This window comes from Coregonus clupeaformis, chromosome 25, assembly GCF_020615455.1.
Source record: "Coregonus clupeaformis isolate EN_2021a chromosome 25, ASM2061545v1, whole genome shotgun sequence".
Lineage (NCBI taxonomy): Eukaryota > Metazoa > Chordata > Actinopteri > Salmoniformes > Salmonidae > Coregonus > Coregonus clupeaformis.
The window spans coordinates 11,203,373-11,308,970 of record NC_059216.1 but is presented as its reverse complement, the minus strand read 5'-3'; the positions used below and the strand labels follow the sequence as shown (position 1 = coordinate 11,308,970).

At 43.2% G+C, this 105,598-nt stretch overlaps 5 protein-coding genes across 7 annotated transcripts; 2 read left to right on the top strand and 3 right to left on the bottom strand.

Annotated features, from left to right (window-relative positions):
- Positions 1-2,257: 2,257 nt before the first annotated feature.
- Positions 2,258-36,787, bottom strand: LOC121539216 (TOG array regulator of axonemal microtubules protein 1-like). 2 transcript variants are annotated; one of them, XM_041847547.2, is made up of 22 exons: positions 34,823-36,787; positions 28,921-28,987; positions 22,585-22,710; positions 22,244-22,486; positions 21,848-22,149; positions 21,250-21,479; positions 20,958-21,058; positions 20,688-20,858; positions 19,050-19,115; positions 18,486-18,655; positions 18,157-18,334; positions 17,742-17,963; positions 17,135-17,258; positions 12,892-12,997; positions 12,403-12,638; positions 12,061-12,219; positions 11,819-11,945; positions 4,879-4,994; positions 4,458-4,638; positions 4,020-4,239; positions 3,839-3,925; positions 2,258-3,535 (listed from the first exon to the last, which is right to left on the bottom strand). In XM_041847547.2, exons 1-22 carry the CDS (start codon positions 35,858-35,860, stop codon positions 3,276-3,278), a joined length of 4,530 nt encoding a protein of 1,509 aa, XP_041703481.1. In that variant the 5' UTR covers positions 35,861-36,787; the 3' UTR covers positions 2,258-3,275. The 2 variants fall into 2 exon arrangements, with proteins under 2 accessions (XP_041703481.1, XP_041703482.1); XM_041847548.2 differs by having other exon boundaries at positions 19,065-19,115.
- Positions 36,788-37,424: 637 nt separating this feature from the next.
- On the top strand, positions 37,425-44,851 carry LOC121539217 (kelch-like protein 28). The gene is made up of 6 exons (XM_041847549.2): positions 37,425-37,508; positions 38,879-39,139; positions 39,250-39,887; positions 39,999-40,442; positions 40,736-40,944; positions 41,054-44,851. Exons 2-6 carry the CDS (start codon positions 38,879-38,881, stop codon positions 41,215-41,217), a joined length of 1,716 nt encoding a protein of 571 aa, XP_041703483.1. The 5' UTR covers positions 37,425-37,508; the 3' UTR covers positions 41,218-44,851.
- Positions 44,852-45,424: 573 nt separating this feature from the next.
- LOC121539220 (uncharacterized protein C14orf28 homolog) lies at positions 45,425-55,079 on the bottom strand. The gene is made up of 5 exons (XM_041847552.2): positions 54,895-55,079; positions 51,357-51,881; positions 49,709-49,798; positions 47,585-47,719; positions 45,425-47,112 (listed from the first exon to the last, which is right to left on the bottom strand). Exons 1-5 carry the CDS (start codon positions 54,978-54,980, stop codon positions 46,929-46,931), a joined length of 1,020 nt encoding a protein of 339 aa, XP_041703486.1. The 5' UTR covers positions 54,981-55,079; the 3' UTR covers positions 45,425-46,928.
- Positions 54,394-77,626, top strand: LOC121539218 (C-1-tetrahydrofolate synthase, cytoplasmic). 2 transcript variants are annotated; one of them, XM_041847551.2, is made up of 28 exons: positions 54,394-54,467; positions 59,898-59,982; positions 60,357-60,416; positions 60,772-60,825; positions 60,986-61,122; positions 62,546-62,646; positions 62,753-62,889; positions 63,146-63,257; positions 63,457-63,584; positions 67,506-67,603; positions 67,867-68,040; positions 68,273-68,409; positions 68,530-68,576; positions 68,680-68,787; positions 68,915-68,989; positions 69,091-69,193; positions 69,501-69,577; positions 71,255-71,395; positions 71,608-71,676; positions 72,170-72,281; positions 72,375-72,514; positions 72,970-73,011; positions 75,753-75,853; positions 75,948-76,125; positions 76,538-76,645; positions 76,873-77,025; positions 77,178-77,290; positions 77,420-77,626. In XM_041847551.2, the coding sequence occupies exons 2-27, from the start codon at positions 59,935-59,937 to the stop codon at positions 77,265-77,267; spliced, it is 2,730 nt and encodes a 909-aa protein (XP_041703485.1). In that variant the 5' UTR covers positions 54,394-54,467; positions 59,898-59,934; the 3' UTR covers positions 77,268-77,290; positions 77,420-77,626. The 2 variants fall into 2 exon arrangements, with proteins under 2 accessions (XP_041703485.1, XP_041703484.1); XM_041847550.2 differs by lacking the exon at positions 54,394-54,467 and adding an exon at positions 55,406-55,659.
- An 8,213-nt stretch (positions 77,627-85,839) lies between these two features.
- On the bottom strand, positions 85,840-87,140 carry si:dkey-248g15.3 (probable H/ACA ribonucleoprotein complex subunit 1). Its single transcript, XM_041846956.2, has 5 exons — positions 87,109-87,140; positions 86,904-86,954; positions 86,648-86,658; positions 86,535-86,561; positions 85,840-86,145 (listed from the first exon to the last, which is right to left on the bottom strand). Exons 2-5 carry the CDS (start codon positions 86,914-86,916, stop codon positions 85,954-85,956), a joined length of 243 nt encoding a protein of 80 aa, XP_041702890.1. The 5' UTR covers positions 86,917-86,954; positions 87,109-87,140; the 3' UTR covers positions 85,840-85,953.
- Between the last annotated feature and the right edge of the window lie 18,458 nt (positions 87,141-105,598).

The following is a 105,598-nucleotide window of genomic DNA, read 5'->3' as shown; positions in this document are numbered from 1 at the left end:
CAGATGAGACCAAAATCGAGCTCTTTGGCATCAACTCAACTCGCCGTGTTTGGAGGAGGAGGAATGGTGCCTATGACCCCAAGAACACTTGGGTGAGAACCTCCTTCCCTCAGCCACGGCAATGAAAATGGGTCGTGGATGGGTATTCCAGCATGACAATGACCCAAAACACACGGCCAAGGCAACAAAGGAGTGGCTCAAGAAGAAGCACATTAAGGTCCTGGAGTGGCCTAGACAGTCTCCAGACCTTAATCCCATAGAAAATCTATGGAGGGAGCTGAAGGTTCGAGTTGCCAAACGTCAGCCTCGAAACCTTAATGACTTGGAGAAGATCTGCAAAGAGGAGTGGAACAAAATCCCTCCTGAGATGTGTGCAAACCTGGTGGCCAACTACAAGAAACGTCTGACCTCTGTGATTGCCAACAAGGGTTTTGCCACCAAGTTCTAAGTCATGTTTTGCAGAGGGGTCAAATACTTATTTGCCTCATTAAAATGCAAATCAATTTATAACATTTTTTACATGCGTTTTTCTGGATGTTTTTGTTGTTATTCTGTCTCTCACTGTTCAAATAACCTACCATTAAAATTATAGACTGATCATGTCTTTGTCAGTGGGTAAACGTACAAAATCAGCAGGGGATCAAATACTTTTTTCCCTCACTGTATGTTTATACTGTATTCTATTCTATAATATTCTACTGTATCTTGGTCCATTGCGCTTTGTCATTGCGTGTCCATATATGTATATATTCTTAAATTCCATTCCTTACTAGATTTGTGTGTATTGGGTATATGTTGTGAAATTGTTAGATATTACTTGTTAGATATTACTGCACTGTCGGAGCTAGAAGCACAAACATTTAGCTACACCCGCAATAACATCTGCTAAACACGTGTGACAATTAAAATTTGATTTGGATTTGATTTGAACAATTTTCGTGAATGGGGTGGTGTACCTAATAAACTGTCAATGAGAACTACCTTCTCAAGGAACTTGACATTTTCTACAATCTTTTGCTTTGCTATTATTTGTCGTTTAACCCTGCAAAACTCATTTTTGTATTTATTTACATGCAAATCATGTAAATCAGTGACACTGGTCTTGTTTTAATAATCGACTCAGATGCTCAATCTTCCATGTCTAGAGGAACCCATTGATTAGAAATAGATCCTTACCTTACAGCGCCCTATTCTTCAAGACTGTTAAATACCAGGAACACACATGCTATCCTCTTCTCCCCCTTTAGGCGACACAAGGCACCAAGGCCAACCACTCTGAGCTGAGGCATTACAATGATAGTACAGTCGTGGTCAAAAGTTTTGAGAATGACACAAATACTACTTTTAACAAAGTCTGCTGCCTCGGTTTTGATGATGGTCATTTGCATATACTCCAGAATGTCGCGATCAGATGAATTGAGATGAATTTGCAATTATAAGTCCCTCTTTGCCATGAGAACTTAATCCCCAAAAAACATTTCCACTGCATTTCAGCCTTGCCACAAAAGGACCAGCTGCCATCATGTCAGTGATTCTCTCGTTAACACAGGTGAGAGTGTTGACGAGGACAAGGCTGGAGATCACTCTGTCATGCTGATTGAGTTAGAATAACAGACTGGAAGCTTTAAAAGGAGGGTGGTGCTTGAAATCATTGTTCTTCCTCTGTTAACCATGGTTACCTGCAAGGAAACACGTGCCGTCATTATTGCTTTGCACAAAAAGGGCTTCACAGGCAAGGATATTGCTGCTAGTAAGATTGCACCTAAATCAACCATTTATCGGATCATCAAAAACTTCAAGGAGAGAGGTTCAATTGTTGTGAAGAAAGGCGTCAGGGCACCCAAGAAAGTCCAGCAAGCGCCAGGACCGTCTCCTAAAGTTGATTCAGCTGCGGGATCGGGGCACAACCAGTGCAGAGCTTGCTCTGGAATGGCAGCAGGCAGGTGTGAGTGCATCTGCATGCACAGTGAGGCGAAGACTTTTGGAGGATGGCCTGGTGCCTGGTGTTTTTCTCTCCAGGAAAAACATCAGGGACAGACTGATATTCTGCAAAAAGGTACAGGGATTGGACTGCTGAGGACTGGGGTAAAGTCATTTTCTCTGATGAATCCCCTTTCCGATTGTTTGGGGCATCAGGAAATACTTGTGTCATTCTCAAAACTTTTGACCACGACTGTATAGGCAAGTTTTTTTCCTCACAATAAAGATGTGAAGGAATAAAGTAAATAAATAAATTAACTGGAGCATATAGTTTATAGAAATAAACACTTTATCAGTCGGTCTTTCTTCTCCTTAACAAACAAGTTCAATATAATTTAAACATAGAATAGTGACGTTACGTTGGCTACGTTAAGACTGGCACTATACTGAAACAGAATCACAGACCTGGGCTTCACCGTCTCTGTATCAAATCGTTCCTTTAAAGATAAATAGTTTCAATGTTACACCCACCCAGTATATAATTGGTTTACACCCAAAGTTGATTTAGGCATCGTTGTACATATATGTCCTTAACAAAAATATAAATATATTTTTTGATCCCGTCAGTACATTTTGGTCATGCAAAATAAAAAGCTAAGACATGCCAGAACACCACTTCACCAACAAATTGTTACAATAAGATTTTCAAACCATATACAATAGATACATGATATACTGCAACATCGTACAGCATACAGATTAGGCTAATACTGTGCAATCACACATTTGCACTATGCAAAATATGTGTAATCATTAAGCTTCACTCTGAAAAATCTTTAAAACAACCTTATAAGACACATTTTAGAAATATCACATCTAATGAAACAGCAAAAATATACATCTTTCAGGTCCCGTTTCCTTTTTGTGCATTTCAAATGGTACATTCTTCACAATGTTGTCTCTGATTTGGTACAATAAGATTCATAAACAAAAACAACAGCGACAATCATATGACGATACATACAAAGCAATATTCATGACGACAACTATCATGATAGTGAGCTACTTCTTCAAAGTGCAAAGAGAGCAGGTTGTTGAGTGTGTAAGACCTGATGCCAACAGCTGAAGTCTGTCTGTCTGCCTGTGCTCCTTTATTAAAGGATACAATAGCTCTCTGAGAAAAGGGTTGATTTAAGGGCTCTCATTTTAAGGACTTTCTATACTCTGTAACGTTAAAAAAGTGCAGGCACTATTAGAAATGCAGAACATCTCTGTCTTCAAGGAAGGTCAGTGTTTATGTTCTTCTGTCTGGGGGGTTTGATTGTGTTTTGAAGGTTGTGTTTTCTGAGGGGCCCTCAGGAGTAGGAGAGGGTCCTCAGGAGCTCGTTGAGGCCCTTATGGACGTTGGCAGGCTGGGAGGTGGCGCACTCTGCCAGCCAAGGCCCCATGTGGGTATAGAGGGCTTGGCACAGGTTGACGGTGGCCCCCCGCACGCTGCCGCCCCGGCCGTGGACGGTGCCGCTATGGCTGGATGTGCCCAGGAGGTGCCACAGCAGGGGTAACACCTTCTGTTCCACCACCTGGGGTTTACGGGGATACAGCTCTGTCACCAGATCTGAAAGACAGGCCAGAGGAGGGAGGGAGGTAGCAGGATGAGGAGTCAAACACATTGTAACAAGGAGCTTATGAAATGCTGAGAGCATATGGCCCTGACATCTTTTTCTCCCTCCTTTTAAGAGGCTAAAGACTCTTTGGATGACAGGCAGAAAGACCGTTGCCATTGCACTGTTGCTTAGGAGCTTTTGTCAACTCAGATCCTAATCCAAATGTTAAAAGCCAAATTAAGTTTACAAAGTGTAATCTATGTAATTTAGGTACCGAAGGGAATTTCTCAAGGAAACAGTTTCAGTGAACATACCTGCAACCTTCTCTATGAGATCCACCTTCGCCTTGCCACTCAGGAATTGGGCCTTGGTGCAGAAGGGCTGGAGGAGGAGAGTGTTATCTGTGAACAAAGTCAAGTTAGAGCTGGTCATCCTCTCCGCTACATTCAAGCCTAAAACCAGATGATGTGATGGCAAACATCATCAGACACCCACCCAAGTTTTGGATGAGTGCGTGGATGGCTCCAATAGCAGCAGTGTAGATAGCGTTGTTCTTGGAGTTGAGGTGATTGTCCACGATGGCTGGGACCAGGATGTAGACTACCTGGGCAAGGTTATCCTTCATCACAGTGACGATCTTCTGCAGAGACTCTAGAGCGTACAGGTTGACCTTACTGTTGGACTCCTGCAGTCTGGCCTTAAAGGCATCAAACACCTGCGAGAGAAGGACAGAGGGAGGAGAGCAGCATTACTACAGATTCAACAATGACCTACTTACACAGGCCCTTTTATCTATGGAACTTTGTATGGTTTATTTCGTCAATAAAAGTTATAGCTAGTATTTTTTGTGATAGTCAGAGGATTTCGGCCTTTGGCAGCTTAGGGTATATGAGGCCAAAAAATATCCTGTTTTGTTCTGCTGACATCAGGTACCGGAAAGATGCTGCCGATGACCATGTTGGGGTTGTGCTCGCAGTCCACCATTAGCTGGTCGATGCCCTTAATGCGCTCTCTAAAGTCCTTTGAACCCAGCAGGGCTGTGAGCTGCTTGATGTACTCTGTCTTGTCTGCAATGCTGTGAGCTTGAGGTCTTCCATTATACTGCCCAGACTCCCTGCAGATACACAAACAGTAGGTAAGACATGGAGAGGGGAGTTCATACTGATGGATACACACATGAACAAACTGTACATTCATTGACACAAACTGTGCTAATGCATGGACAAACAGCAAGGCTAGCCATGGCTACAATCATAACAGTTCAGTATACTAGGGATGTAGACTTGATGAGAGACTAAATTGAGGGATAGTATGGACAGTGCTACATGTTTCCGTTCGTGTTGCGTTTTCCCACCTGTTGACCACTTTGAGTGGTTCCCTGTTGAGAGATGAGGCCCTCACTGTCCCACTGCCAGGGTGGGAATGCCGGCCCCTGGCTGACGGGGTGTCCTGGGGCATCTCTCCCAGGCCCTGCAGAACACATTAACACACATCAAATCAAATCACATTTTATTTGTTACGTGCCGAAATGCTTACCAACAATGCAGTTCAAGAAAGAGTTAAGAATATATTTACTAAATAAACTAAGGTAAAAAATAAATAAAAAGTAACACAATAAAATAACAATAACGAGGCTATATACAGGGGGTACCGGTACCGAGTCAATGTGCGGGGGTTAGTCGAGGTAATTTCTACATGTAGCTATGGGTAAAGTGACTATGCATAGATAATAAACAGCAAGTAGCTGTTTCAATGTAAATAGTACGGGTGGCCATTTGATTAATTGTTCAGCAGTCTTATGGCTTGGGGGTAGAAGCTGTTAAGGAGCCTTTTGGTCATAGACTTGGCGCTCCGGTACCGCGCGGTAGCAGAATGAACAGTCTATGACTTGGGTGACTGGAGTCTTTGACAATTTTTTGGGCCATCCTCTGACACCGCCTAGTATATAGTTTGTGGATGGCAGGAAGCTTGGCCGCAGTGATGTACTGGGCCATACGCACTACCCTCTGTAGTGCCTTACGGTCAGATGCCGAGCAGTTGCCATACCAGGCGGTGATGCAACCGGTCAGGATGCTCTTGATGGTGCAGCTGTATCACTTTTTGAGGATCTGGGGACCCATGCCAAATCTTTTCAGTCTCCTGAGGGGTAAAAGGTGTTGTCGTGCCCTCTTCACGACTGTCTTGGTGTGTTTGGACCATGATAGTTTGTTTGTGATGTGGACACCAAGGAAATTGAAACTCTCGACCCGCTCCACTACAGCCCCGTCAATGTTAATGGGGGCCTGTTCGGCCCGCCTTTTCCTGTAATCCACGATCAGCTCCTTTGGCTTGCTCACATTGAGGGAGAGGTTGTTGTCCTGGCACCACACTGCCAGGTCTCTGACCTCCTCCCTATAGGCTGTTTCATCGTTGTCGGTGATCAGGCCTACCACTGTTGTGTCGTCAGCAAACTTAATGATGGTGTTGGAGTCGTGATTGGCCACGCAGTCGTGGGTGAACAGTGAGTACAGGAGGGGACTAAGCACGCACCCCTGATGGGCCCCAGTGTTGAGGATCAGCGTGGCCGATGTGTTGTTGCCTACCCTTATCACCTGGGGGCGGCCCGTCAGGAAGTCCAGGATCCAGTTGCAGAGGGAGGTGTTTAGTCCCAGGGTCCTTAGCTTAGTGATGAGCTTTGTGTGCACTATGGTGTTGAACGCTGAGCTGTAGTCAATAAACAGCATTCTCACATAGGTGTTCCTTTTGTCCAGGTGGGAAAGGGCAGTGTGGAGTGTGATTGAGATTGCGTCATCAGTGGATCTGTTGGGGCGGTATGCGAATTGGAGTGGGTCTAGGGTTTCCGGGATGATGGTGTTGATGTGAGCCATGACCAGCCTTTCAAAGCACTTCATGGCTACCGACGTGAGTGCTACAGGGTGGTAATAATTTAGGCAGGTTACCTTCGCTTCCTTGGGCACAGGGACTATGGTGGTCTGCTTGAAACATGTAGGTATTACAGACTCAGTCAGGGAGAGGTTGAAAATGTCAGTGAAGACACTTGCCAGTTGGTCCGCGCATGCTTTGAGTACAACTCCTGGTAATCCGTCTGGCCCCGCAGCTTTGTGAATGTTGACCTGTTTAAAGGTCTTGCTCACACCGGCTACCGAGAGCGTGATCACACAGTCGTCCGAAACAGCTGGTGCTCTCCTGCATGCTTTAGTGTTGCTTGCCTCGAAGCGAGCATAAAAGGCATTTAGCTCATCTGGTAGGCTCGCGTCACTGGACAGCTCGCGGCTGGGTTTCACTTTGTAATCCGTAATAGTTTTCAAGCCCTGCCACATCCGACGAGCGTCAGAGCCGGTGTAGTAGGATTCAATCTTAATCCTGTATTGACGCTTTGCCTGTTTGATGGTTTGTCTGAGGGCGTAGCGGGATTTCTTATAAGCGCCCGGGATTAGTGTCCCGTTCCTTGAAAGCGGCAGCTCTAGCCTTTAGCTCGATGTTGCCTGTAATCCATGGCTTCTGGTTGGGATATGTACGTACGGTCACTGTGGGGACGACGTCGTTGATGTACTTATTGATGAAGCTGGTGACTGAGGTGGTATACTCCTCAATGCCATTGGATGAAACCCGGAACATATTCCAGTCTGTGCTAGCAAAACAGTCATGTAGTGTAGCATCCGCGTCATCTGACTACTTCCTTATTGAGCGAGTCACTGGTACTTCCTGCTTTAGTTTTTAGCTTGTAAGCAGGAATCAGGAGGATATAATTATGGTCAGATTTGCCAAATGGAGGGCGAGGGAGAGCTTTGTATGCATCTCTGTGTGTGGAGTAAAGGTGGTCTAGAGTTTTTGTCCCTCTGGTTGCACATGTGACATGCTGGTAGAAATTAGGTAAAACGGATTTAAGTTTGCCTGCATTAAAGTCCCCGGCCACTAGGAGCGCCGCTTCTGGATGAGCATTTTCTTGTTTGCTTATGGCCTTGTACAGCTCGTTGAGTGCGGTCTTAGTGCCAGCATTGGTTTGTGGTGGTAAATATACGGCTACGAATAATAAAGATGAGAACTCTCTTGGTAGATAGTGTGGTCTACAGCTTATCATGAGGTACTCTACCTCAGGCGAACAATACCTCGAGACTTCTTTAATATTAGACATTGCGCACCAGCTGTTATTGACAAATAGACACACACCCCCACCCCTCGTCTTACCAGATGTAGCTGGTCTGTCCTGCCGATGCACAGAAAACCCAGCCAGCTCTATATTATCCATGTCGTCGTTCAGCCACGACTCGGTGAAACATAAGATATTACAGTTTTTAATGTCCCGTTGGTAGGATAGTCTTAATCTTAGATCATCTATTTTGTTTTCTAATGATTGCACGTTGGCCAATAGAATGGATTGTAGTGGAGGTTTACTCACTCGCCTACGAATTCCCAGAAGGCAGCCCGACCTCCGCCCCCTTTTTCTCTGTCTTTTCTTCACGCAAATGACGGGTATTTGGGCCTGTTCTCTAGAAAGCAGTATATCCTTCGCTTCTGACTCGTTAAATAAAAATTATTCGTCCAGTTCGAGGTGAGTAATCGCTGTTCTGATGTCCAGAAGCTTTTTTCGGTCATAAGAGACGGTAGCAGCAACATTATGTACAAAATAAGTTAAAAAATAAGTTACAAACAACGCAAAAAAACAAACAAAATAGCACAGTTGGTTAGGAGCCCGTAAAACGGCAGCCATCCCCTCCGGCGCCATTGTAGACACATGTAAATTAAGCGCAGCAGGTTCATACTGCAAACCCGACTGATAGCATCAGCTGATATTCCACCAATTAGATTCATCACTCTACCTTAATATGGTGGTCTATTTAGTCGACCGGGTTCTGCACACACATTCTGATGGCTGCCGCGCGCAAGCCATGTGCTGGTGTTCTTGGTGACATGCCATTTCTGTTTTCCCACCACCAACCCCAGCCTCCACCTGTTTGGGCTCTGCTTTTGTTCGTTCAGAGGGATTGGTATAGTATACCTTGCTCACTGCCTGTAATTATTATCATCTTACATGATGTATGCTCTGGCAGTGAGCTACCCCGAAGGAGCAAAGACTAATGTACTGCATTTATTGTCATCTTTTCTAATAAATGGTTAAACGAATGTGGCGTTTCCTGTCTGAGCCACTGCTTCCTTACAGTAACAGTGTCTTGTCTCAAAACGCAAGCCCCCAGCAGGGGGAGACTAAAATAGAAAGGAATGACTCATAACAGTCCCACACACCTTCTCAGTTAGACAGTGTTCTGTAACTTAGTCTTCAATGTGAAGACAGTGTTCTGTACCTTCAAATCAAATCAAATCAAATCAAATTGTATTGGTCACATGCGCCGAATACAACAGGTGCAGACATTGCAGTGAAATGCTTACTTACAGCCCTTAACCAACAGTGCATTTATTTTAAACAAAAAAAGTAAGAATAAAACAACAACAACAAAAAAGTGTTGAGAAAAAAAGAGCAGAAGTAAAATAAAGTGACAGTAGGGAGGCTATATATACAGTAAAATAAAGTGACAGTAGGGAGGCTATATATACAGGGGGGTACCGTTGCAGAGTCAATGTGCGGGGGCACCGGCTAGTTGAGGTAGTTGAGGTAATATGTACATGTGGGTAGAGTTAAAGTGACTATGCATAAATACTTAACAGAGTAGCAGCAGCGTAAAAGGATGGGGTGGGGGGGCAGTGCAAATAGTCCGGGTAGCCATTATTAGCTGTTCAGGAGTCTTATGGCTTGGGGGTAGAAGCTGTTGAGAAGTCTTTTGGACCTAGACTTGGCACTCCGGTACCGCTTGCCGTCGCGGTAGCAGAGAGAACAGTCTATGACTAGGGTGGCTGGAGTCTTTGACAATTTTGAGGGCCTTCCTCTGACACCGCCTGGTATAGAGGTCCTGGATGGCAGGGAGCTTTGCCCCAGTGATGTACTGGGCCGTACGCACTACCCTCTGTAGTGCCTTGCGGTCAGAGGCCAAGCAGTTGCCATACCAGGCGGTGATGCAACCAGTCAGGATGCTCTCGATGGTGCAGCTGTAGAATTTTTTGAGGATCTGAGGACCCATGCCAAATCTTTTTAGTCTCCTGAGGGGGAATAGGCTTTGTCGTGCCCTCTTCACGACTGTCTTGGTGTGTTTGGACCATGATAGTTCGTTGGTGATGTGGACACCAAGGAACTTGAAGCTCTCAACCTGTTCCACTACAGCCCCGTCGATGAGAATGGGGGCGTGCTCAGTCCTCTTTTTTTTCCTGTAGTCCACAATCATCTCCTTTGTCTTGGTCACGTTGAGGGAGAGGTTGTTGTCCTGGCACCACACGGCCAGATCTCTGACCTCCTCCCTATAGGCTGTCTCATCGTTGTCGGTGATCAGGCCTACCACTGTTGTGTCGTCGGCAAACTTAATGATGGTGTTGGAGTCGTGCCTGGCCATGCAGTCATGGGTGAACAGAGAGTACAGGAGGGGGACTGAGCACGCACCCCTGAGGGCCCCCGTGTTGAGGATCAGTGTGGCAGATGTGTTGTTACCTACCCTTACCACCTGGGGGCGGCCCGTCAGGAAGTCCAGGATCCAGTTGCAGAGGGAGGTGTTTAGTCCCAGGATCCTTAGCTTAGTGATGAGCTTAGAGGGCACTATGGTGTTGAATGCTGAGCTGTAGTCAATGAATAGCATTCTCACGTAGGTGTTCCTCTTGTCCAGGTGGGAAAGGGCAGTGTGGAGTGCGATAGAGATTGCATCATCTGTGGATCTGTTGGGGCGGTATGCAAATTGGAGTGGGTCTAGGGTTTCTGGGATTATGCTGTTGATGTGAGCCATGACCAGTCTTTCAAAGCACTTCATGGCTACAGACGTCAGTGCTACGGGTCGGTAGTCATTTAGGCAGGTTATCTTAGAGTTCTTGGGCACGGGGACTATGGTGGTCTGCTTGAAACATGTTGGTATTACAGACTCAGTCAGGGACATGTTGAAAATGTCAGTGAAGACACTTGCCAGTTGGTCAGCACATGCTCGGAGTACACGTCCTGGTAATCCGTCTGGCCCTGCGGCCTTGTGAATGTTGACCTGCTTAAAAGTCTTACTCACATCGGCTACGGAGAGCGTGATCACATAGTCGTCCGGAACAGCTGGTGCTCTCATGCATGCTTCAGTGTTGCTTGCCTCGAAGCGAGCATAGAAGTGGTTTAGCTTCGTCTGGTAGGCTTGTGTCACTGGGCAGCTCGGCTGTGCTTCCCTTTGTAGTCTGTAATAGTTTTCAAGCCCTGCCACATCCGACGAGCGTCAGAGCCAGTGTAGTATGATTCAATCTTAGACCTGTATTGACTCTTTGCCTGTTTGATGGTTCGTCGGAGGTCATAGCGGGATTTCTTATAAGCGTCCGGGTTAGAGTCCCGTTCCTTGAAAGCGGCAGCTCTACCCTTTAGCTCAGTGCGGATGTTTCCTGTAATCCATGGCTTCTGGTTGGGGTATGTACGTCACGGTCACTGTGGGGGACGACATCATCGATGCACTTATTGATGAAGCCAGTGACTGATGTGGTGTACTCCTCAATGCTGTCTGAAGAATCCCGGAACATGTTCCAGTCTGTGCTAGCAAAACAGTCCTGTAGCTTAGCATCTGCGTCATCTGACCACTTTTTTATTAACCGAATCACTGGTGCTTCCTGCTTCAGTTTTTGCTTATAAGCAGGAATCAGGAGGATAGAGTTATGGTCAGATTTGCCAAATGGAGGGCGAGGGAGAGCTTTGTATGCGTCTCTGTGTGTGGAGTAAAGGTGGTCTAGAGTTTTTTTCCCTCTGGTTGCACATTTAACATGCTGGTAGAAATTAGGTAGAACAGTGTGAAGACAGTGTTCTGTACCTTAGTCTACAGTGTGAAGACAGTGTTCTGTACCTTAGTCTACAGTGTGAAGACAGTGTTCTGTACCTTAGTCTTCAGTATGAAGACAGTGTTCTGTACCTTAGTCTACAGTGTGAAGACAGTGTTCTGTACCTTAATCTACAGTGTGAAGACAATGTTCTGTACCTTAGTCTACAGTGTGAAGACAGTGTTCTGTACCTTAGTCTACAGTGTGAAGACAGTGTTCTGTACCTTAGTCTTCAGTATGAAGACAGTGTTCTGTACCTTAGTCTTCAGTATGAAGACAGTGTTCTGTACCTTAGTCTACAGTGTGAAGACAGTGTTCTGTACCTTAGTCTACAGTGTGAAGACAGTGTTCTGTACCTTAGTCTTCAGTGTGAAGACAGTGTTCTGTAACTTAGTCTTCAATGTGAAGACAGTGTTCTGTACCTTAGTCTTCAGTGTGAAGATAGTGTCTCTGATGGGAGCCAGGTCTTTGGCAGGGATATATTTCTCCAACATCTTATCGAAATCACGGTGCGGTGACAGAAACAGCAGCATTCGGCGCCCCTGGTACCTGAGGGGCAGAACAGCCTCAGAGTCAAACAATGCCACTCACTCTATTGATAACAGATTCACTTGCTGGTATTAAAACAGACACTCATTGGTATTAAACAGAATTTCCTCCCTACCTAGCTTCCTGGGAGGAGTCTTGTGCCAGCTTGGTGACGGCAGGTAGGATTCGGTCAGTGAGGTCTTTCCCTCCAGACAGCAGACGGGCAGCACCAATGTTCTCCATCAGGTTGGCCATGTGATGACCCGCGCACTTCCTCACCACGGAGTTCAGGTGACTGTTCACAAGAGACAATATCAGGGATGTGGTCAGCACCACATAGAAAATAAAGCCTAATGGCCTATTTTAATGATAAGATACAAGCATGATAAAAATGTAATATCTACAAGCAAAGCATGTAGTCCTAATTCAGGTGAAGAACAGCTGAAAGTGCTATCTGGTGACAGTGAGTGTGTCTGACCTGAGGCCGCTGGTGAGCAGGGCGTTCAGGCTGCGTGTGGGGGTGCAGTGTTGCACCATGCTGTCCAACGCTGCATCCACATCCTGCCTGATGAAGGCGTTGGTCTCCCCAGCCTTCTGCAGCAGAGCCTTGGCCGTGCCCTCCAGCTCCTGGTCCATGCCCTTCTGCAGCGCGGTGTACAGCTCACCCATCGCCCCAACCGCAACACGGGACACACCTGAACGAAGGTTCCTCACCTGGGGAGCAATACACTCAGATGTTGATATCATTAAATTATATAAAAAATTATAATCAGACATCTGAGTAAGGGCTTGAATGGTCAAATGTCCTCATCAGGACATTGGAAAATCAATCATTGAGGGCTAAAGTCTACAAGGACCACCCTGTACTGAATTGATTGAGGCTGAGATTATGATTAGAAGGAGATTGGATGAGGGTCCCCAGGACAATGGACTGCCGTTTCACATGAATGAGGAGTTGTGGTCGTACCTCTTGGATGAGTGCGAGACAGACGTCATGCAGCCTGTTCAGCAGTATGTCTGAATGGTAATGAGTCAGACCACGGAGAAAGGTCAGGCCCTCAATCTTCTTCTCCCTTCAATCAAAAATAGAGAAATAGAAATTGAGTAAATCCAATCCATTGCTTATATGCATAGAACAATAATACATTGACTTTTGACATAGGGTCTTACTAGACAATGTTTAAGTATAGCATCTGATTAAAGTAACTGTCCAGTGAAAAAATGAAAAGTCCAGTGAAAAGTTCATATTCTGTTAACTCATACACAAATAATGTTGTTGACTCGTCCTATACTCGTATTTCTGGCCAAAGCATAATTGGAGAGAAAACACTTACAGTGCATTCGGAAAGTATTCAGACCCCTTGACTTTTTACACATTTTGTTATGTTACAGCCTTATTCTAAAATTGATTAAATTGTTTTTTCCCCCTCATCAATCTACACACAATACCCAATAATGACAAAGCAAAACCAGGATTGTAGATATTTTTGCAAATATATAAAATAAAAAACCCTGAAATATTACATTTACATAAGTATTCAGACCCTTAACTCAGTACTTTGTTGAAGCAGTGATTAAAGCCTTGAGTCTTCTTCGGTATGATGGATTCATCTCTGCAGATCCTCTCAAGCTCTGTCAGGTTGGATGTGGAGCATTGCTGCACAGCTATTTTCAGGTCTCTCCAGAGATGTTCGATCGAGTTCAAGTCTGGGCTCTGGCTAGGCCACTCAAGGACATTCAGAGACTTGTCCTAAAGCCATTCCTGCGTTGTCTTGGCTGTGTGCTTAGGGTCGTTCATCAGATGGTCTGATGAAACCAAGATTGAACTCTTTGGCCTGAATGCCAAGCATCACGTCTAGATGAAACCTGGAACCATCCTTACGGTGAAGCATGGTGGTGGCAGCATCATGCTGTGGGGATGTTTTTCAGCGGCAGGGACTGGGAAAGGATCGAGGGAAAGATGAACGGCGCAAGGTACAGAGAGATTCTTGATGAAAACCTGCTCCAGAGCACTCAGGACCTCAGACTGGGGCGAAGGTTCACCTTCCAACAGGACAACGACCCTAAGCACAATCTTGTTTCTCATTGTCTGAGAGTCTTAGGTGCCTTTTGGCAAACTCCAAGCAGGCTGTCATGTGCTTTTTACTGAGTAGTGGCTTCTGTCTGGCCACTTTACCATAAAGGGCTGATTGGTGGAGTGCTGCAGAGATGGTTGTCCTTCTGGAAGGTTCTCCCATCTCCACAGAGGAACCTTGGAGCTCTGTCAGAGTGACCATCGGGTTCTTGGTCACTTCCCTGACCAAGGCCCTTCTCCCCCGATTGCTCAGTTTGGCCGGGCGGCCAGCTCTAGGAAGAGTCTTGGTGGTTCCAAACGTCTTCCATTTAAGAATTATGGAGGCCAATGTGTTCTTGGGGACCTTCAATGCTGCAGAAATGTTTTGGTACCCTTCCCCAGATCTGTGCCGCAACACAATCCTGTCTCGGAGCTCTACGGACAATTCCTTCGACCTCATGGCTTGGTTTTTGCTCTGACATGCACTGTCAACTATGGGACCTTATATAGACAGGTGTGTGCCTTTCCAATTCATGTCCAATCAATTGAATTTACCACAGGTGGACTCCAATCACGTTGTAGAAACATCTCAAGGATGATCAATGGAAACAGGATGCACCTGAGCTCAATTTCGAGTCTCATAGCGAAGGGTCTGAATACTTATGTAAATAAGGTATTTCTGTTTTTTATTTTTATAAATTTGCTAACATTTCAAAAAAACAGTTTTTGCTTTGTCATTATGGGGTATTGTGTGTAGATTGATGAGGATTATTATTTTTTAAATCCATTTTAGAATAAGGCTGTAACATAACAAAATGTGGTAAAAGTCAAGGGGTCTGAATACTTTCCGAAGGCACTGTAAAAAACTCCCAACTCAAACTTGTATCTCAAACAGACTGTTTAAAAAATCATAGAACATGTCATGTTGGCTCATTGGTTGAGCTGGCCAAACAGCGGTCTACTCGCATGAATATTTTTAAATGGCCGGTATATGCCCACATCTTTCTGTTGCGGCCGTGGTTGCAAATACTCAAGTTTTCACCCCTGTTCTGCCTCTCTGGAAACCTCTTTTTCAAAGCTAAGGATACGGATCATGTTCGACACACGTGTTATTTTACGCACACATTCACGGATCTCTCCTCACCCTCTTCTGAACCCTCAAACAATTTGATCGTCATGATGATGTATCCTATGTCTCTGCCTCATATTTCTGAACAGCTGAAATAAAAACCTGCAGCGATTTGAACGAACATTTCAAAAATATATTATGAAGGCTACAAAATTCTATCTGTTGTAACGGATATTGCCGTAGCACAAGCAAGACGCAGTCTACATATTGCATTGGGGCAAAACTATCAGCGTTTTGTGTGATGATGCAATCTTTATATTTATGCTGCCATATAGCCAGAGTTGCTGAATAAAGAACACTACGACTTTGACTGCCTGTCTGCCTCCCAATAGCCAATGTTTGCACATGAAATCGCTACACTGCCTGTTGTGTCGTGCTTATGTTTGCAATAGATTACTGTTACAACAGACAAAGAACTACGTATGTTCAAACTGTCTTGCGTGTATAAGCGGCAGCGGAGCACTGAGCAGCAGCTGAAAGGCCACGGAGGGGGAAGCGGTAGCGGATCCTGCACATGCGCAGAATTCTCTATATACACTATATATAGAAAAGTATGTGGACACCCCATCAAATTAGTGGATTCGCCTATTTCAGCCACACCCGTTGCTGACACGTGTATAAAATCGAGCACAAAGCCATGCAATCTCCATAGGAAACATTGGCAGTAGAATGGCCTTACTGAAGAGCTCAGTGACATTCAACGTGGCACTGTCATAGGATGCCACCTTTCCAACAAGTCAGTTCATCAAATTTCTGCCCTGGTAGAGCTGCCCGGTCAACTGTAAGTGTTGTTATTGTGAAGTGGAAATGTCTAGGAATAACAACGGCTCAGCCGCAAAGTGGTAGGCCACATAAGTTTACAGAACGGGACCACCGATTTCTGAAGCGCGTGGCGCGTAAAAATCGTCTGTCCTCGGTTGCAACACTTATGAGTTCCAAACTGCCTCTAGAAGCAACGCCAGCACAATAACTGTTCGTCTGGAGCTTCATGAAATGGGTTTCCATGGCCGAGCAGCCGCAAACAAGCCTAAGATCACCATGCGCAATTGCCAAGTGTCGGCTGGAGTGGTGTAAAGCTCGCCACCATTGGACTCTGGAGTAGTGGAAACGCGTTCTCTGGAGTGATGAATCCCACTTCACCATCTGGCAGTCTGACGGACAATTCTTGGTTTGGCGGATGCCAGGAGAATGCTACCTACCCCAATGCATAGTGCCAACTGTAAAGTTTGGTGGAGGAGGAATATTGGTCTGGGGCTGTTTTTCATGGTTCGGGCTAGGCCCCTTAGTTCCAGTGAAGGGAAATCTTAACGCTACAGCATACAATTACATTCTAGATTATTCTGTGCTTCCAACTTTGTGTCAACAGTTTGGGGAAGCCCCTTTCCTGTTTCAGCATGACAATGCCCCCGTGCACAAAGCGAGGTCCATACAGAAATGGTTTGTCGAGATCGGTGTAGAAGAACTTGACTGGCCTGCACAGAGCCCTGATCTCAATCCCATCAAACACCTTTGGGATTAATTGGAACGTCGACTATGAGCCAGGCCTAATCGCCCAACATCAGTGCCCGACCTAACTAATGCTCGTGGCTGAATGGAAGCAAGTCCCTGCAGCACCTTCCCAGAAGAGTGGAGGCTGTTATAGCAGCAAAGGGGGGACCAACTCCATATGATTATGGAATGAGATGAGATGTTCGACGAGCAGGTGTCCATAAACATTTGGTCATGTAGTGTATTTAGCTACAAAAAGTTGTGTTCCAGAAAATTCGGAATTGCAGCCACTCCATTCTGTTGTTGGGGTATGCCCACACCATTCCAACATAGAAAATCTGCTTTTTAACATACTTAATTACAATTTATGGGAAGAAAAAACGATTTGACTCATTTTAATGAATTATAAGTCATATTTCATAGACATCTGGAAACACTGGACAGTTACTTTAAATGCTGGAGGTGGGGTTCAGTTGGACCCCAGGAAGATTAGTGGTTGCTAAAGCGTCAGTTAATAGGGATCCAAAGAATAAAGCTCACCAGTCGTCTGAGTTGAGGAGTTTGAAGCTCTGTGTTAGTGCTAGCTCAGGTTTGGAGAAGGGCCGTAGTTCAGGCTGCTCTGTCAGGTCTCTCTTCTGGCTGGGAGTGCCTGGGGACATCTCATCTGGAGGACAACCATATAATGAAATACAACACTAGTCCCCTGTAGCTCAGTTGGTAGAGCATGGCGCTTGTTCGTTTCCCACGGGGGGCCAGTATGAAAATGTATGCACTCACTAAAACAAAGCATTGCACTCCATTATCTAAGAGAACATCTCATTTAGCGTTGCTAAGCTCTGCTACTGTTGGGGCTGTGATGGTCTAATTAGTAGTGCACTAAAACACTTTAGAATCTGGCTACACCTTCATGCTTGAATGAGATATGATGTGTTGACTAATCTATTCACCATGTTAAAAAAACATAATTAAGTTGCAAAAATTAATCAGAGAAATCACAGAACAAACAGGTCTGTATTGAACACTATAATTAAAAGCAGTGTAGAGCTTTAACTGCTATAACCGTAAATAACTGCACTTTAGAATAACCCTATAACTGCAAAGATGCAAAGAGACAGAGATTACATGACTGCCAGACTGTTACACTGACCTGAGCTGTGTGAGAGAGACAGCCGTGCCCTGCTGAGACTGGCAGCCCTCCTCAGGCGGGGCTGGGTGCTCCTGGGGTTGGGAGGGACCGTGGGGGGGCTGGGCTGGTGGGGGGGACTGAAACATTTAATGGGGCTCTGGGGTCCCTGGGGGCTGGTATGAGACTGGTCTTGGAGAGAGTCAGCCTTGGTGGACGTCCCCATGCCCCCGTTCAAATGCAAGTCTGTTAGGGGAAGAACAAACATTATAGAGATGAGCCACACGCACAAGCAGGAAGACATGCTACTGTCAGAGTAAAAATTACCCAAATTATTGCAACATTACAAAAGCCAGTTTATCTAGATTCTAGTGCATGAAGTGAAATCTTGTACTAGGGTAAAGGATAGCCATGGAGAGTTAAGGAAGAAACATTGCACCGTTGGAAATGGCTGCTGTATCCTCTGTAGCCATGTCATTTTGCACCTGTCTGAGGCGCAGACGCATCCTGTCAGCTCTCTGGCGATCTCCCAGGGCGGGCTGGCCCTCCTGCTGCTCCAATCGGTGCTGCCGCATCTTGTCCCGAGCAAACCTTGTCATTCTCACCTTCTCCTTATCCTGCACACGAACACACAACCCCCCAGGTACACACATTCCACAGACTGATAGCAGTGGTAGAGGGCATTTTTCCCCAATCTGCAGCCTAATGAGAAATGTAGTATCAAAGAGGTTGTTGGTGGTGTATGTACAGTATGGTGGACCTGCTCACCCTGGCCACCTCTGTGTCTGGGCTGTCGTCGGGGTCCAGGTGGTTGCCGGGGACAGCATGGCCGTAAATGCCAGCTGGGGGGTCACTGGGCAGCCTGGTCATACAGTCGCCCTGCTCCATCGACATGGCAACGCCTGGACGGCTGGACAGAACCACCGAGTCAAACACTCCTGCAGATGGGGGAGGTGAGGAAGATTCAAGAGTGCTTAAGCTAGTTTTCATTGACACCATTATTCAGCAAAGCTGAAACCTTGAGCAGTATAGTGTATTCACATAGCTAGAGAATACTGTAAGCAGTGATGACTTCCAAAATATGGCATGCTCTCGCCTCTGCAAGTCTTAGCATCTGTTTATGTGCCAATGCTAAGTGTATTGCCAACTACAAGAGTTATTCCAAACAATTCTTTAAACTTGGCCCTGATACTGTGTGGCCCCAGGTAGGGCCTTGTGTACTGTGAGACTTGGCACAGCCCTGAGCCAGAACACCATGACCTCAGAACACAATATTGGACATCTGAACAATGGCACAGAGTCGTAAATAAGAGGAGACGGATAAGGCCTGACCTCTGCCAACCACACCTTCAGGCATGTCAGTGGGTGGTGAGTTCCTGTTGCTGTAGCTCTGGGACCCTGAGGAACAGAGAATGGAGAAACACATACACTGAACAAAAATATAAACGCAACATGCAACAATTTCTAATGTTTCACTGAGTTACAGTTCATATAAGGAAATGAGTTAATTGAGATAAATTCATTAGCCCCTAATTTATGGATTTCACATGACTGGGAATACAGATATGCATCAGTTGGTCACAGATAACTTTTTAAAAACCAGTCAGTATCTGGTGTGACCACCATTTGCCTCATGCAGTGCGACACATCTCCTTCGCATAGAGTTGATTAGGCTGTTGATTGTGGCCTGTGGAAAGTTGTCCCACTCCTCTTCACTGGCTGTACGAAGTTGATATTGGCGGGAACTGGAACACGCTGTCAAACTGGAACACGTCAATCCAGAGCATCCCAAACATGCTCAACGGGTGACATGTCTGGTGAGTATGCAGGCCATGGAAGAACTGGGACATTTTCAGCTTCCAGGAATTGTGTACAGATCCTTACGACATGGGGCCGTGCATTATCATGCTGAAACATGAGGTGATGGCGGCAGATGAATGGCACGACAATGGGCCTGAGGATCTCAATGGCATTCAAATTGTCATCGATAAAATGCAATTGTCTTCATTGTACGTAGCTTATACCTGCCCATACCATAGCCCCTCCACCACCATTGGGCACTCTGTTCAAAACGTTGACATCAGCAAACCGCTCGCCCACACGACGCCATACACGTGGTCTGCTATCTGCCCAGTACAGATTAAACTGGGATTCATCCCTGAAGAACACTTCTACAGCGTGCCAGTGGCCATCGAAGGTGAGCATTTTCCCATTGAAGTAGGATACGACGCCGAACTGCAGTCAGGTCAAGACCCTGGTGAGGACAACGAGCACGCAGATGAGCATCCCTGAGACGGTTTCTGACAGTTTGTGCAAAAATTATTCAGTTGTACAAACCCACAGTGTCCGGGTGGCTGGTCTCAGATGATCCCGCAGGTGAAGAAGCCGGATGTGGAGGTCCTGGGCTGGCGTGGTTACATGTGGTCTGCGGTTGTGAGGCCGGTTGGACGTACTGCCAAATTCTCTAAAACGATGTTGGAGGTGGCTTATGGTAGAGAAATGAACATTCTGAAGGACATTCCTGCAGCCAGCATGCCAATTGCATGCTCCCTCTAAACTTGACACATCTGTGGCATTGTGTTGTGTGACAAAACTGCACATTTTAGAGTGGCCTTTTATTGTCCCCAGTACAAGGTGCACCTGTGTAATGATCATGCTGTTTAATCAGCTTCTTGATATGCCACACCTGTCAGGTGGATGGATTATCTTGGCAAAGGAGAAATGCTCACTAACAGGGATGTAAACTAATTTATGCACAACATTTTAGAGAAATAAGCTTTTTGTGCGTATGGAAACTTTCTGGGATATTTTATTTCAGCTCATGAAACATGGGAGCAACACTTTACATGTTGTGTTTATATTTTTGTTCAGTGTAGTATTGGACAAACAACAAATTGCAAACATAATGAAAATACATTGTTTTTAGACAACGATATGCCTCAATGGAGCAGACCTCCTCCAGTGACTGACCTTTGGCAGGCCTCAGGGCTCTGATTGGCTCGCGGCAGGCTTGTCTACTTGGGGGTGGAGAGTATTCTGTAGTCCGGTCCTCTTCCTCAGGTTCCATTGGTCCGTTCGAGTAGGTGACTCTTTGACCAACCACACTCACTTCAGGTGTGATTTTATCTCTGAGTGGAAAGCCTGGTGGAGAAAACACACAAACACCATTTGAGCTAAATAGAAACAATGACTCAGCCAGTAATAAGAGAGATCCTTTTACATGTTAAATCCTCACTGTACCTTGAAGGGCACTGAAGTCCATGGAGACGGAAGACCTCAGCTTAGCAGAAGGCACTCTAGCAATGTGAGGCTTTGTTGAGGAGGAGGCAGAATTCCCAGGGCTTTTGAAAGAGGTCAGAGGTGAGTCATCAAGAGGAAATCAGATCCATCATACCTTGGTGTGTGTGTCTTGAAAGTGTGACCATCATAGCATGACCCATTTGCCCCCAATAATTCTTGAAACAGGATCTAATTTGGTTCAACTTAGTTCAAGAGTCTACTGGTTGTCTACTTAGGTCTTAGAATCTAGTACCTGGTTTTGGTGCCATTGAGGGTGGCGTTTGGGGGTGAGTAGAGGCTGGAGAGGCCGCTCTCGCTGGCTGGGCTGGTGACGGTGGGGGAGTTGTGAGAGGGGGAGTCCAGAGCCAGCTCCAGTTTCATGGCTGAGTCTGGGCTATCTGGGTCTGAGCCTGAGCCACTCAGACTCACCTTGGCCTTCTTCTTAGCTGCGCTGCAGCGCAGGGAGCGCAGGGAGTTCAGCATCTATAAACATCAACACATTAGCTCATCAGCAACCTGAGAGCAAGGCAAGAGGGTTCTGTGCATACAGATAATATTTTATGCATGGGTGTTATATCCATGACAATTTAGATGTCAAGTACTACTCACCCAGCACTAACATTACATCACAGATACTTAGTCCCAAATATGACCCATTTCACCACCACTGCACTAATGAAGGGGAAACATGATCCACATTCCATATTCATGCACTGAGTTATCCTGAGTACAGATATGAATAAATCCCTGATGGCCAGATGGCAAGATGGTAGCTTTAAGACAGTGTCCTAGCTAAATACATCTGGAGACTTCACTAAGCATAGCCTTGTGTGTAAAACATTGATCCTGACCTCCTGCCGGTCCAGGGGGTCCTCTTCCTGGTCTTGGTCCTGCAGGCTGAGGTGATCCAGATCTAGGTGAAGGTTCCTCTCAGACAGGTGGTCCTGCAGGCTGGATGGAGATGGAGCTAGAGGACTAGACCGCTGGCCATTCTGAGACTGGCCCCGCTCTGGCAGGGGAAGCCCTGGGGATGGGGAGACAGGCAGCACGTTCCGCATCCCGCTCAGAGCCTGACGGAAAGACGAGGTAGATGAGGAGCTCACCAGAGAGGCACGGAGAGGCTGTGGAGAACACCTGCTGGATGAGAATTCACCTGTGGGGACAAAGAAAGCACTCAACAACATGCCTCAACTAAATTACATGACTATCAAGATCTACCCAATATGCAGTAGATACCAGACCCATACTTGATATGTCTTTCCAGGGGCTGGGGTCTCGTCTTTGGGGGCTGCTCTCTCTCTTGTTGGGCCAAGTGTTGGACATTGACAGTGAGGAGTCAGCGCGGCGGCGGGACAGTGTTGGGGTCAGCCGGCCCCCAGGGAGTGTAGCTAGAGGGTAGGAGGGCAGTAGGAAGGTGCCCTGGGCCGAGGGGTTGGAGAAGGTGCGCTCAAAGCTGGAGGTCCCAGGGAGGAGATGGGCCTTGTGTACCACTGCAACACAAAGATCCTTCAGTTACCTTTCAATGACCCTTTCAATGAAACTGTTCTGTAGAAGGCACATAGGCTGAGCAGAGTAAAGACTTCCTCACCTCCCTCTGCATCAGAGAAGTTGGTAGATTTAAAGATGTCAGGGTCCAAGTCAAGGCTCCCACTTCTTCTTAAGCGTCTCGGGGATTCCCTCCTAGAGGACAGGGGTTTATGGGGCTCTGCAGAACCTAGAGGACAACGAATCAGCTATTACTGTAGCGTACCAAATAACCATAATATATTGTCTATCAATACAATATGATGACTGGTTGCTGGGGGCTTCAGCAACTCATGTTTAGTTTCAAAGTGATATGGTCAATGGAGTCCTCTTCATTGAGGCCAAGCTAAAGCTGAGGTCAGGCTGGCTTGTGAGCCCAGTGCCTGGCAGGGGAATGTCATCTGATCCTAGTTTGTTTCACTTGATAAATTATTCTGTCTAGGTTTAATACCTTTGGCTAAGCCAAAGCTTAGTTAAAACATCCATTGACAAACCCATTCGTTCAGTAACGTTGGAAAACAGATTTTATGAGAGAGCAGCGGAGGGGGACATTTGTTCGGACACTATTTGTTCATACTGTGCAGTAAAAGTTGCTGCCGTGTTCTGTAGCCTGCTGTAAAAAGAGCCAAGTCCAGTCTTGCCTGCGAGCACAGGCTGATCTTGTAAACAGTGGCTACACACTCCCCACCCCGAAACACTTATAACTCACACACACAAGTTTTACTTTTGTATTCCACTGCATGCTTTACTAGCAAAAAACATACAGCAGGAATATTGCATTATCATTTTACATTATTTGTAGGCTACTTTAGCAAAGTCTTGTACAATATTTTGGACTCATTTCAAATTCCCAAGACACCTGATTCAATAGTCTTCACTTAGAGTACTACATTCAGCATTGTGTTAGATTACATAGGTATACCGTAGGGATGGGCAATATCTCGAATTAATTTTATTAATGATAATTTACGTTTTTAGAGCGATGCCTGTATATTTTTCGTATGTCTGAGCGTTTATGCCCGCTTCTTCTCATGTTGTCTTTTTGGTCTCGTCTCCTTCGCTCTTTCTGTGCTGTGTGCACCTTCCCATTTACTCACACACACCAACCCCCTCCCCCTGCCACTCACAACTAAATGAGAGATCACTTCTTCCTCTCTGACAAGCGGTTTCAAATCACTAATTGCATTTGAGGTTTGGTCCAACAGAATCGGTAATTTGGACACCGAAAGACATTGAGACATTATTTTACTGTAATAGAGGAGTAGTTAACCTTTCTAACGATACCCTTTTTATGTATCAACTCCTCAAAGTGTGCACAGAGCAGACACTACTAAAACAGGAGTATCAGTGAACATTGATTCTGGAAAATGAATGCTCAATTTTTCCCACATGGGAAACTGTTGACAATGAAAAACCCAGCAGCGTTGCAGTTCTTGACAAATGAGTGTGCCTGGCACCTACTACCATACCCCGTTCAAAGGCACTTAAATCTTTTGTTTTGCCGATTTACCCTCAATGGCACACACACACAATCCATGTCTCAATTGTCTCAAGGCTTAAAAAAAATTTTTTTTACCTGTCTCTTCCCCTTCATCTACACTGATTGAAGTGGATTTAACAAGTGACATCAATAAGGGATCATAGCTTTCACCTGGTCAGTCTATGTCATAGAAAGAGTTCATAATGTTTTGTACACTCAGTGTATAAGGAATTGGCAACTTGTTCTCATTCTGAGAAATAAGGTAGGCCACTTGATTTCAACATCTAAACAAAGTGGACAGGCTAACATGCTGTTCAAACAGTTGGAGACAGACAGAAGGGTGTGTTCATAACAATTCAACTGTTCTACCTTGTTAGCTAGCGAATAGATCCAAGTTGGCTAAACTTGAAATATAAAGATTAGCTGGCTACTCCCTAGCACGGGGGCTTGTGCTTGAGAGATTGTTTATGAAACCTGTGTTAAGTGTTAATTTTCTATAATGCCTGCTACAAGAAGTTAGTCATTATCAGTGAATGTGCATTATGCATGGTTCTGGTTATTTTTTTTTACAAAAAGGCCATTTTCATAGACATCCTTGAAAGACAGAGATCTGTGATTATTGGAAAAAAGCAGGTTACACTATTTTGATAAAATAATGTAATTATTAGTGGGTCTTATGGTTGTGGAAGGCTTATATTTGGCCTAGGTATAATTTCACAAACCCTGAATTTATTAGATTATTGCTGACTGTTTGAAATGCAGTGTATTTGACCTTTGAAATGTTTACAACAAAGCTTATTTAGAGAAAACATTCAAGAAATCGAGATATATATCGTGATTTGCCAATAAGTAAAAAATAAATAGAAGGATTACTTTTATCCTATCCCAGGTATTCCTTAAAGAGGTGGGGTTTCAAGTGTCTCCGGAAGGTGGTGAGTGACTCCGCTGTCCTGGCGTCGTGAGGGAGCTTGTTCCACCATTGGGGTGCCAGAGCAGCGAACAGTTTTGACTGGGCTGAGCGGGAACTGTGCTTCCGCAGAGGTAGGGGGGCCAGCAGGCCAGAGGTGGATGAACGCAATGCCCTCGTTTGGGTGTAGGGACTGATCAGAGCCTGAAGGTACGGAGGTGCCGTTCCCCTCACAGCTCCGTAGGCAAGCACCATGGTCTTGTAGCAGATGCGGGCTTCAACTGGAAGCCAGTGGAGTGTGACGTGAGGAGCGGGGTGACATGAGAGAACTTGGGAAGGTTGAACACCAGACGGGCTGCAGCGTTCTGGATGAGTTGTAGGGGTTTAATGGCACAGGCAGGGAGCCCAGCCAACAGCGAGTTGCAGTAATCCAGACGGGAGATGACAAGTGCCTGGATTAGGACCTGTGCCGCTTCCTGTGTAAGGTAGGGTCGTACTCTGCGAATGTTGTAGAGCATGAACCTACAGGATCGGGTCACCGCTTTGATGTTAGCGGAGAACGACAGGGTGTTGTCCAGGGTCACGCCAAGGTTCTTTGCACTCTGGGAGGAGGACACAACGGAGTTGTCAACCGTGATGGCGAGATCATGGAGCTGCTTCACTGTTTCATTGTAAGGCATCTTGATGAGAGGTCAAGTTGCACACAAAGACCCTGGCAATTTAATACCTAAGTACTATCGCTAGCATCCCCGCTTGAGATGATACCATGTTTATGACACAGTATCCACTGTATAATCTCTATTAGTTTGCCCACCTAGTCTGGTCCTTTCCTTCCTTTGAGATCTTTTCTCCTGACCACTCTGCCTCTGGCTGTCTGACTGGGGCTTTTCAGAGTGAGTCAAACGTGGGCTAGTTGACGGCAATGGGAAGGAAGCCTCTTACAGGGTGGTAGCCGTGATCAAAAACCAACTGTGACTGCAAAGTGGAGGAACTGATAAATTATTGTAGCTAACTATTGCTTTCATCAACTTTAGCAATTACTGGCCTTCCTACCTCACAATCAATACCTCATATATTCTCCTCTGTCTACAGAGAACAGAAAATGAATGTACAGTGGGGAGAACAAGTATTTGATACACTGCCGATTTTGCAGGTTTTCCTACTTACAAAGCATGTAGAGGTCTGTAATTTTTATCATAGTTACACTTCAACTGTGAGAGACGGAATCTAAAACAAAAATCCAGAAAATCACATTGTATGATTTTTAAGTAATTAATTTGCATTTTATTGCATGACATAAGTATTTGATACATCAGAAAAGCAGAACTTAATATTTGGTACAGAAACCTTTGTTTGCAATTACAGAGATCATACGTTTCATGTAGTTCTTGACCAGGTTTGCACACACTACAGCAGGGATTTTGGCCCACTCCTCCATACAGACCTTCTCCAGATCCTTCAGGTTACGGGGCTGTCGCTGGGCAATACGGACTTTCAGCTCCCTCCAAAGATGTTCTATTGGGTTCAGGTCTGGAGACTGACTAGGCCATTCCAGGACCTTGAGATGCTTCTTACGGAGCCACTCCTTAGTTGCCCTGACTGTGTGTTTCGGGTCATTGTCTTGCTGGAAGACCCAGCCACGACCCATCTTCAATGCTCTTACTGAGGGAAGGAGGTTGTTGGCCAAGATCTCGCGATACATGGCCCCATCCATCCTCCCCTCAATACGGTGCAGTCGTCCTGTCCACTTTGCAGAAAAGCATCCCCAAAGAATGATGTTTCCACCTCCATGCTTCACGGTTGGGATGGTGTTCTTGGGGTTCTACTCATCCTTCTTCTTCCTCCAAACACGGCGAGTGGAGTTTAGACCAAAAAGCTCTATTTTTGTCTCATCAGACCACATGACCTTCTCCCATTCCTCCTCTGGATCATCCAGATGGTCATTGGCAAACTTCAGACGGGCCTGGACATGCGCTGGCTTGAGCAGGGGGACCTTGCGTGCGCTGCAGGATTTTAATCCATGACGGCGTAGTGTGTTACTAATGGTTTTCTTTGAGACTGTGGTCCCAGCTCTCTTCAGGTCATTGACCAGGTCCTGCCGTGTAGTTCTGGGCTGATCCCTCACCTTCCTCATGATCATTGATGCCCCACGAGGTGAGATCTTGCATGGAGCCCCAGACCGAGGGTGATTGACCGTCATCTTGAACTTCTTCCATTTTCTAATAATTGCGCCAACAGTTGTTGCCTTCTATGGTATTATTTTATGTATCATTAAGGCAAATGTAGGGAGAGGTCAAAGGTAAAATAATAATATTAGTAATAAGCATGAATATGTTTAAATGAATATATGTGCTCTGTCGCAGGGGCTCTCAAACTGTGGCCCATGGGCTTGTTATGGACACATGGTATGCATTACATTAGTTCTTTTTTAAGAAGGGGCCTAAGCCACGCAGCCAATAGAATGATAGAATGAGAGGCTTCATATAGAAAAAAGCATTCATGACCTTTTGGAGTGGACATTGTGTGACAGCTGGACGTTGAAAAAGAAGGTGCAGAACTAAAATAAGTTAGGAATGTACGCATGTTTGTTCATTTGTGTGTAAGTATAAAAGGGATGTCTAAGCCAGAGAGAGACAGTTGTTCCATGGAGCAAGCTCGGCTTTGTTATGCAATAAAGTCTTATTCTTGGATTCACAAGCTCTGGTGTCTTGAGAGATATTTTTGAGTTGATTCATTATTAGTCAAATATTTCTACGACACTTCTCACCAAGCTGCTTGCCTATTGTCCTGTAGCCCATCCCAGCCTTGTGCAGGTCTACAATTTAATCCCTGATGTCCTTACACAGCTCTCTGGTATTGGCCATTGTGGAGAGGTTGGAGTCTGTTTGATTGAGTGTGTGGACAGGTGTCTTTTATACAGGTAACGAGTTCAAACAGGTGCAGTTAATACAGGTAATGAGTGGAGAACAGGAGGGCTTCTTAAAGAAAAACGAACAGGTCTGTGAAAGGCCGGAATTCTTACTGGTTGGTAGGTGATCAAATACTTATGTCATGCAATAAAATGCAAATGAATTATTTAAAAATCATACAATGTGATTTTCTGAATTTTTGTTTTAGATTCCGTCTCTCACAGTTGAAGTGTACCTATGATAAAAATTACAGACCTCTACATGCTTTGTAAGTAGGAAAACCTGCAAAATCGGCAGTGTATCAAATACTTGTTCTCCCCACTGTATTTGATCACACTGTTTTCATAGTGAGAACCAGATCAAGGTTTAGTACTAACTGAATGCATTCTCAACAACTCATTCTCAATGCCAGCCTCCATGCCTCATATTAAGTGTCTATTTATTGAACGCCTACGAATGGCATTGGCGCTAAACAGCAGGAACATGAAGAGGAGTGACTGACTCCCACTGACACATCAACCATGTTTAGAGAAAGAACCACCCCCTCACTTCAAGGACACCTCCATATATTGTCACCATACATTACACAACGCTCTACCTACCTATGCATTCTTGTAGAGACATTTTTATACCGGTTCAAGATGGAGAGCACAACAGGGGTTAGGATTTCAAGGGTGAATTATTTTGAAGCATGTTAATGTCCATATGGGCTTGATTGGTACTTGTCTTGTGTACACAATCTCTTGCCAACAATAGCAGCAAAATGTAGGCAATTACACCATGGCATTGTTAAATACTCGTTTCTGATTGGCTTAAACGGCATTCTAGAGTGTCCATTATTTCCCTATAATGCACGGCAATAACCAACGGCTATGAATTTGTTTAATCCTCGTTGCGCGAGACCTGCATGGCACTCTTCTGTCTACTCAGTCATGCCGGTGCTCTGAGTGACGTGCAATGGTATGGATCCATTGACTCTGTGTGATAATCCTATTCAAAGCTGGTTTAGCCTGGCTAACTTCGGCACTGACAACAACTGAACTGCACCTTGTCAGCTTGTGCGGTAGCTCTTGATGCATGCAAGCGACAGAAGTGGGCACTTACCGAAACTGGGGACATATGTCTCCGGACTCAGCTTCCGGGAATGGGACAGGCAGTCTTCACTGATGACCTGAGGAGATAAAATCAGGGGGTGACAATGGTGACAATTATCCATCACTGAAAGCCACAATACTGGGTCAAGTTCACATGTCAAACATAAACGGTTATTTGAAAACATAGAGAGCCTACCATGGATCAAATGTAATTTCATCCATTGGTCTCAACAAAGGAATGTTGCAGCGATTTAGCTCAGACAAACTGTGCGCTCTGGGATTCTGTCAGTGTATAGACGCAAACTTCAAATTGACGTCTGTCTACTTCAATGACATGTACTACGCTTATTAAACTTTTAAAGGTGTAGCCATGGCACATTTGTTAGCCTCAGTAAAATAGATCTCTGAGGTAAGAAGAGTGATGAGCAGTTCTCACCTCAAACACCAAAGCTTCCCTCAGACAGCGTGTTGAGATCCATCTCACGGCTATCTGATTAAAAGCAACTCACATTGCCATCAGATGAACCCACTGGGATCTTAATCAACACTAGGGAGGTAAGTGGTTGATGTTCCACAGTCGCTACGGGTCCTATGATATCTTCACATGCATTGCGAATTAAGTTTAAAGCCCCCTCTGAATACAAGTGTGTTGTGTGGCAAAGATATTGCTGGGAGACTGGGACTTCTGTAAACATAAGGTTTCACTGGAAGGCTCCAAAATTACTTTGGTGCACAGAGCAAACAAAACGCCTCTTTGAACAAGTAGGCCTAGTTTTCAACTATTGTGATCAATGAAGGTCATTCTTGCAAATTGCAATGCTTTGCCTTTGAAAGTACCTGAATGCTCACTGAAACTTTTTGCACAGTGTATTCTTTCCCAGACATTTTGGTGGCATACTGCTACAAGGGAAAGGGATCATCTGTGAGAGGGGTTTCACATTCAAAACCATAGGAATTAATAGGTTTAAAAACATAATTCAATCAAGTTGTTTTTTAACTTCACCTTCACATTTCATTACAACAACATCAAGATTGCTGAGACAGACATCAGTGATTGTTTCTGCAATCCACACGACATAGTCCCGTGAATGAAGAGATTAATAAAATATGCCAGCCAGCCCCTCCCATCTACTCTACAGTCAGCGTCTTGGGAGGGGGGAGGGGGGGGGTGAAACCAGATCTTTAGTCTGTTATCCACACCAGTCTCTGTGACAGGGTGCCACTGCTGGGATATCTCCCCCGCAGATCTTCATCTGAGAGCAATGCCTATCCTTTTGTTGCATCTTTGCGACTACAGTTCAGTAGTCTAAGTAGGCTACTCTCTGTTATGCCAAACAGGGAAGATGGCGAGTGTTTCCCCACTACGAACCTATGCCACTGTCTGACACTGACAGCTGGGTGTTTCAGTATCTGAGAGAATGAAACGAGCAGATTAGCAAATTGACTTCCCTGATGAGATGATCTTGGAGTAAACCCATTGTAGCCAGGGGTTCCCCCCAGCAACACAGAGAAAGCTCTTTGGATTATCACTCATTGAGAAGCAGGTGCCCTGTAATATTAGGTACTTGTCTCCTCCAAGCACTCAAATCTGTAGTCTCACCTTTTCTGTCTAATGTGGATCATGCAATAGATATGTATCCACCCTCTATTGACGTACAGTAGGCCTAAGTTACATTATTATCCTACGTATTCTTCAGATATACTACATATTCTATCCATGTCTATACATCCCATCACTCACACACATATATTTGTACTACGGACTCCGACACCGCTCGTCTTAATATTTCTATATTTCTTAATTCCATTCAACTTTTTTAGATTTGTGTGTATTGTTAGATATTACTGCACTGTTGGAGCTAGCAACACAAGCATTTCACTACACCAGCAATCAATGTTCCCTCTAAGCTGCGCTGGTGTGTAGCTCCCCTCGGACTGCCGTGCAGAAGAAATATCACCCCGCGCAGAGAAGCACGAGGTTGAACTTCACTCAACTTTCCAGAGTTTTACCCTTTAGTTAACACTATCAACGTTTCGCTCTACTGCGGGAATTGTGCTCGAATCAACGCAATATTAGAAACTTTCAATATAACATACCGAAACAAAACGAACTATGCAAGACTTTGTATGCAAAACTGTGCAAGAGATTTTCTTGTAGGCAGAGCCCATTGGAGTAGGATTCTATTGCATTGACATCCAAGACTCAGGCTCCTACTCTACACAGACCTGTGCGCCATAACCAATCAGAGCTGCAGTAGGCCCATATGCAAACAGCCATTGCCATCTATGGATCTGTGCCATTCACTTTGAACTGGACTGTGTTCATAGCATGAGCAGTCGCGAGTAGATGCGCTTGTTTTGATATCATAGCGAGAGCTGTGCACATTTGTTCATATTCTCTGCTAGTTAATGAGTTATTCGTCCAGTTATCGCTAATTTCTAGTCAACAATGGGGGAGTGGTTGCTTCCTACAAGAGCACAAAATGTGTGCATTCTAGCCATCTTTGAAAAGCGAGTCAGGTAAATAGCTTTTTTTTATGTCTTAAAGGGGCAGTGTTCTATTTTGAGACGGTTTTGAATAAACTAAGTAGCCAATAGGCAGAGGGTAGCATAATTTGTCTGTTTCTCTCTAATAATGGTATGGGAATAATAATGAATTTTATTTTGTAAAGTGGTTTCTTACATCAAAGAACATTTTCAGTCCCCTCTTGTCTGAAGGACAAGTGGATAAACAGGTTAATGTCAAACCCTGCATGTTTTTTTCCCAAACGTCTCATGGAATGTAGGCCTACATTGAACACCATATATTTGCTGCTACTGAAAGAACAGCTATTTCCATTATGATTATGATCAAATAGCCACAGCAGCCTACTTGGCCACTGTTAAAACTGTAACTTAAAGCGGGTACAGCCTCAGCGTTCACAGTAAACACGCACCGGAAGTTGAACAGAATTTTCTATGTTCAAGTTTGCGCTCAGCAGACCTGAAATTAGCTCTGTGCCAAAAACAAATTGAGGGAACATTGCTCGCAATAACATTTGCTAAATATGTGTATGCGATCAATAAAATGTGATTTGATTTTCCCTGATTGACCACAACTTGAAATGCCTGAGAATACATCTCTGAGATGACAAACACATGAATAGCCTTATGTCCAATGTCACATCAGGCATCAAACAAATAGTTTGATTGCCTTCAGAATATGGTAGAGCCCCCCCCTTTCCTTATCTCAAATTCAGATTAACCTGATTGATAACCACTGACATCCTAGTTGTCAACTCTCTCCTACTAATAGGCCACAAGGCAACTTGCTGCTCACCAAATTGTTGTCATGGCAACAAAACACTAGCAGCCCTTGCAGGCATGTGACAGTCCTTTTCAGGCCCTCTGCAATCAGTGCACTCTGACTTTGATTGTGGAGACAAAGAAATCAACTAAAACACAGCCCCTGAGGTGGATGGTGAAGTCAATAGGAAAGATGCTACTCCAGGAACACAGTCAATCAGTGACTGATTGAAAGGCAACTCATTGCATTGGATCTATTTTTAGAAGCCCTTTACGCCATGAAAAATGTGAACTTTGATTGCTGAGTCAATAATTGCCAATCAATGTCAACTAAAGGGAAACATTTGCATAATCTCTGAATACATAACTACACTGAACAAAAATATAAACACAACATGTAAAGTGCTGGTCTCATGTTTCAAGAGCTGAAAAAAAAAATCCCAGAAATAATTGCATATGCACAAAGATATTTATGTATGGCGTCATGTGGGCGGGCAGTTTACTGATGTCAACATCATCAACAGAGCGCCCCATGCTGGTGGTGGGGTTATGGTATGGGCAGACAAGCTACGGACAATGAACACAACTGCATTTTATCGATGGCAATTTAAATGCACAGAAATACTGTGCCGAGATCCTGAGGCCCATTGTGAGGCCCATTTTATTTTTAAGGTATCTGTGACCAACAGATGCATATCTGTATTTCCAGTCATGTGAAATCCATACAGTGGGGGAAAAAAGTATTTAGTCAGCCACCAATTGTGCAAGTTCTCCCACTTAAAAAGATGAGAGAGGCCTGTAATTTTCATCATAGGTACACGTCAACTATGACAGACAAAATGAGAAAAAAAAATCCAGAAAATCACATTGTAGGATTTTTAATGAATTTATTTGCAAATTATGGTGGAAAATAAGTATTTGGTCAATAACAAAAGTTTCTCAATACTTTGTTATATACCCTTTGTTGGCAATGACACAGGTCAAACATTTTCTGTAAGTCTTCACAAGGTTTTCACACACTGTTGCTGGTATTTTGGCCCATTCCTCCATGCAGATCTCCTCTAGAGCAGTGATGTTTTGGGGCTGTCGCTGGGCAACACGGACTTTCAACTCCCTCCAAAGATTTTCTATGGGGTTGAGATCTGGAGACTGGCTAGGCCACTCCAGGACCTTGAAATGCTTCTTACGAAGCCACTCCTTCGTTGCCCGGGCAGTGTGTTTGGGATCATTGTCATGCTGAAAGACCCAGCCACGTTTCATCTTCAATGCCCTTGCTGATGGAAGGAGGTTTTCACTCAAAATCTCACGATACATGGCCCCATTCATTCTTTCCTTTACACGGATCAGTCGTCCTGGTCCCTTTGCAGAAAAACAGCACCAAAGCATGATGTTTCCACCCCCATTCTTCACAGTAGGTATGGTGTTCTTTGGATGCAACTCAGCATTCTTTGTCCTCCAAACACGACGAGTTGAGTTTTTACCAAAAAGTTATATTTTGGTTTCATCTGACCATATGACATTCTCCCAATCCTCTTCTGGATCATCCAAATGCACTCTAGCAAACTTCAGACGGGCCTGGACATGTACTGGCTTAAGCAGGGGGACACGTCTGGCACTGCAGGATTTGAGTCCCTGGCGGCGTAGTGTGTTACTGATGGTAGGCTTTGTTACTTTGGTCCCGTGTGGTTCTGGTATTTTTGCTCACCGTTCTTGTGATCATTTTGACCCCACGGGGTGAGATCTTGCATGGAGCCCCAGATCGAGGGAGATTATCAGTGGTCTTGTATGTCTTCCATTTCCTAATAATTGCTCCCACAGTTGATTTCTTCAAACCAAGCTGCTTACCTATTGCAGATTCAGTCTTCCCAGCCTGGTGCAGGTCTACAATTTTGTTTCTGGTGTCCTTTGACAGCTCTTTGGTCTTGGCCATAGTGGAGTTTGGAGTGTGACTGTTTGAGGTTGTGGACAGGTGTCTTTTATACTGATAACAAGTTCAAACAGGTGCCATTAATACAGGTAACCGAGTGGAGGACAGAGGAGCCTCTTAAAGAAGAAGTTACAGGTCTGTGAGAGCCAGAAATCTTGCTTGTTTGTAGGTGACCAAATACTTATTTTCCACCATAATTTGCTAATAAATTCATAAAAAATCCTACAATGTGATTTTCTGGAAAAAAAATTCTCATTTTGTCTGTCATAGTTGACGTGTACCTATGATGAAAATTACAGGCCTCTCTCATCTTTTTAAGTGGGAGAACTTGCACAATTGGTGGCTGACTAAATACTTTTTCCCCCCACTGTAGTCCTAACACAAGCTTTCGTCAGTATCTAGTATACTGCGTGTTATTGTTTCAGTGTAGACATGCTTGGGGTCGTGTTCATTAGGTTCTTGCAAACTAATATTTGCTAGATTTTGACTTTGGGTGGTTGCAAACATTCTATTTGCACCTTATTCCATGGAATTATGGTGCTTCTATGGAAATAAGATTCTTATACCTATATAGCCAAGAGAGGATGTCTTGATATTTCTTTCTCTAATGACACTTTGCTAAATCAAAATAGCTAAATGATAGACCAGTGTCGTCAGCAGACTTTTGCTTGATGTAACCTTGCCATCATCGATGACCAACCTGATCAGAGGATTTCCCCTTAGGGGCACTGCATGGCTGGGTGTTCACTGTGGAAGGGAGGCTTGACCTCTCCCAGGGCAGCTTGTTCTTCCCTTTGCCTGCACTGACAATTCTCCTCTGCAGTGGAAGGTCATCAACGAGGGAGCCCAAGCTTCCATAACCATGATACAGCCTGTCAGAGTCTGGTTCTGTCCTGATGCTCCTGGCACTGCTGATCCGCCCACCATTTAGCACCCACTCCAGGTCAGCTCCTGACCCAAACTGTGGTGAGCGTCGCTGTCCTGGTTTAGGGATTACAAGGGCGTACTCCACCATCCCATCTGAGGACAGTCTGGGAAGTATGTGCCTGGCTCTTCTTGCTTGCACAGCTGTCATAAGACCCTCCACATCCCCATTGAGCTCAACTCTGTCTACAGCTTTCATTAGGGGCTGCTTTTTCCCTGTGTCAAGGCAATGGTCAAAAACTGCAAATAGTTCTAGAGCTGCATGGCGGACCTTCTTCTTGCTGTCTGCCAGGTATGGTGCAACTTCAAAGCAGAGGCTGGGGATGTTGAAGTCCTTCCTGGGGTGGGTGAGCATAGTTGCTGTGATGATGTTGATGACATCCTCTCTGACCCGGGAGTTCTTGTGTCTCAGATGTCCAATGACAAGGTCCAACACTTTCTGTGGCCCTACAATTCTAGTCAACTGCCTGAACACATTCATATACTCATTCCTGGTGACAGCGCGGGTGTCCCCAAGGGTTTTCAGAGCCACACACGCTAATTGTTTGAAATATTTGTCTACATTATAATCCAATTTCTGGATGAGTAGGTTTATCACCTGTAAAGTGCCGTACAAGACTTTGAAGTTGCTGTCATCTAGAAGTCTGCGGAGAAAATGTATAAACTCCACAATACTGTCTGAGGGGACTGGCTTCAAGTCCAATCCAAAGAGGATGTTTTTCAGCTGTTCCACACCATTTGTTCGATTTTGGTAGTTTTTGAGGTCTAGGAGCTGTTCGTGTAACTCCTGCGGTATCAATCCAAAAATCATCATTGATGGTCCTTTGGATGTGGTCAAAGGGGAAAATCTAATGAAGCATTCACATTTATGTGAGGACAGCAATATTGCCCTTTACTTTGACTCGTCATCTTGGTGGTTAGATTTATCATCTCCGACACTGTATTTCACTGTGGCAATACTGTGGTTGTCGTCCAGTACAATTGCACTCAGATATGTCTTTATATGGTAATGGTCAGTTCAACAATCAGTTTTACACCTGTAGGCAGCTGGTATTGTGAAAGACATTTCAAAGCATAGTCAATGCATTACATTAAAATACTTGACATTTGCAGCTTCTTATGAATAACTGTTATTTGTGTTGGTCTACGAGACAACTGGAACGTGAACAGTGAAAGCAACGTTGAGTGAAAATAAAACCACTTGTAGCTTGCTGTGCTTTCCCTACACAGCCATGACGAAAAAAGTCACCGTGGAATGTTATATTTGAAAGCGCCTGTTGTATTTCAGCTAACTGCATAGGTAACTAGGTAGCCCGCTAGATGTTTCCATAGCCTCTAACGTCATTCAATATTCAGAAATGGCGTGTCAGGGCGAAGTCGCTGCCAGTGCCTCTTCTGATTGATGTTTTCCATAGAATCCAATATCATAGCTAGCTTTTAGCTACGGCTTCAAGGCTTGCGGCTGAGTAGCAACCTGGTGTTGGCTAGCTTGGCTAACTACTTAACGTTAACTGGCGAAGTTAGAAAACAGACACAAATTCGGACCTCGCATTCCGATTAGTCGTTCAAATTTGACGTCCGGGGTACGAAAACGTTTTCCAAATCTCAATGACCTCCTCGGTTAAATATCCGATTAATAATACTCATAGAAATCCCTTCTTAACAGTATGAGATTCTATGTCGAATGTTTGTAGCTAATCTAGCTATCTGCACTGTAGCAGATACATTCATCGCCGTAGCCCACGCCAAGAAGCATCAAAATGGCGAATACAACATGACACAAACGGACCGCTTCCATGGTGACGCGAGTTGTAGATTGAGAATCAGATGGAATATAATATATATATATATATATATATATATATATATATATATATATATTCCACCCACACCACATGAACAAATAACCGAGTGAATTAATCACTAAATGTATATAAAGTTGTAAATGTATCTTTAAATTACTAATCGTGTTATCAGAGCCCTTCTAAGGACTATAACGTTTTCTGGTTGTATTAAATTATTATAAAACAGATTCATAGATTGATATGCTGGGCACTAGAGGAAGAGCGCAACTTCTTGAGAAGCTGATGACGATGTCGCCTCCCTGTATGTGCAAATTCTTGTAATTGTCATAAAATGTGTCAATTATATACATCAAACACGTAATGTCATTGATATGATTTTTTGTATTGATACTTTTTTTTATTCACACGTTGTTGGGTATTGCCTTCTTTCCCTTCTATCTCACCCCTAACTTGTATGTTGTATTATGGTTGTGCACAAAAAAAAGACGATAAATGTTAAACGTGTGCAAAATAGCCATTCCCTTTGAAGTAGCCCGCGTGCTCCCGGAAGTTACGCACCATAAAGTGTTTGGCGTTTGTTTTCCTGACTGACGCTGGGGTTCCTGCCGCTACTGCAATAAAAATAGATATTGTCGGCACATCTGACGCGCAACACAGGTTTGTCTCACTTGCACATTCTTGTAAATGTTTGAACACATCTAATAGCTATCAAACTTCACAATTGATTACCACTCAACTAGCTGGAGATCAATGTATAGCTTGCTTAGTACTGTGTTTATTTTTAGCAGCAAAATTGCACTGGGGTGCTCTGCAGTGCCAATGCATTGCATTGGACATAACATGCCCTTGTAATTGTAATTTCTCACACGAGGCCGCAAACTCCTCGTACATCCGATAGCCTGGTTATTGCAGGCTACGCCATTATTACTATGTTGTAAAATAAATACAATATTCATCAGCGAATCTGAAAAATCTGAACAGTACTTTTGTGGCTTGCAAGGCTGATGATGCTAAGAAAGTGGACCGACGACGCGAAGGCAGTTAGCTAGCTAACTAACGTTACTAGCCATATTAGATGTCTAGATAGCTGGCTAAACTAGTAAGCGAATGTTACTCGTAGTTTGAGAAATGTTGTGTTTGTTTATTACGTTTGTATTCATTACAGGCCGTTGACGAGTTTTGAATGAATTTGAGCACCGAGATTTGGCAAATAGATTCTGATGTTGTGCTAGGTAACTAGCTGGCTACTAGCAATGTTAGCATGTTTGCTCGCTCAGCTGAGTTATAGCTACGGTAGCTAGCTAAGCAATGGTAGACTAGCTTGCTAACAACATTTGACAGTTAGCTGAGCCTTGCGGTTTTGAGGCGTCACTCAAGCCTTGTCTGTGCTGCAAAGATGCTAGATACTAATTGCATAGCTAGCTACATGTTACATGTAACTATTATTTAGTAACCGGGGTTATTAGCTAACTAGATTAGCCTAACTAGCGTGAAATAACACGTATTTTTAAATGTGAGGATTATTATCAGTTTAAACTGAATTTCACCGTAAGAAAAAAAATCGGTTGCATTGTCATCTTTCATCAGGACAGTTTTGCGATGCCATTCGCTATTCATCAGATCTAATTGGCCTACCTGATATTATCAAACTTGGTGATTTTCAGGTTTACACATGTCATCACACATTCTGATAATATCTGGTGTGCAGTGCACTGCCACTGTGTATATTGTATGTTGTACTTGATTTAGTTGACGTATTGGCATGACTTAGGTGGGTCACCTTGCCAGATTATTTCCTTGCAAGTTGCTTCTAAATCTTTCCCTTAGATTTGACCTGGAGAGGAAAATGTGGTCTTGAGTGTCCTTCAACTTGTCCATAGTTCTGTATTTTTGTTTCTTGAAATGGATGCTCTTAAAAGGATGTCCTGCATCTTTACATGGAGATTGTGCTGCAACAATGTCAATTTGAACGGTACTTGTCCCTTATATTTGACAGCATATTAATGATGTGCATTTTCCCCCCTAAGATGGACCAGCAGGCCCAGTCCTATATGCTTGCCAGTCTGACGCGGCCCCACTCTGAGCAGCTGCTGCAAGGCCTCCAGCTGTTGCGGCAGGACCATGAGCTGTGCGACATTGTGCTGCGAGTGGGTGATGCTAAGATCCATGCCCACAAAGTGGTGCTGGCGAGCATCAGCCCCTACTTCAAGGCCATGTTCACGGGAAATCTGTCAGAGAAGGAGACCTCCGAGGTGGAGTTCCAGTGCGTTGACGAGGCTGCGCTACAAGTAAGGGTCAATGAAACTGTCAGCATTTTGAAGATTTCACTGTGTTTACTAAAAGGCACACCTTTTCCGGCTTTTTCATATCATGATTCTTTTATTTTTCCCTCCTGTAGGCCATTGTTGAGTATGCCTACACTGGCACAGTATTCATCTCACAGGAAACTGTGGAGTCCCTACTGCCAGCTGCTAACCTGCTCCAGGTCAAGCTGGTGCTGAAGGAGTGTTGCTCTTTCCTAGAGAGCCAGCTAGATGCTGGGAACTGTATAGGCATCTCCCGCTTCGCTGAGACCTATGGCTGCCATGATCTCTGCCTGGCTGCCACTAAATTCATCTGCCAGAATTTTGAAGAGGTGTGCCAGACAGAGGAGTTTTTTGAGCTGACACGTGCAGAGCTGGATGAAATAGTGTCAAACGACTGTCTGAAGGTGGTAACAGAGGAGACTGTGTTCTACGCCCTGGAGTCGTGGATCAAGTACGATGTGACTGAGCGGCAGCAGTACCTGGCTCAGCTACTGCACTGCGTCCGCCTGCCTCTCCTCAGCGTTAAGTTCCTCACCCGCCTCTACGAGGCCAACCACCTTATCCGGGATGACCACGCCTGCAAGCACCTGCTCAACGAGGCCCTCAAATACCATTTCATGCCTGAGCACCGGCTCTCTTACCAGACGGTGTTGTCTACACGGTCACGCTGTGCTCCCAAGGTGCTACTTGCTGTGGGAGGCAAGGCTGGACTCTTTGCCACCCTCGAGAGGTAATACTGAACCCCAAACAGTAGTTGAAAATTTTTTTTTGCACATGTTTCATGTGAATTGGAAATACATTTAAGAAATGTAACAAATGTTCTAATTTCTTTCTCTTGTAGCATGGAGATGTACTTCCCTCAGACGGACTCATGGATTGGGCTTGCCCCTCTTAGTGTGCCCCGCTATGAGTTTGGAGTGGCAGTGTTGGACCAGAAGGTGTATGTGGTGGGTGGCATCGCCACACACATGCGACAGGGCATTAGCTACCGGAGACATGAGAGCACAGTGGAGAGATGGGACCCTGACAGCAACACCTGGTCCACAGTGGAGCGCATGGCAGAGTGTCGCAGCACCCTGGGGGTGGTGGTCTTGGCTGGGGAGCTCTATGCCCTAGGGGGCTACGATGGCCAGTATTACCTACAGTCTGTGGAAAAATATGTCCCCAAGGTGAAGGAGTGGCAGCCTGTGGCACCCATGACCAAGTCACGCAGCTGCTTTGCCACCGCTGTGCTGGATGGCATGGTTTATGCCATCGGGGGCTATGGGCCAGCCCATATGAACAGGTATGTTTTAATGTAGTCAATCTGCGGTGGAATTATTAGATTTTTAACAGGCAGTTTTGCTCATGTGGTTCCTATATTGTTTTGAAATACTAGGCCTACTTGAAAAGCTGCCGTCAACTTCCATTTGTTCCTGCACATGACAATTCTCACATCAGAAAGGTTATTTATGGTAGACCCCACAATACCTTTTAAGGGCTTTGATTCATCCATGGAAAGGGTTTCTGTCCCCCTTTCAATCATGAGAGAGAGAAAAAAATATATTTTTAATTTCTTCAACTCTTTTTACTGTGCAGTGTGGAGCGGTATGACCCCAGCAAGGATGCCTGGGAAATGGTAGCTCCCATGGCAGACAAACGGATCAACTTTGGTGTTGGGGTCATGCTAGGGTTCATATTTGTGGTTGGGGGACACAACGGGGTATCACACCTGTCCAGCATTGAGAGGTATGACCCACACCAGAACCACTGGACAGCCTGTCGGCCCATGAATGAACCACGCACAGGTGAGTTGGGAAATTACTCAAACAAGGTTTGTTATTTTGATGCAGGGAAGTTGACCATTCAGATTGCATGGCCAGAAATAACCATTTTATAATATCGATGTTTTTCCAGGGGTTGGCTCAGCGATCGTGGACAACTACCTCTATGTGGTGGGGGGTCACTCGGGGTCATCCTACCTGAACACTGTCCAGCGGTACAACCCCATCACAGACAGCTGGCTGGACTCTAGCGGCATGATGTACTGCCGCTGTAACTTTGGCCTGACTGCTCTTTGACCAAAGGCACCCCTGGGTAGGACTCCTTAAGAGAAGAGTTGGACGAAAGGCTTTTCTTTTTTTTGTCGTTTCCCCCATTCATCGCCAGCGGGCTGAGGAGGGCGCGACACTGCCGTGGATCCCGGCAAGCGAGCTTGCTGCTGGATGAATGTGCCCGGCTGGCGACAGGGGACCACAGAGATGGCCAGAGTGAGAAGGGTCGGGTCTGGGTGGAGGAGAGGAGCGGGGCAGACCACCATGGATCTTGTCAAGAAGATGACCACTACTGCTGCTGGACCACAACGAGGACTCTGCCATTTTACAGAGGACTGTGGGAGAAAACTAACTTAATTTTTTTGTCGTATACTTTTTTATGTTTAAGCCATTATTTCTGTTTCACACTCCAGACTTTTCTTTTCCCTGCTATGAGAAGAACATGTTCCAATTTTCTGGATCCTTAAAGTTTGTGTGTGCGTGTGGCGCAGTGTCTGTATGTTTGTGAGTAGATGCATGTCAGATTAAATGATTGTTATTTTGTGTCTCTTTGTGCAGGACTAAAGCTCAGGCAAGGTGATTGGCTCACACACAGAGTTTGAAACGTCTGCATCTAAATCAGTGCTTCACAAAGAGAAATTGGAATCTTTATATATTCACTTAAAAAGGGCTGCCTTTTCTCTCTGTAAATAGTTTAAATTAAAATAAATATATAGATATGAATATATCCTCTAGTGCATTGCCTGTAAATGTTTTCTGCATTGGGTTAATAGTTGTGTGTGTGAATAAGGCTGAATCAAGGGTTGAAGGAGAGGTTAGGAAGGATAAGCAAACCCCAATGAATTCTCCTGAGAGTACCTGCCACCTGTCTGTTTCATCCTTGGAGCAATTCAGAGATCCCTATGTTACAGCTTCTATTACATCTTCCTGTGGTAGGGTCACACTTCATCCCTCTTCATAAGCATTCAAAAGTGACCGTCTCTCTTTTCACTGCTGGGTTTGTAAACTGCTAACTGGTGCTATAGTCAGGATTCTGCTTTTTTTTTTGCCTCATGGTATGAGGTTTATTTTATTTGTTCCTCTGTTATTGTTGTAGATGTTGGTTGTATACTTACAATATGTGCATCAAAATGCCCAAACTTGACAAGCCCCCATGCAATAAAACAGTGTCTTTACTTTGAGCCCCATGTTAAATTGGACTCTTTAGGCACAGTCTATCTGATGCTTTCACTCTACAGCCACAGGGATGCCATCTGTTTAGCTATGGTTTGCCTGAAACATTGTCCCTGCATTAAAAAGTAGTGGATCTGGCTATATGGCCGCCCACTATCACTGCCAGTTTCCTCACAAAGAAAGTCTGTGAGATTGTTGTGCTCTAATGGGTTAAGAACAAGCCTCTTGTATAGCATGTGAATGATCCCTACACCCTCTCCGCTTGCTTGCCACCTCTGTTGAAGCATGTGTGAGGAGCTGCATGTGACCAAGGCTTTCCTGACGAGCTCAGGGAAGAGTGCATATACACAGCCTCATGAGACATGCCAAAAAAATAACCTGCTTTCATAAGTCTGGTGTAACTTTCCCACCTCCAGACAGCTACAAATAGCTTTCCCCTGTGTGCCAGAATCAAAAGGGTTATTTTCACTGCTAATGCATGGTACGTGTGACATACCGCCCTTCTGTCATATGGAGGGGTGGATGCGGTGTTGTCTCTGTCAAGGGAAATTGTCACTGTCACAAACTCTTCGGCCCTCTGAGAGACAAGGGCATGGAGACAGAGCTCAAAGTGCCCCAATGGGTTAGAAGGCTGCAGCTGAGTCTGGGTGTTGTAGCTCTGGGTCACTAAAGGGCAGGTAACATGAGGCAATGGAGAGCGCTAATGTGATGTGTAAACCTCAATAGTCCCTGTTGTTGGTCCAGAATGAAAGATGAAAGAGTAGTTTCCTTGTATTGTACATTATAGTTGTTTGCACATGTGGAAAACTTAAACAGAGCTCAGCATTGCACTTACCAAACTATTTGATACATAGTGTAATTTCAATTTGTACATAGGCCTCGATTTAGGGTAATGGCATTTAGACAATGCAATATTGTTTTCGGTGGATACCATTTTTGCTTTGAATTTTGCTTCCTTAAAAGCCAAGGCGTCTCATATTGCTGTGATGTTATCACAAGTGGCATGTCTGTTCACATGTTGTTTATACTGTCTGATGAAAGACCACCATCATCCAAACCTTTTGCTTTCCTCATCCCACTTCGCATTGTGTGCTCTTGTCTTTGGGGACATTCCCATGTTGTGCCTGTCAGTTCACATGTACTAGGAAACGTTTGCAGACAGAATCAATTGCATTGTGTACTCCAGTAAAAATACCAGTTATTGTTTAGCATTTTTCACAAGTAATGTAAGATTGGCACAAGACTGACGGTGTATGGGTCTTGCTCTAAGCCATTTTTATATTGTCTGTCTCACCAGAGAGCAGCCTTGCAGTTACAGTACTGCAGTTTTGTGTGTTCTTCCATTTAACACACAGTTGTGGTTACAAATGACAGTATACTTTAGCTCTTACCCTCAAACTTTACCTTGGATTTAAGCAATGATAAGATCAAGTGCAGTCCCCCTAAACAAACATCTTAAGACTGTTTAGTCTTGCTCTAGCAATAAGAGGCTGAGTACGAGCTTGTCCAAACAAGCATGTGAGTTCTTCACTTGACGACTCTTTCAAAATAATTTATTTTTGGTTGAGTCTTAGGGGTAGTTAAATTGGATTTAAAGGTGATTTTATTTCAAAAACAAGTTGTGTCATGGTTAGAACGTCTGCTGCTGTGTTTTTTCATCCTGGAATAGTGGGCTTTACCATTTCACACTGGAAACATCTCCAGCTATCTGTGATTTCTTCATGTTTTTTTAAAGACGCTATTGTTTAGTTGTCATGGGATGGAAGTAAATGGTGAGCCATTTTAACCTGCATGACTGTACAGCTCCTATTCGAATGCAGACTTTATCTACATAACTTTGAATTGATTCTGTAATTTCTTCAGATTTTATTTGTTTTGAATAATGTGAATGCAAATCCAACATAGCAAAAAAGCAATTGGTGAAATTTTACATCCTTGGGAGATCCTAAGATAACTTAAGACAAACAGTGTATTTCCTGGATGAATAAACGGCCATTTCATATAGTTAAAAATGAATTTTTTTTTATTTTTTTTTTACATTTGCCATTTTCATTGAATATTTCTTCCATTTAGATTGTTGCAATTCTTTCCTTTTGTGTTGTGTACTTTTAACTCTTGATGTTAGGTAAATTAGGTATTTGTCTGTCCACAACAGGCTGGGACGATGAGGCTGAACATCAGAACAGTGAAAGTCACGCAGGCGTGATTGTCTGCAGATGCCATCCATTGTCAAGCATTTGTGTTACTAGCATGTATAGAGAGATGTTATCCTTGTGGGGATATTGAAGACCACATTAATTTTAGGGATGTATTTATACTGACTTATTTACTGCGTTGGAGGGAAAACTCTTGGTCATAGGTGGATTCTGAAAACGTGAAACTGCAAAATGAAAGGATGTATAAATGTGTGAAGTTAGCTTAGTGGTTAAGAGCTTAGTGGTAGCTTAGTGGTTAAGAGCGTTGTGCCAGTAACCGAAAGGTCGCTGGTTCTAATCCCCGAGCCGACTAGGTGAAAAAATCTGTCGATGTGCCCTTGAGCAAGGCACTTAACCCTAATTGCTCCTGTAAGTCACTCTGGATAAGAGCGTCTGCTAAATGACAAAAATGTAAATTCATTTACTTATTTATTATGGCCTAACCATGTCTTGTTCGGCCACCACGCTCACCAAAGTGCTTGTTTTACTAAAGAATGCAGAGGGAGTACTAACATCAAACATGGAAAAGATTAAGGTCACTACTGTCTCGTGTCTAGAAAAAAATATATTGAAACCGATGTCAATGTTAGCCAAATGACCATTGCTTCTTTTACATTTCCCATGAGTGTGACTGAAGGTGATAATCTTGAATTGTATATCCTGTGGATTATTACTGGAACTACAAGAACCTTGCTGTAGAAGCAGTATTTTCCCCACATTTTATCATGCTTTGAACATTTTAGCCAGTTTATTTATGTGGTGCGGTCGTACCCTGTTAAAATTAATAAATGCCTGCCTTAAAAGGTACGCTTTGTTCTTGTCTCTAGTTTCTTAGTTCTATGTACAACAAACCAACATACAAACGCTAGAATATAAAAAATATTTGTATTGCTTTTTTAAAAAGACTTCAATGACTGCATAGAAAAAATTAACTAAAACACCATTCAATACATGAACACAAGGATTGTTGCTCGAAGACAGTTTCGTTATGTAGTTCCAACAGATTAAATTGTACACTGATAAATTGGCAGAGGTTCTATGCTTAACATTACATTTTGCATATGAAGCCTGTGATGAGCAGTAATGTTATTTCCAAATGATCAAATGCATTAAAAAAATCACATTTGTATACTAATATTTACTAAAGGTTTGACATCTTGTTTAGATTGGATGTAATGTACCTTGTTATTGAATTGTGCAGAATAAATTGAATGCAGGGTATTATATGCTACTATGAAAGTCAAGCACTCAAGAAGCACTTCTGTCACTGTGCGGGGGTACTTGTAAGTACAAGTAATTACTTACATTTAAGACAGAACTGATATTTTGTCCAATGATACATTTTATATGACAATTTATACAATAATTATTTGAGCATGTATTCATTTTAAACACAAGTTAATGCAGTGTGACTTTCACATCCACCAAGTTGAAGCCCAATGGACATCTTAAAACAAGCAAGTAAATCAAGGATAATGATTGAATTTCCACAAAATGCAAAGCAATACTCTGTTTTTAAACGACAATGGAAAATAGTACAAAAAAGCACCAGTTTGATCTGAGGTCAGGGCAAATATGCACAAATGGATTGTAGTAGATGAGTCCTGTAGAATCTCTCTGATGCTTCACTAGTCTAGCCTATACCCTGTTGACAATTCTACGTCAAAGTTTAATTAGCCAAATTTGCTTCTCTGAAAGTGCAGCCATCCCACCCAAGACAACAAAATGCAAACTTTACCTCAGCTTTTTTTTTTTTGTTGCAGTAAAGCTATTTAAGGTTGAGTTGATTCTTCAATAATATGCATACCTGCCCAGAACTATTATAGTCCATGCATATATTCTTGGATTCCAAGCATGCCCAAAGAGAAGATGCACTTATCATTTTGCACAGTGAGCGTTTGAGGCAACAGTCAGGCAAAATGGAGCACATCATTCCAAAAAGTCATCTCAAAGTATAAAACAAAACAAAAAGTCATAAAAAGTTTGGAAATGTGGTATAAGCATTTTCAAACTAGATAAAAGATTCATAAAATATGATTAGGTGATAAAAGTATCTGGTAAGAGCTCACTGAGGGATGGAAGACAAACATCATGAGCCAAATGTAAGGTAACTTGGATTCTCTTTTCTGTGAATGAAGGGCAATAAACAGGAAGGTGTTAGTGTAGATGTGCAATTTTCAAAAGATGCCTTCCTATTAGTGCTGTCTAGTGTCTACCTCCTTCATTCTGTGTCCCTTCTGAACCATGGTGACACAATTGGGGTCAATTCCTTTTCAATTCAAGTAAATTCAGGAGAATTTCTATTCGTCCTGAAATTATGGAATGAAAAATAGAACTGACCCCATCCCTGCTTGGTTACATTAGTGCATCTCATTTGTCTGAGGCGCGGATGTAGACAAGGGAAGAGAGCAGCAGGAGTTCAGGGGGCTTGTTTAACAGGATCAGGTTGTCGCTCCTCAGCCCGTCATAGTGCATCCAGTAGCCGTCTATCTGGAAGGCTGCGGAGTAGTGATGCTCTTCCTTGTTGAAGAGTGTGGCGCCCTCCAGTGAGTACCTATGGAAAAGCAGGGAGTTACAATTTGATGTTTCTGCATGTTAAAGACCATTCTCAGTTACCAGAAAAAGCTTAAAGAAATCAGTGCAAATCGCAAAGTACAGGCAAGTAGGTTACTGTTTAAACAAAATAAAAACATATCGCCAATCAATTACATTTAACATCCAGGGAGAAAAATAAACAGCAACTAAGACAATGAGGCTGGGATATGAGTCCTCCTGCTCTACATTTACATTTACATTTAAGTCATTTAGCAGACGCTCTTATCCAGAGCGACTTACAGTTAGTGCATACATTATTTTATCGAACCCACAACCCTGGCGTTGCAAACGCCATGCTCTACCAACTGAGCTACATCCCCTGCCGGCCAAATCCCTCCCCTACCCTGGACGACGCTGGGCCAATTGTGCGCGCCGCCCCATGGGTCTCCCGGTCGCGGCCAGCTACGACAGAGCCTGGATGATTTCTTTACCTGTGTTGGGACAGGGCCAGATGGTAGGGAACATAGGACAGCTCCTCAGACTTCCAAAGCTGCATGTTGAGAATGACAAAAGGAGGTGGTCCATGGCAGAAGACCCTCTGAGAGAACTCCCTCAACCCATTACACCTGAAGAACAGAAAGCAAAATCAGTCAGCATCATAGAAAGAACAGATAAGAAAATATGGTGATTCAACATTAAGTCTCTGGGGAGATTTGGACAGCCACTGTCAATCAATTAACAATATAATAATACTCTTGGATTAAAAGCTCATGATCTGTAACACCAGTGCAGTCGGAAAGTATTCAGACCCTTTCTCCACATTTTGTTACGTTACAGCCTTATTCTAAAATGGATTAAATTATTTTTCCCCCTCATCAATTGAAACAATACCCCATAATGACAAAGCAAGAACAGGTTTTTAGAAATGTTTGCAAGAAAAACCTACTAAAACAGAAATACCTTATTTACATACGTATTCAGACCCTTTGCTATGAGACTCGAAATTGAGCTCAGGTTTCATCCTGTTTCCATTGATCATCCTTGATGATTCTACAACTTGATTGGAGTCCACCTGTGGTAAATTCAATTGATTGGACATTATTTGCAAAGGCACACACCTGTCTATATAAGGTTCCACAGTTGACAGTGCATGCCAGAGCAAAAACCAAGCCATGAGGTCGAAGGAATTGTCCGTAGAGCTCCGAGACAGGATTGTGTCGAGGCACAGATCTGGGGAAGGGTCCCAAAAAATGTCTGCAGCATTGAAGGTCCCCAAGAACACAGTGGCCTCCATCATTCTTAAATGGAAGTAGTTTGGAACCACCAAGACTCTTCCTACTGCCCTGCCAAACTGAGCAAGCAGGGGAGAAGGGCCTTGGTCAGGGAGGTGACCAAGAACCCGATGGTCACTCTGACAGAGCTCCACAGTTCCTCTGTGGAGATGGGAGAACCTTCCAGAGGGACAACCATCTCTGCAGCACTCACCCAATCAGGCCATTATGGTAGAGTGGCCAGATGGAAGCCACTCCTCAGTAAAAGGCACATGACAGCCCGCTTGGAGTTTGCCAAAAGGCACCTAAAGGACTCTCAGACCATGAGAAACAAGATTATCTGGTCTGATGAAACCAATATTGAACTCTTTGGCCTGAATGCCAAGCGTCACGTCTGGAGGAAACCTGGCACCATCCCTATGGTGAAGCATGGTGGTGGCAGCATCATGCTGTGGGGATGTTTTTCAGCGGCAGGGACTGGGAGACAAGTCAGGATCGAGGCAAAGATGAAAGGAGCAAAGTACAGATATATCCTTAATGAAAACCTGCCCCAGAGCACTCAGGACCTCAGACTGGGGCAAAAGTTAACCTTCCAACAGGACAATGACCCAGGTTAACCTTCCAAGAGGACAATGACCCAGGTCTCTGAATGTCTTTGAGTGGCCCAGCCAGAGCCCGGACTTGAACTCGATCGAACATCTCTGGAGAGACCTGAAAATAGCTGTACAGCGACGCTCCCCATCCAACCTGACAGAGCTTGAGAGGATCTACAGAGAAGAATGGGAGAAACTCTCCAAATACAGGTGTGCCAACCTTGTAGTGTTATACCCAAGAAGACACAAGGCTGTAATCTCTGCAAAAGGTGCTTCAACAAAGTACTGAGTAAAGAGTCTGAATACTTATGTAAATGTGATTTCATTTTATTTATATATATATATATATATATAAATAAAAATTAGCAAATATTTCTAAAAACCTGTTTTTGCTTTGTCATTATGGGGTAGTGTATAGATTGATGAGGGGAAAAAAAACAATTTAATCAATTTTAGAATAAGGCTGTAACGTAACAAAATGTGGAAAAAGTGAAGGGGTCTGAATACTTTCTGAATACACTATAATGTATACCGTATATGTAGGAGTATATTTTAATGTGTACTGTGTATATCAAACAATATTTATGTAATGTAATACTGTGTATAAAAGCACCATGTATGTAAAAATGTATGAATGATGTATATGTAACAGAATAGCTGTACAAAACTCAAATGTAAAACAAAGTTACTTTTGTCCTCCGGAGAGGAGCCAATATATATCTTTTTTTTTTTTTTACATTATGTCTCTCACCCCAGTTCTTTGCAGAGAATGATCTTGGGACAGAAGAACTCATCCACTGCTGACTGAATGGGATCTCTAGGGGGCAGCTCATGAGGAGGACTGGGAGGGAAGAAAAAGGGTAAGAAGGCTGACTCTGAACACCATGTAGTTAAACCAAATATACACAGAGTGTACAAAACATTAAGGACACCTGCTCTTTCCATGACAGACTGACCAGGTGAATTCAGGTAAACGCTATGATCCCTTATTGATGTCACTTGTTAAATCCACTTCAAAATCAGTGTTGATGAAGGGGATGAGACGGGTTAAAGAATGATTTTTAAGCCTTGAGACATAGATTGTGTATGTGAGCCATTCAGAGGGTGAAATGGCAAGACAAAACATGTAAGTGCCTTTGAACGGGATATGGTAGTAGGTGCCAGGCGCACCGGTTTATGTCAAAAACTGCAACGCTGCTAGGTTTTTCAAGCCCAACAGTTTCCCATGTGTATCAAGAATGATCCACCACCCAAAGGACATCCAGCCAACTTGACACAACTGTCGGAAGCATTGGAGTCAACATAGGCTGTGGATGCTCTCGACACCTTGTAGAGTCCATGCCTCAACGAATTGAGGCTGTTCTGAGGGTAAAGGCGAGGGGCAAAAATTAGCTATCTAACCAACAATTGTCACAGTGTATTTGAGAGACAAGTGCTCATTGTGCAAATGTATTTGTTTTCAATAAACATTGGAGACGAAATATATAGTTTACATGTTGTCAACAATCTAAACCAACCCTGTCCGTTTTGCCCAATAGTTGCGCACGCGTTGGTTTTGTTACTAAAAAACCAACCCGCCTATACCAACCAACCCGTCTATGGTCCTCTGTAGCTCAGCTGGTAGAGCACCGCGCTTGTAACGCCAAGGTAGTGGGTTCGATCCCCGGGACCACCCATACACAAAAAAATGTATGCACGCATGACTGTAAGTCGCTTTGGATAAAAGCGTCTGCTAAATGGCATATTATTATTATTATACTCTCCCACTGCTGGCCACTGGGCTTCCTATCCTCACCATATTTGGTGGGGAGTGGAAATGCCAACCAGATGCTTCAGATTTATACATTGAGTGATAAACTCTATCCACCACCAGTATCAGGCTACATACATGTACTGTATTTACACTAACCTAATTAATCCACGTAATCTCCAAACTGAAAGAAAGACTTAACATAGTGGTTAGGATTTGGTAATAGGTACAGTATAATCCACGGTCTACATGCAGCCCACCATGGGTAAACATGACTTTATAAGGCTCTGGCAGAGACTGGACCAGAGCTGTTTCTAAACCAACCACACTTCATCATTTCATACTGTGACCCATTAGACAGCTGGACCTTATTTTAGTCAAGCAGCGTGTCAAGGGGGAGAAATAAAAGCCTCTTGAAGACAGAGGTGTAGACCAGCAAAGCAAGCAGAAGAATTGAAGAATTAGCAAAGCAAGCAATAGAGACAAGGAAGGTCCTCCCATTTTAACTCATAGCTTTTTAGTTACCTTATTTACAGTGAATCACTATCGGTTTTCATACAAATGAAGGATTACTGGTCTCTGAGCAGAAGCTCAACCAGCTCTGGGAGATATAGTGCAGACTTTGGCTTATAGCCTTTGCCTCTCTTACTTGATGTTGATGGTTTTCTGTATGAACTCCTGGAAACGAGCAGGACAGCTCCAGTTGGTGCACAGACTCTCCTGCATGGTAGACATCATTGTCTCCAAGTTCTTGGTGAAGTTCTCATGTTCGTTACCAAATAGGTCGATCTCCAATGCTGCATGGTGGATCACTGAGCGGTACTGCCTCTTGGACATCCTGTCCCAGATCCACAGCATCTTAACGGTGGTGTAGTCATAGGAGTCCATCAGGTAGAGGAAATGCTCCACAAACTGCCTGCCCAGGAATACGCCCACCTCCCGGGGAAAGCTCTGGTTGTCTCTCAGAATGACATAAAGAATCATGAGGAACCCATCGATGGTGCAGGTGTTCTTTAGGCTTATCTTAACATACAGAGGGGTGCATGAGATGGCCTTCCTCCCTGCCCTGATGGTGTAGACGCCCCCCCATGGGAGCACAGGCCTCCAAAAGGAACGGTCCTCTTCATCATTGTTGTTGATGGATGCACGGATCTCCTCAAACAATGTCTTGGTCCTAGGGAAACAACATTACATTTACATTTTAGTCATTTAGCAGACGCTCTTATCCAGAGCGACTTACAGTTAGTGAGTGCATATATTTTTTATACTGGCCCCCCGTGGGAATCGAACCCACAACCCTGGCGTTGCAAACGTCATGCTCTACCAACTGAGCTACACGGGACCTGAAGGTATATGTTATCATTCGCTCTCGGTTGAAGTTGCCCTTAAAGGATAAGTTCTTTTTTACAACCAAAAATAAATATGTAAATGGCATGTCATAGAGGATCCAAAACACCTTTTCACGTTTTAGAGAAACTTACCCCAAACAGCAAATCACTCCCTCATCCTTGTGTAGTATGGGGGCCCTGAAGGAATATGAACAAAATCTCCAAAAACACCCCAAAACGTCTTTTTAGAGACAGCAAAGCTGTCAGTATAGTCATGCAGGTCTTTAGATGTACACATGAAGTTGTCATTCAGAACTTGATCCGCAATGTTATATTCCCTTTTGCACGACTCGAGCAGTCTGTAACTGTTCCATTTTTCGTGTAGCCTGCTGCTGCAGGTAACTACCAAAATAAAGGAAACACCAACATATAGTATCTTAATAGCGCATTGGGCCACCACGAGCTGCCAGAACAGCTTCAATGCGCCTTGGAACGGATTCTACAAGTGTCTGGAACTTCCTGTGTGGAAGCACCGCATGCTTTCAATATACACTACATGGCCAAAAGTAGGTGGACACCTGCTCATCGAACATCTCATTCCAAAATCATTGACATTAATATGGAGTTGGTCCCCCCTTTGCTGCTATAACAGCCTCCACTCTTCTGGGAAGGTTATCCACTAGATGTTGGAACATTGCTGCGGAGACTTGCTTCCATTCACGAGAGCATTAGTGAGGTTGGGCACTGGTGATTAGGCCTATGGGGTCGATGTGGTTGAGGTAGGGGCTCTTTGCAGGCCAGTCAAGTTCTTCCACACTGTTGCCACAAAGTCGGAAGCACAGAATCGTCTAGAATGTCATTGTATGCTGTAGCGTTAATATTTCCCTTCACTGGAACTAAGGGGCCTAGTCCGAACCATGAAAAACAGCCCCAGACCATTATTCCTCCTCCACCAAACTTTACAGTTGGCACTATGCATTGGGGCAGGTAGCGTTTTCCTGGCATCTGCCAAACCCAGATAAATCCGTCGGACTGCCATATGGTAAAGCATGATTCATCACTCCAGAGAACACATTCCCACTGCTCTAGAGTGCTACGAGCTTCAGGACTCGGCGGTCCAGTTCTGTGAGCTTGTGTGGCCTACCACTTCGCGGCTGAGCCGTTGTTGCTCCTAGACGTTGCCTCTTCACAATAACAGCACTTAAAGATGACCGGGGCAGCTCTAGAAGGGCAGAAATTTGATGAACTGACTTGTTGGAAAGGTGGCATCCTATGACGGTGCCACGTTTAAAGTCACTGAGCTCTTCAGTACGGGCCATTCTACTGCCAATGTTTGTCTATGGAGATTGCATGGTTGTGTGCTCGGGTTTATACACCAGTCAGTAACGGGTGTGGCTGAAAAGGCCGAATCCACAAATTTGAAGGGGTGTCCACATACTTTGTATCCCTCATTTAAGTGTTTATTTTAATTGAGCAGTTACCTGCAAAATGGATGGAGAGGTATCGCTCGAGTCGCAACAAAATGGAATATAACGTTGCGGCTAAAGTTTGGAATGACACAATTTAACGTGTACAACATCTAAAGACCTGCATCACTGTACTGACAGCTTTGCCGTTTCTAAAAGGATGTATTTGGAGCCTTTGTTCATGTTTTTCAGGGCCCCCATACTACAAAAGGATGAGGAAGTGATTTGCTGTTTGCGCTAAGTTAAAACATGTGAAATCACAAAAAGGTGTCTGGACCCTTCTATAACATCCTATTTACATAAAAAATAGAGATTTGGTTTATACATACTTAACCTTTAAGAACAGTTCTAGGATCAGCTTATATCCTCAAATCCTTACCTTCATCTTCCTTATGATTAATAAGAGTTTTCCTGCATGGGATTGGTGAAGGAAGGTATTCATAATTTACTAAATGCCTAAATAATTAAGCTACGTATGAGTGTGCATGGCAATACATCCCTCATACCAGTGGTCATCCTATCTTGTAGCAAGCCAACTGTCGGATCTGACGATGACATGCACATTTGCAATGCAAACCCTGGTAGCTTGCTACATAATGAATATATTAAAAAATATGATACGTGTTCAGTCAGTATCATTTGATAAATCGAATTGAAGACTAACATGGCAGCTAGCTATAATTAATGCTCTCTTGTATGTAGCTTCGATACAACCAAGATACTTTTGACATTCAAGTTGCAACACACACACACACAGGGGTGTAATCATCCCAAACCGTTTAAAACGCAACTAAAACGAGAGTTTCTATTGGATAAATGCAGGTAGGTCCCTCCCCGTTTCGTTCGCTTCCGTTTAAGTAACGTTTTGCAACAGAATCGGGGTTTGACTAGATGGGTTACATCTTTTTTTCAGATTTGACATTTAAGCAGCAGGTTAGGAGGATTTACGCAGAATTTACGCAGCAGGTTTGGAGAATTTACACAGCAGGTTTTAAGAATTAGTTTAAAATTAGTGAAAGGGTTAGCTAAAATACACACAAAATAAATCTACTTTTGACGTTAATTTGACAAAAGCTGTATCCCTTCTAGCCATGACCACATAACCAGCGTAATGAATACGCCCCTGGTATACACCAGCTGCTAGTAGACGTTAGCTTAGCAGACCATCTAACGTTAATAGCTAGCTATCTCCATTGTAACTAGTGAAGTCTTCAAAACCCACGTGTTGGTGCATTTAAGTGTGGATGCAATATTGCAAAATGTTGAAGTCGGATTATCTACTAATGTTTTCCAAGGGATTTATTGGTTGGTTTGTCTAGCTAACTAGATCACATGCAAATTAGCTAGTTCGCTTAGCAGCAACTAGCTAGCTAGCAAACGTTAGTAACGTTACCTTTCAATTTGCAGACTCTCTTCGGTACTCGAAATCAGGGTTTTGAGGTCTTCTGTGTCGGTCAAAATGCAGAATTTGCTCTCCATCGTTCTCTGTATTTCTTCATGTCTTAATTCAGGCCAACAGCCACAAATCCTTCTCTATAACCCTCGAGAAAGCTTGGCACTCAGCAAGCTTAAAAACATACTGAGCAACGTCAAGTTACGCCCATTGCTTCGCGTGGCCACGCCTATAAACATTGGTTGGTTTACGCCCTTCAGCGCTTTCTTTCAGCAATTCAATGCTGCCACCTGCTGGCTAAGACATTTTGTCTTTCCATGACATTTTCCTTCCATAGACATGCCTCTTCCTCTTGTGGGGGCGCGCAGGGGTGTAAAGCATATTACGTCTTCTTATTGGTTGTAGTGGATTTGCATGATTTTAAGACTCGTGATTGGTCAATAGTTCCTGCCCTCAACTGAGACTGTTCTCTGACAGGTTGATAGCATTTGATAGCCATACAGTTTACTCCACCCACTAGTAGCTACGTGTTTAGTTACGTGTGTTTATATTCTCAGAAGTTTTTATGGCTATATCGAGACATTTTACAAGCATTATTGATTTGAGCTACTCTGGCACGGTATATGTTACAACACTAGCGCTACAAGTAATCAGAATCAAAACGCAAACCTAGGGAAGAAGATAACTAGCTAACTGTGTTTAGGGGACGAGCTGGTTTAGCCCAACGATGTCAGCCCAAATCATTAGTGGAAAAGAAGTTTCGGCGTAAGTGTAAATTTTCTGTACATTTTTTAAGCAATTTGTTGGACGTTTTGTAACTTTGCTCGCTAGCACACATTTCTAGTGCAGAGATATAAAGCACCATGTTGATTTTGTATAAACTACCGTTATCTTTAGGAACATTGCTTCCTCGAAGCAGGCTGGTTTTGTCACAGATCTCTAACGTTCTGTTGCAGTCAATATAACTATAATCTGTGTTGCAGGCATTGTGTCAGTGTTTGGATCGGTAACAGCCACGTGCATCAAGCATGGTCTGGCAATCTAGTCTCGGGATGTTCTGTAGAATCTCAACCCGATATATGGCAAACATCAAACAAAGTTGGAACAGATTTTTAAAAAACATGAGAAATCCATTTTTCATGAAGTTCTAAATTCAACAGTATCCATTTTGGTGATATCCACGTGAACGCCCCTCCAACTGGTAATTATTAGTGGGAACGTAGTCCTATAATGCTGCGTTCATAACCAAGTGGTAAGGTGGAAATGATCCGTTCTGAAGTTGTAAATGCCAGTTGGATGCGTTCACGTGCTTTGAACACGTTGAGAAACGCTGATTGTCTAATGACCAACAAGCTGCGTCAACCATAAACTGGAAGTACAGCCAGCATTCTTGTAAACCCCATTATAATAGATTGCTTTTTATAAATAATGTTTTGTTCCATTTAACTGCCGAGAATGATGTTATCAATTTTTGATAGATTAGTATCCCACTAGTAATTACCAGTTGGAGGGGCGTTCACATGGACTATTCCCAGTCATATGTGGTAAATACCACCTTCCCACTTGGTTATGAATGCAGGGTAAGTCTCAGGTAAAGTAGATGGAAACAATATTGCAATAGTTTTTGCAGCTTCACTGGAATATTGTGAAAACATTCTGGGCGAAGTTGATACCAGGAACTAGAATGTTTCATTCTATTTTTATTAGGGCTGGGCGATATGGCCAAAATATAATGTGGCTGTATAAAAAAAAAAAAAAGAAAAAAAAAAAGGTTGGTATTTGACAGTATTTTATGTTTTTGAATCATACAAGTTCTAAATTTGCTTTAAGAGTAGTGCGTGACCCTAGGATGGCAACACACACATTGAGGGATTTCAATGGGTCTTTTCTCCATTCTGATTGTTTTATACTGATCAATTCAACTAAAAATAACTTTCAGCATTTTCATCGATTTCTACATTTCCTGCACTCATTTGAGATCATTCTCACACTGCCACGTAGGGCTGCACGATATGAGCAAACAATCTTTATTTTTAACCAAATGTTGCAATTGTGATTTAGAGCAAAACACTTTGGTGAACTGTTGGAATCATGGAAATATAATGATTATTCTAATTCTAAAGTTAGAATATAATAGTGGGCACTTTGAATACGGTGTTGTTTGACATGACAATGAATGAAAATGCCAGGGAGGAGTTACTGTGACAGGGTAGGAACCAAAGTGTTGATAAGTGATTCCTAGGGGACCCTATAAGCTTTGGCTACATTGAATGTTTTCTCTTAGCTACTTCATGTAGCTAACATATTCTTGCTTTGTGTATTCCTCTTTGATTTAGAAGATACTGTTGCACAAACATGCTGATTTAGGTCTAAATCATCACTGGTATTATCAGGCTGTATAGCTAATTACGTTTGCTCTGACTCTACATTTGTTAGCTAGCAATTACCATTAGTGTCTATCAATTAGTGACTAACAAGATTTAGGCCCAATTTGCTAAGAAAATACAAATTAGCTTATTTGCAGATGTAAGAAACTCAAATTAATAGTGTAATTATGGAACGCTAGTGGATTTATATTAAGAAGCAAAGTGAAAACAGCATTGTTGTCATCAACACAGTTGCATGTGATGCATTGACCATGCAGACTGAAAGCAAGTGTCAAAGGTCGAGGAACAAGAAATGCACTCCTTGAGTGACGGGGCGGGGCTAGGTCTGTGTGGAAAGCGGCAAGGAGAGAGAAAGAGAACGAAGAGAGATTACTAAAGTAGCGAATTAAACTATATAAATGGACGTTACGCATAAAGTATCACATTTAATAAACCAAACAGTCAAATACTGTTATAGAAGTAAAAACCCCAACCGTTCCGTGCATCAATACTGGTATATTGTAAAATATGGTATACCTACCGCCCAGCACTAATTTTTATGGTGGCTACATTATTCCCAACCTTGATACAGTATTGTGTAATGGAATGTGGCCTTTGACCAATTATTTTATTAATGTGAATATTGAGTTTCAGTGGATGGATAGCTCGGACAACAGTGATATGCTTTATTAATTTGATAGGCTAAATTGTATGTAATCCAAGACTTACCTATATTAGATTTCAATTGATTTCGTCTGGTAGATTAATTTGTAATGTCCAAAAAACATAGAACAAGTTACGGCAAAGTTTCTCATCTTTGCCATATTTGTTTCCCAATAGTGTTTTGAACAGGGCCCGGTTTCCCAAAGGCATCTTAAGGCTAAATTCATCATTAGAACCATAAGATCCTATAGTTCTAACAAATTTAGCCGTAAGATGCTTTTGGGAAACCGGCCCAGTTCAGTTTTGAACATTTTAAAGTCCAGTTTCACTTCATACTCACATGACTGACTATGTCGTTTAATCAAGAGTATTTTAGGTGACAACCTGACTTTTGATATATGAAGGGACTTTCATTCAGCAACTCATGCTTGTCACAAGACTCGACTGCCCGTGGCCTCCTAACTGTGTACCTCACATTACCCATTAGTCAGTTAGGCCTTTTTCAAGCTGAATGACCCAAAACCACATATTCTTCAATTTACATCCCTTTCTTCAATAAGTTCAGTTGTGCTGTTCATTACCTGAATAATTTCAGAAGTAACATTAAAGCAGTGCTGTTGTTATCTGTGGACTAGGCTGTTGCAGAGTAGCTGCAAAGGAACTACTACACTGTGGCCTTGATCAGAGTACAACACTGTTGTTTGATGGTCTTCCATGGCCAGTGTTGACCAATAAAGGATTAGATAACTCCCTTATGCTGATACAATATAGACTAGTGTTGCCACCACTGTTTATGTGCAACATTTCTAGAGAACCCTTAGAATTGTCACGGTCTGAGACCTGAGGGTTGTTGAGTCATCATATCTATTGTTGACTGCTTCAGCAAAATGTTAGTTGGTTTAATTGTGTCAGCCTTTTGTATCAATGAGTGAGAGAGAAAGCATAGTGTCCTATATAGTTAGCCTATGCTTTGTAACAGTTTGGTTATAAAACAAGTTGAGCCTAGCACGGTAGAAGTTATGTTATAGGAATATTTCACAGTAATAGCCTAACTATTAGGCTATAAACAAATGGTCATTAAAATGGTGGATACAAACTGGTGTTAACTGTACTGGTTCCATGGTGGAAAAAGACTTGTAAAAAGTGTAACGCAAGGTTAATCACAGACATGCAGCCGTTTCTCTCTGTAGGCAATAGTATTCACATGTGACACTCGTTACTTTATATTTTACACTTGTGTTGCGCAAATGTCTTTAAAAATGCCTATTGTGTAAAAACACTGTTCTGAGCAGTAGCCAATGTTGAAATATGTCTTAAGGGCCTACCTTGATTATTGGGCATTCTCAATTGTGTGCAAACAAAATCATTGATTTATCAATAGTAGTTGAACAAACCAACTTTTAACCTGTCTGCAAGCAAATGAATCTTGCAATCATGAGTGAGTTTAAGCACTTTTGTTAGTCTTTTTGTATATTAGTCATTGTGCATAGTTGTATGGTTTGTTAAACTTTGAAATCAATGTTTTTCGTTTGGCATATATTTTAAAGTGAAAAATCAGTCTCAGTGTAGTTCTGTTACCATGGAATTGCCCTGTAACAATCTAGCCACCTAGCAAAAAGTTATAGAGTTGTCACATCGTACATTGCTGTCTCTCCCACGCTAAAATGGCCAACTACACCCAAGGTTGCCTGTGGTTTGAGTCCCTACGTGCCGTTAGGGCTCCTTCCCAGCATTGCATTCCTGGGGGTGCTCTCTTCCATACCCCTGTAGTTGTCTCTCAGCTGGTAGTCATGCTACATCTCACCTCTTGGACGCTCCAAGGTGCTATGTAGACGTTTGGAGGGTGGAGGTCCATGGCTTCAGAGGTCTCTGGATACACCACGTCCCTGTAGGACAAACCAGGTTCTAACCCTGAATAACTGTCCCCCTGCTTTCTCCCTGTGAGATTGACCGTAGCTCCTTTTGTGTCCACAGGCAGGTGAGGGAGAGGCTGAAGAAGGATGTGGAGCAGATGAAGACGCAGGACCCTAATTTTCGACCAGGTCTGGTTGTGTTACAGGTAATTGCAAGAGTGTTGTAAGGGCTCTTGATTCTGATTCTTCCCATGTAGTGCATTTTCCCATGGCCTGTTTCCTTAATGGTCAATGGGTAGGGTTTTGTATCATTTTGAGAGTCACTAATTTGTGCTGCATGCTAAAATGGATACAGAATATAGCCTGGGGTCATATTTTTCCTCAGTCAGATTCAGAACCACTGACTCAGAGTGGAGAGGATCATTTATTCCATTCCTATACTTTGTCTGTTATATGGCACTAGTTCAATTATGAAACATTATGTATTAATTAACTAACACTGGTTATTCACTCATTGACTAGTTTGTAAAAGCATTATTGGATCAAACAAAGACTACACATTTTGCTGTGCACTTTTCAGGTGGGGGACAGAGATGATTCAAACCTCTACATCAGCATGAAGCTGAAAGCAGCAGCTGAGGTAAATAACAGAATGTTTGATGTGATCATTCCTGTTTCATACATATTCCAAATTGTTCTCTGTTCAGTTCTTAAAGGGATACTTCGGGATTTTGGCAATGAGACCCTTTATCTACTTCCCCAGATACCATAGCTAGCAGATACCATAGCTAGCAGATACCATAGACTTCCAGTCATTGAGCTAATGCTAGTTAGCATTGGCTCGCAAAACGACCTCTAACTTCCTTCATACTGGACGCAGAGACATAAAAATGGTATCGACGAGTTCATCTGACTCTGGGGAAGTAGATAAAGGGCTAATTGCTAAAATCCCAAAGTATCCCTTTTTAACTCAGTTTTTCTTGTGCCTACTGTAGATTGGAATTAATGCCACACACCTGAGGCTCCCCAAGACTGCCACAGAGGATGAGGTGAGGAGGGATCCTGAGGGGGTTGACTTCACAGCTTGCATAGCGTTTCTGCCTGGTGGTCCTTGCAGGCCTCTTTCTGTCACTCTGTTTGTCTCAGTCATTCTCTCTCTATAGCTTTCTTTCCCTCCCACTCTCTTTTACACACCCCGTCACTCTTTAGGTGCTGCACAGCATTATGGAGGTGAATGAGAATTCTGCTATCCATGGCCTCATCGTTCAGCTGCCTCTGGACTCCATCCACAAAATAGATACTGAGAAGGTGACCAACGTTGTGGCCCCAGAGAAGGATGTGGATGGGTGAGCCCTGAGATGTTTCAACATGTTTGATGCTTTGTGTGACCAGTTTACTGTCATCAAAGACCGCTCTCAAAAAACAATCAAACCGTGATAAACTTCTCTCAAAAACGGTTAGAATTTTTCTAGTGACACTCAGGCAAATAATTCCCACACAATAGCTTGGCTTCCATCCAATTGGCGACAGATTTTCATGTGAATATTCAAAAGTCTGTATGAAGAAACTATGCACACTTTCCCACCAGTGGTGTTTCCACCAAACTGACTTGTTGCAGATAAAAATGTGTGTGTGATGTAGTGCACCCAAAATGTATTTTTCGCATGTTTTCATGTACTGAATAACAATCTAAAGTTCAATGTGTTTCCAACGCATTTTCAACTCTACCGATTTATAGTTTTGTCACAAACCTATTGCGTTAAATAGCAAATGTGCCTACTCTGGTCTTCACATGTGCGCTCTAGCCAACAGTTCGTAGATGCAGTGTGGGTAGGCTTGTCTACATTATGAGATTATTATGGATAAGAGCAAGAAGTTCATAACTTATTTCATCTGTAGCCTAATGAACTGCATGGTTTCCCGAGTCGTAGTGGGAGGACCACACACCATATCATTGCATGACTCCCAAGTTTACTGCGATATGATGGTTTTTATATCAATATTTGCGCATAATGGTATTTCCACCGCCATTTCTCGCATTATTAATTTTACAGACACGGAAAGATCCCACCATGTCGGACAAACAAATGAACTGTCGGCATTGATAAAATTGTACCGAGACAGCTGTGATGGAAACAGGAAGTAGTGATTATTTATTTTTGTTACAAATCTGGTATGACTGTACACGCATAAAAACTGTGAATGGAAACGTGGTTAGTGAAACCATTTTGCCATTCTGGAAGTGTTCTAGTTGCATTTGTGTAGTGTAAGCCATGTTTATCTTGTGTTTATTGGACAGTGATGCTGATGCAGGCTGTGTGTTTGGAGGATGCAGACCTTTTGTCTTGGTGTTTAGGAAGCTCCATTAATCTCTCACTCCTCTAATTGATTCAGATTGTTCTCTGGACTTACTGAGAGACCAGTAAAGGAGCTTCTGCACTGCACTTAGCTGGGCCTGTTAAAAAGACAGGGCCTGAATTACAACCAGTGAACTAATGATGAGGACATTGATATATGTCGTCATCTCAAAAGAGTAATGATTTTTTCTGAGGGTACTAATCATGCATAGCTTGCTTGCTGGGGAGATAATGATGGAATGGGGAAACGAAAGAAGGCATTATAGGAAATACAATGTACCATCAGAAGGAGTAGTGTGTGTATGTATGTGTATATATATATAATTACGTGAAAGTATGACTAACTCTTAGTGGTTAGAAACCGAATGGCGGATGCTCATAATCAGTGTACTCTGTGTGTGTGTGTTCCCAGTCTGACCAGTATAAATGCAGGGAAACTGTCCCGGGGGGACCTGGGTGACTGTTTCATCCCCTGTACTCCTAACGGCTGCATGGAGCTCATCAGACAGACTGGTGGGTACAGCAGAGAAACTACTTATGAGCCAATGCTAATCAGCTGAATTACTTAATATGTAGAAGTGCTCAATTTAATGATTGACACTGCAGTGCTTGTGTGCAGGTGTTTCTGTGGCCGGGAAAAGAGCTGTGGTGATTGGCCGCAGTAAGATTGTGGGCGCGCCCATGCATGACCTGCTGCTGTGGAACCACGCTACCGTGACAACCTGCCACTCAAAGACTGCTGACCTCGCTGCTGAGGTAACCCAAGCCCAGGATATGTCATACGCTCACTCAGAACATGAAAACACTCGCAACCATAATCTGTCATATACAAGCCATTCATATAAACATGTACTACAGGCAACTCGTCATGATGGTGTATACAGGTAGATTACATGTCACATACAGATCCCACATACAGCAGCGCTACTGTTTTTTAGATTGGCAGACTTATGCCACGAAACAAACTAATATAGGATAGTGAGGAGATCCATCCAGTCCCCTCTCTTTCCAGGTGGGCAGAGCAGACATCTTGGTGGTTGGGATTGGGAAAGCAGAGATGGTGAAGGGGGATTGGGTGAAGAAGGGAGCGGTGGTCATCGACTGCGGCATTAATCACATCCCAGGTTAGTATGGTCCCCTCCATTGGATTCCATTTTGACAAGTGCTAATTTTTTTCTAGAATAAATGTGTGAGCTAAACAGAGAGTGAATCATTGGTTCTCCATGGAGCTGATACTTCTCTTTATGGGTAACATTTAGGGGCATTCTGGGTAACATTTTAGGGGTGCTTGTGTTGACTTCATGGTTCCTCTGTGCTCCTCAGATGAGACGCGGCCCAGTGGGAAGCGCGTAGTGGGGGATGTGCACTACTCCTCTGCTAAGGAACAGGCTGGCTTCATCACTCCAGTACCAGGAGGAGTGGGTCCCATGACTGTGGCCATGCTCATGCAGGTAGGTGGACCAACCGGGTATTGAACACGTGGGTTTTCTGTACGTGTTATACGTTAGCCCACCAATCTAAGGTTAGGAAAACGAGTCCTCAGATCTTAGGCAAGGTTACTCATCACGTGAGCGTAGCTTCCCGATCCACCTCCACTACAAAGGCAGTGGCATCCCTACTAGTAATCACACAAATCACACCACCTCCAAAATTCATCCTGTGAGAAATTCACATTTCAGGGGAAAAGGGGTATTTATTTGTGACCTAATCAATGCCATTCACTCACCTGTTTACCCATCATGGCAAAGACAGACTAGGTTAAACTGAATGTGGAGCATTTTGTAATAGATAAGGTGTTCTTTCAGACACTAATTTGTCTCTGTCTGGTAATCCACTGAGGTAATGGAATTCTAACGACATACAGTACCAGTCAAAAGTTTGGACACACCTTCTCATTACAGGGTTTTTCTTTAGTTGTACTATATTCTACATTGTAGAATAATAGTGAAGACATCAAAACTATGAAATAACACATACAGTGAGGGGAAAAAAGTATTTGATCCCCTGCTGATTTTGTACGTTTGCCCACTGACAAAGAAATTATCAGTCTATAATTTTAATGGTAGGTTTATTTGAACAGTGAGACAGAATAACAACAAAAAAATCCAGACAAACGCATGTTAAAAATGTTATAAATTGATTTGCATTTTAATGAGGGAAATAAGTATTTGACCCCCTCTCAATCAGAAAGATTTCTGGCTCCCAGGTGTCTTTTATACAGGTAACGAGCTGAGATTAGGAGCACACTCTTAAAGGGAGTGCTCCTAATCTCAGTTTGTTACCTGTATAAAAGACACCTGTCCACAGAAGCAATCAATCAATCAGATTCCAAACTCTCCACCATGGCCAAGACCAAAGAGCTCTACAAGGATGTCAGGGACAAGATTGTAGACCTACACAAGGCTGGAATGGGCTACAATACCATCGGCAAGCAGCTTGGTGAGAAGGTGACAACAGTTGGTGCGATTATTCGCAAATGGAAGAAACAGAAAATAACTGTCTATCTCCCTCGGCCTGGGGCTCCATGCAAGATCTCACCTCGTGGAGTTGCAATGATCATGAGAACGGTGAGGAATCAGCCCAGAACTACACGGGAGGATCTTGTCAATGATCCCAAGGCAGCTGGGACCATAGTTACCAAGAAAACAATTGGTAATACACTACGCCGTGAAGGACTGAAATCCTGCAGTGCCCGCAAGGTCCCCCTGCTCAAGAAAGCACATATACAGTGCCGTCTGAAGTTTGCCAATGAATAACTGAATGATTCAGAGGAGAACTGGGTGAAAGTGTTGTGGTCAGATGAGACCAAAAACGAGCTCTTTGGCATCAACTCAACTCGCCGTGTTTGGAGGAGGAGAAATGCTGCCTATGACCCCAAGAACACCATCCCCACCGTCAAACATGGAGGTAGAAACATTATGCTTTGGGGGTGTTTTTCTGCTAAGGGGACAGTACAACTTCACCGCATCAAAGGGACGATGGACGGGGCCATGTACTGTCAAACCTTGGGGGAGAACCTCCTTCCCTCAGCCAGGGCATTGAAAATGGATTGTGGATGGGTATTCCAGCATGGCAATGACTCAAAACATATGGCCAAGGCAGCAAAGGAGTGGCTCAAGAAGAAGCACATTAAGGTCCTGGAGTGGCCTAGCCAGTCTCCAGACCTTAATCCCATAGAAAATCTGTGGAGGGAGCTGAAGGTTCGAGTTGCCAAACGTCAGCCTCGAAACCTTAATGACTTGGAGAAGATCTGCAAAGAGGAGTGGGACAAAATCCCTCCTGAGATGTGTGCAAACCTGGTGGCCAACTACAAGAAACGTCTGACCTCTGTGATTGCCAACAAGGGTTTTGCCACCAAGTACTAAGTCATGTTTTGCAGAGGGGTCAAATACTTATTTCCCTCATTAAAATACAAATCAATTGATAACATTTTTGACATGCGTTTTTCTGGATGTTTTTGCTGTTATTCTGTCTCTCACTGTTCAAATAACCTACCATTAAAATGATAGACTGATCATGTCTTTGTCAGTGGGCAAATGTACAAAATCAGCAGGGGATCAAATACTTTTTCCCCTCACTGTATGGAATCATGTAGTAACCAAAAAAGTGTTAAACAAATCAGAATATATTTGAGATTCTTCAAAGTAGCCACCCTTTGCCTTGACAGCTTTGCGCACTCTTGGCATTCTTTCAACCAGCTTCATGAGGTAGTCACCTGGAATGAATTTCAATTAACAGGTGTGCCTTGTTAAAAGTTAATTTGTGGAATTGATTTACTTCTTATTTTGTTTGAGCAGTTCTGTTGTGACAAGGTAGGGGTGGTATACAGAAGAGAGCCCTATTTGGTAAAAGACCAAGTCCATATTATGGCAAGAACAGCTCAAATAAGGAAAGAGAAACGACAGTCCATCATTATTTTAAGACATGAAGGTCAGTCAATCTGGAAAATTTCAAGAACTTTGAAAGTTTCTTCAAGTGCAGTCGCAAAAACCATCAAGCGCTATGATGAAATTGGCTCTCATGAGGACCGCCACAGGAAAGGAAGACCCAGAGTTACCTCTGCTGCAGAGGATAAGTTCATTAGTTACCAGCCTCAGAAATTGCAGCCCAAATAAATGCTTCAGAGTTCAAGTAACAGACACATCTCAACGTCAACTGTTCAGAGGGGACTGTGTGAATCAGGCCTTCATGGTCGAATTGCTGCAAAGAAACCACTACTAAAGGACACCAATAAGAAGAGACTTGCTTGGGCCAAGAAACATAAGCAATGGACATTAGACTGGTGGAAATCTGTCCTTTGGCCTGATGAGTCCAAATTTGAGATTTTTGGTTCCAACTGCCGTCTTTGTGAGATGCAGAGTAGGTGAACAGATGATCTCCGCATGTGTGGTACCCACCGTGAAGCATGGAGGAGGTGTTATGGTGTGGCGGTGCTTTACTGGTGACACTGTCTGTGATTTTATTTAGAATTCAAGGCACACTTAACCAGCATAGCTACCACAGCATTCTGCAGCGATACGCTAGCCCATCTGGTTTGCGCTTAGTGGGACTATCATTTGTTTTTCAACAGGACAATGACCCAAAACACACCTCCAGGCTGTGTAAGGGCTATTTGACCAAGAAGGAGAGTGATGGGGGTGCTGCATCAGATGACCTGGCCTCCACAATCACCAGACCTTAACCCAATTGAGATGGTTTGGGATGAGTTGGACCGAGTGAAGGAAAAGCAGCCAACAATTGCTCAGCAAATGTGGGAACTCCTTCAAGACTGTTGGAAAAGCATTCCAGGTGAAGCTGGTTGAGAGAATGCCAAGAGTGTGCAAAACTGTCAAGGCAAAGGGTGGCTACTTTGAAGAATTTGTTTAACTTTGGTTACTACATTATTCCATATGTGTTATTTCATAGTTTTTATGTCTTCACTATTATTCTACAATGTAAAAGAAAAACCCTTGAATGAGTTGGCGTGTCCAAACTTTTGACTGGTACTGTAAATGAATGGAAAGCAATTTTTTGTTTTATTCACTTTTATGGCACTGTGCAATCCACAGTAGCACAGAGCACATTCAGTGAGAATGAATAGCGTTTGTCTAAGGCATAACCATAGAAGCAAATTGTCTTTGAGTTTGGCACAAATTCCAATCTATACACACATATATACACACGCACTATAGATATGTGGTAGTAGTAGGCTGAGGGCACACACTTAATGTGTTGTGAAATATTTTGTGAAATGTAATGTTTTTCATTGTATATAACTGCCTTAATTTTGCTGGACCCCAGGAAGTGTAGCTGCTGCCTTGGAAAATACAATCTAAATGTGTAATCTGAGTTTTTCATTGGCTGTGTGGTTTGTTGTTTCTCTTCATCTCCAGAACACAGTGCTGAGTGCCAAGCGCTTCATGGCGTCTCACCAGCCAGGCAAGTGGAGCATCACCTACACCAAGCTCAACCTGCAGAAGCCTGTGCCAAGGTTGGTCCCCTCATCCTCTGCCTACCTTTCCCTCTGATGTGGAATCACTTTATTTCTTAGTCGTTGAGTAATTTTTCGTACTTTTAATACTCCTCAGTAATGTTGCTGAATAATTAAACCTTCCACTAAAGGAGGGGGCTCTAGTCTAATTTTAGTTCTCTACCTCATGTTTGAATGCCCTAAACTTGGTTCTCAGAGACTTGCATGACATTTCCTGTCTGCTGTTACTCTGAATAAATGTGTGACCTGACTGTGGCCCTCAGTGACATCGTGATCTCGCGTTCCTGCGTGCCCAAGCCCATCGACCGGCTGGCCACGGAGGTGGGGCTGCTGTCGGACGAGGTGGAGCTCTATGGGAAGACCAAGGCCAAGGTGCAGCTGGACATCATCAATCGCCTGCGGGCACAGCCTGATGGGAAATACGTGGTGGTCACTGGGTATGCTCTGTCTGTCTTGCTGTGTCAGTCTAGTTGTTTTGTACTGCGTACAATAACCTTTTGTTCTTGACTTGAATCTGTTATTGGTCTATCATGTTGTAGATGTAACTTGAAAAATGTGCTCCTTTTCACTACAGTGGCCTGGTACAGAACTCTTGATTTATCAAGATTGATGATCTATTATGCTCTTGGAAATGTTTCACACCAGTGTTAATGTTGTCTGTACCTCTAGAATCACCCCCACCCCACTGGGAGAGGGAAAGAGCACCACCACCATAGGACTGGTCCAGGCTCTGGGGGCTCACATGAAGCTCAACGTCTTCGCCTGTGTCCGCCAGCCCTCCCAAGGCCCCACCTTCGGAATCAAAGGTGAGCACTGAGTGATGCTGCCTTTTACTGACTGGTTGGATGCCTTTTGTGTGAAAATGTAAGGCTTTATCAGTGCTCAGTTGTTATCAATGCTAAATGCCTGGAATGATCTATCTACAGGAGGTGCTGCTGGAGGTGGATATTCTCAAGTCATTCCCATGGAGGAGGTACTGCACTGACTGATTTCCATTCTATTCTAGACATTGATCATTCAGGAAGGGGTTTCTGTATAAAGCTCTATTTGATCATATGGTTTAATTATGATTTCAGTTCAACCTCCACCTCACTGGAGACATCCACGCCATCACTGCTGCCAACAACCTGGTGGCGGCTGCCATCGACGCCCGTATGTTCCATGAAGCCACCCAAACAGACAAGGTGATCTCTCTCGGTTGTTGACCTCTGTTCTTGAAAAAGATTGCACTGCACAAGGTGGTATTCCATGTTTGATTAATGTGTGTGTCGGTCCATTTCTTATCTTTCTCACTCATTCCCTCTCCCACAGGCTTTATATAACCGTCTGGTCCCTCTTAGTGGAGGTCAGAGGACATTCTCCCCCATCCAGATAAACAGATTAAAGGTAGAAACTCAAACGTATCCATGGATGACAATGCTGTTATTATCTTGACTGTCTTGGGGAGGGAAATTATCTACTAGTGTCTCTGTATGTGATCCCTATAGAGACTGGGCATTGAGAAGACTGACCCCACCACTCTGACCGAGGAGGAGATAACCCGCTTTGCCCGACTAGACATGGACCCAGACTCCATCACCTGGAACAGAGGTACTGGTGATGTACCCTGAGTGGCCTGACTGTTGTTGTGTATAATGTATACTATACTACAGGGCTCTCCAACACTGTTCCTGGAAAGCTACCGTCCTGTAGGTTTTCACTCTAACCCTAATCTAGCACACCTGATTCTAATGATTAGCTAGTTGATAAGCTGAACCAGGTTAGTTACAACTGGGGTTGGAGCGACAATGTACAGGAGGGTAGCTCTCCAGGAACAGGGTTGGAGAGCCTTGCTATACTACGACATGTCAGTGTTGAGATGTAAAAGAGTGTTTTAATGGTCTTTGTGTCATTTCAGTGTTAGACACCAATGATCGTTTCCTGAGGAAGATCACAATTGGCCAATCGCCGACTGAGAAAGGACACACTAGGGAGGTACAGTTGAAGTCGGAAGTTTACATACACCTTAGCCAAATACATTTAAACTCAGTTTTTCACAATTCCTGACATTTAATCCTAGTAAAAATTCCCTGTCTTAGGTCACTTTATTTTAAGAATGTGAAATGTCAGAATAATAGGAGAGTGATTTTATTTAAGCTTTTATTTCTTTCATCATATTCCCAGTGGGTCAGAAGTTTACATACACTCAATTTGTATTTGGTAGCATTGCCTTTAAATTGTTTATCTTGGTTCAAATGTTTTGGGTAGCCTTCCACAAGCTTCCCACAATAAGTTGGGTGAATTTTGGCCCATTCCTCCTGACAGAGCTGGTGTAACTGAGTCAGGTTTGTAGGCCTCCTTGCTCGCACACGCTTTTTCAGTTTTGCCCACACATTTCTATAGGATTGAGGTCAGGGCTTTGTGATGGCCACTCCAATACCTTGACTTTGTTGTCCTTAAGCCATTTTGCCACAACTTTGGAAGTATGCTTGGGGTCATTGTCCATTTGGAAGACCCAAGTTTTAACTTCCTGACTGATGTCTTGATATGTTGCTTCAATATATCCACATAATTTTCCTTCCTCATGATGCCATCTATTTTGTGAAGTGCACCAGTCCCTCCTGCAGCAAAGCACGCCCACAGCATGATGCTGCCACCCCCGTCCTTCACGGTTGGGGATGGTGTTCTTCGGCCTGCCCCTTTTTCCTCCAAACGTAACGATAGTCATTATGGCCAAACAGTTCTATTTTTGTTTCATCAGACCAGAGGACATTTCTCCAAAAAGTACGATCTTTGTCCCCATGTGCAGTTGCAAACTGTAGTCTGGCTTTTTTATGGCGGTTTTGGAGCAGTGGCTTCTTCCTTGCTGAGCGGCCTTTCAGGTTATGTTGATATAGGACTCGTTTTACTGTGGATATAGATACTTTTGTACCTGTTTCCTCCAGCATCTTCACAAGGTCCTTTGCTGTTGTTTTGGGATTGATTTGCACTTTTCGCACCAAAGTATGTTCATCTCTAGGAGACAGAACGCGTGTCCTTCCTGAGCGGTATGACGGCTGCGTGGTCCCATGGTGTTTATACTTGCGTACTATTGTTTGTACAGATGAACGTGGTACCTTCAGGCGTTTGGAAATTGCTCCCAAGGATGAACCAGACTTGTAGAGGTCTACATATTTTTTTCTGAGGTCTTGGCTGATTTCTTGTGATTTTCCCATGATGTCAAGCAAAGAGGCACTGAGTTTGAAGGTAGGCCTTGAAATCCACAGGTCCACCTCCAATTGACTCAAATGATGTCAATTAGCCTATCAGAAGCTTCTAAAGCCATGACATCATTTTCTGGAATTTTCCAAGCTGTTTAAAGGCACAGTCAACTTAGTGTATGTAAACTTCTAACCCTCTGGAATTGTGATACAGTGAAATAATCTGTCTGTAAACAATTGTTGGAATAATGACTTGTCATGCACAAAGTAGATGTCCTAACCGACTTGCCAAAACTATAGTTTGTTAAAAAGAAATTTGTGGAGTGGTTGAAAAACGAGTTTTAATGACTCTAACCTAAGTGTATGTAAACTTCCGACTTCAACTGTATGTAAAAGTTCATAGTGCCCATGCTTTTCTTCTTCCACCCACTGATACTGACCTGTTGACTCGTGTTCTGTCCCCCTCCCCCAGGCTCAGTTCAGCATCACTGTGGCCAGTGAGATCATGGCCGTGCTGGCTCTCACCAGCAGCCTGAAGGACATGCGCCAGCGCCTGGCCAAGATGGTGGTGGCCACCAGCCGCAGTGGGCAGCCCATCACCACAGAGGACCTGGTAAGTGGCCCTAGTCTCCCTTTGTCACAATGTCAACCAACACATAGACAGTCAACACAGGTCCTCTGTGGTGGCCACCACTGACAATTGCTCTGTTTTTGACAACATTTACTGTGGTTGTGCAATGATCAGTGGTTGGATTGATGTTTGATGAGTGCTTGTTGATTCTGGCCTTAAAGGATTCTCACCATGTCTTCCTTCCCTCTGTGCAGGGTGTGAGTGGAGCCCTGACTGTGCTGATGAGGGATGCCATCAAGCCCAACCTGATGCAAACGCTGGAGGTGGGCGGGACAGGGAGGGAGGGAAGGAGGGAGGGAGCTCCTCAGGGTGGAACTGTACTGGCCTGGCAACTGGAGGAGAGGAGATGGAAGCAAAGCCTTGTGGGAAAATGGGTTTCGGATTCTTTAATTGGTTAGGGTAGTGTGGATGTGAAGCTTCCTACATTCTCCTGGAGCAGTGATGACACAGTCTGGAGAAGATAGATAGCATGTGCTTGTGGCTGTTTTTAGTTCAGTTACTAATCCCCTGTTTGTCTTTGAAAAGTTCAGAGGCAGGATTGGGTACAAAGTAGCTAGTCTATTTGCATTAAATCACCAGATATTTCAAAGCATAGAACTTGCTTAGCTAAGTTTATGTTGACTGCAGATAAGTGATTCTGAATCGGTATGGTGTTTGATGTGGTAGACTTGACTGCTGTGAGTCAGAGTGGTGACATTGCCACAGGCTGAGTGTGTTTTCTGCTGCTGGATGATTGAGAGGGGTTTCTCTCTACAGGGAACCCCCGTGTTCGTCCACGCCGGACCTTTCGCCAACATCGCCCACGGCAACTCCTCCATCCTGGCTGATAAGATAGCCCTGAAGCTGGTCGGCCCAGAGGGATTTGTGGGTAAGTGGAGCTGAAACACACCTTCCTTGGCAAGAAACAAAACTATGAACAACTCTTGTAATGTGAGTGTTGGTTGTCTCTCTCATGGGACAGTGACGGAGGCTGGGTTCGGCGCTGACATCGGTATGGAGAAATTCTTCAACATAAAATGCCGCTACTCCGGCCTGCGGCCTCACGTGGTGGTGCTGGTGGCCACTGTCCGAGCCCTGAAGATGCATGGAGGCGGGCCAACGGTGAGTGACTGCACAGTTTACTGGTGGTCTCTGAAATCTTTCTACCCTTGTTCTAATTGTGGTGCCAATGGGCAGCTTTCAGAAAGACTGCTTCAGGAAAAAACTATTAAAGGACAGGTTTTGCCCCCTCGAAGGAAGAGTAGTGGTTGCTCAGTGTAGTGAATTATAATCATCACATCAACCTAGAGAATGTTTATATATATATATATATTTCTCCTATAGAATGTCCTATCCCACTTCAATGAATGCAGGTGCACTGCTGAGAATGTAATTCCATTTCCTGCTGTGTGGAGTTCACACAGGAAGACCTCAGTCATTCTGCTGCTTTAGCTCTATCCCCACAAACACTAGTATGTTTCATGTCCTTGGACAGGGAATAGGAATACAGCCCGTTATTGTTTATTCTAGTTTAGTAATTTGATGGCTTTTTGACTGATCTTTCTCCTTTGCTGCAGGTTACTGCTGGGATGGCACTGCCCAAAGAATATGTGGAAGAGGTAAGACACTTCTCCGCGCCTCACCCACTCTCACTTCAGCCCCACCCCTTTCACACCTCATCACATCAGGGAAAGAGCAGCCATCCTAAATGTGCCACTTCCCTTTTATGATAATGTTCTGTTAATGGCATATTGCTCATCCTCTGCACAAGTTGGTCGTAAGTAGGGCTGTGGCGGTCATAAAATTGTCAGCCGGTGATTGTCAAGCAAATAACTGCCGGTCTCACGGTAATTGACCGTTAATTAACATAAACACATTTAGCATCTCCTGGCTTCTACGCATAGCCTATAAGCCACTGATGCAGACCTTTGGAACATCTACATTTAAAAAAGTATAATAAATCCATGTAAATCCATTATTTCAGACAGGTCTAAAGAAACATGATATGAAGAAAATGTAGTCTACTTCAGAAGAACTGTATAACATACTCTGAGTTGTCCTTGTGTTAGGCCCTGATCTGGCTATGCCATATGGCTGTGGGCTACACTAGTTCATTTAGCAGACAAGATTTGCTTAGAATTCCGTGGCATTATTTTATAGTATGAAGAATACAACTGAACATAGCTGAATAAAATAAAGGATATTTTCTCCAAACTATTTGAGGGAGTGCGCACATGCGGCTGTTCTGTGTTGAGCGGTTAACAAAGAAACAGGTACTCCTATATGCTACATTTAGAGTTATTTTAGATTTTTAATACATTCTAAGGCTGCATGATGCGACTCTAATGATGATTTGAAAATTTTTGCATGAAAGGCATGAGCTCTGCTTAGTTTTTTTGCGCAGGCTGTACACACTTCATCAGTCTCTCATTCACAATTTGACAAGCCCTTGATAATGCCTCGAATTTCCCGGCTGCATCCCCTTTGTGTGGCCGTAATGCCCCCTAAAAAAAATCCAGTGGCCATTGTGCCCTTGGGCTGAACATAATTATTATAATTCCCTTCTCCCGGCTGAATGCCGAAGCACCTCTCACTCACATAGCTCTGTCATGTGATCGGGTCTTTCTCACAGGCTACAAGTGAAGACACACATCCGGGATGTAACTGCACGCGTCTTTATCCAATTCCGAGGCGCATATTGGAAGAACTGTCCACATTTACTTTTCATCAGCCAACAAGATGAGTAGGCCTAACGAACAGCAAAAGCACTAGCCTATGTCAATCTACTATCCCCCATAGTACAAAAGTTGACCTATTCTGTGCAATAAATACATTTTCCAAACATAGTCTGGGACAGTTGTGGGATGCGATAGATCCCAAATAAATACAACCACTAGCATAAAAAAACCTGTTTTAAGCAATGATCCTGACGCAATAGATGAGGTTTAGCTTAAAATTATCAACTATTAGGCTATTTTTTTCACATTATAAGCGCACACGGCAGTAGGCTATAAGCGCAAATGTTCCATTAGCTGGAAACCACAAACGCGATTATGCATGTAATGCTTTTATTATAAAGGTGCATTTTTATGGTGAAAATGATCTTCCCCAAACTTGAAACTCACGCGCTGCGTATGTATGCCAGTTAGGCTCTACACCCATTATAAAGCGGATGAATGTGCTTCATTTTAAGAAGTTATTTGGCCACTTCAGTTGTGATACAAACCTTATCAAAACATATAGGCCTATGGGCTAGGCTACATGAGGTGTGCGACTATGATTTGAAAAAGTAGCACACAAAAAAAAAGTGTGCGCTGTTTGCCTTAAGCTGTGCATCATTCACAAGTGATAATATATAATTCACAAGTGATAGGCTAATATTGTCACCCATCACACTATTCTTGATTTTATTCTTGTCTTTACATATATTATTTAGTATATGTGTGAAATTTGTTTTGATTTAGAAAGGTGCATGGTAATGGTCCAGTCTCGAAACCGGGGCAGTGTATGTATGCACACATGACTGTAAGTCGCTTTGGATAAAAGCGTCTGCTAAATGGCTTATTATTATTTAAAAAATACATGTAATCTATGCACTTAAATAGCGATTGGAGGATGCTTTTCCCGTGGTTCATTTTTATGCCAGCCAGGTAGGCTATACTCCTGTTTTTAAAGAGGAGCAATGTTCTTAATATTAGGAAAGTTGAGATATAAATATAGTAGGCCTAGCCTGTAGAAAGCTGATGGGATCCTCTTTTTAAGAGGCCATCACTCTGTTTTCTCACGCAATTGCATAGCCTATAGAAATGTTGTGCAACATGACCTCATGGGCTCTCGTGAAGTGTTTGATTAGGTTTTCGATTACATTTGCATTGATGTCAGTGATTAGAGGGACAATAGAGTACCCGGCAGTTAGCAAGTTTGGTAGGCTACTAATGACTATCTGCAGCATCAGCGCTTGGAGAAGCCTTATTACCGTGACTAAACGGTGTGGCTGTAATACGGTCCCCGTAACAGCCTTAGTCGTAAGACTTCATTCATTAGAAGGCATCAAGAGCATGCATGTGGTATTTGCTTTGTGTCTTGTGACACAATTCTCATCTGATGCAATTAGTTGACCTGAACTACACAGACCCATCCATTATGCAGTGCAATTAGGATCAGTTCCCATGCTCCCTCAAGTTTTTTTTTTTAAATGGACCATTGCCTAATACCTACTGGCTACATGTGATCATTGATGTGAGTAGAAAATGGCTGCACTTAACTCCCTCTCAGGGGTGTCTCTACAAAGGCAGAGTGTACGCAGTGTATTATGTAATAGCTGTATATAAAAAAAGACCTATTGTGTGTTCCTGTGTAGAACCTTGAGCTGCTGGAGAAGGGCTGCAGTAACATGAGGAAACAGGTGGAGAATGCCAGGCACTTTGGAGTGCCAGTGGTGGTGGCTGTCAACGCTTTCAAGTAAGTCATGGTTGGTGAGCATCTGAAACTATTTTACCCCTCTTGTCCTGTGTCTTAGTGTTTTGACCTCTGACCTGTGTGACCCTGACTGCAGGACGGACACTGAATCAGAGCTGGACCTGATCTGCAGCCTGGCCAAGGAAGTGGGGGCCTTTGATGCGGTGCGCTGCTCTCACTGGGCTGAAGGGGGTGCTGGTGCCGTGGCCTTGGGACAAGCTGTGCAGAGGGCTTCTGAGGCCCCCAGTGACTTCAAGTTCCTCTATGATGTGGAGGTAAAGCGAGCATCAGCCTCAGTCAAAGACCTTGGTTTTCACTATATGACATGGATGCATTGATTTCATCCTGCTCAGGTCATAGGGTTTTTCTCATCTCGACTGTTCACTGGCTGGACCCTAATGCTATTATTTTTCTTCCATTCATCCAATCTCATCAGTGTTGTTTCATGTCTGTAAATGAAATAAATCACTGATTCACTTCTGAGGCCTAGATTACTGTTTTGATCAGAGTATTTATACATCAAGTGATTTCCCAGAGTGGTATCACTTAATCTTTCTCCTCATGTACTGTTGCAAATGCGTGCACTAAATTTAAACATGTTGGAGAATCAGTGTAGATGAGCTGAACCAGTTTGATGGTACTCATGTTGTACGTATGTGTATTTTTGTCTGTCTGAATCGCCTGTAGCTGCCCATTGCGGATAAGATCAGGATCATTGCTCAGAAGATCTATGGAGCTGATGACATAGAGCTGCTGCCAGATGCCCAGCACAAGGTGGCGCTCTACACAAAACAGGTACAATAGCTATGAGACCAAGGCTTTTAATGGAGACGGTTCTTTGTTTACATGCTTTGTATAGAACCTATTTGTTTGTAGCACTCTACTCATTGATTTCTGGAGCACATTTCAAACAGTCTGGAGGACAGACTTGAAATGTTAATTTTTTTTCAGTCAACAAAGATTGACATTTCTATTTGAGGTTTTACTGTCCTTTCAATGAACGCCATATTTGTTTTGTTCAGGGCTTTGGGAATCTGCCCATCTGCATGGCAAAGACCCACCTGTCCCTGTCCCACGAGGCGGATAAGAAGGGCGTGCCCACAGGGTTCATCCTGCCCATCAGAGACATCCGTGCCAGTGTGGGTGCTGGGTTCCTCTACCCTCTGGTTGGCACGGTAAGAAGGCACTGGCCTGGAGAATAACTGTATTTAAAATATCCATTAACTCAACAGAGAATCAACTGAATCAATGAAGAGTCAAATCAATCTCTTGATCAGAGGACACAAAAATACTCATACAGTTTATTTATTTTTGGCCCCCATCCTAGATGCCCACGATTCCAGGGCTGCCCACAAGGCCCTGTTTCTATGACATTGACCTAGACCCTGAGACTGAGCAGGTCAACGGACTCTTCTAAGAGGGGCTCCACCCTGTTTAACGGTAAGGAATCCACTACATTACAGCTATACAAATGACATCGATACAACAACCCATACAAACCTACAGATATGGTTGATGTCTGTAATGATTCTGGATATTCTTTCTCTCTCTGTTGCTCTCTCTTTCTAGCTATCTTTCCATTAACAGAGGTGGTCTATGGTCTGCAGCCCCCAAAACGAGCATTAATGAAATGTGATGGAGTAGTAACTGGAAGCGTTTCCCTCCCCTGTCAAAAATGTCCTGTATTTTTCACTGTCGCTGACGTCTGTCAATAATACATTTTCTCTGCCCGTGGTCACTGAAGGGTAAATTAAATAAACGTAATTAATTAAGAAACGGTTTGTCCCCTGAGATTACTCTGTATTAGAATTGTAGATGGTGGAAATGGCCTGTTTACATTCATTTAAAGAGATTATCCGGTACCTTTTTGTATACCTTTTTAGCCAGTAGCTCTGAAAGTAGCACTCACGAGCCAAAAGTGGCCCCGAAAATTGTTTACTATGTCACATATGTGCACCACGTCATTGCTCTCTCTCGTGTCCACTGAGCCATTGGGCCCGCCCTGCAAACTCATTTGATAACGCTGGGCAGGCCTCTTGCTAGCTGTCGCTCAAATGCGAGGGGCTGAAGCTAATTGGCTAGAACTCGAATTGCTAGGGTGCTGTCCCAAGTGCGGGGGAAATGTAGGGAAAATGGCGCGGCACAGCTTCCAGAAAATTTGCATTCAAACTAGGGATTTCGTGGCTAATTGAGTTAAAAGAGTAATTTTTCTCATAGATTATTCATGTATGAACTACATATTGACACATACAGGCCAAAGTGGGACGTTAAAAAATATATACTTTCTTAGTCGCCAAAGTACCGGAGCATGTTTTTAATAATCACCTCTGAACATAAACAGATATTCCCAGGAGCTACTGTATCAGACCCTCCAGAAGTTCAGTGTTGTCTGATAATACTGTACATGGTAAGGAGACACTGGGGAGAGGGAGGTCTCAGATCATGAATCAGGTGGTTATCAGTGTGATTTGTGTGTACTGCCACATGGGCTGGTAAAGGACAGTGTTTGGATTCAAAACAATGTTTAAAATAAAACAAATTCTGACATTGCTGCCTTGTAAAACGTTCTGTGGCACTGACCATCCTTGTTGTTTAAAGATTGGTCCTAATTGTGTCTCTTCAAATTTGTTCTTGTTGCATTTCTTTGTTCAATATTCTAATATAGAATGATCAATGACTAATACTGTTAAAGTACTGTACACTAATTGATTCTGTGAAATTTGAGCATGTTACTTAATCAATGACTGACTTTTATATCAGAAAATAATGATTCAATGGAAAAACTATTTTAAATCGAAAACAAATGTCTTTGTTCATTGGAAAATTGGAAACACACTTTTTTTTAAATGAATAGCACAGGAGCTATGTGATTTTTCTGAGTGCATTTCCCAACTACGGGTTTGATTATTTCCTGCCCTTAGTTGATTACCTTACTAATTGAAACCAAGTTAATTTGCTCTATGGACAGTGTCTCCTCACTGTCTGATTTTATAAATGGGTTTGTTCTGGTGTGTGTGTGTGTGTGTGTGAGTTTGTATATGTGTATATACAGTTGAAGTCGGAAGTTTACATACACTTAGGTTGGAGTCATTAAAACTTGTTTTTCAACCACTCCACAAATTTCTTGTTAACAAACTATAGTTTTGGCAAGTCGGTTAGGACATCTACTTTGTGCATGACAGAAGTAATTTTTCCAACAATTGTTTACAGACCGATTATTTCACTTATAATTCACTGTATCACAATTCCAGTGGGTCAGAAGTTTACATAAACTAAATTGACTGTGCCTTTAAACAGCTTGGAAAATTCCAGAAAATTATGTCATGGTTTTAGAAGCTTCTGATAGGCTAATTGACATCATTTGAGTCAATTGGAGGTGTACCTGTGGATGTATTTTAAGGCCTACCTTCAAACTCAGTGCCTCTTTGCTTGAAATCATGGGAAAATCACAGTCAGCCAAGACCTCAGAAAAATATTTGTAGACCTCCACAAGTCTGGTTCATCCTTGGGAGCAATTTCCAAACGCCTGAAGGTACCACGTTCATCTGTACAAACAATAGTACGCAAGTATAAACACCATGGGACCACGCAGCCGTCATACCGCTCAGGAAGGAGGCGTGTTCTGTCTCCTAGAGATGAACGTACTTTGGTGCGAAAAGTGCAAATCAATCCCAGAACAACAGCAACGGACCTTGTGAAGATGCTGGAGGAAACGGGTACAGAAGTATCTACAGTGAAGGGGGAAAAAAGTATTTGATCCCTTGCTGATTTTGTACGTTTGCCCACTGACAAAGACATGATCAGTCTATAATTTTAATGGTAGGTTTATTTGAACAGTGAGAGACAGAATAACAACAAAAAAAATCCAGAAAAACGCTTGTCAAAAATGTTATAAATTGATTAGCATTTTAATGAGGGAAATAAGTATTTGACCCCTCTGCAAAACATGACTTAGTACTTGGTGGCAAAACCCTTGTTGGCAATCACAGAGGTCAGACGTTTCTTGTAGTTGGCCACCAGGTTTGCACACATCTCAGGAGGGATTTTGTCCCACTCCTCTTTGCAGATCTTCTCCAAGTCATTATGGTTTCGAGGCTGATGTTTGGCAACTCGTACCTTTCAGCTCCCTCCACAGATTTTCTATGGAATTAAGGTCTGTTGCCTTGGCCGTGTGTTTTGGGTCATTGTCATGCAGGAATACCCATCCACGACCCATTTTCAATGCCCTGGCTGAGGGAAGGAGGTTCTCACCCAAGATGTGACGGTACATGGCGCCGTTCATCATCCCTCTGATGCGGTGAAGTTGTCCTGTATTCCTCCTCCTCCAAACACGGCGAGTTGATGCCAAAGAGCTCCATTTTGGTCTCATCTGACCCCAACACTTTCACCCAGTTCTCCTCTGAATCATTCAGATGTTCATTGGCAAACTTCAGACGGGCCTGTATATGTGCTTTCTTGAGCAGGGGGACCTTGCGGGCGCTGCAGGATTTCAGTCCTTCGCGGCGTAGTGTGTTACCAATTGTTTTCTTGGTGACTATGGTCCCAGCTGCCTTGAGATCATTGACAAGATCCTCCCGCGTAGTTCTGGGCTGATTCCTCACTGTTCTCATGATCATTGCAACTCCACGAGGTGAGATCTTGCATGGAGCCCCAGGCCGAGGGAGATTGACAGTTATTTTGTGTTTCTTCCATTTGCGAATAATCGCACCAACTGTTGTCACCTTCTCACCAAGCTGCTTGGCGATGGTCTTGTAGCCCATTCCAGCCTTGTGTAGGTCTACAATCTTGTCCCTGACATCCTGGGAGAGCTCTTTGGTCTTGGCCATGGTGGAGAGTTTGGAATCGGATTGATTGATTGCTTCTGTGGACAGGTGACTTTTATACAGGTAACAAACTGAGATTAGGAGCACTCCCTTTAAGAGTGTGCTCCTAATCTCAGCTCGTTACCTGTATAAAAGACACCTGGGAGCCAGAAATCTTTCTGATTGAGAGGGGGTTAAATACTTATTTCCCTCATTTAAAATGCAAATCAATTTATAACATTTTTGACATGTCTTTCTGGATGTTTTTGTTGTTATTCTGTCTCTCACTGTTCAAATAAACCTACCATTCAAATTATAGACTGATCATTTCTTTGTCAGTGGGCAAATGTACAAAATCAGCAGGGGATCAAATACTTTTTTCCCTCACTGTGTATATGTATACATTTCTTTTTATTATTTATGTGTGGGGGTTTGAGGTTCCAGTCTGCAATAGTTGTGTGACTGGCGACCCAGAGAAGCTCCATTCATTAGAGATTAATATGAGGCTGACATGGACCACCTGCTGGGGCTGCCGTCTGCCTAGCAGCACAACTACATGCAGGATCAACGCCAGGGAGCATTGCTGTTTTATTATGCTACTCGAAGAGCAGGAGAAACTAACACCACTGTACTCTTAACTCCCAACACTACCACCTCTATTTCACTGCTATTGTGTTCATTATAAACAAAGGGATTCATAATATACCATACACTGACTGACTGAAATCAATCAGAGCTCAAAGGGAGGGTCTTGGTGCATCATTTATGTTCTGGTGACAATTTGTGATAACTGAAAACAGTGGGCAGGACAACAATATCTATATCACTGTGATTCATGTCAATCAATGCGTCACTATGGAAACGGGGTAGGATGCTGCTCCATTTGCCGAGGTATGACAGGGCTCCTTGGACAGTTGTGCATGGACAACGAGTTGGAAATAAGCACGCGCTGTCAAGACCTCTTGGGGTATTGTGCCACCATGTATCTCATGGCATTGAGGAATTCAAAAATATTGTGCTACAGAGTTTTACAAACAGTAAGTAAAACATGAATTTTTACATCTGAGTTGTATTTTGATTGCTTTATTCGACCATTTGCGTAGATTCAATTTAATTGCAATTCATTAGGATATGCAACTCTTTGAAGAGTGAGGTGCTATTTTTTTATTTTTTTGCTCAATGCCTTTACCTGATTGTTACCTTTTCATCTTTAATTTCTTCATTATTAGCCTAACAAATGTAAACGTAATAACAGCCTCTAAACGTAAAAATAGACAACTAATATTGGGTCAAAATTATCTAATTGGCATAATTCGTCTCAAAAGTGCCCAGCTGTCAGTTGAGACAAGAAATACCTTGAAAGTCAGGAACCGTAATAGTGATGAATATTGTGGTTCTGCAGATAAGAGGAATTTCAAAGCCATTTGTTGTACTTGAGAATGGTATGTGTCCTTTCAACTACTGTATCTGATATGTATGCCTCAAAATACACTTACTACTGTTGCACCAGCAAAATTATATTGATTGCACAATTCTTCACACTTTTTAATTCCTCAATGTGTGTGTTTTATTCTGGCAGGATATCAGCCCTATGAAGGTCATTAAGGATTTTGTCCTCCGGTGTCACGGTTGTGTAATGTTTTGACACATCCAGCTTCCTCTGGAAGATAAATAACTGAAGAGCTGGTCTGATAATAAATCAACCATGTCAGTCAAAGAGGCTTCGATTGGACATGCTCAGGGAAAAGTGGGTCTGAGTAGAAAGCTGACGGGTCCTCCACGACGACTCCTTGGTAAATCAAAGACTAGCATTGACATGGAGAGGAAGGGAAAGACTTGGGCTTGGGGACAGAAGGGATCAGGGGACAGCAATGGCACCAAGGAAGACGCCATGCCTGGCTGCCAGGACACAGTCATTGAAGAGGTTCCACTGAAATTTACCACCAAGAGCCCTCAGAAACCTGATTCACAAGACGAGCCGGTAACACTAGAAAACCCTAGGGGAACAACAAAGACAACTTTCATACAAAGTGATGTAAAAGCTGATTATGTAGGCCAAAAGAGGCAGAAACAAGACTTAAGGAAGCGTTGGAGGCGATGTTTCTCTCCATCTCTCATCTGCATTAGAAGGTGGCGGAAGAGAGCTGGTGAGAAGGAAGAAGGTCATGATATCACATTTTTCAACAAGCAAACCAGAGACTCTGACTTTGCGGTTCAACCAACTGCAATTTACAGTGTAACTTGTGAAAATAAAGTTAACAATCGCTCCAACCATGACACTCCAGCGATCGAAGGGAAGGAGGAAAAGTTAAAAGTTAAAACCTGGAGAATCTTCAAAAGGCTCATAAAGGACCATTCAAAAACAAAGCAAGAACAGATGTCTCTACAAGTTCATTCTCCTTGTTTAATTCCATTCAAGAAAAGGACTGGGAATCTCTGGAGGCACAGAACCAAAAAGCCCTCTCCTTTCTTCCATGAGCGTATTGGAGGTGCACAGGAATACATTGAGGAGGAGACTATAGTCCTGGCTAACAGACATGCCGATTATATAACTGAGCTCATGAACCCTAATCCACATCCCCTAGATGTTGTCAGGAAGGTCAAGGGGCATTTCTCTGAGACACTAACAGTGAGTGTGGATGTGACTGTGAGAGCCATGAAGTCAGAGAACAGTGAGGTCGGAGATACCATAGAAACAGATAAAGAAACCAAGGCTTACGAAAACCATGCCCCTATAACTGATAAAATGGAACCAAAAACATATCCTGAACATTGACTGAAGCAGGTGTATGAGATGCTGGTAACCCTGATCCCATAGAGACCTATAGTGGTCCCAGTAATGATGGGGTGAATCATTTTTCAGAGGAAGAGAAGGTGCAGAAACATTCAGGTGAATGTGTTGCCTCAACCATGGCCTATAGTGCAGGATATCATATTAAATGTTATTGTCAAACACATTGACTAAAATGCAATTTGTGAGAATGCTTTTTACATATTGGAATAGATGCTATGGAGGAAGAACAAATAAATGCATCTGCTGTACAATAGTATAGATAGTTGCTAATCTGTCATTGATCTTTGTGAATGTTTTATAAATATTATGATATCATGGATGGATAATATTTGAGCAGCTTTTTGCATTTCTGTCATATTGTTTGTGTGAAGCAACATCCCAGATTGTGGAAGACTTGTTTCCATAGCAATGAGAAACTTGAAAATGTGATCCAGATTATTATACTGTACTTTTACATAGACATGTGCAAGACCCTTTTGTCATGTTTTGTTTATTCAACTGAATTAATATATATATATATATATATATATATATATATATATATATATACACACTACCGTTCAAACTCTGCCTAGAAGGTCAGCATCCCGGAGTCGCCTCTTCACTGTTGACGCTGAGACTGGTGTTTTGCGGGTACTATTTAATGAAGCTGCCAGTTGAGGACCTGTGAGGCGTCTGTTTCTCAAACTAGACACTCTAATGTATTTGTCCTCTTGCTCAGTTGTGCACTGGGGCCTTCCACTCCTCTTTTTATTCTGGTTAGAGCCAGTTTGCGCTGTTCTGTGAAGGGAGTAGTACACAGCGTTGTACGAGATCTTCAGTTTCTTGGCAATTTCTCGCATGGAATAGCCTTCATTTCTCAGAACAAGAATAGACTGACGAGTTTCAGAAGAAAGTTATTTTTTTCTGGACATTTTGATCCTGTAATCAGTTTGAACGGTCATCCAATTTGGGAATTCGGGCCTCTTTCTAAAGCACTGACTTTCTGACCTGAAGATCGCTGATGTCATGATTTGACGTCATATTTTTCCCAGTTCCCAGTGATCTTCAGGTCAGAAATTCAGAGCTTTAGAAAGAGGCCTGAATTTCCGACTTGGAATTCCGAGTTGGATGACCATTCAAAATTATTTTTCCCAGTCTGAGCTCGTTTTTTTTCTGAATTCCCAGTTGTCTTGAACGCACTAAGGTCGGAAGTCTGAGATTTTCGAGTTCCCAGTTTTTTTGAATGCGGCATTAGCTGTGGAACGCACCCATCATCTAATGATTCATGAAGGAATAATAGGCTATGTTGTTGGCTTTATGTTGAAAACTAGCCAGGTTGGCGACAGATAAAAACAAATATATATATCCTTTAAAATAAAATATGCGCATTTTCCCACCAGAGAAATGTTTCCATCAAATTGACTTGTTGCTGATAAAAGTATCTGCGTGAAGACGTAGTGCACTAAACATATTTTTGCAGTTGAATTCCAATGCACCGAATAAAAAAATACAAGTTAAAATGTTTCCATCGTATTTTCAACTGACGGTTTTGTCACACAAAAAATTGTGCATCACTCTGGTATTGGCACGTGCGCTCTAGACAACAGTTTGCAGATACAGTGTGGGGGTATAGCGTACATGATGACATTATTATGAACAAAAGAGCGAGATTATTTTAATTTGTCAAACGGCAGCCATGCATCGATCATCATCTCACCAGAATAAGACCCTCGATATTTATTGGAAAGGGGCATCAAGCTCATCACTTTGCACTTTCACCACCTTGTGAAGTTCATAATTTATTTAATTGTGGTAGCCTAATAAACTGTCTGTCTTCCGGAGTCGTAGTGGGAGGACCACGCAACATGTCATCACGTGACAGTCGTGACTCCCAGTTTACTTCAATATATTATATCAATATTTGGGCATACAAGCGTTTCCACCGCCATTTCTCGCATAATACATTTTACCGAAACAAAAAGATCCCACCTTGTATTTTGTTTTGTCGACATTTGGAAAGTTTACCAAGATTTGCTTTCCATCATGCCTGTTGCGAAAAAAAAATTATCCGACAAGTTGGCCTACTTTTACGCGCGTTAAAAGGTTGGATGGAAACGTACTTTTTTTTTTTTTTTTATGTTGTGTGGACGCTCACATGGAAATGATTGATAACAATGGTTAAACATACTGGATCATTGTGCCGGGTTTATTACTACCCTGTTGGTTAATGTTCTGTATGCGAGTAAAAGGATAAGGGTGGTGTTTGATCTGGTGGTCTAGCATAGGCTACACAGGAATGGTGTACTATGGTAGTATCTCGACGCCTCTGACATATGGTGAAATGTAAAAAATGTAACTTGTAAAATGTTCATTGCATTGCATGATTATTAGCTTGAAGTGTTACAATGGTGTGGCTGTTTTATAAGTAGGTTTTATTATAGATTTGTAAACTTTAATAAATCGCTCAACATTTTTTAAATAATTACAGTGATGACAACAGATGCAAAGGTAGTATGAGTCAATCTTTAATGTCCGCCACGACCTCCCTTTCCTCCGTGGTCTCCTCCTTTTCCTCCGTGGTCTCCTCCTTTTCCTCCGTGGTCTCCTCCTTTTCCTCCGTGGTCTCCTGCTTTTCCTTTATGGTCGCCTCCATGATCTCCTCCATGCTCGCCTCCTTTTCCATGCGCATGGCCTTTTCCACCTTTTCCCTTCTTTCCCTGGAAATGACAAAAATAACATTACTCACCTATTGGTTTCGGAAAACCTTTCCTTTATGAATGGAAATGTCTTCCCTTCAATTGTGTCAACCATTACACCCATTACCTTGGCATGTGAAAATCTACATTCCATTTTTTTTTTGTGTGGAGGGGTTTCCGAAACGATATGAATGTTAACACGTTACAATGTGTATTAACTATTATTTTGTAAGCCTCCTAACTCTCCTTTGCCCTCCTCCGGAGCCCTGTGAAACATAGACAGTATTCTGTTTACATCCCCCCAGGACAACACTAAGATATAGCAAGCTAGAAAATGGTTTTGTTCTTTACTTCGCTTGATTTGCTAAAGTGATTTAAGCAGTGATAGACAAATAATGCGGATAACTTACGTCATCAGACCCAGCGGCGGGCTCCACCTGCAACAACAACACATTATGTCTCACACATAGCACACAAGTCTGAAGGCATTTTCTGTATTTTAAAAGTAAGTTAACTGACTTACCGGTGTCTTTGCTGTGGATAAAAAGTAAGGAATATTTTGAAGTTATTCAAATAATAGAGGAATGCATTGTCATTGTTTCCCAGTAAGCGTTGAGAAAGCCAGTATAGGCCATACTAGTCTATTCACTCCTTGAAATCGTCAATGCAATATATTCTCAATTTCAGGGTTGAATTGGGAAACTACATAATAACTACATAATAATTAAAACCCCAGTGCACATAATACAGTACATTAAGTGAACAATTTCAACACTTACCTGGATCACTCATTTTTACTTTCTCAGACAAGGGTTGGCACTGAAAATAGACTGTTGGACAAATTAATAGTATATATCCCAAATAATCAGTATATCAAATTATAATCCGGTATTTTCTTATCCTTGTAAATATCACCGTTAGGTTCGGCATATAAACAAGAATTGCATAAGAACACATCCATTTACACATTAAAGCAAGCCTCACCTGGTACTGGAAGTTGAAGGACTGTACATAAACTGTATTTCCAGTCTATTTATAAGAGCGTAGAGTATGTAAAAGCCACACCCAGTCCTTTGGATTACAGGTGGAAAGGCGTTTGTTGTCGGACAGGTAAAGTAGGGCGGAGAAATTAGACGATGGGTGACAATGAGTGAATGTTTGAGGGTAACACCCCAAATATTGGCATGGTAATGATACTCACAGTTAATAACGAGGCGGTTAAAAACAAAGACAAAACAAGGACATCATAATTATGTCAAACCTGAAGATTGATGATGAATGAAGCAATCTACCCAGCTTTGTTTCATAGAGCTTGGTGAGAGTGTAGTTTTCCTATGGTTATTTTCCATACCACCTTCCCACAATTTTCTGGGAATGGTGCAGGATAGCTGTTTGACTTTGGAACATTCTTAGCACATTTAAGGAACTTGACAAACAACGTTATTTTCTCGATACACTACATGTCCAAAAGTATGTGGACACCCCTTCAAATTAGTGGATTCGGCTATTTCAGCTACACCCGTCGCTGACAGGTGTATAAAATCGAGCACACAGCCATGCAATCTCCATAGACATTAGCAGTAGAATGGCCCGTACTGAAGAGCTCAGTGACTTTCAATGTGGCACCTTCATAGGATGCCACCTTTCCAACAAGTCAGTTTGTCAAATTTCTGCCCTGCTAGAGCTGCCCCGGTCAACTGTAAGTGCTGTTATTGTGTAGTGGAAACGTCTAGGAGCAACAACAGCTCAGCTGCAAAGTGGTAGGCCACACAAGCTCACAGAACGGGTTCAGGCTCCTTAGTTCCAGTGAAGGGAAATCTTAACTCTACAGCGTACAAATACATTCTAGACGATTCTGTTCTTCCAACTTTGTGTCAACAGTTTGGGGAAGCCCCTTTCCTGTTTCAGGATGACAATGCCCCCGTGCACAAAGTGAGGTCCATACAGAAATGGTTTGTCGAGATCGGTGTGGAAGAACTTGACTGGCCTGCACAGAGCCCTCACCTCAACCCCATCGAACACCTTTGGGATGAATTGGAACGCCGGCTGCGAGCCAGGCCTAATCGCCCAACATCAGTGCCCGACCTCACTAATTATCTTGTGGCTGAATGGAAGCAAGTCCCTGCAGCAATGTTCCAACATGTAATGTAAAGCCTTCCCAGAAGAGTGGAGGCTGTTATAGCAGCAAAGGGGGGACCAACTCCATATTAATGCCCAGGATTTTGGAATGAGATGTTCGACGAACAGCTGTCCACATACTTTTGGTGATGTAGTGTATTTTAAAGCAGATTTAAGTCAAAACAGTAACTAGGCCACTCAGGAACATTCACTGTCTTCTCGGTAAGCAACTGCAGTGTAGATTTGGCCTTTTGTTTTTGGTTATTGTCCTGCTGAAAGGTTAATTTGTCTCCCAGTGTCTGGTTGAAAGCAGACTGCTCCAGGTTTTCCTCTAGGATTTTGCCTATGGTTAATTCCATTCTGTTTCTTTTTATCCTAAAAAACTCCCTAGTCCTTGCCGATGCCAAGCATACCCATAACATGATGCAGCCACCACCATGCTTAAAAATATGGAGAGTAGTACTCAGTGATGTGTTGTGTTGGATTTGCCCCAAACATAACACTTTGTATTGAGGACAAAAAGTTCATTCCTTTGGCACGTTTCTGCAGCATTACTTGTTTAGTGCCTTGTTGCAAACAGGATGCATGTTTTTGGAATATTTTTTATTCGGTACAGGCTTCCTTTTCATTTAGGTTAGTATTGTGGAGTAACTACAATGTTTCTGATCCCTCCTCAGTTTTCTCCTATCACAGCCGTTAAACTCTGTTAATGTTTTAAAATCACCATTGGCCTCAAATCCTAGAGTGGTTTCCTTCCTCTGCTGGCAAGTCAGTTAGGAAGGACGACCGTATCTTTGTAGTGACTGGGTGTATTGATACACCATCTAAAGTCTAATGAATAACTTTACCATGCTCAAAGGGATATTCAGTGTCTGGCTATTTTTTACCCATCTACCAATGGTTGCCCTTCTTTGCACGGCATTGGAGAAGCCCCCTGGTCTTTGGTTGAATCTGTGCTTGAAATACACTACTCGACTGAGGGACCTTACAGATAATTGTGTGGGGTACAGAGATGGGGTAGTCATTCACAAATTATGTTAACCCATATTATTGCACATAGAGTGAGTCCATGCAGCTTATATGATTTGTTAAGTGTCAGAGTTCGGATGTGGATGCAGTGGTGGAGTCAAGCGCAGGACAAGGAGGTTCAATCCAAAATGTCTTTACTCAATAAAGCACAGGGAAAACAAAGGCCTCAAAAACAAAGGAGGCGAACGATTACGCACACACGCGTAAACACTAAACATACACGAGACACCGAACGGACAAGCGGACAATTACACACAACTGCAAACAAACCAAAAGGGAAACTTATAGGTGACATAATCAATACTCAATACGAAACAGGTGCACACACAAGACTAGACCAAACAACTATCGAAAACATCCAACGGTGGCAGCTAGTACTCCGGGGACAACGAACGCCGAAGCCTGCCCGAGCCAGGAGGAGGAGCAGCCTCGGCAGAATCCGTGACAGTACCCCCCCCTGCCGACCCCGGCCTCGGGGACGGCCAGGAGGACGTGGAGCAGGGCGCGTAGGATGACTACGATGGAACTCCGTCAGGAGGGATGGATCTAGAATGTCCCTCCTAGGCACCCAGCACCGATCCTCCGGACCATACCCCTCCCACTCCACGAGATATTGTAGACCCCCCATCCGACGTCTCGAATCCATGATGGACCGGACTGAGTACGCCGGGGCCCCCTCGATGTCCAGTGGGGGCGGAGGGGTCTCTCTTATCTCACTCTCCTGGAGTGGACCAGCTACCACCGGCCTGAGGAGAGACACATGGAATGAGGGGTTAATGCGATAGTTATTAGGCAGTTGCAACCTGTAACACACCTCATTCAATCTCCTCAGGACTTTAAATGGCCCTACAAACCGCAGACCAAGCTTCCGGCAGGGCAGGCGAAGGGGCAGGTTTCGAGTCGAGAGCCAGACTCGATCTCCCGGGGCGTAGACTGGGCCCTCACTGCGGTGGAGGTCGGCGCTCGCCTTCTGCCTGCGGATGGCCCGCTGCAGATGGACGTGGGCAGCGTTCCACGTCTCCTCCGAGCGCCGAAACCACTCATCCACCGCAGGAGCCTCGATCTGGCTCTGATGCCATGGTGCCAGAACCGGCTGATAACCCAACACACACTGAAAAGGGGTCAGGTTAGTAGAGGAGTGGCGGAGAGAGTTCTGAGCCATCTCTGCCCAGGGGATATACCCCGACCACTCCTCCGGCCGGCCCTGGCAATAGGATCTCAGAAACCTACCCACATCCTGGTTTACTCTCTCCACCTGCCCATTACTCTCCGGGTGGCAACCCGAGGTAAGGCTAACCGAGACCCCCAAGCGTTCCATGAACGCCCTCCAGACTCTAGAGGTGAACTGGGGACCCCGATCAGACACTATATCCTCGGGAACCCCGTAGTGCCGGAAGACGTGAGTGAACAAAGCCTCAGCGGTCTGTAGGGCAGTAGGGAGACCCGGCATAGGAATGAGACGACATGCCTTAGAGAACCGATCCACAACGACCAGAATAGTGGTGTTCCCCTGGGAGGGGGGAAGGTCCGTGACAAAGTCCACCGAGAGGTGAGACCACGGCCGTTGTGGAATGGGCAGGGGTTGTAACTTCCCTCTGGGCAGGTGTCTAGGCGCCTTACACTGGGCGCACACTGAGCAGGAGGAGACATAAACCCTCACGTCCTTAGCCAATGTTGGCCACCAGTATTTAACACTAAGGCAGTGCACTGTCCGGCCGATACCTGGATGTCCAGAGGAGGGGGACGTATGAGCCCAATAAATGAGTCGATCACGGACCTCGAGCGGCACGTACGTCCGACCCACTGGACACTCTGGGGGAGTAGGGTCGGTGCGTAACGCCCGCTCAATTTCCGCATCGACCTCCCATACCACCGGTGCCACCAAACAAGACTCCGGCAGTATGGGAGTGGGCTCAATGGACCTCTCCTCTGTGTCATACCGCCAGGACAGGGCGTCTGCCTTACCGTTCTGGGACCCTGGGATGTACGTGATCTTAAAAACAAACCGGGTCAGGAACATGTTCCACCTGGCCTCCCTCGGGCTCTCTCTCCTCCTCCTCCCTCTAGCGCCAGCACCTCCGAGCTCCATAGGGATCGGCTCGGAGGCGCTGGAGGATGGAATGGACGGCCCCAACTCGGGACGTCCGCGGGTGGCCAGCAGGGTATCTAGACGGATGGACATGTCCACCAACTGGTTGAAGTATAGATTGGTGTCCCTGCAGGCCAGCTCTCGACGAACGTCCTCACGCAGGCTACATCGGTAGTGGTCGATGAGGGCCCTCTCATTCCACCCCGCATCCGCCGCTAGAGTCCGGAAATCCAGGGCGAACTCCTGTGCGCTCCTCTTCCCCTGTCGGAGGTGGAACAGACGCTCCCCCGCCGCTTTACCCTCAGGTGGATGATCGAAAACCGCCCTGAAGCGGCGTGGAGAACTCCGCGTAGGTGATGGTGGCGGCGTCTATTCCCTCCATTCGGCGTGGCCCACTCCAACGCCTTGCCGGAGAGACAGGAGATGAGGGCGGAAACGCTCTCGTATCCCGAGGGCGCCGGGTGTATGGTAGCCAGGTAGAGTTCCACCTGCAGGAGGAACCCCTGACACCCGGCTGCGGTGCCATCATACGCCCTCGGGAGCGAGAGCCGAATCCCACTGGATTCCGGTGCTGGTATGGGAGGACTGGCCGATGGTGGTGGTACAGTAGGAGGAGGTGTGGGCACTCCTCCTCTCTCCCATCGGCGCAGGGTGTTCATCACCTCTTGCATGGCTGACCCGAGTTGCTGGATCCTGGCGTCCTGGCAGCTGAGCCGATCCTCCAGCGACTCGGGCGCCGCCGCTGCTCCTGCTGACTCCATAGATGGTGTGTAATTCTGTCAGAGTTCGGATGTGGATGCAGTGGTGGAGTCAAGCGCAGGACAAGGAGGTTCAATCCAAAATGTCTTTACTCAATAAAGCACAGGGAAAACAAAGGCCTCAAAAACAAAGGAGGCGAACGATTACGCACACATGCGTAAACACTAAACATACACGAGACACCGAACGGACAAGCGGACAATTACACACAACTGCAAACAAACCAAAAGGGAAACTTATAGGTGACATAATCAATACTCAATACGAAACAGGTGCACACACAAGACTAGACCAAACAACTATCGAAAACATCCAACGGTGGCAGCTAGTACTCCGGGGACGACGAACGCCGAAGCCTGCCCGAGCCAGGAGGAGGAGCAGCCTCGGCAGAATCCGTGACATTAAGCACTATTTCACTCCTGAATTTATTTAGGCTTGCCATAACAAAGGCGGTAACCAAGACATGTGAGCAGTTTATTTTGTATTAATTTGTTTAAAAAAATAAGGGAATTTTCTTTTCGCTTTAACATGAGGTATTTTGTGTAGATCAGTGACAACATTTTTAAATTGTATCCATTTAAATCCCACTTTGTGACTCAACAAAATGTGAAAAGTCCAAGGGGAGTGAATACTTATGATATGCACTGTATATGCAGATACCAGATCTTGATTTGATATACAGAATATTTTGAGTATAGGCCTTTACTATAACTTTAAGGAGGATTTGGAGTTTGGTATCAACCAGGCAATGTTCTCTTGAGAGGAGAAGGGCGTAATTACTCGCCACAGAAGCAGTGAAGGAGAGAGAGAACCTATTTACATTTCTGTGTGGTGAGGTGGATAGAGTTATGGCTGAGACGCCCTGGCCTTAGGCATCTTGTAACCTGAGAGCAAACATCAAACCTTGTTTAAACAGAAATACCTTTAAAACTCTCTTTTAAAAAAGAGAAATATATTTTGAGGTGAAAAATTCCAAATGCATTGGAGTAGGTTGATTTAACAGAAATGGAAAGAGCAGCTGATGTTTCAGCAATTTTGTGAATCCATGAAGTACAACTTCCTCATCAAAAACCAGTGTATGAATTGACAACTGCCAATCATGTTGTCAAAGAGTAAAGAGTTTACCCAGCTAGCACATAACATTCTGAGAATCATATGTGTCTTATAACTTGGTGAGAGCATATGTATGTGAAACATCACAGCACAGTTAAAAATATATGGCACATGGAAATCATAAGAGGGCGGTTTACAGAGATACTGTAGGTGGGATGGACTGAGAGTAGCTGAGGGGTGGGTTTAAAAGCTCATGTTCTATAATAGTTATGACTGAAAACACAATGTATAAGTACTATATATCTAGATGTAATGGATATCAAAATATCAAATTACTTTATTCTTGTTATGTAATTAAACCCATGTATGTAAAATGTGGGTAGAATGTACATGTAACAACAAAATTATACTTTTTTTGACTGTCTGTTTTGCCATTTATGAATGTGTTATTCAATTCATTTCTATCGGCTATATTCAATATTTTATCAAATAATTTGTACATATTTTTTGTATACCTACAGAGGTCCTAAAGCTCTAAATCAAATAGCTAAATGATCTATGGTATGACCAAGAAGACAGTGAATGTTCCTGAGTGGCCTAGGTACAGTTTTGACATGAATCTGAAAATGTCTGTCAAGCAGTGTTCACCAACCAACATGACAGAGCTTGAAGAATTCTGAAAAGAATAATGGGCAAATATTGCACAATACAGGTTTGCAAAGCTCTAGAGACCCAGCTAGCACATAACGTTCTGAGAACCATATGTTTCTTAGAGCTTAGTCAGAGAGTGGTTGTCCTATGGTTATTTTGCATACAAACTTCCACAAAGTTCAGTGAATGGTGCAGGATACCCAGCTACTGCTAGCACATAATGTTCTGAGAACCATATGTTTCTTGGAGCTTGTTATGTAATTACTGTAAAACAAAAAAAAGCCATGTACAGTGAGGGAAGAAAGTATTTGATCCCCTGCTGATTTTGTACGTTTGCCCACTGACAAAGAAAGGATCAGTCTATAATTTTAATGGTAGGTTTATTTGAACAGTGAGAGACAGAATAACAACAACAAAATCCAGAAAAACGCATGTCAAAAATGTTATAAATTGATTTGCATTTTAATGAGGGAAATAAGTATTTGACCCCTCTGCAAAACATGATTTAGTACTTGGTGGCAAAACCCTTGTTGGCAATCACAGAGGTCAGACGTTTCTTGTAGTTGGCCACCAGGTTTGCACACATCTCAGGAGGGATTTTGTCCCACTCCTCTTTGCAGATCTTCTCCAAGTCATTAAGGTTTCGAGGCTGACGTTTGGCAACTCAAACTTTCTGCTCCCTCCACAGATATTCTATGGGATTAAGGTCTGGAGACTGGCTAGGCCACTCTAGGACCTTAATGTGCTTCTTCTTGAGCCACTCCTTTGTTGCCTTGGCCGTGTGTTTTGGGTCATTGTCATGCTGGAATACCCATCCACGACCCATTTTCAATGCCCTGGCTGAGGGAAGGAGGTTCTCACTCAAGATTTGACGGTACATGGCCCCGTCCATCGTCCCTTTGATGCAGTGAAGTTGTCCTGTCCCCTTAGCAGAAAAACACCCCCAAAGCATAATGTTTCCACCTCCATGTTTGACGGTGGGGATGGTGTTCTTGGGGTCATAGGCAGCATTCCTCCTCCTCCAAACACGGCGAGTTGAGTTGATGCCAAAGAGCTCCATTTTGGGCTCATCTGACCACAACACTTTCACCCAGTTCTCCTCTGAATCATTCAGATGTTCATTGGCAAACTTCAGACGGGCATGTATATGTGCTTTCTTGAGCAGGGGGACCTTGCGGGCGCTGCAGGATTTCAGTCCTTCGCGGCGTAGTGTGTTACCAATTGTTTTCTTGGTGACTATGGTCCCAGCTGTCTTGAGATCATTGACAAGATCCTCCCGTGTAGTTCTGGGCTGATTCCTCACCATTCTCATGGTCATTGCAACTCCACGAGGTGAGATCTTGCATGGAGCCTTGTGTAGGTCTACAATCTTGTTCCTGACATCCTTGGAGAGCTCTTTGGTCTTGGCCATGGTGGAGAGTTTGGAATCTGATTGATTGATTGCTTCTGTGGACAGGTGTCTTTTATACAGGTAACAAACTGAGATTAGGAGCACTCCCTTTAAGAGTGTGCTCCTAATCTCAGCTCGTTACCTGTATAAAAGACACCTGGGAGCCAGAAATCTTTCTGATTGAGAGGGGGTCAAATACTTATTTCCCTCATTAAAATGCAAATCAATTTATAACATTTTTGACATGCGTTTTTCTGGATTTTTTTGTTGTTATTCTGTCTCTCACTGTTCAAATAAACCTACCATTACAATTATAGACTGATCATTTCTTTGTCGGTGGGCAAACGTACAAAATCAGCAGGGGATCAAAAACTTTGTTCCCTCACTGTATGTAAACTGTTTGTAGAATGTATATGTAACAACAATAGAAAAAGCTGTAAAAACAACGTTAATTTTTGTCCTCTGAAGAGGGGGGTGGTGGATGTGCCCTCCCAAAAAAACTAATAAACGTTCTTCTATGGGAATTTCAGTACTTCAGCATAACGTTTTCTGCAGGTTTCCTCATTGTTCTATGTAAAGTCATGTTCTCAGAACATTAAGAAAACCTTCCATCAAAACCACAAGGAAACATTAGTAACGTTCTATGGAAAGATGAGACTCTCACAATGATGTTCTCTGTTTTGCTTTACGACCCCCACAATCCCCACGGACTTGTCTGAAGTCGGTACCGTCGATGTGTCAACTTCTGTCTGTAGCGTCCAAACCGTTTGGGCTACAAACTAATATGACTCCACTATGGAAAGGGGAGACTCTCACGATGGTGTTCTCCGTTTTGCTCTACGACCCCCATGAGTGTCACCAGACTCGTCTGAAGGTAACCTGGTACCGGTTTGAAAACATTTATGGAAGTAGTTTTGTGCCCCCCCACCCCCCCCAAAAAAGGGGTTAAATACGTGTCCCCCCAAAAAATTAAATATGTTTAGCTTTCTTATATCTCCTAGATATAGGACAGACGCTTCAAAACCTTATTCCTTATGATTAATTTTGTTACTGTCTGTTTTGCCACTTATTAATGTGTTATTCAATGTGTTTCTATGGGCTATAGTAGTAAAGGCCAAATTCAATATTTTATCAAATCATGTTTTTCCATTTTTTATATACCTATAGGGGTCCTAAAGCTCAAAATGAAATAGCTAAATGATCTATGGTATAACCAAGAACACAGTGAATGTTCCTGAGTGGGCTAGTTACAGTTTTGACTTGAATCTGCTTGATACATGCCAAGACTTGAAAATGTCTGTCTCGCAATGATCAACAACCAACATGACAGAGCTTGAAGAATTTTGAAAAGAATAATGGGCAAATATTGCACAATACAGGTTTGCAAAGCTTTAGAGACCCAGCTAGCACATAACGTTCTGAGAACCATATGTTTCTTAGAGCTTAGTCAGAGAGTGGTTGTCCTATGGTTATTTTGAATTCATCCTTCCCACAAAGTTCTAGGAATGGTGCAGGATACCCAGCTACTGCTAGCACATAACATTCTGAGAACCATATGTTTCTTAGAGCTTGGTGAGAGCGTGGTTGTCCTATGGTTATTTTGCATACAACCTTCCCACAATGTTCTGGGAATGGAGCAGGATACCCAGCTAGCACATGACGTTCTGAGAACCATATGTTTCTTAGGTTGGAATTTCAGTACTTCAGCATAATGTTTTCTACAAGTTTCCTCATGGTTCTATTTAAAGTAATGTTCTCAAATTGTTCAGAGAACATTAAGAAACAACGTTCTTCTGTGGGAATTTCAGTACTTCAGCAACGTTTTCTGCAGGTTTCCTCATGGTTCTATACTGAGCAAACATATAAAAGTGTTGGTCCCATGTTTCATGAGCTGAAATAAAAGATCCCAGAAATTTGACATACTCATGAAAAGCTTATTTCTCTCAGTTTGGGCACAAATTTGTTTTCATCCCTGTTAGTGAGCATTTATCCTTTGCCAAGATAATCCATCCACCTGACAGGAGGCATATCAAGAAGCTGATTAAACAGCATGATCATTACACAGGTGCACCTTGTGCTGGGGACAATAAAAGTCCACTTTGCACACCTGGATTGTACAATATTTGCACATTATTATTTTAAAAAGTATTCAAGCTCTGTCAAGTTGGATGTTGATCATTGCTAGATGAAAATTTTCAAGTCTTGCCATAGATTTTCAAGCAGATTTAAGTCACAACAGTATCTAGGCCACTCAGGAACATGCACTGTCTTCTTGGTAAGCAACTCCAGTGTATATTTGGCCTTGTGTTTTAGGTTATTGTTCTGCTGAAAGGTAAACTTGTCTCCCAGTGTCTGTTTGAAAGCAGATTGAATCAGGTTTTCCTATAGGATTTTGCCTGTGCTTAGCTCTATTCCGTTTCTTTTTATCCTAAAAAACTCCCTAGTCCTTGCCGATGACAAGCATACCCATAACATGATGCAGCCACTAACATGCTTGAAAATATGAAGAGTGGTTCTCAGTGATGTGTTGTGTTGGATTTGCCCCAATCACAACACTTTGTATTCAGGACAAAAAGTTCATTCCTTTGGCACATTTCTGCAGCATTACTTGTTTAGTGCCTTGTTGCAAACAGGATGCATGTTTTGGAATGTTTGTATTCTGTACAGGCTTCCTTCTTTTCACTTTGTCATTTACAGTGCCTTCGGAAAGTATTCAGACCCCTTGACTTTTTCCATATTTTCTTTACGTTACAGCATTATTCTAAAATGTATTAAATAAAAAAATTTCCTGACAAAGCGGAAACAGTTTTTTAGAAATGTTTGCAAACGCATTAAAAATAAAAAACAGAATAACTTATTTACATAAGTATTTTGACCCTTTGCTATGAGACTCGAAATTGAGCTCAGGTGCATCCTGTTTCCATTGCTCATCCTTCAGATGTTTCTACAACTTGATTGGAGTCCACCTGTGGTAAATTCAATTGATTGGACCTGATTTGGAAAGGCACACACCTGTCTATATAAGGTCCCACAGTTGACAGTGCATGTCAGAGCAAAAACCAAGCCATGAGGTCGAAGGAATTGTCCGTAGAGCTCCAAAACAGGATTGTGTCGAGGTACAGATCTGAGGAAAGGTACCAAAAAATGTCTGCAGCATTGAAGGTCCCCAAGAACACAGTGGCCTCCATCATTCTTAAATGGAAGAAGTTTGGAACCACCAAGACTCTTCATTGAGCTGGCCGCCTGGCCAAACTGAGCAATCGGGTGAGAAGGGCCTTGGTCAGGGAGGTGACCAAGAACCCGATGGTCACTGACAGAGCTCCTCTGTGGAGATGGGAGAACCTTCCAGAAGGACAACCATCTCTGCAGCACTCCACCAATCAGGCCTTTATGGTAGAGTGGCCAGACGGAAGCCACTCCTCAGTAAAAGGCACATGACAGCCCACTTGGAGTTTGCCAAAAGGCACCTAAAGACTCTCAGACCATGAAAAACAAGATTCTCTGGTCTGATGAAACCAAGATTGAACTCTTTGGCCTAAATACCAAGCGTCACGTCTGGAGGACGTAGTTCCCTGTAGCTCAGTTGGTAGAGCATGGCGCTTGCAACGCCAGGGTTGTGGGTTCGTTTCCCACGGGGGGCCAGTATGAAAATGTATGCTAACTCACTAACTGTAAGTCGTTTTGGATAAGAGCGTCTGCTAAATGACTAAAATGTAAATGGAGGAAACCTGGCACCATCCCTACAGTGAAGCTCGGTGGTGGCAGCATCATGCTGTGGGGATTTTTTTCAGCGGCAGGGACTGAGAGACTATTCAGGATTGAGGCAAATATGAACGGTGCAAAGTACAGAGAGATCCTTGATGAAAACCTGCTCCAGAGTGCTCAGGACCTCAGACTTGGGTGAAGGGTCACCGTCCAACAGGACAACGACCCTAAGCAGACAGCCAAGACAATGCAGGAGTGGCTTCGGGACAAGTCTCTGAATGTCCTTGAGTGGCCCAGCCAGAGCCAGGACTTGAACCCGATCGAACATCTCTGGAGACACCTGAAAATAACTGCAGCAATGCTCCCCATCCAACCTGACAGAGCTTGAGAGGATCTGCAGAGAAGAATGGGAGGAACTCCCCAAATACAGGTTTGCCAAGCTTGTAGCGTCATACCCAAGAAGACTTGAGGCTGTAATCGCTGCCAAAGGTGCTTCAACAAAGTACTGAGTAAGGGATCTGAATACTTATGTAAATGTGATATTTCATTTTTTGATTTTTAATAAATTCACTAGAATTTCTGTTTTTAGCTTTGTCATTATGGGGTATTGTGTGTAGATTGATGAGAGGAAAAAAATATTTAATCAATTTTAGAATAAGGCTGTAACGTAACAAAATGTGGAAAAAGTCAAGGGGTCTGAATACTTTCCGAATGCACTGTAGATTAGTATTGTGGAGTAACTACAATGTTGTTGGTCCATCCTCAGTTTTCTCCTATCACAGCCATTAAACTCTAATTGTTTTATAATCACCATTGGCCTTATGGTGAAATCTCTGAGCGGTATTCTTCCTCTCTGGCAACTGAGTTAGGAAGGACACCTGTATCTTTGTAGTGTCAGGATGTATTGATACACCATCCAAAGTGTAATTAATTACTTCACCATGCTCAAAGGGATATTCCATGTCTGCTTTTTACATTTTTTACCCATCTACCAATAGGTACCCTTCTTTGCGAGGCATTGGAAAACCTCCCTGGTCTTGTGGTTGAATCTGCGTTTGAAATTTACTGCTCGACTGAGGGACCTTACAGATAATTGTATGTATGGGGTACAGAGATGAGGTAGTCATTCAAAAATCATGTTAAACACTATTGTTGCATACAGAGTTAGTCCATGCAACTTATTTTGTGACTTGATAAGCAAATTTGTACCCCTTAACTTATTTAGGCTTGCCATAACCAAGGGGTTGAATATTTATTAACTCAAGACATTTCAGCTTAATTTTAAATTCATTTGTAAATATATTTTAACAAAATTCCACTTTGATATTATGGGATATTGTGTGTATGCCAGTGACACAATATCTCAATTTAATACATTTTAAATTCAGGCTTTAACACAATAAAATGTGGGAAAAGTCAAGGGGTGTGAATACTTTCTGAAGGCACTGTAGGTGTGTTGTAATAACGACATTAACATATATTGCTAAGAATGTGAGAGTAGGGTTACTCCCCTAGTGGGTCTCAATCCCTGGCACCAATGACTAACACCCTAACCACTTTCCCAATAAGGGATAGATCTAGGGCATGTGCTTATTGGGCCAGTATAGTTAGGCCCTGTCCAGAATAAACCCAAACCCCTCCTCCCTAGGCACCTATTTAGATGAAACAACTTGATAGGTGTAAGCAATAGGGTGACTGCAGTTTGAAGTAAATCTCAGCTCTGTTAAAAGTACACTAAAGAAAAACTATTTTATTGATCATAGTGATTCAAGAGTATCATTAAAACCAGTTAACATGCCCCACCAACATTAGACAACTATACAGAAAGTGCACTACTTTCAGGGGGTTCTTCTGCACCCCTACTTCCCGTGGCTATGTTTTCACCTCCAAAGAGATGTCTTTTCAAAAGAGAGTTTTAAATGTATTTCTGTTTGAATGAGGTTTGATGTTTGCTCTCAGGTTGCAAGATGCCTAAGGCCAGGGAGTCTCAGACATACAGTGGGGAGAACAAGTATTTGATACACTGCCGATTTTGCAGGTTTTCCTACTTACAAAGCATGTAGAGGTCTGTAATTTTTATCATAGGTACACTTCAACTGTGAGAGACGGAATCTAAAACAAAAATCCAGAAAATCACATTGTATGATTTTAAAGTAATTAATTTGCATTTTATTGCATGACATAAGTATTTGATACATCAGAAAAGCAGAACTTAATATTTGGTACAGAAACCTTTGTTTGCAATTACAGAGATCATACGTTTCCTGTAGGTCTTGACCAGGTTTGCACACACTGCAGCAGGGATTTTGGCCCACTCCTCCATACAGACCTTCTCCAGATCCTTCAGGTTTCGGGGCTGTCGCTGGGCAATACGGACTATCAGCTCCCTCCAAAGATTTTCTATTGGGTTCAGGTCTGGAGACTGGCTAGGCCACTCCAGGACCTTGAGATGCTTCTTACAGAGCCACTCCTTAGTTGCCCTGGCTGTGTGTTTCAGGTCGTTGTCATACTGGAAGACCCAGCCACGACCCATCTTCAATGCTCTTACTGAGGGAAGGAGGTTGTTGGCCAAGATCTCGCGATACATGGCCCCATCCATCCTCCCCTCAATACGGTGCAGTCGTCCTGTCCCCTTTGCAGAAAAGCATCCCCAAAGAATGATGTTTCCATCTCCATGCTTCACGGTTGGGATGGTGTTCTTGGGGTTGTACTCATCCTTCTTCTTCCTCCAAACAGTGTTAGACCAAAAAGCTATATTTTTGTCTCATCAGACCACATGACCTTCTCCCATTCCTCCTCTGGATCATCCAGATGGTCATTGGCAAACTTCAGACGGGCCTGGACATGCGCTGGCTTGAGCAGGGGGACCTTGCGTGCGCTGCAGGATTTTAATCCATGACGGCGTAGTGCGTTACTAATGGTTTTCTTTGAGACTGTGGTCCCAGCTCTCTTCAGGTCATTGACCAGGTCCTGCCGTGTAGTTCTGGGCTGATCCTTCACCTTCCTCATGATCATTGATGCCCCACGAGGTGAGATCTTGCATGGAGCCCCCAGACCGAGGGTGATTGACCATCATCTTGAACTTCTTCTATTTTCTAATAATTGCACCAACAGTTGTTGCCTTCTCACCAAGCTGCTTGCCTATTGTCCTGTAGCCCATCCCAGCCTTGTGCAGGTCTACAATTTTATCCCTGATGTCCTTACACAGCTCTCTGGTCTTGGCCATTGTGGAGAGGTTGGAGTCTGTTTGATTGAGTGTGTGGACAGGTGTCTTTTATACAGGTAACGAGTTCAAACAGGTGCAGTTAATACAGGTAATGAGTGGAGAACAGGAGGGCTTCTTAAAGAAAAACTAACAGGTCTGTGAGAGACGGAATTCTTACTGGTTGGTAGGTGATCAAATACTTATGTCATGCAATAAAATGCAAATCAATTACTTAAAAATCATACAATGTGATTTTCTGGATTTTTGTTTTAGATTCTCTCTCACAGTTAAAGTGTACCTATGATAAATATTACAGACCTCTACATGCTTTGTAAGTAGGAAAACCTGCAAAATCGGCAGTGTATCAAATACTTGTTCTCCCCACTGTAACTCTACCTAGTTAGCACATGTTGTTCCTTGGAAGTTGTGGTAATGTATATTTTTGGTTTCACATTGGTTGTGGGAATGAAGATGTACGTTTCCTGACCAGTAAAACTGAATGTTTTTTAAACGTTCTGAGAACAGAAGTGAAAATTTAGCCTGTTCTGGGAATTGTTATTTTTTGATTGCAGGGAGGTTCTGAGAACGTTTTACTCTGCTTCCTTGAACGTTTTCCAGGGAGGTTTTATTAACGCTCTCAGAACAGAAATGCTAGGTTATTTGGAGGTTTTTGAATAACTTCCTTAAAACTTTCACTGAATGTTTTAATAAGCCTTCTAATAACACTGCTTGCTTATTTTGGGTTAACATTTTTTTTTACTCCAAGCACTGATAGGACACATGGAAATTAATTTCCTTAGGCATTAATCAAGCAAATACATTTATTTTTTATTGGGACATGGCATCAGTGAGATTTGAACCTATAATCTTCTGTTCTCTATCCATGGAATTAGTCCCTGCGCCACCAGGATAGAGCTAGCGTGCCATGTTTTTTACGCATACAAAGCTGTTTATTTTAGTCTATTCAAATAGACCCCATTTCAAAGGAAACAAGTACTCATTAAGATGAGGTGTGGCCAATTAGTGGGCGCGGCCAACACACCTGAACACACTTAGCAACATCGAGGCTAGATAGTTTTTTTGATGCTGAGAACTGAATGCATATCTTTTTTAATAACATTCTTAGAACGTTCTCTGAACGTTATTTAAGTTTGCTTGTGGTTTGTATGGATTGTTTTCTTAACGTTCTCGGAACAATTTGAGAACTATGAGGAAACCTGTCGGAAACATTATGCTAAAGTACTGAAATTCCCACAGAAGAACGTTGTTTCTTAACGTTCTTTGAACTATTTGAGAACATTCCCAAACAGTTGGAGAACGTTCCTAGAACATTACCAAAATTGAAATGAAATGTAACCATGTTTGAACTTTTAGGAAACGTTCTGTTAAAGTAATGAAATACCAAGAAAATAACGTTTTTTTGTCAAGTTCCTTAGATGTGCTGAGAATGTTCCAAATAAAAGCAACTATCCTGCACCATTCTCAGAAAGTTGTGGGAAGTTTGTATCTAAAATAACCATAGGAAAACCACGCTCTAGCCAAGCTCTAAGAAACATATGTTTCTCAGAACGTTATGTGCTAGCTGGGTATCCACCTCACCACATAGAAATGTACAGAAACTTTCTCTCTCTGTCACATCATGCCACTGCTTCTATGGGAAGTAATTATTATGTTCTCATCTCAAGAAAACATTGCCTGGCTGATACCAAACTCCAAGTCCTCCTTACTTCAGCTTGGCTACACCCATCAGTGATGCAAACAAAAGAGACATACAGTATTATTGATAAATCCTTATCTTATTGGGTCTATTCTATAAAATATTTGTATATGTGACGAAGAGCTGACTTATTTAGCACTTTACTACTACTAACCCCATAGCCTAGTTGTGCCTTTTAGTTGAATCTCTAAAGGTTTATCATAGGCATAATATATAAAATGGTCTTTCCTTCACCAACAATGACATGAGAACATAGACTAATGTATGAGAGCATGTAAACAAAGGCTGATGCAAGCCTGTAAATACCTGCAGTATGGCAGGTGAGGCTTTTACACCACCAACCAGGAGGATACAGCAAGTACTCCACCTAGAGGTTAAAAGGGGTAATTATTAGCCATATTTCCACACACATTACATGGCTCGTCATCTGCAATTTGCACAGATGCTGAACAATTTTGATTTGAATGAAGGGTGCACACATCGCCTTGATGATACGTTAAAGTTTTGATAGACATACATGTCAAAGAGTTGAGCAAAGTGTCCAATAATACACACTGCAGTCACCATCTATCCTATTGCAGATACAGTTACCAAAGTATTTTACTTCGACGAACATGGCAAATCATCCAACGTGTCTTGCAACATCTCAGGTATAGATAGCTAGCAATCTTTTGCTCTCTTTTCTTTAAAATAATTCGGCTTGCTAAATTGCAATCCGTTGAGAACAGTTAAATTGATTTGTATATTTAGCTAGTTCAATTCATCATGCATGCAGGTTATGCATGACAATTGATAATTGAGTGTCATTGCAAATATTTTTATGTGCTGTTTAATGCAGTTATTATTGTATGTATGCACCCATCTTTTTAGTTAGCCAACTTTCAACAGTTGGGCAGGTGGGTATGGAATACCTGCACGATGCGATTGGCTACGTGGAAGAGGGCCTAGACTGTAGTGACCATGCCGTGAACCATGGCGTGACTGTTCTTTTATCTTCACTTCACCTGCTGGAACTCTTCCCCAGGTCATTGCTGTCAATTGCAATGGGATCTCAGTGAGCCTATGCAGTCTGTGACAAGGCCAGGGACATTCCCAAGGTATTTTTAAACATGTGAATTATGTTTTAAGAGCTCATAGTTTATATAACAAGACTAAAATACTGTTCTCACCGCCCTGACATTTGAAAGGTTTCCACTAGTTACCACAGCCACAAAGGAAAAATTGAAAACGAAAATTAGCTTTTTGGTCTTAATTTAAGGTTAGGCATAAGGTTAGCCATGTGGTTAGGGTTAGGTTTAAAATAACATTTTAAGAAGATAAATTGTAGAAATAGGTGACCAATTTGAAACTCCTGTATTGAAGTTCATGCATGTTCTGATCTAGGCCTATGTTTGATTACACTAAATGACATATTGCTGTTTCTCTAAAAGAATCATCTTAAAGTATTTGTGAAAAACCACTGTTGAGAGCATTTGATATGTGTAATCCTCTAGCAATGTTTGCTATGTGGGCCTAAGTGTTCTTTAACCCAGAATAGTGTGCTGGTAACTTAATACTCAATCAAAGAAGCTGTCTGAAGCATTTTACATTTTAGTCATTTAGCAGATGCTCTTATCCAGAGCAACTTACAGTTAGTGAGTGCATACATTTTCATACTGGCCCCCCGTGGGAATCGAACCCACAACCCTGGCGTTGCAAACACCATGCTCTACCAACTGAGCTACACGAAGCACTCTGGGAAAACTAAGCCACTGAGTG

Bases quoted from the DNA above. Each gene is read 5' to 3' on its own strand.
- LOC121539216 (XM_041847547.2), bottom strand. From the start codon at position 35,860: ATGATGATTTTTGGATTGATACCGCAGGAGTTACACGAACAGCTCCTA. The intron at 4,639-4,878 runs GTGGGAAAACGC...GTGTATCTGCAG, and splicing joins CCACTCAAAGTGGTCAACAG to GGAGTCTGGGCAGTATAATG. The intron at 4,240-4,457 runs GTACCTGATGTC...CTTCTCTCGCAG, and splicing joins TCATCGGCAGCATCTTTCCG to GTGTTTGATGCCTTTAAGGC.
- LOC121539217 (XM_041847549.2), top strand. From the start codon at position 38,879: ATGGACCAGCAGGCCCAGTCCTATATGCTTGCCAGTCTGACGCGGCCC. The intron at 39,140-39,249 runs GTAAGGGTCAAT...TCCCTCCTGTAG, and splicing joins TTGACGAGGCTGCGCTACAA to GCCATTGTTGAGTATGCCTA. The intron at 40,443-40,735 runs GTATGTTTTAAT...TTTACTGTGCAG, and splicing joins GGGCCAGCCCATATGAACAG to TGTGGAGCGGTATGACCCCA.
- LOC121539220 (XM_041847552.2), bottom strand. From the start codon at position 54,980: ATGGAGAGCAAATTCTGCATTTTGACCGACACAGAAGACCTCAAAACC. The intron at 47,720-49,708 runs GTGAGAGACATA...TCTGTTCTTCAG, and splicing joins ATTCTCTGCAAAGAACTGGG to GTGTAATGGGTTGAGGGAGT. The intron at 47,113-47,584 runs GTAAAGAAATCA...GCTTTTCCATAG, and splicing joins CTGGCCCTGTCCCAACACAG to GTACTCACTGGAGGGCGCCA.
- LOC121539218 (XM_041847550.2), top strand. From the start codon at position 55,622: ATGTCAGCCCAAATCATTAGTGGAAAAGAAGTTTCGGC. The intron at 60,826-60,985 runs GTGAGGAGGGAT...GTCACTCTTTAG, and splicing joins AGACTGCCACAGAGGATGAG to GTGCTGCACAGCATTATGGA. The intron at 63,258-63,456 runs GTTAGTATGGTC...TGTGCTCCTCAG, and splicing joins CGGCATTAATCACATCCCAG to ATGAGACGCGGCCCAGTGGG.
- si:dkey-248g15.3 (XM_041846956.2), bottom strand. The intron at 86,146-86,534 runs GTAAGTTATCCG...TGTCATTTCCAG, and splicing joins CCGCCGCTGGGTCTGATGAC to GGAAAGAAGGGAAAAGGTGG.